The sequence below is a fragment of the Passer montanus genome, unplaced genomic scaffold (genome assembly GCF_014805655.1).
Source record: "Passer montanus isolate IOZ18808 unplaced genomic scaffold, ASM1480565v1 scaffold31, whole genome shotgun sequence".
NCBI lineage: Eukaryota > Metazoa > Chordata > Aves > Passeriformes > Passeridae > Passer > Passer montanus.
The window spans coordinates 11,928,374-12,072,552 of record NW_024367819.1 but is presented as its reverse complement, the minus strand read 5'-3'; positions in this window follow the sequence as shown (position 1 = coordinate 12,072,552).

The following is a 144,179-nucleotide window of genomic DNA, read 5'->3' as shown; positions in this document are numbered from 1 at the left end:
ACAATAAAATGAATCATCTTTTTAAAGTGATCTCTCACAGCAACAGAAATTATGTTAAAATATTATATGCAAAATTTGCAGATGAACATACTATGATGGCTTTTTCTGCACTAATAAAAGTTTTCTGGCCTTTCTCAAAGTATTTGGATTCTACTTCTGCATAATGTGAGGTGATGATCTTTAATGCCCAGTACATGCTCAATATTTAAATGACGTACAAAAAGTGTAGAAAAGTAAATATATTTCAAAAATTCATTTTTAATTCAGTCAAAGAACTGGGCAGAAAAAAGCTCAGATAAAGTAGTACTGTGCAGAGTATGTATCCCAATCTCTAAGTATCCTTTCCATGGACTTGACCTACCCTGTATTGCATTAAGCAACTTTAAACAAAACCTGCTGGAGAAAAGGAAGCTCAATCAATCATACTCCTACAAATATGATAACAGTGACATCAAGAGATGTCCAGAGCCTGAAGAGGAATTTCAGGTCATCAGAAGAACACCTGAAGAGCAGCACAGAGGAATTCCAGTTACTCCAGACAGTAAAACACATTCATCAGGGGCCCAACCCAAATATCACTATGGAAACACACTTGGCATGGGGAGTAAACAAAAGGACTTAGAGACACACGCATGCCTGCTGGGCTGTCATCTTATTGATACTACAGAGCCATGGTGGGATGGCTCCTATGACTGGAATGGATGGATACAGGCTCTTTAGGAAGGACCGGCATGGAGGATGAGGAAGTGTTGCCTTCTCTACAAGTACACAGAGGGAGTGCATGGAGCTCTACCTGGGGATGGATGAGGAGCTGACTGAGAGTTCAGGATTGAATAGATGGGTCAGGATTAATTGGAGGACAGGGACAGGTAACAATATTGGGTGTCTGCTATGTGTTGTCTAAGCAGGAAGACCAAGCAGATGAGGTTCTCCGTAGACGGATAGGAATGTCCTCATGTTCACAAGCCCTGGTCCTCAAGGACCCTGATACTTCAACCACCCTGACACTTATTTGAAGGACAATACAGCAGGGCATAAGCACTCCAGAAGGTTCCTAAAATATGTTGATGTTAATTTCCTCTTCAAGTGACAAAGAAGCCAATGAGAAGAGGTGCTATGCTGGAACTTTATCTCACCAGCAAAAAAGGGCTGTGGGGAATGTGAAGCTCAAGGAAAGCCTGGACTTCAGTGTCCATGAAATGGTGAAGTTCAAGATCCTCAGGACAATGAGGGGGATGCACAACATGCTCACTGCACTGGACTTCAGGAGAAAAAACTTAGGTCTCTTCAGGGATCTGCTCAGTAAACTTCCATGGTATAAAACTGTGTCAATTAGAGGGACCCAAGAAAGCAGATTAATATTCAAGGATCAACTGCAAGATCCCCTCCCATTCATCCCAACCAAGAAGAAGTAGAGAAAAAGTGCCAGCAGGCCTGCATGGATAAACTAGGACAAACACAACAGGTAAACGAAGCCTACAGAGGATGAAACAAACACAACTAGCCTGAGAGGAATAGAGAGAAATTGTCCAAGCAGACAGGGTTAAGTTTAGGAAGTTAAAGCCCTGATGGCCAGTCATGGAAGCCAAGGGCAGCAAGAAAAACTTCTATAGGTACTTCAGTGATAAAAGGAAGACTAGGGAAAATATGGATCCTCCCTGGAAGGAAAGGAAGACCTATTTGCCCAGGATGTGGAGACAGCTCAAATACTCAACCACTTTTGTACCTTCCTCATGCTGCTCAAAGCATTCAGTGTTTCTATGAAGCAGGAGACAATGAATTTAAATGAAATTTATACACTTTCATATGATGGGAGATTATGTTTCAATGTGATATAAGCCTGTGATGACACAAGCCATCAATAGGCTGGTTTTTTGTCACAGAACTGTCAGAGGAAAGATGGAGTTACTGATCTCTGAATAAGAAAAAGGTGTAGATTCTGATGATGGGGACGAATGGGAGGCAGCTGAAATAATTGTCATTGATGTATGTTTTTCCTAAAACAATCATTAGTGCAATGAGAAATGCCACTGACAGTTTGTCATCATCATGTTTTCAACAACAACTTAATAAAATAAATTTGGACAAGGTTCTTTATTCTCACTTGTAATCATGTTTTCTTATTTGTCTTCATGGCCTTTTCCTTTCTCATCAAAATTTTCTAAAATATTCAATTTTAGAGAAAAATAAAATAAAAATCTTTTGGCCAGAAATATTCTGAATTCTGAGCAGAGGATTCCCACTTACCCATTCCTTCATACATATTGATTTTAGTAATGGCACTAATTTAATTATTTATACCCTATCAATACCAAGAAAAAAAAAAATCTCTAATTTCAGTCAAGTTAAGGTCAAGGTGTAACTTTACAGTAATATTAAAAAAACCCCAAAAAATTAGGAAAAAAAAGGTCAAAATTTTAAAGAAAAGTTGTGTGTAAAATTTTTTCATCAACATGGCACCTGATCACTCGTAGGAGGCACTTGAACTAAATCAAACAGTGCTGGGTTTGACTCAAGGTCAGTGCAGCAGTTCCATCACTGCTCTGGGAGCAGCACTGAGAATATAAAGAAAGATCTAAGGACAGAGATCAGAAATTGCAGCTGAAAAATTCTTCACCTGCGGACAATGACAATGCAGGGTCAAGCATATGAGATACCATCACAAAAATGGTAAAGGGCATCAAGAATATGTGACAATCCTGGACATAGACTTCTGCAATCTCTTTTCCTAACTCCTTTGCGACTGAATTTCTCTGCCATCTCATGCCCATTACTTGATGTTCCCAGAAGTTTCCACCTGCCAGGCTGGAGCTTGTTGCAGAGGATGACACACCAGCTCTACCTAAAGAATGTTTTCTTGGCCTAAATAGGTATCTAACAGATTAATTCCCAATAGATATTTAATTTTTTACAACAAAGAAAGTAACTAGGCTGCATCTCTGCTTGAGCAATTTGAAGAGGTTTCATGCCTGTGCCTTCACTGCTTGTATTGGCATATGTTCCCACCTCACAGCATATCAATGGAAAATAAGAGTTTAGGTATTTCATATATTTCATATGATTCTAATCTTATCACAAAATAATTTGTATTCCTCTTCTCTCTTCTTTCAGGACTCAAAGGTAGCAGCAGGAAATCCTCATGGAGTTCTGCTATTATTTCTAATTTTCTTCCTACATTAAATTTCTTCCCAACTTAATTTTCCTTCTTTTTTACTCCTTCATATATCAGTGAATACTCACAACTCACAACAAGAGCAGTGACAGATTTGTTGAAGTCCTAACTCTACTTGCAATTATGTGGTAGATTTTTATCATTGCATCTGATTCAAAGCTCATTGAAAACAATACCTTCTGCAAATTCCTGTTGTAGAGCTGTGTTTCAGTTTATTTTTCCTTGTGTACACTGTAAGGCATTTTTCTATAATGAAAATTTATTGTGCTTTCCTCTCCACACATCACTTAGAAGTGGATGTGCCTCATTAGAGAACTGTAGATGTTCCAATTAGATCCCTTCATGATATAAAAAAGTCAGAGTAAGTTCATGACAGCTATAAAGCATTACATGGAATAGGACACACAAGAATAGCTGAAAAGGAAGATAGAGCAGGTATGAACTTAAATGTACCACTCAGTAAAACTGATGGCATTGCAGTTTCCTATCCACTCTCAAAAAACCAAAAGAGTATCTTTTGCATATAGTCCTGTATGTCCATGTAAAAGTCTACAAGCAAAAAAAAGTCTGTAGAATACAAGAATGAAAATTTAATACTGAAGGACCTAGACATGTTTATGGCACTTGTAGGGTCTTTGGAAACTGAGAATGAGAGTCTCTGGCTCCTGTGACTTGAAACAGAGAGTGCTTCCCACTCTCTGTTTGGCAGAAGAAAGACACAACAAATATCTTAACTGAAGCTAGCAATATTTCCTTGAAATCTGGGGAACCATTGTCATATACCCACAACCTTCATTGACTTTGGGTTAAAAATTATTCAGCTTGTACACTTGAATTTTATTGGTAGATGCAATTCTTTTTCATCATATTAAACTGTGCTCTGGTACCTTCTTGGTGATGTTTTTTAAATTTTGTTGGTTTTTTTGGGATTTTTGTTTGTTTGTTTGTTTGCTTGTTTGTTTCTATAAATCAGTTATTAAATCTGAAAAAATAAAAAGTAAAAATAGTTTAAAAATTCTCTCAAATAATTTCAGTTCATAACAAATTATCAGCTTATTAAATAATTTCAAAGGAGATAATTGTCTTTCCTCAAAGCATTTTTACCACTTATAGCAAGATTTGGAATCCCACTTCTGGGATTTAGTCCTTTTTAATGTTTCCCAAAGTAATTTATTTTCTATTTTCAGCAACTCAACACTCTATCACTAAAATAACCTGGCTGTTATTTGAAGGGTTTTTTAAACAAATAACTGCAGCATAAATACAGATTCAGGGCCTCACAAGGTTACATGCTATCTGAATAGATTAGTGTTGTGGTGTCTTGTCATGGTGTGCCTCAGTTTCCCCAGTTTTTAAGCTGAAGTTTCCTTTCCCAGGTGGGGTGTCAATCACCTCTCCTTTCCCCACCCTTGACCCCTGCTGGGCAGTGTCTACCAACCCAGAAACGCCAGGGGAGCATCAGTGATTGGCAGGTTCAAAAGATGCTCTCCACCCCTGGGGGGCCATTGGCCCACCCAGGTGTCCCTCTTACCTAAGACCCCCCCTCCCCCCATACCTGGTTGGTGGTTCCTGTGTTCCCTCCCCTGCCCCTCTGCCCAGGTAAAAGGGCAAGCGCACCACGCGGTCAGGGTTCTGTTAGATCCGTTGCAGGATTCAGAGGCCATGTGGCTCGAAATAAAACTCTGGATTAAAAACTCTCCATCAGGATCAACTCCTCCTTCACCATCGCCTTAAAGGGTTCCTCCAGTTCAGGAAGGCCTGAGGAGTGGCCCCCTCAACAGCAAGCTCCAGCTGTAAGCACTGGAGCTCAGGAGGTGCTCAGACTTGTCCCCATGTGCTCACAGCGAGCCAGAGCATCTCTGGGGGGCAAAACACCAGAGGTGCCACGATTGGCTCAGCAGCTGAGGCCAGACCAACTAAGGCAGTCCTGTTCGGTAATACTGGTAAAATCCAATAGATTAGAATAACATTTTTCTTGCCTAAATAGGTGAAAACAAGTAAACTGATAGAGAAATTAAAATTACAATGTAAAATAGGTCTCAAATTAAATCTTTCTCTTTTAGTTTTCCTGCTTCCAAGAGGTCCTGTGACTTGCATGGGTATCTTTCCTATGTGTACCTTTATATTGTGAACTTTTATCTTTTTGATCTCTGGCTGTATCTCCAATGCAAAAATGAGAAGACAGCTCTTAGAGTATACCTATAATACAAAAAAAAAGAAGAAAAAGGCTCAAGATACTCAGGTTAATTTTTTTTCCATACTTTCCAAGTATGTCTCCACAATTCTTTTTCAACAGAAATTTGTTCTCCTACTAGAGAGATGCCTATTCAAATGCCAATTCCAGTTCTGACCAAAATAAGCACTTCAACTTCTTTTTTCTCTCATGGAAGCAAAGGAAAAAAGTATCCTAAGCTTGTCAATGCATGTCAAAACACAGGCTCTAAGCCAAGAGCTTGTATAAAAGCTTCAAAAGCAATAAGCACAGATAGAAAACAATTGTGACAGTTTCTAAACCTGTTCTTCCCTTGCAGACTGCTACTTATGTCAGCTGCACTCCTGGCAGGAACACACAGTGGTTAAAAAGTGCTAATCGTGCTGCAAATGAAAAACACTCTCTCTGAAAGGTGAAACAGGAAGTTTTAAGACTATGTACTTTTGAAAATGACCAGAATATGACTTAATTTGTCCCTTCTCTAATTAAATCACTATATGCATATATATCTGTATCTATCTATCTACCTACTTCATTTTCTACATTTTGAAGCATGCAGATTGTTTAAGCTCATTATTATTCAAAAGTTTATCAGAACTTTGAATGGAAAACTACTTTATGGTCAGATGCTGATGTGACTATAAATTTCAGCTGATGACAGTGTTGAATGTCTTCAGACAAAACAGGGAATGTGAGCCCATTACCAGAATTAGGATCAGGAGTGGAATTCAGATAGACCTCAATGACATTGGAATAGTTTGATTTTGTCAGATTTATCCAAAGTTAAAGGAAAGATGCTGTTTCCAGCAAAAATAACTTTTGTATAAATGTTGCAAAAAACTTAAAGTATCTGTCTTTTGTCTCCTTTCCTAGATGATGTGTCTTTCCAGTAAATCACACTGGGCATTGCATTTATAAACAACAATAGGTAGGTTTCATCATTTAGCAGACCTTTTTTAAACTATGAACACCTTGTGAAAGTCTCTTGAAATTAGATTTAGAATGTTACACATCATGAGTTTTTGATTGTACTGAATGATGTTATTTCTATTAACTTCAGGAGAAACTGGAATTGTTCAGCAGAAGCAGTTACCAATAGGAGTTTAAGAAAGGAACTAGGATTTAGTGCTAAATAGAAGAATCCTAAACTTTAAATTGTTAGTCTGAACAGCAAATAAAGGATAAGTGCATTTTCTCTGCTTAGAACACTCTCTCTGAAAGAGAGTTTGGGAAAACACATATTGGTTTCTGATTTCTGCACTGACATTCCTGACCTTAGCTATACAAAGGAAAAAGTATTTCAAAAATTACTTCTATTACATATGAGGGGTCATTTTAAGAAGGCCTCTCCCCTCTCCCTGTCTTCTAATTATTTTCCTACATTCCTTCTCACTAGAAGATTATTAAGCAAGATACAAAGACTTTTTAAAAGCAAAAGGTTTATAAAATCTACTCTGTTTACAATTATCTCTTGGGGTGTTCTCCTTCCATACTCCTGAAGAGAGCTCAGCCTCTGCTGCTGACCCACTATGGACTCACGCTAATCCTCTAACCACTGTAATCTATTTATTGAAGTACTATGTCCACCTGCCTGGCATTGTTAATAAATGTCAACCTTGCATGGATAAGCCTAGACCTCTGACTTTATATTTATATTTTATTGCCTTCAAAAATTATTTCAAGTGAAAATTATATTCTCTGTAGCTTCCAAATGAAGGAAAATAAGGAGAAAAGTTTAGAGGTAAAAGGAGAAACAGTAAATAATAATATTTTGTACTGCAACAGAAGTCAATACTTCTCATCTGAACAACTGAATTTTTCATAAAATAATTTTCAGCTGCCAGCAGCTGTTAAGTTTGAAACTCTCTGTCCTCCAAAATGCTTCACTGATCTGCAAATCTCACAGACAATAGGTGACAATCAGAACATTAAAGTACAAAACATCTGCATGGGTTTTTTTTAGCCTTAAATGTACGGAAAAGCAAACTACATTTTACAGTGTATGATATAAATATTTTCTTCAAAAACAAAAATATAAAAATGAAGGTTGATTGTAAACTCATGTTACCAATATTAAAACCATGTCTTAAGGTTTATGTACCAGCATATACAAACTCCAGAATTACAACAGCAAGCAGTAAGGTAATTCAAAAATTACTGTTTTAGACTTTCATTAAAACAATTATGCAGATTGTGTGGAGGATTTTCTGTTTTCCTTTTGGTTTAGCTGAATGTGTGGATACTTTCCGCACCCCCACTGTCCATAGTGCATATGACAGGCTTTCATGTACACTGCATTATCTGTAAATTTCGCCAGCTCAGTGTTGGTTTGGATTGCTCTTCCTACATTTTTTCAACTTTTTAATGAAAGATTATTATATTGGCACAGTTTCTGTTAAATACAAATCAAGTGGAATTGCTCCTTGCAATAACATTTAGAGCAGATATAAACTTACTATAGAGCTAATAAAATAACACAAAATTAGTGTAGCTTGGTTTGTACAGTTTTAATAGAATGGAATCAAAACAGCTCATTTTCTTACCTGTAAAATTATTTTATTTAGAAATATACAATATACATAGAAATATATACAGATGCATAATGCTGTGCTCTACCAGTATTTATGTCAAATTATCAGTTTCATAAAAATAGTAACTCAGTATGAGTTGGATGACAGTTTAATCAAAACCAATACATTTGTGCTTCACCAGCAATCCCTTTTTGGAATTCTGTTTTCCACTAGATAAATAATTTGCAAAGTATATTGCTTTACAGAGTAAATATACCCATATTTATAGTAAGAGTGAGGAAAACCAGAAAACCATGTGCTCAAAACCAATTTTTAAACAATTAGCTTAGTCTCATAAATAGCTCCAGAGAACTACATCAAACACTTGTTTTTCATAAAAAAGATCAATGCAATATCATAGAAAACATAGCTGAATAGCATTTATTTTTCTGAACAGCTAAAGATTCAATCAATGTAATTAATGAGTGATTAGTTTTTCAGTTCATTGTTATGAAGAGCTAAATTCTGTGAAATATGCAAACAGTGTATGCCCCATAGGGGAGAAGGTTTCCTATTTAATGCTTGCCTGTATTTCCTGTGGGACTTTAAGCCTCCCCTGAAGACATCCATTTTGCACAACTGTGGAAGCAGAATATCCCAGCTCTTTCAGGGCATGCAATGTGTATGTGTTGTGTATAACACCAGATCTGCAGCATTCAGGCCTAGGAAGTGACCCTATTCCAAACAGTACTGTATTTCTCCTGTTCTGAGTGCAATGCAATTTTTTGGAAGAAATCCTTCTATTGGCCCCCAAGCAGAGTATTTACCACCTCCATCCATCAGTGGAGAAAACTGCTGACCCTACTCTCTCTACTTTGCAAACTATGTGTACTGAACAGCCAGGACAGAAGTTTTCTCAGGTATGCTAATAAAGTAGGTTAATAGTAAGTTCCTCAGCTTTTTTTTTTTTTTTTGTTTGTGTTTGGGATTTCACCATTTTGTTGAATGTTCAACATTCCATATTGACTGAGAGGATAAGGTAAAGATGTCACTAGATTTTATGATTCTATTCAGTCAGCTTCTGTGTAGTGTAGATTTACATTTTAAAATAAATGAGATTTAAAAATTCCCTTCTACAAAAAGGCAAATGTAAACTATAGGTAAGCTACAGGTTTTTTCTATCCAACCAGTAAGTCCAATGTCTCCCATGGCTTCAAATATTTTGTATGTAAAAATCATGTTAATATCACCTTGTTGAGTCCTTAAAGCTATGCCAGAGGGTTTAATTTACAATAAAGAAATATAATTGCTCTCTATTTGGCAAAGGTGAGATTTTTTTTCTAGATAGTTATTGCTGTAGCTTTATTTGCCAGAGATTTCTTTACGCTCCTGTGGAAGCAAATGACAAGACCCATATTAAATTGCAACTCTGTGACGGAGAGAAATAAACTGCTTTACCAAGAGCTCCTGACTTCCCCTTCCCCAGTCCAGTTCTAGTCATTTCAGCAGGGATCAGCCATAATAAATCAGCTTTGTGCTCATTTCAGCAATGGCAAACAATAAATCACAATAATTCTCTTACTGTTCAGAGAGATTTCAATTCTTAGGAGATTTTTAATCACAGCAGAGAGGCAAGAGTGTTAATGAGGTCTATAAATTACCTTTAAAGAGGGTAATTATGTCCAGTGTTGTAATAAAGGCTGAGACAGCTAATATCATTAAAGCAATTAAACACTTTTTTAGATTGTGAAGATAAATTTGAATTAAAATATTACTGTAAACAAGGGGCCCATTTATTATGGAGCAATTGATTAGATAGTGGCCTCAGCTAATATTGCTGTGGTTTAAACAGGTCCTGTGAACTTCATTCAGATTTTGTAAAGTAAGAAGGCTACATATCACAAGTAGATTGCTAGTGCATTATCATCACATAAATCCATGAACAGCATTTTTACTTGCACTCTTAATTAGATTTTGTTGAATGCAATTATTGTAATTTCTTCTTAACTAGCTTATGCTCATCTTTTTTTCTTGTCTAGATTTGTCCTTCCCTTTCAGCTTTCTTCTCTGTGGTCTGCATTAAAAAAAAAAAGAAAAAAAAAAAGAAAAAGATAAAAGAAGCTTATAATGAAAATTAAATAGCTGGACATTTCTGCATGTTAAACTACAATCCGTTCCATGGATGCATTAATCACAAAAACATTAGCATCAGAAGAGCTTTTCATGATGAGCACTCATAAAATCTGATACCTAAAGGAACAAGTGAAGATTTACTATCTTCTATTTAAGGTATACTCAATGACAGGCTGAAATTAAAACCTCTGCTGCGTACCTAATCACTCTTGATTTTGTGCCCAAAACTGAATTAAATTTTTTTCTTATCCTCTGCCTTTTCAGAATAATGCAATGTATTGCTTCCTTCAGCACAGTGGCAAAGTTCATCAGCAGAAGAGAGAAATATTATTGCACTAATTTATCCTGTAGATTTGTGATTAGGATGTTATTAAAAGGGAAACAAAGATTTTGACTTTGATCAGCCCAAAGATGAAATAAAATATAATTTTCTCTGTAGCTGATCTAGTAACTCTAAGCTAATTATAAATTGTTTTCATACTAGTAGATGCCTAGAAGATGCAAGAGAGCAACAGCCTAGAAGAATGGTCTAGCCAGCAGTCTGTGGACTAATTAGGGAAAAAAATCAGGAGAAATAACAAATCAAGGGGAACAGTGTGGTAATGTCACAATATTTTATGGCAGACTTCAATATTTACATAGGGAGAGCAAGCAAACACAATTCCACTGGACTAGCTCAAGAACAGAGATATTTACTTATTAATGACAAACCAATGATTTATGCAATCCTTGTCTCTAGGAGCTGTTCCTTTCCTAAGGCCCAGACCCAGTGCACAGCAGACTCTTGATTTTCTGGGATCAATGAACGTTTAACTAGAACAATGAACTGGAGTTCCTTGCTGGAAGAAATGCACGGAAAGACTGAGCAGAGGATTCATATTGTGTTCCTGCATAAAATGGAGAGGAGAGTAGCATCATCTTCCAATAGTGCTTTATTCCATATTCATTTTATTCACCAATATATTTTGAAATTGTTAAAAAAATTAGTTCCAAAGAGTGTTTGTGGACACAAACAATGAGAGATCCCTAAATCTGGAAACGAAGTTGTCATTTAATGCATATTGCTATTTCAGCATTTTTTCCTTTTTTTTTAATTATAAAGTGATTTCCTGCTCTGACTTCCTTTTTGAGGCCTTTAATTTCTCCTCTGTATGGTTCAGTGACCACAAGAACATACCCTTAGACTCTAAGGACCAAGAAGAAGATACACAAACTATGGAAGAATCTAATAAATCTCAGAAAACACCTGTGACCCTAGCTAAATACTGGATATATTCTTTTGTCTCCTGTTGTGTGCCAAGGTTACATCCAGCATCTGTCAACATACTGGAAGATTTAAATGTTTTTTGCTCTTCTTAGTTCTTTTTTATATGCCCATGAAGCTGCCGGACTGTGGATTACTTTTCTGTTTTTTGTTTCCAAAATGTGCATTTCACTTGTACTGTAAAACTAAATAAATCCTTTTCAAGATGAGATGTACATTTCGCTCCACATCAGAGTTTAATATCTCTTCTACATTCTGCAACAGCAGGATTATAAAAACAATACTGTAGCTGCTTTCAAGCCAATTTATCTATGGTTATATGTACACATGAACACAGTGTTAGTTTTTGTTTTAAATGATTGCTAGACAATATAATTAAGCGAAAAGCGACAGATATATCTCAAAGATATAATCTTAGTAGCTGTAACTCTAAATCAAAGCACAGGTTGAATACAAATGTCTACCTGTATCTCACCTAATGTTAGATGTCAGTGAAGTACCCAAGGGAGAGATCTGGGATCTGGCTGCAAGCAACAGAAAGAAAGGCATATATGAGCAGAAAAGACCCTAACTGAGCAAACTGCTTGCTCTATTAATTGTCTAGCAAACTGCATAATATTATGAGCTCCAAATTTAGAATTTCAGTTAAACAGGAAGCAAGTTTTTTCTAAGGAAAAAAATTGAAAGGAAACTAAATCCAACCTTGAATTATCTTCTTAGTAGCAATGAAAAACAGTGTGAGAAGAAATTATTCAGAAAATATATTTAAATCTGATTAAAAAACATGCGCATTTTATGCCAATGTCCAAAATTGAAATTAAAAATAGATAAATCCTGAGAAGGATGCATTTTTCAAAAGCAAATATTCCTTCTCATGTGTAAGAGAAGCATGCATTCTTTTTTCTCTTTAACAGAGGGAAAATGTCTGATATTATTTGATTAGCAAGGCAGACTAGCAACTACTACAATATTTCTTTGTTACACAGAGAGATATTCACAACTTTGAAGCTTATACTTGTTTTTAGTTCCATTACATGTATAGTTAAAGGGTAGCAAATACCTTACCCAAAACTCTTGAATATTCTTTTTTTCATTTCACATTATACCACAGATGTTTTTCCATTTCACATAATACACACATGTCTCCTCTCAGGGTGAAATTGTGGGAGGCTGCTTAGCATATCTAATGTTTCAGGAGTAGCTGCCCACATTTTTAAGCATTCTCCATCTTTTGACCAGCAGTTTCAATCTTATTTTGTGTGTCTATTCAGGTTCCATCATTCATTAAACCCACCTGCAGGCTCATAAGAGCTTCCAACCCATTGGAACTCAAGAACATAATTTTGGTAATTTTTTTTCAGATAATGAGTTATCTGATTAAGTGGTGGAGGATAAAGCTGGGAATAGAGAAAAAATCTTGGGATACTCATGTCTAGCACAAAATTATTACCCAGTCTAAAACTGACTCACCTGACTTTACCCACAGTATAGCCATTACTGGAAGAAATGAAGGCATTCACCTTCAATTTTCTTGTGGAAAATCCAGAAAATAGACCAGTAATTGAAGCATACAGTATGGAGAATCAAATATTTAACTTTATTGATGTAACACATGCTAAACAATGTGAGACGTCATTTTTATTCTTCTTCAGCCTCATCAGGTTGAGGGGTAAAGGGAAATCTCTAGTCAAGGAGTGAATTATAATGTCTTACAACAAGCAATTGTGCTATGCTTGTGTGCTGCTTAGTTAGAAATTTGTGAACGTAAATTTGTGTGAAACAGTAGGTAATTGTAGGACTTCTTTCTGGTAGTATTTTCTAATTCTTACCAGCCATCAGGCAATTGGATTTCTCAGGGTTATAACAAATATAGCTCCACCCGACTTCCCATGTAACCCTCCACGGTCCTCCTCTTACTGGTGCATATATTTATCTCACATAAATGTCCAGAGATATCAATATTTCAATACAGAAGTAAAGGAAAGTTTACTTAATCAAATTAGTAATGTTATAAAGGAAATGTATACACAGGTTGTCAGCAAATCAAGACATCAAGACATGTATATCTGTGTTTTTCAGACCTACCTGTGTTTTCAGACCAAGGGTATTGATGTTTCATGTCAACTAATGATCATTTTTGCACAAGAACTGGACCTGAAAATGAACACTGGCTATTTCAGAAGAAGTAATCTGAAATAAGTCAGCAGCACATTCTTCCTAGTCACTAAAGTCAGAATGATCCATGCTCTAAAACTTGAAGCTTCAGGTGGCTTTGAAAAGGAAGAGGGACTGATTGCTATATAGAATTTTCCAAACTAAATCTGGCAATTCATCCATCTTGTTAATGTGCCTGAAGTAGCTACAAGTATCTTGTGGAATATCCCTAGGGAAAGAAAGAAAGAAAGAAGAAAGTCCCAGGACACAATCCACCAGCCAGTGATGTACATTCAGTCACACCCAGGATGATGTTTTGCAAGTTTCATTTGCTGTTAAGGTGCCCCTTATTTTTAGTTTACCTAAACTGTGCAAACAAATTCAAGGTAATTTATAATCTGTAAAAATTATGTATATCAAACAATGAAAGCTGTTTACATTTCAGATATATTTTAATGGCAATCTTGCTTGGGTTTCAATTCAGTAGATGCCTGCTATCAGTCAGAGTATAGTTTAATACTCACCTTGCCCAACCTAATGTTCAGGAATAGATTTCTGGTTATTAATTGCAACTCCACAATATAACAGGTGCCCCACGCATCTCACCCCATTTACATTCAGGCAGGCTGGTACACCTCATTCTTTTATGCACACAGCACCAAAGCAATTACTGCTAAAAGCAGGTGTATTATTCATTGTGCTATGAAAAGTTCTCTTTCTGGTGGAAAGGTAATGAGTGCTTGGAAAGACTAATGTTTAATAATATTCTGTTAATCAGTATTTCTAACAGATGATCTGTTAAAGGAAAGAGTCAATGCCAGATCCACATTTGGTGTTCATTTGCACAGCTCTGCTGAAATCAATAGCCCTGCATAGGTGTCTGAAGATCAAAATATAAAGTGCTGACCTTAACATTGAGTCCGTGATCTGTGATCATTTGTGTCAGTTTTCAGCTATCCCTTAAAATACATTTGAATTTCCCCAAATGATAGTTAAGGACATTTTTAAAAAGCATTAATTCTGAGGATGTGCCTGAATTACAGAGCAAAGACTGGGATGAAGATACAAAACTTTTAGAGTAATCACCAATCTTTGTATACCACACTTTGAATGAGAAAGTCTTAGAGGAAAAAAATAGATGACTAAAATATAGAGAAACTTATCCTAGAGGAGACTTCAATGTGCAGGCAAAGCTAAACAAACAGCTTGATTCTCATCTATTTCTGTATCTGTAATATAATGCTGAAATCCTAGAGAGATTTAATTCATATCCTTATTTAGACTACAAGTTTCAGTAGGGTTCCTTGAGATGCAGGACCTGACATTGCTCTGTATCAGTGAAATAAATGGGGCAGGAGATCTTTCTCCTTTTTAATGCCTCTATTAAAAAGATTCAGCTCAGGTGGGGAGAAATTGACGGGTTGCGCCCACGCCGCCGGTGCTCCCAGGAATGGCACGGGGGAGGAGGAGGATGATGCAGCTGTGTCTGCTGGTCTGCAGGCAGAGCTGGGGATTCCATCCTCACAGGAGACAAGGAAATTCCACGTTCTCTATCTAGCTAAGATCTTTAGGTTGGGGTGAGAAGTAAAAGGACCTTAGCAGCTACTGGATTAAGTTCCTCGTCCTTAGACGTCACTTAGGTCTCTTAATTCCATGTTGGATCGTTGTTTTTAGGGTTTTTTTCTGAAACTTACAACATCAGGTGAAATGCATTCTCATCTGCATACTAGCTCTGATGTCACTCCCCTTCCCCTGCTGCCTGTGGGGTCTGGTATCACCCCTGGCAAGCATTAGAGGGGACAATGGCTAATCACCAACCATTAACAGGTACTTGAAGAAGAGCTCTTAATAGGTGGCTACAACATGCAGGTAACCTTCAATTTAACAGCAATTGGTTCAACTTTTTTTAACTTTGCAACCTTAAAAAAAATTGATAACTTTTTATTCATAACATCAGTGCTTTGGCTTCCATTTAAACAGTGTGGAGCAGGATACAAAGGTGAAAATTGGACTACAGTTCAGAAGCATTATTGCCTATATTCCAAAAGATCTATCTTCAGATTATTAAAATAGATTACACAGTTTATGAGAGGCCTTCCTTTTGATAACTGACAAGTTAGTCTCTTGCCAATATCCTCCTGGAAATTGAAAAAATGTGAAAGAGATAAAACTGATATTAAAATAATATAAAAATGAAAATTATGAAAAAATTGTTAGCAGCAAGCAGAAAAATTATTTAAAGAATTCCAGGAATAGTTACAAGAACATAAAATATATTAAAATCTGTTTAAAATACATTTTTAAATATAAAATATTGTTTAAATTCCTTATGGAATGTATTTAAATACTTAGCTACATTCATAGCTTGGCTTTTTACTAGTGTATTCTAATGTGGCTCTAGATTAAAACATAACAAAATGCTGAACAGATTCCCAGATTTGCTATTCTCAGTTTTAAATTGTGAGTACCTTGGAGACAATTTCAGAAATGCAGGACTGCACATATATTTCTTGAAGGAAGGTTATTTCTATGTTTTAGATTAAGGTGAGGAGAAAATTGTAAGTCCTTGGTATATAGTTAGTTTTTTTTACCTCGAAACTTTCACTGAGGTATATGACATCTATGGAGATAAGTAAAAGTTTGGTTACCAGACATGACTGAAATCCTTATAATTAAAGTATGTATCCACAGGAAAGTGAAATTCTTTCTCCAGATTAAACCAGAGATATTTTCAATGTTGACCATGTTCCTTCCTGCTCTAGTAGACATTTATACTCAAGGGGAAGTGCCTCAATTTTCCATGTTTCCTTCTTATTCTTTTACCAGGGGAATTTAAGAAACATAAATAATTTTTGTGTGCCTTTATGCAGCCTATTGGTCAAAGCCATGAGATCTTAAGATGGCATAAATCATTTTGTGGGTCTTTATTCTCTTTATTGTTGAAAGCCCTGAGTTAGTAAAAGTTCTACTAGTGACCTTCAAATATAATAGATTTGCATTCGATTTGCATCAGATTTTAGGGGAAATACAAAGTAAATGACAATGTTTCTTCAAGCAGCATATAAAAACAAATATCCAATGAAGTCCAGAGGATGCAAATGTTTTTAACACTGAATGGAATTACACATGTGAGAAAAGTTATGCACATGCTGAAATGGCTTAGCATGGGAAGCTAATTTTTCAAGCCCTTATTTTTGCTGCAGTTGTGCCAACATATAAGCAATTCAGTCATTTTCTCATCCGTCTGTGGAAGGAAAGTTCCCCACATTTTTCAGTGAGAGAAAGACAATTCCTAAGAATAGTCATTTGGCATAACTGAAACTCTGCTGTTTTCATTAATGCACACACACACACAAAAAAAAGTTTTCTAGTTACACAGGAAATATTTCCAAGAATTTTTGTGTATTCATCTGCAGACTTATAAATTTTCTTCTAACATAAAGCTTAACTCTTCATTTCCTTCAAGCACACCAATAAGGTACTATGGCCTTTAGTAATAGGAACACAGAGAAAAAAAAAGAAAACATAAATTAATTTCTCCAAATTATCTTGTGTTCTAAGTTGCCATGTATTGCAGGTTATAGCACAGTGCTGCTAACAAAGGTTGTAGGTTTGAGCCCATATAGACTCAGGTTGGTCTTGACGATCTTTGTAGGTCCATTCCAACTCAAAATGCTCTTCGATAATGTATGGTTAAAATGTACATCTCATTTTGCCAAATGATCAGTATTTATAGAGGTTTCAGGTTTCATGTGAAAATTTTTTTCAACATCATGCAATTTTGTCAAAAAAGAATTCAAAATTTTCAAAAGTTTTTTGAGGTAGGCATCCAGTCATAAACATGCCTTGGGCAACATCTGAGTTTGAGTCAGAGATGGAAATTTGGAAACAATTTATACAATTATTTTTAAACAAATACAAACTAATTTCATAAATTTTTGTGGCTTTTCACAAGTATTGTTAATAATACTTGTGAATACTTCACAATACTTCATAATACTTCACAAATATTTGGAAGAGGAACATCTGCCAACAAGGTCAATGATTATTAGGTGTACATTACTTGATGATATTAATTGAATTTCCTTAATTTCCTTCCACCAAATCCACATAAAATTAGCCTCCATATGAGTCTGTACACCTAGGGATTTTTTGCCCAGGAAGCTGATTTTGCTTCAGACTTAACTATTGGATTCTGTCTGACATCTATTAAAAGTCCCTCAGCTCTTCATTGATAAACAGACTAAGCTGTCCAGTGTTTCTCCAAAGAAGGATCTTCCTTACTTTGTTGTCAGGCTGTGGGACCAGTGTGGGAAAACTTCAGAAGTGTTTTAAAAAGAAAGAAAGCTGTTGGAAGTGACAGAGGAGAGAAAACTGCAATGCTTTGAAGGGAAAGGGAATAAAGGCTTTAAAGTAAATTGTGATGGAGAACAGAAAAGAATAGCACAAAAGAAAAAATGAAACAAGCTATAACATAGAAACAGTTCATCTTCTTAGTTATTCCTTATAGTTAAACTAAAAAATTAATTCTAAGAACCTGAGTCAAGATTGAGCCCTAAGGTGTGGATACTTCTGAGTCACAGTCATAATAGTTTGATACTGCATTGAAAAAAATGTTCAGGTGGTTTAGCAAGGTCATTGTGGTTTTCAGTTCATTGCAACTCAGAACACTGAGAAAGTGAGATAATTAATCTGCACATCAACAAATGATGGTGTTATTGTGCTTATGAATCTTGGATAGTTTTTTTCTTCATTGCATACAAATATTTATTATTAAGGATGGCTGACACTACTAACCTTCTTGAATTTCTCTCTATTCTTTACCAAACTTTGATCATGTTTTAGTGAGTCCCTTGTGCAGCCCTTAAGAAGACCACGTCTGCAGTTAGCTGGCAATTTTATCAAAAACCTTATTTAGCTTTCTAGAAACTGAGAGCAGCCTTCATCTGTGGAAAACAGCAGATGGCAAGTAAGTTGGCTGCCAGTAGCCAGGGAGATTTAAAGAGATATATAGATCCTGAGTGTAATTTACTGAGGACAGCTCTCAGTGGTTTACACTAAAACTCTTTGTTTAAGCACAATTAATGCCAGAATCATTGCTTTCACATGACGGGTTCTGCAGCAGCTATTAACATTATCCCAAAACACCAAGGGAGTAACACAGTGCTCTGTGAGGAATGATGCATCTTTCTTATAGTCTGTAATTCTAGCATTTCAAGATATTAAAGATCACTTTCAAGTACCTTAATGATGTGAGCAGATTTTCAACAGCTCTCAGTGGCAGTTGCAGGTTGCTGACAGAGCCACTGAAAATCCAGCCAACTTTGTGTACGTACTCAACAGAAAATTAGCTATTCTGAAAAATGGTCATCAACTTTCAAATCCTGAATTTCTCAAAAAATTTGGACCCATTTTACAAGGAACAAAATGGAAAATTCAAGGCAAAGTATAATCAAAAGTTTTGCCTGCCCTGACTCTGAGATGATTTAAGAGTATCCAAGCTTGACCTTTCTCTGTCATGATACAAATACCAGGTTCAGATACCTAGTGACTGGAGGATTGCTAGAAAGAAGGGATGCTGAGCACTTTGCTCCAGGCTACAGAGGAAAACTCAGTACAAGAATCTGAAATCTGAAGGATTTATCTATAAAAAAGCTCCAAAACTAACTTCCTTCACCTCTCCACTTCTGTGTCAGCAGAGATTGCCTGCAACATAAAGCAGATGCTTTTAAACCCATTTAGAAGGCCAAATGCAGAAAGATAATGAGTGGCACGTTTTTGGGTTTTTTTTAATATATACAGATTCATACTCAACCAAAAATATTTTTTGACTAGTGTTAATGAGAGCCCTTTAGACAAAAAATATAGTGACCATTACTTGACATGTGGAATGTGCCACAGTGGTGAAGAGTGAATAGAATTAGGGGGAAAACACATCTCTGCTTTTCTCTTTCTTGTCTTCTATTCAGCTCATTAGGTGAAGCAATGCTAAATTTTCATGTGCTTAAGCTTTGTAAACATCAGACAATAGAATTAATCCAAATCTACCCTGAGTACTCAAATAAAAATGAACATTAAGAGCAAAGAATCTTTGTAATGGCTTCTTAAGGTTTGCTCTGGATTCAGCTCTTTCAGAGGACTGTTCACCACAGCAGCTAAGATTATGTCCACATGGTATAGCTTAACAAGCAACACAAACCAGTAACCAGTAAGAGCAAGGCAGCTGCAGACAAAGCAAAGGGATTTGTCCCTCCTACACTCCCTTTGAACGGCACATTCTTTCCAACATCAAAAATTTCTTAAAGATCTCGCACAGGGTTTTTTTTTTCTTTTCTTTTTTTTCTTTGCCACAAAAGACTTCTAATACCACTGCAGTAAAAAGTTCTTATTTTATGATTTGTCTTCTCTAGTCCTCACGGTGTATGTTTCATTACACATTTTGTACCAAAATCAAGAAATGATGGGTCACAGAAAGTTAATAAAATGCTATATTCCTGCTTTTCACACTGTGTGATGTGTGGCAGATCCAGGAGCAACACAAGCATTAAATGTCAGCATTGACTATTGTAACAAATAAGTTTCAATGGTGGTGTAGATTTTTTTTTTTTCAGAGGAGGATTGTTTTTCCCTCCTTTCCATATCAGTTCATGGCACTGTTTCCTTTACAGAGATAAACTTTTTACTGTCTTCAGGAGCTGGAAGCAGTTCATATTTGAAGCATTTATATTAGAGAGAGTTGAGCCAATGTAGCTAAAATAACAAGGACTGCATAATTTCTCACCTTTTGTGTTTCATTATTTTTCATTTCTGAAATGTTGGTGCACATACAAGGTCAGACTGCTGGCATTATTAAAAGAAAAAACTGTGCATGCAGCCCCAAAATTAACATTATTTCTAGTGCTATTTTCCAATTGCTCTGGAAAGAGAAAAATTTCACGGCAAAATTTATTCTTGTAACATACCAAGCTCAATACTGGATGTCCATGTTGCTCCCAGATGTCATATTAACACCCTTGTTGTTGACATATCGTTATAAAAATGCCACCTTTTAATAAACACAAAGATATTGGAAGGTGTAAAGAAAAAAAATAAAAGGAAAACTTAGTCAATTAATATTAGTAAATCACATTAGTGGCTAACAATGTAAAAACAAATTATCCACATTACTAGTAGCCATAACATAAAACATTCCCACAAGTGTCATCAAAAATTCAATCAGATCATAGCTACAGGCATTAAAAGGTATCCATTAAGCAATACAATCTAAAATTGAAAGTATATAATTTCAAAATTTGATACAAAAAGGGTCTGAATATTTGACTTCTTTGTCTGATGTTTCCATGAATGTCCCTGTACGGTCTAGTATAACAATGCTTGCACTATCTCTAAATGAATGCACTAGTTGACTGGAATACCAACAATAGATTTTATTTCCCCAAACTTGAGCTAAAGGAATGAGAATATATTCTTCACATTAGGACATTATACAGAAAGGAATTAACGCACAGCCTTTAACTGCAATCATTAAGCTTCTCTGTAGAGGCTCATTGTCTCTACAAAACTCAACCACATCTCTTCAAGAGCGCATCTTGGCAAGCATACAGATACATCCTAAGATCCCTTGCAGCTGTTCCCAAACTTAAATCACAAGGGAAAGCTACCAACAAGGAGAAACTAATGAAATGCATTTCTTCACTTTCATTTCTTTCAGAGCTCTTGAATCTCTTCAGATTAGATTAGAGTCCACTAGAGGAGGATAGTTGTGTCAGATCCGTCTGTACTTCAGTGAGAAGCAATTAGCACCTCATCACCGCATAAAACTCACAGCCTAAAAGGTGCTTTGTGCCTTTTCTGGGGATGTGTGCACACTTCGATGCCAGACTCTACTTCCCCATCAGAAACTCTGCTCTGGAAATGTCAAGACATTCTGTTACAAGACACAGCTTTAAGTCTGACGTGTAACATCCATTAGTCCTAACTCATTCTGTCTCTATTCTACAGGAGGAAACAAATGGTTTTATCTCTGCAACCCATCTGGATCTGCAAACTAAAGTTATAGTTGCCTTTCCTTAGTCCATGCAGATCTGCTTGCATTAATGGAGTGTGTTTCTATGCTTCTGTACATATGCCTCTGTACTTGGAGTTCCCAGATGAATGTTTCTAAATCTAAGATTATAGAGAATTATCTCAGCTGTTACTCAAATTTTGGTCACAATTTGACAGCTGTGGAAGGTAAAAAGTTTTTATGTTAAGCTATGCCAGGAGCAAATAAATTTCAACTAGAAATTAGTTGTTCACTGATTCTCAACAAACACATGCATCCAGGAATTATATGTTTTAGGTTCCAGGGGTAATGAGCTGCAGTGAACTATCCTGGTACTACACACAGCTGCAGCAGTAAAAGGAGTAGTGATGGACCCCCAAAGAGGTTGTGATTATAGCAAAAAGGAAGAGAAGAGGGAAGAGGAAGAAGAAAAAGAAAAAGCTATGAAATGGAAAAACAAACAAACAAACAACCAAAAAGTACTTTTTTTAAATTGTTGCTATGAAAAGAAGAAATTATAACACATTACTTGTTGGTATTTAAATAAGTAATAATTAAAGAACAATATCAGATATAAACAAACCTTGGGAATCAACATTTCCACTTACACAAATCAATTCTGTGAGAACTCAGAAGTCATTCAGATTTGTGTGTAAAAGAAATACAGAATAAAACTAAGCAGATGCAAACCACTTATTATTCAACACTGAGATCCTTTGTAGAGCAAATCCCTGCAACCTGTGTGTATTTGTGCATCAAACTGGTAAACTTGCCACTTATTCTGTGATCCATTAATTCATTTCTCCTTGCCATATAAGATGAAAAATTATGATAACTGTCTTCATCAGATATATTTTGAGTAAAATTCTTTTTCTCCAATTCTTTAATTTTTCAGTTTTTATTCCTCCATTATGTTTAGACAATTTTTTATTAGAGGTGAAGAAAGTTGGACAGGTGTTTAAGAGAACGACACATAAAAAATACTCTCTCTGTCATATTTGTTTCCTGTTTAAGTGAAAGCATGTTGATTCAAGAGCATTCACTATTTCTCTCTTTGTAACACATACAGAAAACTAAGTTGTCTTCACCATGGTTTTTACAGATAAGTTTCTAGGACTGTGATAAAAATTTGAAGCTTTAAGACAATATGAATTTTCCCTTTACAACTCACACTTTCATAGACACAATAAGGTTCATTTTACTGAAACTCAGGAATTATTTTAATCATGATCTCTAGGAAGGTTGACATAAAAAATCATGAATGAAAAGGGGGAAAGATAATGAAAAATTGAGTTATAAGCCCTAGGATAAAACCACATATGAACAAAAAGGATTCTTTGTCCTCACAGTTTTCTGAGAGCTGTAAGTGTGCAGATTTTACAGAAACAATGAAAAAATAGAAATTCTATAAAGGAGAATTCAATTTTCCATTTATCATAAAAGTTCTACAAGCTGCATAATCAGGCAAAGCAAAAAGGACATTTGTAATACACCTGGATTAGTCAATAATTTAATTCTAAGTATACCATCAGATGAGAAAGAAACTTTAAATCTATAGTTTCAACTATTTTGTCAAAATTTTTGATACATTTTTATTTTCTTGTACCTCATCCCATATCAAACCCTTTAAATATTTGACCATTTCAATGGGAGCTGAGTGTCACAGACAGACATGAATATCCTGACTCATAGAAGTATATATTGTTTGTGAAAATTACTTCACTATAAACATTTATTTTCGCAATGATTGTGTCTTTTCAAGATTTACTTGTATATTGTTTTAGAAAAAAACCTTCACTATTTTTACTTGTGTTACAATGAATGATTTATATTTCATAATTTTGGAGTACTACGCAACAACAATATATTAGATACTGTCTTTGACCTAGAAGTCAGATATTTGACTTAAAGTAAAAGATTCAGGAACCTGTCAGCATCTTTATTAATCTTTGTCTTGAAATGTCTGTAAATTCATAGTTTTACAGTACAGTCATTGACAACAAAAAGAATCAAATGTTATGAAATTGTTCTTCCAAGAACTGAAGTACTTTCATTCATTCTCAATTTTACATAACATTTTACATAACTTCCTGAGACAAACAATTATCAAAAGGAATCTGCTTTTGTCTCCAAAAAGGGAAATATTAAAGGGATTTAAAAGGGAGTATCAGGGAGTTGGTAATTGCCTTTAAAAACAATGTTCTAGCTGTGTAGTTATCATGATAGAGAGATAAGAGTTCATTATATGTCATTTCATAGAAACAGGAAAAATCTGCTTCTGTAGCATAATGAAATATCAAATTTCTAACTTCCAAAAGGGAAAAAATTGTTACTTTTGCTGCCACAGAATTGTCATAATGAGTTCACCTGACTCCAGAATATTTTGAAATCTTTCTTTTGAAAAAATAAACATTTACCAGGCAAAAAATAGTAATTGGTTTGCAAAAAAGAGCAGCCTACATTTAAAAAAAAAAACAAACCCTCAAACATAAAATAATTCTTAACCACATCTTTGAACTAAGTGTTGTAGTTCACCCACTAAATAATAACTGTCATTGTGATTTTATTCTAGTCTTCTGGAAAGACAAATATTTCAAAACCAGTATGACACCAAGACAGAAGCAGAGCCATAAGACAGTCCAGCAGCAACTGGTGGTGAATGATGCCATATCCAGTTGGTGGCTGGCCACAAGTGGGGTTCCCCAGGGCTCAGTACTGGGGCTGGTCCTGTTCAGTCTCTTTATTGATGATGTGGATGAGGGGATTGAGTGCACCCTCAAGTAAGTTTGCAGATAATACTAAGTTGGTGGGAGTATTCTTCTGCTGGAGGGTAGGAAGGCTCTGCAGAGAGATCTGGACAGGCTGGATCAATGGGCCAAGGCCAGTTGTATGTGGTTCAATAAGAACAAGTGCCAAGTCCTGCCCTTGGGTCATAACCACCCCGTGCAGCTCTATGAACTGGGCGCAGGGCAGCTGGAAAGAGGCCCAGCAGAAAAGGACCTGGGAGTGTTGGTCAACAGCAGCTGAGCATGAGCGAGAGTGTGCCCACTCAATGTCCATCTTGGTTGTATCAGGAATAGTGTGGTCAGCAGGATCGGGGCAGTGTTTGTCTCCCTTACTTGGCAGTGGTAAAGTCACACCTCAAATCTTGTGTCAAATTTTGGGCCCCTCACTGCAAGAAAGACATTGAGTTGCTGGAGAGTGCCCAGAGAAGGGTAGTGGAGGTGATGAAAGGTCTAGAGAGAGCTGGAGTTTTTTATCCTGCAGAGCAGGAAGCTCAGGGCTGATCTTATCACTCTCTGTAATTACCTGAAAGGAGGTTGTAGTCAGGTGGGGGGCAGCCTCTCCTCCCAGGTAACTAATGACAGGACAAGAAGAAATGGCCTCAAGCTGTGGCAACAGAGGTAAATGTTGGACGGACATCAGGAAGAATTTCTTCAATGAAAGAGTTGCCAAGCATGGGCTGGAATGCCAAGGAATGGGCTGCCCAGAGACGTAGTGGAGTCACCATCCTTGGAAGTGTTCAGAAAGAAGAACAACTGGACACAGCATGTAGTGCTATGGTTAACTGAAAAGGTTGTGTTCAGTCAAAGGCTGGACTTGATTATCTTAGAGGACTTTTCCAGTCTTAGTGATTCTGTGATTCTGTAATTTCTTTTTCATGTGAAAAGAAAAGTTAAAGGTTGCTATTTCTTTTATTACACAGATTGAAATTACTAATAAACTCAAATTAATCAGTACTGCTACCTCACTTGACTGTGGAAGATCATGAAATCCTTTTAACCATGCTGTATTTGTAGAAATTAATATGAAAGAAGCTACTAACTTTGAACTGCTATAGTTGCTTGAAAACCTTAAATGACAGTTAACACCATGAGTGTTAAAACCAGTTATTCCACAGATTAGAACTTCCTTGCCTCAATCTTCACCCCCACCCCCCCCCCCCACCCTCCGCTATCTTTTATTTTTTCTTTCTTCATTGCATACGCTTCTCCCAAGAATCTGTTTTTTTCTCACCTCTAAATTTTCCTGAGTCCCACTGAGTACAAGACAATACAAAAAAAAAAAATTCATTTTAAGCTTTCCCTTTTCTAATTTTCCTTTACAGGGGGAACAGTTTAAGCTCTTAGTGATGTGAAAGATCAGGCAAAAGTACTTTTCATTAAAGTAAGTTATCCTCTTTTACTGAAAGTTTTGTTCCCATGAAATCACACTGCTTCTGTGGCTTAAAAATATTCAAGAATGAGCAGCAATAAACTGTAAATCATGAAAATCATATTAAGACCAAGCCTTTTTTTTCATGTTTAATTCAATCTAGCAGAATAAAATATGTGCAAGTTTTCATATCTTCATTTTCTTCTGGTGGAACAGCTGGGATTTACATGAAACAAGGTTCCAAACTGCAGGTATCTATAAATCTAGTAACTTGTGGTTTAAATCTGGTTCATTACTTTCTCTTAGTTTTTGTCCTTGTCTGTCATTAGATAATTGTTTCCTGACTCAAACATTCTCTTCTCATGGCAGGTTTTTATAAGTAATCTCTGTAGTGATCTACATTTGCTAAAAAGCTCTAGAGTGATGAGCAGGGAGCAGACTCCTCTTATTCAACACAGAACATGTTCAAAATGTGAGACACAAGCCCAAATGCAAGCTTTTAAAACCATTCCAGTGATGCCAACTCCTTCTGTGACTAATTTACTGTCACTCCACCCTGGGTCCTTAGTGACAGCTGTCTCACTATTTATGACCCAGATCCAGATCTAGGGTAGATGACATGACTATTCTTTGTGCAGTGCCTGTAGCCATGGTTAAGAATAATCTACATCATCTGGGCAGGGAGGCCTCCTAATATCTCGAATAAAATAAACAAGGCAAAATGTCAGAATATCCCAGGCCATGTGTCCAAGAATTTGTTAATACCACCATTCCAATACTTCTGCTATAGGACTCTTATTCTGTATTATATGCATTTACATTAACTTTCCACACTTTTTCCCTACTATTATTTTTGAATGATAAAAAGAGAAAGAGAGAGAATTTATATGGCCTGAGTGCCCTGAAGTAATTAATTTGAAAAAAATACAAACACCTGCCTCCTCTTTTGAATTAAAAAAAAAAATCAAACATATGACAATTGAATGTGTTTGCAGTGCACACATCTTTTACTCCCCTAACTTTTTATTTTTAATTTCAGAATTTTTTCTCTCTGAAAAAAAAAAATCCCCACTGTTAGCCAGGAAAACAAATTCTTCTCTGCTGTCATCAAAGAATGCTGCATAATTTCACTCAGAAATCTACAATCTTCTTTTTTTCCCCCCTCACCAAAGTCTACTGAGATCCCAGATGAACAGCTTTTCCTTTAAGCTCTCTCAAATAAATGGATAGCTGAAATAAAATGTTCATTCAGCCAGAAACAGAAATATTTCTCTTTGGAAATGAAAATTTGTGCTGTCTTTGTGTGCTTTTTTTACGTTTGTTAAACATAATTTTGTAAAACACTTTCAGCAAGCATAAACTTTGGAATATAATAAATCAAGAGTATAACAGTGGTCTCACAGCTTGATCATGGAAAATTATGTCATCCAGATAATGTAAATAGTTTGAAAATAACACCAGACACAAGGAAGATTGCTGTGGAATAGTAGTTATAATTTTGAAGGGCAGAGATATATTGTTTCTGCTAGAGGCAAGAACCTGAAAGTGATTTATCAATACCAAAGAACTCCTATGAAAGCTTGTTATTTCTTCCCTCCATCAAAAAGCTAGTTGAAGCAATTGTCAGTGAAGTGGTAATGACTTGCCCTGCAGAGACATGTCACAATGGGATTTGGTCTTCATATCTCTCCTCCAAAATATATCAGATTTTAATTGCTGATGAGAAAAATTCTATGGGCAAAACTGAAGAGGCTTTTGCTACATTTTCCTACTTTCTTACTCAATCTTTCTTACTCCTACAGGAGTATGTAGCATCTAAACCTATGCTTAAACTCTTTTAAAACCAAGAAATTAACATTTCAATAGTACTAAAATGAAACATTTTTTTCCTAGTGTTTTACTGTTAAAATTACTCAAATTATATTATTCAGATCAGTTCCCCCAGCACACACACAAATGGAAAACTTATTCAAGAATCTCTTTGATTGAACAGCTATTCACAATAATAAGGCTTCCTCAGAATGAATGGGACTATTTGCATTTATTAAATAATTTTGAATCTTCCAATTGCTACTCTAGAATAGGTAAGAGAAATAGTTTGATTTAAAATAGAGTAATAATACAGGTTTTTATAAGGAATGTGTGACATATTGTCATGGCTTAACCCCAGCCAGAAAGTAAGTACCACATAGCCAGTCTTTCACTCCCCATCAGTGGAACTAGGGAGACAATCAGAAGAGTAAAAGCCAGAAAACCCATGGGTTGAGATAAAGACATTTTATAAAAGAAATCAGATATCATGCATCCAAGCAAAGCAAAATAAGGAAATAAATCACTGTTTTCCAAGGTCAGGAAGGTGTTCAGCCTTCTCCAGGAGAGCACGGTCCCATCAGATGTAATAGTTACTTGGGAAGACAAGAACCATCATTCCACGTTTCCACTTTTTCTTTCTTTCTTTCCCCCATCTTTATACAGTGAGCATGGTGTCATATGGTCTGAAAAACCCCTTTGTTCCTGGCTGTGTCTCCTCCCAACCTCCCATGGATCCCCAGCCCTCTGTACTAGTGTAGAAGTACAAAAAGCAGAAAAGGTCTTGGCTCTGTGTAAGACCTTCTCAGCAATAACAAAAACATCACTACATTATCAACCCTGTGTTCAGCACAAATTGGATTGGATTACTTAAAAATTGGATTACTTAAAAATCGAAAGTGAGGTCTGCATTATAATTAGAAAATGTAAGTATAATTGAAAATGGGAAAGTAAAGAAGGAAAAGTATAATTGGACACCTTTGTCTGTGTGGCCACAATAGGATAATAGGCATGTGTATGAAAGGATGTTCATTTTAAGACAAATAATAATTGTGTACTATGCTCAGTCAGAGAAGTCTTGAGTCCCTTTCTGCTACATATGCCCCGATATTCCAGGTAATTTATTCCAAAGTATATTAAATTTGTCTTCTTAAGGTGATATGACATGTGGTTGGTCATTCCAGGATCAGTGGAGAGAATGATACATTTAAAAGCATGAGCATCTCCTTCAAAAACAAAAACTGCATTTGGATGCATTTAAGTACATGTAGTTAGCATGTTCTGCTCTTCTATTAAAAACCTGGTATACAGGGAAAAAAATGAAGATGGCTGTTTTGGTCTGGATTAGTGTTTTTTATTACAGATGTTTGGGAAGCACATTTTCTACCTAACAGATCAAACACTTTAAAAAAAATATCATAAATGCAAGCAGCAAGGTATAGCTCTGAGCAAAATAATCTGAGAGCAGAAGAATATGAATAAAAGAAGGAACTAAAAGCCAATGACTTGTGGAAAAGCGCTCTGCTCCAGCCTCTAGTTTTTCAGCCAATATTAAGAAATATTTACAATATTGTCTTTTTACGCGTGGTTATCAGAGACCTGTCCTAATGTCCATTGATTTTTTCCTCCATTAACTCTGACCATCTTCTACAATGTTACATAGCTATCCAAAACCAGTTTGTTTACCATGGATAAACAGCAAAACATATGCAAATCTGTTTAAAAACAAAAAATAATTCTTCAAAAATGACAAAGCCTGAAAGACCCAGGAAAAGTAACAAACAAAAAATGAAGATAATGGAGTTATTATTTCTGTGAGCAGCTGCAATGTTCATCCTAGCATACCATAGAAATTATTTGACTCTTTCATTATAAATTTTTAAAACCATATTTGGGAGCATGTATATATACATATTAATAAAATACAAAAAAGACAGTTTATTAAAACTACTGGTTGATTTATGATAAAATATTCATAAATTAATTAAGCATAATTAGCATGAAAATATAGACATAATTTAGATGTTAATTAATTTTGTTTCCCTTATCTTACAAGAGCATATGTAGCAGAAAAAGATGTTATACCAAAATGTCCTCTGGAATGTAATATATTTAAAAAAACACAGAGATGCTCAGAAATTATTTCTAAATACATTTGTCATATTAAGAAATCCAAAATCATGTAATTGTCGTTATATTTGAAAAAATGATGTGCATAAAAAAAAAGGACATGAACCTCTGATTCCAAGTTATCAAGGGAAACTTATCTGTAAATTTGTCTATTCAGTCCCCAGGTATCAGTTACCCAGCTGTACCCTGACATTGCTTTTGCCTAAAATCTTTTTCAAAACCTATCTTTATTGCTGCCCTTTCTGCTGTCAGTCATGGTGGAACAATGCTTACTAGAAAGTTAGGCATCCTGAAGTGTTTACACATTTCCCATAAAGAAATTTGAAATAAACAACATTTCTTAGACTGGAGTTTAAAAAGACATTTCAAAAGTTAATTGAAACTGAGATCTCTAAATGAAGCAAATAATTTTGAAACTTCTTAGATTCTCAAAATTTAATTTAAAATAAAAATCTAAGAGCAATAATATTTTCAATCACAACCACTTTTCTTCTACAAAAAAGCCAACTGCTCTCATTTTGTGAAGGTATCTACTGGGCCTAAAATTCCTGAAAGTATTGCATCATATTATGACAGTTCTCAATTCAGATTACCAGTTAAGAGATGAAAATAATATTCCAGATTTATACATACAGGAGAGATGGGCAGAAAATAGATAATGTTTCCATTTCATGTGCTCTGAACTGTCAAGTACCTGAAGAAAGGAAGGTTTAGAATAAGTTTAATGCGTAAAACTCCATTTTTTGTAGGTAAAATTTACTTATGCATTTTCTCTAAAACTCATCAGTGCTTTGACTATTCCTTGATCATATCCTTAGTTCAGAGAAGGTTCTTATGGGAAATTTGCTTTTGTTTGATGTCAGTGGATCCACCAATATTCTTATGGGTCTTTATGTGCTCAAAAAATTGATTTCCATAAGAATAAGAAGCATTTCTTTCATGGGCATTTTTAATTGAAAATCCAACCAAAATTATGCACAGCAGAAAACACCTAAATAAAATAGTATTTAAAAGCAGGATCATCCAAGGTATTCTTATTTATTATACAAGTTGTAAAGAGTGGGCTATCCACCAGGAGCAGAATAACAGTAAGCACAGAATATATCAGTGTCTATAAAAATAATTAAACTTTAGGGATGGGAAAGTCATAGATGTAGGCAGTAGCACTGCAATGTATTTTATATTCATGCAGATTCAAAACATGAAATATGGCCAGAGGAAATATTTCTTTTTAACCTTGAGGTCTGAAAAATGATAATTCAACTTGATAACCATTTTGCTGTACACTGTATTAGGCTACAAGCCAGACATTTAATACTAAACAATGCCATATTTGCAAAAAGTTGTCAGGATTGGGTTTTTTTTTTTCCAAGATGTGGGTTGGAAGTACATGTTCTTAGGAAATATTGTGTATGCAGAAAAAAAAAATACTTAATATTATTAAAGTTGATTTGAGTTTACAAATGTAAAGTACTCCAAAAAATGTCCTTTTTCAACTCTGGTTCTTTCCTGAAATATTTGAAAGCACATTTATTTGTGCTATTCTGGCTGAACAAAAAAGTCAGTGTTAAATGACACTTCTTTATTTCCTGCTGTTTCATAATGATTTTTTTTCTTATCAATCAGTGTTTCCAAAAAACTTGCAGTTTGATAACAAGGAGAGCTCAGAAAGTCATTTTAGATAAACTGCCAAAAACAAAGAATTATAAAGTGCCACAGAACAAGAAAAACATCTGACAAAGGCCACAAAAGTGGCCTTTCTGATATCATTTATTACAGAGTACTTAAGAAAGTTAACATGAAGGAACACAAAAATTACTGCAATTGAACAAACTAGTGAACCAGTAAATATACCATTTTCTCTCTGACAGTAACAATAAACACAGACTTTGAATTATATTCTTTCTATTTCCTTCTCCTTCATGTTTTTCTCCTTCCTTTTCTCTTCCCCATCTGCTCTCGTTTCACTGTGGAAAGTAAAAAAACAACTCAAGGAGATTTAAGTCCAGTTCCTTTATAAAATAAAAATACTTATAAAACTTGTTTACAAAGATTATGAGTAGCAAAATTTGAAATAAAACCCCCTACATTTAAAATTACCATATTTAACTGACCAGAAATATATTTAATTTTTTTTTTTTTACTTTAGGAAAAAAATGAGTTATGTAATATCATGAAAAAATTTTTTTGGAAATCTCCAAAGAATTGAGAAAAATGGAAAAATGGATCCCTTTTTAAGTGTTGCTCAAACTCAAAGTGAGTACTTAAAATGATTCAGAATTTACGAATTAATTTATATTTGCTATATATTTCTTGATCCTGTGAAAATTTAATAATGATTAACACAATTATGAGTTAATACCAAATATGTATTTGATAAGATACATCACAAAAACAATACATTTATTGATGTACAGACATTTTTAGATAATGGAAGATAGGGATGAGTGAATTATAGAACACAAAATTGGAAATTACAAGTGAAAGTAGAAAAGTTCTGACTACTTAAGGCTACAAAAAACACCTTGAAGAGATTATTTTAGCTTTTATGGAAAATTATGAAAACATATTATGCCAGAATTAACTTTTTTTTCAAGTACTACACTTGACTATTTTCACTGAGCTTCAATCTTAATATTCTCAGATCCAAAAAGAGAAGTATGATACAGGTACACTTGCTTTCTGCATTTACAGCTATCACTCCTGTAAGTTTACAAAGTGTGACACCTGGATCATTGTGAAAATATACTATCCTATATCTCATAATCTACTCTAATTATTTCTTCTTCCTTTTAGGAAAGGGAATGCAATCTTGAATTTGGAAGACCAAGTTGAACAAACACTCCAGAAAGGAGATATGGTCAACCAAAAATTAAATTGAAAAATGCAGAAAATTTGAAACGGAGTGACTACAACGAATTGCATTGAGATGAAATTGGGTGTAAAGAAAGAGACCAAAGTTATTCCCATTGAAATCCCTAAAATCAGGAAAGAAAGGTAAACAGACAGACAGAGATGGAACTAAAGAAATTAAATTTTAAAAAAATTATATAACATGAAAACAAGGAAAGCAAATGACATTAAGTAAAGTGCAGGAATATGGACTGAGGTTTGCCCAGTTGATCCTCATTGAAATTTCAAGATTTCATTCCCTTTCCTGAAAATAAATTCTCTTTTTTGAGGGGGACTAAATGATTCAGTACCCATATTTTGACTATTTTTGCTGTTTTCTGGATCACAATGTAGCATCAGAGACCTGCCAAATTTTCCTGCATTTCTCATAGCAAAAAATGTATTTTAAATTTCCATTTTTATGGTTCTTAATCTGTTCAGGTCTGTGATGACTTTCTCTTTTTATTCTGAGTCATTATTGACTTCCAACAGCAGTAGGCAGCTCTGTGTTTATTCCTTACCCAGCTTGGTATAATTATTTCTGTTTCAGGTATAAAATTTCTGTATCCCTCTGCTTATGACCTGTTTCAAAGATTTTGCATGTCTTTAACAATTTAGGAAGTAATATTTCTCTTAGGAAAATGTACAGATAATTTTAAAAGAAGATGAGGTTGCAGCCCTCTGGAAGTCACTCTATATGAACAAAGATTGGGCTGAGATCAGATAACCAGACAACAACTTAAATAAAAATAGATATACCACTTTAAAACTTACCTCAGGTCACTGTGTACCTCACTGTCTTTCCAAATTGTCTTATTGCAACTTATGTACAAATGTATTTAGTTACATCTTTATTGCTTCTAAATCTCGTTGCCTTTTATATAATCAATTCTTATGCTGCTCTTCTCTGTTGCCAAAAGCAAATGCCAATTTAGATATTCTTCTCTTTGCCCTTTTATTGCTGTTTTGCACCTATTTGTGAAAAAAATTATTGCCATGTCTTCCGAGAATCACTTTAGAAAATAGTGTTTCATGTATCGCTAAATGATCCCATAAGATAATGAATAATAAAGAAGAAATAAAGGAGAACTGCTGTTTCTCTGTGTTTTCCCAGAAGCCCACAAAAATATTTAAATCAATAAGCTGCACTGAAAATACTTATGCCTTCCAAGGTTGAATTATGATATTATAGCAAGTAACAGAACTATTACCATGGATAAACACACAGATTAATATACTTCCTAAGTCAGTAACTCTTTCTGCTGTGGAAAAATTTGGCATAACACATTTATGATTAAAGCCAAAAAGATTAAAGCCCTAATTTCTGAACATCTGATGCAGGATCTCTGAAAATCACCTGGTTTTCAGAAGGTGACATAGTCATTTCCTGAAATTCACTTCCAAGGATGCACAGCTGTTACCACACCCCAAAGGTCACTTGAGGGAGAAAATCTCAGGCTTTTCTGTGAGAGATAAGGACACAGCAGAACACACACCAAGCTCTTCACAGCAACCCATACAACCATCACATTAAAGTCTGTCAAAACCAAAATTATGTAGAGAGTTCCCTGTGCCTAGATTCTCCTTCCCTCATGAGCACACCCATCACTCCTTATGAGACTGCAAAGTTAGAAATTACTAATCAAAAAAAGGTATTTGATTGAAATAATAATATTGTTTTCTGAGAAAAGAAAATTAATTTTGGACTCCTATGTTTGGCACTCTGAGTGCAAAAGACAGAACCATATACAAAACAAAGACTTCAAAATTAGTACTTACACAAACAGGAATGAAGCCGCTCATGAGATTCCCACTGATTAGGCAAGGGTGAAATATTTGAAAACCAGCGCAATATCCTTTGAAATCACATTTCACTAATTCATTTTTTTTTACAGTGAAAACTAAGTCTTAGCAAAGTGAGTCCTAAAGAGAAAAAAAATTTCTTCTCTAATTTCCAATAAAAGTAACGCACAGAACACCACGCACAAAGTCCACAGTATGGCTAAGGTTTAATGTTCACCATTTAGTTCAACAACAATTAATTTTAGAATCAACATATGGAATACCTGCACAAAAAAACCTATTTCCCCCCTTGAAGAAGTAAATACAGTATTTTAGAAACTATGTTTTAGATAAGTACATGCCATAAGCTTATATTTTATGCAAAATGAATATATGTATTTAGCACATATTACCTGATTTTACAGCAATTTAACACTTCATATGAGTACAGGCTTGTGTTGCAAATTTCTACCCAATTAATGAAAGATTTGTTTAACAGATAATGGGAGGAGGAGAGGCATTCATAGAAAATGAGTCTGCAAAATAACGCCCTCCTATAGAAACTGTCTAGCAGAACACCTAAATCCTATAATTTCCTCTTTATTTATTCATAGAAACATAAGAATTAGAAAAGCCTAACAGAAAGTGCTGAAATGAAATGCATTCTATATATTATCTTGCTTTAACCTTGAAAAAACAAACCCTGAAGAGCAACATAGGCTTTCTCATGGTTGGACACAGTTGGAATCACTGACAGCAACATGACAAATGAAATCAGACACACTCTTTTACATCTGATGCTGATTTGAGTAAGTTCAGTCCAGCTGATAAAGCCACAGCTCTGTTTTACTATTAGTCACAGTTTTAGCATAGTGTACAGAAAAATATTACTTAATTTATCTTTCTCTTCAGTAAAGCTGCAACAAATCTTACTGAGACTCTCTCCTCGAGCTCTCATCCTCTACCAACCAGTGTACAACAGCTTCAGGGATGGGAGCAGATCACCACCATTCCAGCTATCAATATCAAGACAGATTTACAAGGAGAGTTTCAAAATCAACAGCTGTGCTCAGTATTGGGGTCAGTCCTGTTTAATATCTTTATTGATAATCTGGATGAGTGGAAAGAGTGTAGCCTCAGTAAGTTCAAGGACAACAAACACTAAGTTGCTAATCTGCTAGAGTGCAGGAGGGATCTGGACAGCCTGGGTCAACAGGCCAAGGCCAAAGGCATTAGGTTCAGCAAGGCCAGGTGCTGGTCCTGCATTTTGTCACAACAATCCTGTGCTGGGGGAAGAGTGGCTAGAAAATGTCCCTGCAGAAAGGGCTGAACATGAGTCAGCATGTGCTCAGGACACCAAGATGGCAAACGGCTTCCTGGCTTGTAAGAGAAATCATGTGGCCAGCAGAGTCTGTGATCATCCCCCTGTACTTGTTACTGGTGAAGCTGCCTCTCAAATCCAGTGTTCAGCTCTGGGTCCCTCATTACAAGAAGGACATTTACATGCAGGAGTGAGGCCAGAGAAATGGCACTGAAGCTGATGAAATGACATCTGGAGCCCAATTCTTATGAGGAGCAGCAGATGGAGCTCTTACTTGCTTAGCCTGGAGAAAAAAGAGATTCAAGGGGGACCTTATCACTCTCTACAAAATAAAAGTAAGTAGGGGGTCAGTTTTCCCAAGTAACAAACGACAGGACAAAAGAAAAGGTCTCAAGTTGCACTAGAGGAGGTTTATGTTGGATGTTATGAAAAATTTCCTCACTGAACGGATGGACAGGCATTGAACTGTCTCTCCAGGAAAATGGTGGTATAACTATCCCTGGAAGCATTCAAAATTGTGTGGTTCTGGCAATTATGGACAGGGTTTAGTGGTCCTGGGTTACAGTTGAGCTTGGTGAACTTGGAGGTCTTTTTCAACCTTAAGAATTTCTACCTATATTCCCTAACAATTGTATGATTATGAACAGCAGTGGAACTGCCAGGAAAAAAAGTGTTTTTAAAGGTGAGCCAATCATGTTGATATAGTTTGAAAGACATTTCCTATCCCATTTGTTTCAGATTGTTTTCTTTTTGCTCCCTCTTTTTGGTTTGAATTTACTGGACTTCCAAACACAGCAAATGTTAGGAGTACTATAAAGAGCAGCCACAGATGTTAAATTTGAATTTCCAAATACAAACCTTTGGACTTTTATGCCAAGTCAGAGAACAATGATGTACCATATGACTTCTAGGTATAGCTAAAATTGTGACTGCTTAGCACCACAATGGAGATAAAAATGTTCAATTTTATTTCAGTGATAAATAATTACAGGCAACATTATTTGTGAGGAATCTTAATTTATTCTTCCACAGTATGAAAAAATGGATGTGTACCAAGAGACTAGTTGGCTTAAAATAAGACTATACAGAGATAGTTATGTTGACAATTGCTTTATATTCAAGACATACTAAAGTAATTGAATTATTTTTATGCACTACAGAAGGCTTTGGATAAGATGTTAATTGTTTAATTTCTTGGTGCATTTAGCAAACAGTTGAGCATTTTTGTTAAAGAATGATCTTAGGGAATTGGGATATTGATGAACAAAAGGAGGTAAAATTTTTAGATAAATTACCTTCTATGAGCTGTTTGCCAAAATTAGCAAAATCCCTCAATCTCTGTGGTTTCCCAGAAGTAATCAACAGCTGTCAACTGTGTACATCAGGTTTTATTTTCAGCCTTCAAAAGTAAAAAACACGTTTTTAACAATACTGGCTGCCTACTACTAAATGTATTTCCACACCTTCCAAATGGTACACTCTATGCTGCAATTCAGGTTTAAAGAGTTTCAAGACTGAAAAGTCAATTTTGGATCTGTTCTGCACCATGTGCAGGACTGAAAAATTAAAGTCAAGGAACAGATACTGAAAGAGTACCCACTGAAATCCTACATAAATAGTAACTCTCACTGCAACTCTATCACCTGAACTGAAATTAGTACTATATGAAAGTAACGGGAAAAAAGCTCCTCACTTAATACACCGTTCATAGTCTTCCACAGATAAACTATTATTTATAATCTATTATGTATAGAGTAATTTTCAATCTTTCTGTTTTTCATGGTTCTGAAGGAAATTTGTAATGTTGGAGAGTTGGATTTTGAAAATTCATCTTATGCAGACTTCCATGTAGCACACATTAAATTATTCCACTCAGTCAATTTTGCAAGTTATTTCAAAGAATGGGTAACTCCCTGGAGTCTGGATCACAGGCTGAAATCCACTGATCTGTAGGACAGTTGTCAATGATTAGTGAGGTTTTCAAGCTCACTTTCTGTCACGTCTCCTGTTCAGATGGTTTGAGAGGGTGTGCTTCTACTTATGCTATCTGAGCACTAATACAATTATGAACCTGATTTTCTTTAAAGAATGAGGGAAAGAGATCTTTTTGTTCAGACAGCCACATATCAAACAGCCATTTGTTCAATCTAATCCAGTGGGGTGGGGGAGACAACAGGCAAAATAAGCAAAATTTCTGGATTGAGATAAAGGCATTTCAATAGGACAGAAAAGGTAGAGAAAATAATAATAATGATTTAAAAAATATAAAAAAAAAATAATGCACCTTGCAGTTGCTTACCAGTCGCTGATTGATGCCCAGCTGTATCTCAAGCAGTGGGCCACCACTGCCCACCCCCTATCCCATTTATTTTATTCATCATGACACTATATGGTATGGAATATCCCTTTGGTCAGTTTGCTTCAGCCATCCTACTTTGTTGTGCACTCACAGCCTCCTCCCTGTCAGGGCAGCAGGGGAAGGGAAAAGGTCCCTGACTTAGTGCTACTCAGCAATAGCTAAAAAATCAGTGTGTTATCAACCTTATGCTCATGCTAATGCAAAACATAACACTTAGCCAGGTACTAGAAAGAAAATTAACTCTATTCCAGATGAAACCAGGACAATGGGATCAATTCTAAATTAGGACATTTAGTTGTTTGCTGATTCTTTGAATCTCAGTGGTTAAAGTTACCTTCTTTCACAAGGGACCTGGCAGACCATTAGAAATTGGTGATATGGGGTGAGTAGGTAGGGAAAAGTCAAAGGAAAAAAACATTGAACTTTTATGTTTGGGAGAGAACTATGGAATTTTCAAGTTTCAAACCAAAGATCAGCCTTCAAAATTCCAGCCTACATATATTTTGCATGGAGGTATTAAAATTAAGAGGAAACATTATTAAAATGATGGTATACATTATTATGGAAAAAATAATCTATCATTATTTTAAAGCAATAATCAAAGAGATGACTGATGTACAGATCATCAGGGTGTATTTTTGATAGCAGGTCAAAATCAGTCTAACTTTTTCTCACTGAAAAATACTAAGAAATCCAAGTCATGCAAATAATTTTCATTACAGTTCACTTAAAGTTCACAGAGATCCCTGTTCAGCAATGCAGATAAGACTCAAATAAGTTCCAATGAGAATGGAAGAACTACATTTCTCTGTTCTCTATTATAGAAGAAGATTAAGTGCTATCAGATCTGATGGCATCTGCAAAGCTACAGGAAAATGCCAGAAAATATACTGTTTATCTAATAACCTTTGAAATATTTCTATTCATTTCAACAGAAACTGGGTCAGATAATTTGTGAACAGAATTATACAGATTAAGGCATCAGTCTGTTCCTCCTGCATGGCATTTCACCAAACTGAAAATTATTGTGCAAGAAAGACAGGGATCAGAAAGAGAACCAGTTCTTCAGAACAGCCCAGAATTCAGTATGTGTATCACAAACTCAATTGTCATTGTAAATAATATCTGTGTGAGCACAGACTACAGAAAAAAGTCCCAGCAAGTGCTACCCCTCACTGAGTTGCTGCTTCTTCTAAATTTTTTGAAAACTATGAGAGAAAAGACAAAACAAATTATAAAATTACACTTCAATACTCTCATTACAATGGATACAAAAAACATGCAAACACCAATTAGAAATTAAACTCCTGAGCTGTGTATAATAACATAATATTTTTCTTCTTGTTTTTTTTTTTTTCATGTGAGTTATGGATAGAGACAAGCTGATTTGCAACAATACAATAGTCATCTGCATTTTCATGAAATACAATGCTTAAAGACTATAACTATTCTTTCCACTGCCATAATAAATGACTGTAAAATATAATTAAATTACTCGTTCAAAGCCATTTCCTTAAAGAAGGACAATTGCAACTATAATACACAAACACTTCATCCTTTCTATGACAAATATATTCATCTACAATACATTGCCCAAGAGTCCCTTTCATTGTCTTCTGTTTCTTATATGCTCATGCTGTGTTCAAAGTGGTTCAGATTTATATAAGTGCTAAAATTTTAAAGCCCAGGGTCAAGGACAGGCCTTACAAGTTCCCTTCCTGCTGCATGAGGTTCTGTATCCCACCACACCAGTCCCCGCCACAAGAATTCTATCGCAATTCTAAAATTTTGAGATCCAAAATATGTCTTGGAAGTACACAGAGACTATCAATCAGAATCAACTGAGAAAAAATAAGGTTACTTCAGCAAATTGCTTGAATCCTGGACACTATATTATTGCTGTTCTGGATGCTACTGTGACATATAATAATGTAACATAGTATTACCATGAGGTAATATGCAATATAAAGTTAAGGAAAATATGATGTTTCCACGAAAATAATATCTGGTCTTTTCCACTGAAAAATAATAGGAGGAAATTGAGGAATTCCTGCCAAGGAGGAAATGAGGAAAATGAGAGCACTAGGTAGCACAACTCTTACTGTAGCTAATCTGTCAGACCAGATTTCCGATGGGTCTGTAGTCCATCACAACCATTAAGGGTGCTCAAAATTATACAGTGTATAGCCAAATAAGCAGCCATCTCTACTGATAAATTAATTGAGTTTTGTTCTCTTCCTCCTGCAATTTCCACCCATCCTAGACTCCTTTCCTCCAGCCACAAAAGCTGATGCCATGAACATCAAACTGGGCAGTGTGACTACCATCTATTCCTCCCTGCTTGGGCACAATGAGTACATTCTCTTTTCCTTCACTGGGGAAGCAACTCTTCAAACACATCAAATACCACTAAAGCAGTGAAATCAGACCATCACAAAGGTGAAGAAACACTGTTCACAACCTAATTGTATTCTAGGTTGTGAAGAACAAAATCTAATTTGTTTTTGCCCAGCAATTGGTAGCGAAACCCAAAATGTAAGTGGTCTCTTAGAGGCACAGCAGAGTTAAGACAAAATGCAAGGCTCAGGGCAGCCACTATCCTGTGGTTAATGCTGAACAGACAGAACATAAAGATATTAATAGGTAGCAACAACAAGCATAAAAGTGGGTTTTTCTGTTATTATCAACACCTACATTCTTAAAAGCATCCTTCATTACCAATATCAAGGTGAAGTGTTCCTGGTGCCATACTCACTGTTGCCACCAAGTTGGCCAGATCTGTGCCCCAGAATGTTACCCAGGCAGAACCACAGAATCACATTTCTTCAGAACAGTATATGGGATTTTGTTTAACAAATATGGGAATATAACTGCCTGTAAAGACAGCCCAACTTAGTTCCTCCTTTTGAAGAATGTAACTCTGTGTGCCTTCCTGAAATAATATACCTACAACTTCTGTCCTCCCTGAATCCAAAGTTAGACACTTAGAATATGCCAAAAGAATCTGTAGGACTTCTATTGGTTGGGAATACACCTTAATGAGAATACCTTCAAAAAACATAATCAGGTCTTTTTGATAAAGTAAGCCCCCTACTTCTTTTCTAGTGGATTTTTGTCCTTTCAAGGATGCATTGTACTTTTCAACTGGCAGAAGCTCTTGCAGGTGATGAGGAGCAGCCAGTTTGGACATTTTGTGAAGGCAACAGTCATCAGCAATAACATACACAACATTTTCCTCTTGGCACTTAAGCAATATTTCCCTAGGCACTTTCTGATGTTGAACCTTGTCATTCTGCCATGTATGTAGTCACAGAGAAAAAAAAGCCAGAACACAGTCAGAACATTGTATGATTAGTTTGGTTTCTCTCTGCTCACAGATGTGAATAGTTGGGAGCCAGAGGACTGTTGTGCTTCCTCTGAAGATCTTCTTCAACAAAAAAAAAAAATCAATAAATTTACATAGAAATCCATACTAACCCTCTGTAATCTGTATAAATAATGACATGCTTTGGATCCTTCCTTCTTCTCCATGAGCAATTCTCTATCTGTCCCTTTTAATTACCACTGTATTTGCTTGTTACACCTGAAACTAACTTTAGGGTCTGAGAGAATGAACTCATGATGATTATTTAGAAAATTCAGCTTTAACTCAATTTAATTCTGTAATGGCCTTCCCTTATGCTCTTTAAGGCCATCCACCATGTGACCTCATTGGTATTTATGTTTCTCACGTTATTCAGTGTGGTTGCCTTACTTATTCTGCACCTGATCTAAACCAAACAAGCCCTCTGTGGGACTGGCAGAGCTATTCTATTTTCTTTATAGCTCCCAGAATTCAGGGGGAGATAAGTAAATGCAGCTGCAGGATCTGCATGAGAGTCTGTCAGTCACTGGATTAGATTGAACATGGATCCTAGAGAGGCATCTGAGCAACACTGACATCAGAAATCTATTACAGAAAAATACGGCAGAAGAGGCAGCATTCTTTGCCTAAAAATAAAAGAGAAAAGTCCCAGCATGGAAACAAAGTGTAAATAAGGCGGGAAAATGTCAGAAATGTTTGGATATATCTGTTACTTACTGGTTCACAGCAGGAATAGTGAATGATCAAAAAATGAGTTGCAAAATAAAACAGACTAGAATAATAAATAAAATTACAAAAACACACAGAGAGTTCTAGGCCATTTCTTCGAATTTTGTTTGCTTTTTCAATTTCTTTACATTTCAGTGATAATTCTTAAATTTGCCCATTGGAACAGGCACTTTATTAAGTGCTATTATCTTTATGTCAGCTTATCCTTCAAGTGTATTAATATTACAACTGTCAGTACTTTAGGAATTCATTTCATACATTTATATATGACCATGCGTCAGCTTTTACTTCCAAACTGCTTCTTGATCTCTCAGTTTTATCATGAAGCTGCTATAAAGGTCTACTTGGTTGAATCACACAGCAGCATAACTATTTCTTAACAAAATATACAAACTATAATTTAGATCTTCATCTAGACCTATTCCATTTAAGAAATAAAATAAAAAAGAATCCATCACTGAGAATACAAGTAAGCAATACAGAGCAGCCCTAAAAGTGTTATAATTAATATAACAAATGATGGTGGCAATAGATATTTTTAACAGCAGGTAACAATATTGATTAGATTAAATTGAATTAATCTGGAAAATGTTGGCATTTAACCAGCTGGCAACACAAAGCCCACCAATATTGCTAAGTGAATTCAGGTTAGCTGGATCTAGCCAGCTGCTTGGAAGCCTGATCATTGTCAAACATCAGTTACTCAGCTCAAGCAACACTTTTCAGAAATCCCATAAAAATGCCCTGAGTGTCTTCAAAAATGACTGTGAGCAATTATTCAGGAGAGATGTTCTAATATATGAAAATGAGAATTCTGGAAAAAAAGCTTCATAGGAAGTAGAAAAAATAAATTAAATTTGATGATTATGTAACATCTTAAAAAATTATTTTTCTTCAATAAAGAGTGCTTTTGCCTTTAGTTTCAGTTTTATTTGATTTCATATTAATTTAAAATAAACTACTTTCAACTGGAAAAAAGCTCTTTAATAGTTGAAATAAGATATGTGGGAATGTTTTTCTATCCCTAGAAATCACCATATTTTAGAGTGTAGTTCGATTTTCACCAGCTTATATAGTCCACAAATGATGACATTTAATTTCCTCATACAATGTCTTAAGCAGTTACAAGCAAGTCCATCTGACTGTGTATTTTGCCATTACTGGCATCCTGCAAACATTACATTTGCAAGTAATTCATTACCAGAGTAGTTTAAAAGAAACTTCTTGATTTCTTAGCCACAAAAAAAGTATTCAGGGAGAAACAGGAACATAGTAAAATGGTTCAAAATGTAGGCAAAGACAGCTGGAGGACAATTCATGGTGCTAAGTCTGTGTTTTCAGACATCTATACAAGTCTCCCAGAATCTTTATCTAATCTTCTAAGGATGTTGAACCTTAGCTGAATAAGTGAATGAATCTGACATTTTTACCTGTATACACTAGACATGTACCTAATTTGTAGCTCTAATATTTAGCGCAAGGAAATCACCCAGTAGATATTTACAGCAGAAACTGAACTGAGTCTTGATTTAGGGAGCTTAATCAAGAGGAACAGTGAATGGGAAAAAATCTGCAGAAACATGGCAAAACAGAGATATGGATAAAAAGAATAAATATGAACACATGGTTGAAGTTACAAAGCAAAACACTCACCCAAAAGTTAGATTTGCTGTTAGTTCCATTTTAAAATATGTAGCTTTTAAAAATAGAGAAACTGAGCAAACAATAAATCTAAGAGAGTTATCTGACGGGAATTTGTCTTGGCCTAGTGTTCTTGCTAACTTGAAAAAAAACCAGAGAAAAGCAAAAATATTTAGTGACATAAGGGTGTCCATTTCTTTATACATATATTTCAAATGCAATAGGAATTTATCACACAGTAAGTAGACTTTCTATGAATAAGGAAATACATTTTCTTTTACTGGGCACCTCCAATAGCCCATATTCATTTCTGGAAGTAATGGATGATGCTATCTTTGCCATTTTCTTGATGCTGCTTGCAAATGTTAAGCTACTTGCTTGTCCTAACTTTAGGACAAGCACTTTAGGGCCAAGTGCTTGTATGGTGAGCTTCAGTATGTTAAAAGAATCCAGTCCACCACCTCAGTAAACAAAAATGGCCTTAGAAATTCTAACAACTTGACTTGAATGTATTTTAATTGCATTCAAAATTCTAGTATTTTTAATGAATACATTTCTGCTCACTGTTGGAAGTCCCACTGTTCCTGGAATTTCAACTTCACTATGTGTATCAGCAAAAAAACCAAACCAACAAACCAGCCTATGAGACTGCATGTATTGTTTCATTTTAGATTTCTGATATACTACTGAATGGAATGAATAGCTGGAAAACAAAATAACTACAGTGGCAAAAAAAATTTATATGACTTTTTAAAATTATCCAGAAAGATCCTATGAGCAACAATAACCTTAATATGTTTAAACTATACTTTATTTTGTTAAAAAATTCCTTTTTATCAAAGTTATTTTTGCAAATTTTAGTTACCATGATTTTCTCTACATGCTTCAACTACCACAGGAAAAAAACAGACTGTGAGCTCATTAGTTGTTGATCAAGATTTAGCAATTCTATATTACTGTTTCAAAACCACAGAAAAGTATTCAATGGCGCATCCTTGAAGAGGTTAAAATGTGAAGACGGAAGAAAACTGACTTAGAATTACATAGTGCAGGTGTTCCTTTGAAAATTTTGACAGGATTTGTGATGCTCTTTAACCAAGTTTCCATAAGATAGATGAGGAAACCATTAAAATTACAGACATTTACTGCAGGATATTTAGATTTATTCATTTTACTTGAAACAAAAGTAAGGAACGTAGACCCTGCATTCTCATAGGTACTTAATGCTTTAACACTCCCATGCTGCCTAATCCTTCTGTCACCAGGATATGAAAACGAACCTTGCCTTGATTAATATTCTATTAATCCATGACAAAGTACCCATATCACTCACACACTTAGTTTCTCTGTGAGTTCCTGTGATATGCCTCATTAACTGGATTACGCGTTTGATCTGATTGCTGTCACATCGTTCAGTTGACAGCCAGGGTGCCTCATGCTGGACTGTGCAGTGAAGTGTCTTTATTAGAGCCAACCGTTTCCTGTAATGTCTCTCTGAACCCTCTCCTCTAATGCAAAAAAGGTTGCCCAAGGTCAAAAGGTTTGTGATTAAATGTGAAAATAAAAGTTGGTGCTTGCCTGAGACTAATAAAACTAATTTGACTAAGCTTTGATAGATCTTTGAGATAAAATAAAGATGAAAAAGTCTATGCTGAATGATTTTTTTTTTCATTCAGTAAAAAAACTATTTTCATCTCTATTGACTTTTTTTTGCTTATAAGTTCTGAAGCAACTTAAGGCTGCTTAAAGGTAGCATTCTAACAGCCCTGACATGAAAATTCTCAGCTAGTTACAGATCAGAAAAAAACATGATCAACAGCTGCCACCTTCTTTTCTCACAGAGAACAGCTCCTCCAATTGAAGTCAAATTTCCCACTGCCTGGGGCTGCCTGCTCTTCTTTCATCTTACCAAGAACTCAGTCAGTTTTAAAAGTACAATGACTTTTTATCTTGTCTGTAGGGCAAGTGGATCAAGACCTTGAAAAAAAGCCTTTTTCTTATTTTTTTCCCTTCTTCTGATTCTCCTTTAAACTTTAATTGCATAATATGTTGATTTTTATATACACAGACCTGTACTTTTAAAGGAACAAAGCCTTTTTCTTATTTTTTTCCCTTCTTCTGATTCTCCTTTAAACTTGATTTTTATATACACAGACCTGTATTTTTAAAGGATGTCTGACTTTAGAGGAGGATTAGAAAGCAGTTTTGTTCCTTTTTTCTAAAATGGAAGAAAAATCTTCATTATTGAGACATTTCCTCTCCCCAGCATCTGGATATTACAGTTGTTTCTCAGTGGAGTTCTGAATGCTGATATTTACAGAGGAAGGATGGTTTAGATTGTCTTACCCAGCTGATTTTGTCAGGCTGAAAATTTGTCTAGTCTTTCCTCAGAGATCACCCTTGATAGTGGACTCAAGCAGTCTATTCTATTATTTCAGTATTTTTATCATAAGAAAGTGCTTTTTAATATTTGATCTGAATACTTCCCAGAGAATTTAAGTCCATTAAAACCAGTCTTGACTACTGTGGGCATGGAGAAGAGATGGCATCATTTCTCTTTTCTGCACTTTCTGTATTATATGTTTTAATTCAGCTTTAAGTTACCTTTAAGGAAAAAAGAGGAAATGTAATTGATATTTATTACATTATAATTCTGCTTAGTTTAGATGGAGTATTTTAGGCTAAAAGTAAACATCAGTGTCAACTTGGCATGTTGATTGAAAAAACCCATATCCAAGCATAGCAGTCCCAGCTTCGATTCAGATAGTGTGCAAAAATCAGTCTCATTTCTGAGTCTATAGCTGTATGTCATTCAACATATGAAACATAAAAACTCTCTACTGCTCTTATCCATAATTCTCTTCACTTTTGCTTTCATAAAAATAAGAAGAATTATTTCTTTGACTATCTGGAATAATACTGATAGATAAATAAATGCTAATAATACTGATTTCCTGACTTAACCTCTTTGAACTTTTTAGATATCATCCCATGTAAAACAGGTAAGATGTTGGCTGTAAGCAAATCCCAGCTTTAATGTTGCATTGTGTAAGCATCACCAAGAGCCTGACAATGCATCTACTTCTTTTATCATGCATTCGATGCTATCAGACTAAAGTTTTAAGCAAGTAAAGCACCTACTTATCTCTATAGGAAAGGTCCACTTTTTATTTCATACTTCAAAGAAATGATTGAAAACCTCTAGCTAAATAAAATCTTTTCTGTAATGAAGTGAAAACACAGTGAAGCTGCTCTAATAGTATATAACACACTGTTAGTCAGCAGCTTGAAAACAACCCTCACTGCATAATATAAAATGTAATTTTTACATGGCAAAGTTACGACAGCTTCTTAAAAAGCTGAGTAAATAGAACCTTTTATATACCCAAAATAAAAATTAACTGAGTGACTCGAAGTAACAAAAACTACTATTTGAGATCAGGACCAAGAGAGCTCCTGGCTGTATTGAGGTCAAAAGTAAGTCTTGGGGTCTTGACTAAGCCAAATTGTCTTGATTGTGTCTGATTCAAGGTGAGATCTGATGGACCAGTAAAGCATGAACTAATGTGCACAGAGACAGATGGTCAGTCACCAGCTTGACTTTGATCCTAACAAAGTGTTGTTGCCAGCATAAGAGGATTTGTTCTTCATTAATAACCAGCTGGATAGAGAGAAATTTTCTTATTTATACCACATATCATACAGGTTAATCAGCCCTGGAATACATATAGACACCTTCCTCTGCCAGAAAGAAAATTATCTTGGCCAGAGATCATAACCAAAGAGATCAGAAATTAATTGAACTTCCTTATAGTATCTAAGGGAACATTGCTGATTGCCTATGTGTAAAAATGCTAATGTGCAAGTCCACTAGATATTATTGCTAATATACTGTAAATCAAAATCCTGAGCAATTCTTTGTCTTGAAAAAGACTGAATCCAGCAGGAGAAAAATGTTTGTGTCAGTAGATGCATGAAGAACAAAAATTATCCAATTTCAGTATGTCAGGTAAGATTCATCCATATTGTTGCAGCATTAAAAAAAAGGATAATATGTGTAAGATGATTTAATAGGTGGTTTTAGAGAAAAGTAATGGAAAGTAAATTTCCCAAAGTAAAGTTTGCCATTGTCTGTGAAACTGATAAAACATCCATAACAAAAAAATTTATGAAGAAGTCTTTATAATCAATTATAAGGAAAGTCTAAATGTGATTTAGTTTCTATGGTACCTTATATCTCAACCATTAAAACATTTATATGCTGCATATTAGGTATTGAATAGATGATAAATGTGAGAAAGAAAGCAAAAGATGATCCTAAATTTTACCTGTTGTTGAAACAAGTGCTTTAGGTACCCAGCCTATCAAGTCCACAGTGAAGGTTTACTTCAATCCCAAGTATATCTGGATCTAACACCATCCTCTATCTCATTTTTAATTAGATGGGGTTGTCACTATTTTAAAAAATTATCAAGCATTACATTTTATAATCCAGAGCAACTGTTCTTTAAGAAAGAAGAAAATATATTGAAAGACAATTTTCATTATTTAAATAGTTTATTGCAAACATTGTATTTGTAGCACATTTTCCTAATATTACAGTAGAAATTAATATGGTTTACTATAAATAAACAAAAAACAGTTTGAATACATATTATTTGTTTGAGTTTATACATAAGAAAATTAATATTTTTCTTCTTGAATAAGTCATTACATATTAGAGACAAATGTAATAACAATATCTATACTCGTTCTTTCTACTCCTAAGTCTCTTAGGCTGAAGGACAGTCCATTAGCTACTCCTTCCATCATTAGTGTTACCCTTTACATGGTAATTGCATCTGTGACACCTCAAAATTCTTGTTGGGAGGACAGAAATTGGCCATTGCAGATCTTGCCTATTCAGTATTTGAATTTGTAGTCTTTTTTTTTTTTTTTAACTTTGCAATGCTAAAGAAATGCATGGGTTAGAGACATTCTGGAAAGCAACTTGTCTGCCTCATTAGTCTGGATCCAGTCAAGGCTATCCAGACATGTTCATGATCATTTGTGAAGGACAGTAAGTCAAGTGTGGTATAACTAATAACAATGTTGAATAGATAAGATCCATGTAACATTCAATAAAATGACATCTTCTTAAACTTCTCTTTTTCTTGAATAAGGATTAAACATAGCCCTAAATATAAATATTTGCTAAGTGTCAACCCAAGTGAAACCAACCTGAATTTCCACCCAAAAGCTGAAGCAAAATGCCAAAGAGCCCTGATCCAGAACATAAGCAAAGACTGTGAAGCAGGGGATCATTGCCCATTGCAGAATTATGTTCTATTTATGAACAGAAAGGCTTTACAGTCTCAAGGCTCTCTCCATAAACTTGTGTGTAATCACCATAAAGACTGGCACTGTGAAGAAGCCAACATTTTAGTAACTATAGAGACATAACTGAACTGTACCACTTGGAAGTTATGCTGTTAGGATTCTAGGAGATGCTTTGCAGTCAAACACTACTTTATTGTTTGCAAACAAAATATGACATTTTTGTGCCAGAATCAGATTATAATAGAAAAATAACGAAATGTCACTCTTCTAAAATTTCCAGCCTGGATAGTTCTGTCAAGGTCTTTGAACTAATGAGTATCCCATCTCACCTCAAGCAACCTAGCCTGAATTAATCTACTCCCTGTACTTCTGAGAAGAATCTCTCCTTGATGGAAACATCCTCAGAAGTTAACACTATTGTAACAAAAACAATTAAAAGTAAATTTAAGAGTCAGGTTTCTTTTTTTTTCTGGTGCCTTCTGTTTTGTAGTTGAAGGAAGATTTGTAAATTCTATATTTCTTTAATTCTTGCTTATTGCTTTTCAGGAAAGAAAGGGCTTTTCTTATGTATGTTAAAAAAAGATGCCACTGAACTTTACAAAACATTCATTTTATATAAGTTTGCTTAGATAGCTAAAATTAATTCTTTTATTCCTAAATGATTATTTTAATAATCTGAATACTATTCTAGGGTTAATTTCTATTTCTTTCTTCTCTTTTCTATTTATGGTTTGCTACAAATTTTATCATTAAAATGTGAGTAATAAGATATATTTTTTTGTCTAAATATATGCATTTAAAATACATAAATTTTTCATCCATGTAGCTTGAAGTTCATTCAAAAAATGAATTTCAGTTCAATGCCATTGATGCTTCTAGGTCTGTATGCATGCAGGCAATATTGAGTAGTGGTCATAAAGCACCTTGTGTCACATTAGTCTCCTGTTTTCTCACAATAATCTCTTCTTCATCTTTGCATTCTTCTTCATTTTTGGAAGCTGTGGACATCTGAGGTTTTGCTGATATTTCTGAAGTGTAGGCACTGACAATGCCTTTTTTATTTTGCAGAATTATCTCTGCTAAATCTCCCTTCCCTACTGCAAAAGGCCTGTGTATGTCCTGTGTTCACTTATCTGAATTTCCCACCTTGTCTGGGCTGCAGTTTTTGCAGCATCATGTTCCTGATATCCTGCCTCTAAGATATCTGCCTCTCTAAGAAGATGATTTTTTGGCAACTTATACATAGACTTCTAAAATAACTGCTAGGAATTTTTCAACTTTTGGGTTGGCTGAAATTTCTTCCTGTGGTTTCTCCAAGTTTTCAAAACATTTTTAAAAAGTTGTTCATCAAAGGTTACAAACAAAATATTTTGTCCAGTTTTCTCTTGATTTCTCAAAACAGAAGAAAAATACATTAAGTTTAAACACTTATCATCAAAATATTAATTATGCAATTGTTTTGAATGCTATAGCCTCTATAAAGTATTACTATATCATCACACATATCCACTTCCACCTTCCACCCAAACCAAAGGCTGTTTATATATGTCAGATGACACTTTTAGATGGCAGACATTTAGGATAGGTGTTACCAGATGTCTCCTTTCCAGACATGGAATAGTGTGGAACAAGGGAACTGCAGCTCCATCTCGGATGATTGTTCACAACCTGAAGATGTTCTACTAAATAAAATAAAATTGGTACCTTCTCATATCTGGGAATATCTCTTTCAAGACACCCAATTACTGAAGGAAGAGCATGATTTCAAATTGTGGAAATGGACTACTGTCTTGAAGAATCACTCCTCTGCTTTTGGAAGAATAGATCTGTGTTTATAATTTCTGCATTTTCAGAGGCTTATTTGGTAAAGAGACATTCTGACATTCTACTATCCATTTTAAAGAGTTTAATTCTCTAATTTTCCTTTTATGCATACATGCACAAACAGATTTGCATACACATATAAGGAGTTTTGGGTGCCTATAGTAGAGCAACAAGTACCACTAACTGCGATGTTCCTCAAGTTTTTTATGCATTTTTGCAAATTTGCTTAATCCATATGAGAGTAATATGCTCAACAAATTTACACAGAGGACCCAGGATGTATTTATGCCAAATTGCACTTAATTTCAAGATGAAACAATTCTGATTAGTTACCCTTTGCAGCATAGAATTATTTGACATTCAAGATAATGAAGTGTCCTTCTATTATTTATTTATTATAGTGTACCCCATCTGGAAAATAAGTACCAAGGAACCACTTGTTCACTCTTCATGCCTCCCACCCCAGACTGGAGGGGAAGAAGAATCAGGAAAAGGTAAAGTCCATGTGTTGAGCTGAGAACAATTTAATATCTGAAATAGATGTTATTGATAATTAATAATAATAATAATAGTAATAGTAGTAATAGTAATAGTAATAATAATAATAAAGGAAAATATAAGTTATAATGAAATAGAAATTATAATGAAGAAGAAAAGAGAGATAGCAAGAAGAGAGAGGAATAAAACCCAAGGAAAAACAAACAATGCTCAATAAAATTGCTCACCAGTCACTGGCAAATGCCCAGCCTGTCCCTGGGGTGTTCTGTGATACGGAACATACCTTTGGCCAGTTTGGGTCAGCAGTCCCAAATATTTTCAGCATCAAAAATCCACTTGATTCAGCAAATTGAGGTGGTCAAAAACATCCACTTGACTTTTAACAAATTGTTCTTGTAAAATTATTTGTTGAGCGTTAAGAGCATGCTATGCTTCACTGAGTAAAAAAAGTACGGTGATCGCTGCATCCACTAACCTTTCTTATACCTTGTAGCATGCTGTAGCTTATTTGTTCTATTGTTTTTCTCTCACTTTTTGTAAGGATCATTAACAAATCTTTCCATGTGCACTGGGTATGCACTGACTTTTTCCTTCAATATTGGTTTATTCCACTTTAAATGCAGGTTGTATGGTTCAGGGGTCTACAAGTGTATATACTGCTTTCCATGGGGTGTATTACCCTTACAGTCACAATGGCACAGTTCTGATTTTAATTTGTGCAACATCAGAAATTTACAGTAAAATAGGCCCAATTTTCATAACTTCTAGGCATGCAACATTGACTTTGCAAATTATCTCTGAACTAGAATTCCCATACTGACAAGCAACCTCCCCAATAGCCTTTTTTATGTTCCAGTCTAAAAATTGCACCTCATTTCTAGCACTTATTTCTTTTCCCATTTGTTACTTTTTGTGCAAAGGAAACCAAACTTGCAACTTGACAGCAGACAAGACCCTAAGTGCTGATCTGTAAACAATCTGGATTTAATGTTGGTTCACATAACCATAATCTGTTTCCCAATGGGCATAACTTTAATTTTCTTTAATAATTAATGAAGAAGCTGACTTGAGAAAAATAAAATAAAAATTACAAGGATCATTCAGCTGTGTCGATTCCTAGGTCTACATGCCAAGAATTATAACTTGTCCATTTCTAATAAGCAGATTTTTTTTTTTTTTGCATAAACAGAAGCCAATAGTACTTTTTATTTTCCAGTTTAAAACAGAAGATAATTTACAATATATCTTAATTTTATTCTTAGTTTGATTCTATTCCTACAGGTAGACATTCACTAAGTACTGTGTAATATTTGCAGTAAACAAGAGAGAGGAATGACAGATTTTTGTATAATTTCTTGTATCATTACAACAGATCTTCAGGCATTATTTCATATCCATGCTGGAAAAAACATAAATTTTATGAAATGACACTTTGAAAAGAAATAATTTAAGTGATATCATAGTATTCAGGTATGAGGGACAATTTAAGATTATCCAGGTTAACTCAGTCTTGATTTCATTTTTAGTCATATTTTCTCATTTTATTAATTTGATTTGTTGGCATTAGCACTTCATTTTGTAGCTTTTCTTTTTGCAATGTCCTAAGCATAGATGTTTTTCTTTTTGGGAGTAGAGGGCAAACAGCTTCTGGCACTGTGAGTAATGAGGACTCAACAGGGCTGTGCAAGAACCACCTGATGTTCCTCAGCACAGAGTCAGAGAACAGCGGCCGGTTTCCACCCTCGGCATGTGCCAGCAGGAGATGACACACACACATCTCTGCTCTCAGAGCTCCTTTGATAACAGCATAAAGGCACAGGCACGGCAAGGACCAGAGTGCCCCAAGGGTCCTGACTGAGACAGGCGGACTGAAGACTCAGTGCCTAATTAGAGAGCAAGCTTGCTTAAGTCGTTCAGAGTCTGCAGGGAATATTTACAAAATAATATTTTAAAAGTCTTAAAACCCAACAGAGTTGGGACAAACTTTAATGCCAGCTGAAGGCATTTCATTAATTTGACCATTCCACTCCCTCTTTGACATTTTTCAAATCCCTTTTCCACAGGATGGGAGGTTGTTGAGAGATTTAGGGATGTAAAAACTTTAGATTTTTTTCATGTTGGCAAGAAAATATTTTTCTCTAACCTTCATGAAACAGTATAACCATAAAATTATTTCCACAGATATTTTTGAAACTATTCAGCTTGAAACAGATTTGTTTCCAGAAAAAGTATAAATATTTAAAGCCTAACAGAGTATTAAGCAAACTGAAAATAGGATCTCATAATTAGAATGGCAGTTAGTTTTATTACACTTTCTCATTAACTGCTGTCCCTCCTATAACATTTTTCACTGGAGTGAAATTCTAAGAATTCATGGCCTTCTCAATTGCCCTAAAAAATTACTTAGGTTTAAATACATAAATGTAGGTCCAGCTGGGCAAGTCCTATACCTAGTACCCTAGAGAAGAAAATAATTCTGACATTGCTTCAATAATAGCACTTCACATTTCTCTAGGACTTCACTAGAGAAAGCCTCCAAGAGTTACACAGTTTTAATAACTACAATCTAGGAACAGATTTGCATGCTTGCAAAGAGAAAAGCCATATTATATATAGCAGCAGCTCACAGCCTGGGGTATTGCCATTGCCAGTAATCCCACTCTCCTGCAGTCAGAGTATTGATCTGGATAATGCACCCTACATATTTATCTAAATAATGGTATAATCTCTCTAATTTTCTCAGACCAACAGCCTGTCTACAGTGCTTTAGGCTGCAACAATATTTAGTTATGGTAGCCCTAGAAAAAAACATTAAGAATCTTTTCAAAACAGAATATGTCTTAAATTCCTTTTACATACTTTCAGCTGTAGAAGAAAAACTCTCATTTTCACACCTTTAGTTTTGCTTTGTAGATTGGCTGGACAATTCACATACAAATTGGAAGAAAATATCAAGAGAACAACTTCTTCATTTGTCTCCAAGCAACGACAATATGCTCTCCATTATACAACAAAGCAGTATAAAAAAATTACCAATAAAAAATCAATGCAAACCAGGAGGGCCTGAGCCTCCTTCCACAAAATTAGTTTTATATGAGTAGAATCTTGGCTTAGCACATTGAATACACATATTGATTGGCAGCATATAGAGCATAATCTTTCCTAAGTTTTTTCCCTCTTATTTCACAACTAATTTCAAGATTCAGTACAGGTTATTCAAGGTGTAAAAGCAGCTGTTCCTCTTAATGTCAAATCATCCTTAGCCTCACAACATGTATCCAAATTGTTAAATGTTTTTTAAAGGATGGAAAAATAAGAATATCAAATATGCAGGAAGCCTCTGTTTAGTGACAGATCCTGCATACTTTGTACCTGCAAGACAAAGCAAGACAAAGCATAATCAAATAGACTTAAACTATGTGGCATGTTATGTCTTCATAAAGGTGGGCTGCCTTTTCTCCTAGATAAATTAGGAGGAAGAAAAACACCCAGCTTGCAATAATTACAGCTTAAAGAAAATTCAATTTGTACTACAGTGAGCACACTGCTTGAAGCGTCTACACTGTTTTTCATGTTTTGGGAAGGAAAATAATTCAGACATGAATAAAACATCTCTATGATACATGGATGCACAATATAAAGTAATGCACTCTTAAAAGCAATTGAATCCTCTAAGATTATCAACTGGAGAAAAAAGAAAAAGGAATAGAAACAAAAGCAAAGACATAAAAACCAATTGAAAATAATCACACTAATAATCAACTCTAGAGTTTGCCGACTGAAAAAGATCTTCTTTCAAAACTGACCCTAGAGACTACCAGAACAGACTCCTAGATGAGAAAATAAAATTAAGGGTAACTGACTTGACCAATATTTTTTTGTATTTCTCAAGCCATCAAGCAACTTAAGAGTCAAAAACTACCCTAGAAACATATTTAATTAATATGCATATACATTTATATGTGACATGCAATTTGTATTACAAGAACACACAAATAGAGATAGAAACCTAAATTTTGAAACATAACTGCAGATGTAGCATGTAAAACAATTCTTGTCTCCCCCAATACTAAGACACTCAACATTCACGTATTTTACTTAGTAAAAGTTTGCTTTTTTGCAATTCTAGAACTTCTGCTTCCAAGTAGTTTCCTGCCAGTTTTCACATATTCAATAACTGCTGTTCTCACAGGTGTTGGCCCTTTTCTTTCCTTTCTTATTATCTTTCACAAACCTCCCAGCTCCTGAGGTGATGCTGTCCCGTTATTCTGCCGATGTGTGTACAGGAGTTATTCCCCAGCCCGTGGTAAAAAAGCTGTGACACATTGACTTCTGCTGGCAGCCACTGCTCCTGATGAAGGTCACGCACCCAGGTGGAATGTCCTTATGATTTAATCCACCATATGCTGAGCTCTGAACAGAAGTGCTCCTCACACATTTCAGCACCAGGTCCTCCTGAAGGTGGACTGGATGTCAAGAAGGGTGGCCTACCTTGGCAAATTTAGGAAAGGAATAAATTCAGGCCAGGATAAAGTGCCAAAAAAGGCCAGAATAACTTCTACACTAATGAGCTGTACTTTGGATAAATATGGATTAGGGCAGTTGGCAGTTTAATCACATTTAGTCTAGAAGTTAGCAGGTAGCCTAGAAAAGGTTTGGTTTTTTTCTTTTTTAGCTTGTTGTGCTGGCTTTTTACCTAGCTCAGGCAGTGTGTACCAAGCAAACATGGAACTCCAAATTGAACAGAAACCTTTTTCTGGGTGCTAGCTAAAAGGCAAAAGCAGCAAACATGGTCTACAAATTACATTAGATGGTACACAAGTGCTTGTGAAATACCACAAATACATTTTATAGAACAGTGACCACTTACCTGCTCTAAAACACTGTTATGAACCAAGGCAGAGATAACAGCCTAAAATGTATAAAAAATGATTCAGCATTTTGCACCAGTGTCCTACATAAGTAAATTCTGAAAGACCCTTTCTTAATAAAATGCAGTTTTTTTCTCATTCCAGGCTTTTTTCTTTGGGTTTTGATGGGGGACAGAGACAGTGTGACATAGTGACAGGGTGTTTATTAAACAATAGACACTCTCTTGTCTTCTGATTTCCGCACATAGAAAAACTCACCTCTCATATTTTTTTCTGTACAAATGCAATGGCTTTGAAGCAGCTATTTTATTTTTATGGAAGTCTGGTCATGATTTCTGTGTGCATTTCTTGAGCCAGGATTCAGTATCTCGTTGATGTACTAGAGCTGGGCTCTGACAGCACATGAAAAGGAGACATATACATGATAATCATTCGATTTAAGGTAGACTACAACTGTGTCATCAATGAATGAGGGTCACTATCGTAAGTAAGAGCCATCTTAAAACAGCTGAGGAAACCAATTTCTCTCTGTTCAGGTAGGAATCGTGGTGAGTAAATCAAGAGCTTCAGCTTCATAGGAATTTGTAGAGTTGAGTTGTACTCAATTGAGTTGATGTATCTGAAAATTTGCCAAATCAAGCCAAATGTAATTTTTCCTATTCCCTCATAAAAGTTGGGCTTTTTGTGTATGTGCTTCTTAAAGTTAATAGACAAACAAGCCCTGTATTTTTATTAAAAAAAATTCTACTGAGATTGTTTCTTAATGGATATTGGGTGTCTATTCTAGTACATGAATACTGAGACAATAAAAATGCTTCAGTAAATCACTGCAGATCCTACCAGTGGGCTCAGCTGTAACAGTTGCTCTACTTAGTGGTCTGTTTTAGTTTTGTATACAAGATGACTTCTACAACAGAGAACCTCAATTAAACAGGAATGTGAAATCGAGGGGGCATCTTCAATTTTATCATCTTAGTAATTAATGAAAACATTGAGTTACATTTCAGTCAGGACAGATGCCTGAAGCATCCTACCTTGTTTACTCAACCATTCACTCCCAATACTACTGAAATTAATTTTTAAGAAAGGAATTGCTTTGTCATAATACCTGTTGTGCTTGGCATTTGTGTGCCCCATCTTGCAACAGCCATCAGCTCATTACTGTGTTTGTGGCATCAGCTGTTGCTGCTGTTGGCACCCACTCAGCAGCGCAATTGCAGTAGCTACAACAGATATGCTGGGTGTGATTACCACGTACCAGGGGCATGTTGGACAGAGCCATCACATGATGGGCACACGATTGCCACATGATGGGCACGGGATGGGTGTCTGCTGGGCACACAAGTGCCACATAGCTGCATGACTGTCATGTTCTTGCCACATGATGGAAACAGAGCTGTCATGTGCTGGGCTTTTGATGCGTGTGTCGGGCATGCAACTCTTGAAGCTTCTGCTGTGACCAGCTGCTGTTCTTTAGCTGCCCCTACTTTTTCTCTGCTGCAGCTTGAGATGACCCAGCAGATTTTCTAACAGTTCCTTGTTATTCCAGCTTCTTCTTAGAGGTTTTGCAGTTCTGTAAAAAGGAGATGCTTGAGTAGGTTTTATTTTGTCTCTAAACCATGGGAGAGGTCTGCCTCAGTCTTAACCACCACAACAGCACCCTGCACCACAATCTGTGACTGCTTTGTAGTTGACAGCAGATTTCTAAGCCAATCTGCTCCCTTTTGCTAGGCTGTGACTTCTGTAACCTCATTTCAGAAACCATTGTTCCAAGATGAAACCATTGCTCCTTTCCTGGCACACCTAGGCAAAACTATTTATTTCCAAATTTATATTGCACTTTTACAAACTATGTCTGAAGAGAACTACTTGGAAGAGAACTCCAGGCAGCATGTTCTACAAAATCTGGTGCAGCTGGTCTTTGACCTGTGGGAGAGGAGCAGTGACCCAGTGATCACCTTTAACAATAGCGTGGCAGGAGTGGACATTTTATTCACTGAAAGGGTGGCCAGGAACTGGAAGAGGCTGTCCAGGGAGGTGGTGGAATCACCATCACTGAAAGCATTCAAAGGATGAGCATATGTGGCACGTGGGGATATGTTATAGAGGTGGACTTGGCAATGCTGGATTAATGGTTGGATTTGATGATGTTAGAGGTCTTTTCCACCCACAATTATTCTGTGTTTCTGTGACTTTGAAGCAGAGGATTTACCTTCCCACGTCTCTGCTGTGTCCTGCCTCACCCACCCCTGGTGTCACACGGGGCCTCTCGGTGACACGCTGTGGGTGACAAACACTGTGCAAAAATGCAAACTCCAACAACAGGGAGGCTTCAGCAATGGTTTGTGTGTGCATCAGTGGTTTTGGCAATCTGTTTCTGGAATAAACTATTACCAGCTGTTTGTCTATTTAGAAATGATCAGTTTGACAAATGGTGGCTATAAAATGAAGACTCCTAAATTGCTGACCTTAGGAAGCCCAAACAGTAAATAGCTTTAGTAACTATTGAGACTGAAGACACTTCAGAATAGACACAAATCATATTCACAAATCATATTTTCCATCATAAAGATTATCTGTCAGGAAGTGAAATAGAAATCACCTTTTATTTTTCCCTCTTAAAATTCAATATATGCAGAGAATTTGCAGCTTTGTTTATGGAAATAAAAAGGGAAACTATAACATCATCACTAATATTTCTCTATGGATTATCTATCAAAAGACTGAAAAGCCAGCAAAAACACCTCTACTGAATTGGAACCAGATCCCCGACTAAGATTTAAGCTCTCTGTGAATGTAAAATAGACATGAAATTTTGCATTTATTACAGTTCAGGAGAAATCACAACTGTATTCATATTTAGAGTAAGTTCCCATTTATTGTTCAATTTGCTGTTTTGTGTATCTCCCACATATTTCACCACAGCTGGTATGATTTTATTGAAGCATGATTTTATCAAGTTGGTGTGGTCCAACTGTTCAGCTCACAAACATAAACTGCTCAGAAATTGACTTTTCCCATCTTTCTTTATTATACCTACAAGGGATAAATTATTCCTTAGGTTTGATAAAAATCCTGTGATTTAGTTTGAGGACTGTGTTTAACAGTGTCTACTCTGACATTGTCTTCCTAAATTTCCTGAGGGTTTCCAAATGTATGTTATTAGTTATGAAGATGACATAAATGGCAGAGATTATATACAATAAGCTGGCAGCAAAATAAGGCCTCAATGAACAGCTGAGTGATTGCACTTTGTAATTCAGAAGGAAATGAAAAACTGTATAGTAATAAACATCTAAAATGACAGGGAAATGTGAAACTGTACTATTCAATTTTAAAGCAAAATGTTCTTCTTATTAAGGCCCACAACAACCTTTTGTTTTTTCTCTCCAATAAGGAAAAAAGGCAGGAAGCAATATAAAAAGCAACTATAATTTTCTTCAGTCACTCTTCAGTGTACGTGCAGCCATGTATCCACAATTAATTTTTAACTTCCATGACTACAGGTGACCTGAAAATTTTATCATGACAAGCTACCTAATAATATTAACCAATGTCAAACTGCATGATGTATTTTCCCCTGTATACATTCCAACATAAAACTTCATGTAAAATGAGAATCTACTGAAGGTGTATCATGTAAAACCGCAAGAATTAACAATTTATCCAGGGATTTACTAAATGCACATCCTGTAGTACATGTTTTAGAACAAACCCAAACTCATTAATGAGGCATTTTTATGTGTTTCGTTCTGTTCTACTGCTGAATTCCAGATTTATTTCACATAGAAGAGTCAGGTGTCACCAGAATCAAACATGAGAAATTTTTAACATTGCTGTCCCTTCCTGAAAAAGACTTTGCCCTCAAGAAACAGCTACAGGGATTGCATCCTTCTCTTTAGTGGGGAAACCTGCGTCGGGAAAATAAAAGGTATTGCACACTACTGTAGAAATAATGTGCAAAATCCATAGGACACTTACTGAAGCATGGGTTTTTCTAAGTACCATGATATATGAACAAGGCCAGTCAGTCATAGGGAGAGAACTGGGGATAGATCCAAATCATTTGGACAGAAGCCAGTCTCAGACAAAGGATCACTACAATGTAATACAACAATGGTACATATATGACATAAAGAGGAGCCATGGGTGCTTTTGGAAGAAAAGTCCTGGTCTGTGAAACCTTTTCATCCCTTAAGTCCTCATGTACTCTAAAGAAGATCTTACTTGTTTGGAGCTGTTTTGAAGAAAGTTGCAGGAAACACACGGTTACTTGGTTGTGAGTTACTTGCTTGTGAGTCAATCAGTGCACACAACCATCCGCAAAGGAATTTTGTCTCTCACCTACTACCAAACACACGGGTACTACAACTTTTCTAAGCCATACTTACAACTTGGTCATTGTTGTCGTCTGAAAGGAATGGAGAGAGGCACCTCAAGTAACTCTTAATTAGGTCAGGCCTTTTGGAGACGAGTAACAAGTCCCTGAATAATTGTCAGAATAAAACTCTTCCTAAGGAGCCGGAGTTGGGAGGACAGGGATGTACCCTGAAAAATTGTGAGACCAAATAAAAATCAGTCTCCTGTATAACTGATAATTACTCAAAACATGGAAACTACTGCTATTGACTTTGATTTGTGCAGTGTTTGTGGATTTTGTTTTTTTTAAGTCAGCTCATAAAAGGTGACCCACTCCAGTCATTATCCTCAGGTGACTGGGGGACACCTTGTCAGCTGCTTTCAGAGACCTCTGCAGACTTTGATGGCTCTGTCTTTGAAAAAGCTGCAGATGGGATACTCTTCTTAGAAGCAAAAGGCCCTGCAAAACTCAAAATGGAAGATGGAGAATGTCTATAATTTTTTTTCTGTTTGTCCTGTCAGTATTATATAAAGACTGAGAATTATTTTTTCCCCTTAACAATAATCTCTGATATTAAAGTAGTCACTGATTACATTTTTAATGTTATTATATCTCCAATATAGTTTGCTGGAAGAACTAAACAACATATTATTGAATATTTTTAAGTGATAAATGAGCTCAATTTATTATGGAGCCCTGTAGATTTAGCTGTATAAATTAGGGATGCTTCAAGACTCAATGTCTCTGGGTCTATGATAATTTAGCACCTGCTGTTTTCTTCTAATGCTCCAGAGTGTCAGCCTATGTACCTTGGAATATATTTGTAATTTCAGGTACTCCAGATCAAGAAAATTGCGACATTTATTTAGTCATATGTAGACAGAAAATATCTGTAAACCCTTCTGAATTAGGTAAAGTTAACACAGTCTCAGATTTTAAAAAATGGCAATTTCTTTCTGTTTCAAAAAGCTGAAGAAAGAAAGAGACTGCACATCAAACTAAATAGACAAAAATCCATGTATGCCTCAAGATGATTATTTTTGTTTTCAGATAAAAAAGTAATAACCAATTCAACTGAGAATGCTGAATTCCTTTTATTTTTGCTTACAATCCAGAGAGAAGATTTATAGAACAACCATTAATGCAGCTTTTCATGAGAGCACTGTGCAAGAATCAATATGCCAGCACAAGCCCAATGCCTTTATACAAAGCTAGCAGGACTGCCTGTGGTGGCATAGTCCTCCACAGCAGGGAAGAGATCCGAGCTGGGACCTGGCTGCTGTCAGAGGATTCGACTGCCTCAGCCATCTGCAGGATAGCAGGGGCTCTGTGAGCAGCTGCCACGATACATCAGGAATGTCTCAGATCTGGAAATCTCTGGGTTTGATTCCCACTGTTTTCTGTGTCTGGACCATAGGCCAAAGTAGGCATGTCTGCTTCCTGCAGCTGTTGTTCTCTATCTGAGCATGCAGGAATGCAGGAATTCTCAAGCTGTACAAAACAGCAGGTTTTTTTGTGGAGGGATAGCTATCTTAATAATTTAATATAAGCAGGTAAGATTTCTGGGTGATATAACAGGAGCACATTCCTACGTGAAGATCTAGTTAAAGAAATATACATTATGGTTCATTTATTTTTTTTTACATTTAAAGAAAAACATTTCACAATTTTAATTTTAAAGAAGATAAAAGAGCCCAATTCACTAAGAAAATTTCTTCTCAAGCTTAAAGAAAATCACAACCAGCACTGTGTAATTGTTAGTCATGGTAATATCCAGAGATACTATAACTGTGTCACAGTAGGATTTACCAGCATATAACTACTGTATCATCCCTTTGAAAGCTCAAAACCTGTGTACACATAAATTATTCAAATAAGTGGCAAGTTGACAGGGAACATCTGCTCTAGCTGGTGAATCCACTAATGTGATCCACCTGTCACTGTCTGGGTCATTACATAACTGCAATTCTGAACTGCTGTAATATTTTTGGCACATATAAAGCTGCAAGTTGCACTAACAGATTGAACTGAGGTCCAAGATTAATATACCTTTTTTAAAGAAACCAAAACATTTACAGTACTCATTAAGGCCACTGGGAAAATACCATGGAAATTAATTTCAGCGTAATTTTAGAGTCCTTGTTTTATAGTCAGAAGCATTTCAGAGGGCATTTCACTATAGTTTCCATAAATAATAAGAAAATAGGGGGATGATGGTTGTCATGAAGTATCAATTCAGAGATTATTTTAGAGCACCAATTTTGACATTGTGTCTTCCTATGTGTCTTTCCATTTATTTCCACTTTACTTTTTCCATATCAGCCAGCCTAGAAACTCATTAAAACAAAATGCTTTTAGCAGTAATGATAAGACTCAGAATTTAATCTGAATTTTTATATTAAATATTTAGGTAAACCAGAAATAACCTGAATAAGGTTTCACTACTTTTACCAAAGCACATAGTTATTAAGAAGGTAAGCGCTGACCCAGCTTAAGCCTCTAAAACCAGAACCTTATGGTTTAGATCCTTTATGTCAAATGCATCTTAGGAAATGAAAGATTTCTTGCACAAATGATACTTATCATTCTTTTAAAAGGTGAAAGCTCTGATAACATTTCTACACATACAGATTACTCTTATGTCTGAAGAGATGAATAACAAATCAGCATAAACCTATTAAAAGATTCAAGATGGGTCATTATCCTGAAAACTGGAACATCTCAGATTCTATTTTAGTTGGATAGTGATTATCTATCATCAACCTTTAAATGATCAACATTCAAAAGGCTTTGTTTCCCTCTTATATGTCTATATTTAGTCTAATATTTAATCTAATATTTAAATGCATTACCAACAGTACAGCTTCACCTTGTATAACCATTGGATGTGATACTTAATTCACAAAAGAAAATTATTCCAAAGGTTTTACTACACCATTTGTAAGTTATCCACAGGAAATATTTCAAATAACTTCCTACTTAGCTTTAAAGGGTACACATTAAATTCTTGATCTATGTAGAAGTTGAAGCAAAGGAGACACAGACACACAATAGTTTCTTCTTGTGTCCAATTTCAAAGACAAAATTCAGTCTCTCACAAGTTTCTCCATCTTCCAAATTTCCAGCTGAGCAGATGTTCTTTTTACCCACTGATAAAATTGTCTATGATCTGAGTAGAGAACTGAAAAATTATCAAAGTTTTTCTTCAGAGACAAATTAAAAGACAAACTGGGCTACCCTAGCTGAAGTGAAAGAGGAATTAAGCTGTTCTGTACTCTCATATCTCTGGACCTCAGCGAGAGCAATAGAAGGGGTTATAAAGAAAACACTACAAAAGCATAGTGAGTAAGGGAAAATTGGTGGCTCTGATTGGACTCCAAGACATTTCAATGTAATACTTCTAAAACTTAAACTTGGAGCAGGAGGCATTGGATGAAGTAGCATCTAATTGTTTTTGACTGAATCCCAGTGGTAACCTCATAGAACACCGGGCAAGTTCCACTGCCAGGCAAGTGCCCAAACCCCAAGATATTCTCTTCTGTGACAAATTTTTCTCTTCCTGTCCCACTCCTTTAGAAGAACATAAAAATAAATTCTTCAAAGGGGTTTGGGGGTTCATCTACACTATGGGTTTATTCTGGATTAGAAATTAATGTCTCAGCTCTCCCTTCTTACTTGATTTATATATTAAAATCATCTCAAGGCAACTGGACTACATTGCTTTCATATGAAACCAACCCCTAGAAGTTGCTCTCCTACTGCTAAAGGATGTTTAGATCACACAAAAAAATTAAAGCTACTGGGAAGTAAAAGTACATCCCTAAAATACTTACAGTATGCATATCAACTTCTCAGCACCACTGCTTTCTTCCAGAGCTGTATTATCACTAGTATGATATAATTTGTCAGTATTACCATAACTTCAAAGTGTTCAAATTTTGTCTGGAGTTCAATTCTGGATAGCATTTTGGATTATCAAAGATTCCAAAGAGATTTTCCTTTACACACATTCCTGAGATTTCTTTCTAATGAAAGGTTTTTTTGTGCACCTTAGCAAAAATCTGACAACTGATGGGTATTTCTTATCACTCCAATGTCTTTTATTAGTGTTCATGAAAAACCATTAGTTTTTAATCCTTCTAACTAAAAGCTCCTTTTTAATATTGAAATGTTAGCAAGATAATGATTTTTTATTTTAATTAAAAAGGAATTAATCGCACACTTATTTTTAAAAAGATAAACTCAAACACAAGCTAAAGGTGCACTTAATTAAAAGAGTATATGAATTGGCAGAATTTACCTTTTTCCTTAATGTTTTAGTACTCTTAAACTTTCTAATTTTTCAGGACAGTAGCAAAACTAAAAAAAATATTGTAAAATGATTGAAAATTACTATACAAAAATTATTGTATCGTAATTATTTATATTATTATTATTGATATCTTTAGGTTGGATATGATTTTATTTACTTTCATAAACAAAAGAGACTCTTAATTAAGATTTGGCATATAAGTAAACGTCCTGATAGGAAAAATAAAAAATGCAACCAGCTTGACATTTTTAAAAGGCTACCTTGAAATTGAAAGTCACTCTTTACATGAAACACTTCCTTATATAACTAAGGTAAATTAATATTCCCGCCCCATTCAGCATATTGTTTAAGCTGTTGCAGTATTACTATCTGTAGTATCTGCAGTATTATTGTCTATACTATTATTATTATAATGCTACAGCCTGACAACATGACAATTCATATGTTTGAGTTGTCCCTATACATTAAGGTAGTGCCTATATGCAAAATATACTGAGCACTTTCTGCATAATCAAGGCATTCATACACAGCTTATATTTACCTTGAACATCCAGGCAGTCATCCCTTTGCCCTTCCTTAAAAACATTTGAACTATTGCTATTATATGCAGACTATTTTTTTCCAAGTAGCAACAAATCTCTAACTACACTCTTGTATTGTGCTTGTGTGGCAAGGTATTGGTAGCAGAGGGGCTACAGCAGTGGCTTGTGTGAAAAGCTGCCAGAAGTCTCCACTGTGCCCATGCTCCTCTAGAAAGAGAAATCAGTGCTGGAGCTGGTTTGCTGGCAGCAATTTTGCCCCTGTGGAAGGGGCATAATTCCTACATGAGTGGGAATTCTTATTACTATCTGTAGTATCTGCAGTATCATTATCTATACTATTATTATTATTATAATGCTACAGCCTACCTGACAACATGATAATTAATATGTTTGAGTTGTCCCTATACATTAAAGTAGTGCCTATATGCAAAATATACTGAGCACTTTCTGTATAATCAAGGCATTCATACAGTTTATATTTACCTTGAACATCCAGGCAGTCATCCCTTTGCCCTTCCTTAAAAACATTTGAACTATTGCCATTATATGCAGACTTTTTTTTTTTTTCCAAGTAGCAACACATCTCTAACTACACTCTTGTATTGTGCTTGTGTGGCAAGGTATTGGTAGCAGAGGGGCTGCAGCAGTGGCTTGTGTGAAAAGCTGCCAGAAGTCTCCACTGTGCCCATGGTCCTGTAGAAACAGAAATCAGTGCTGGAGCTGATTTGCTGGCAGCAATTATGCCCCTGTGGAAGGGGTATAATTCCTACATGAGTGGGAATTCCTGAATAATTCCTGCCCATGGTAAGGACTCACGTGGGAGAAGTTCATGGAGGACTTTCTCCTGTGGGAGGGATTCCCTGCTGGAGCAGAGAGAGACTGTGAGCAGTCCTCCCCCTGAGGAGAAAGAAGCAGCAGAGACAGTGTGATAGACTGACCACTGACATCATTTCCCACCACACTGAGCCCCTGGATGGGAGGAGGGAGAGACAATTAGGAGTAAAGTTGAGCCCAGGAAAAGGGGATGGGTAGAAGAAACTGGTTTAAAGATTCACTTTTGTTTCTTATTATACTACTCTGATTTGATGAGTTATGAATTTTAATAATTTTCCTGAGTCAAGTATATTTTGCTTGGTGGTAATTGGTGAGTGATCTCTCCCCAGAGATGTATATAATTTGTAGTCTTAGCTATTGTTTATTTATGAATTTCTACTGCAGTATGACTTACCAATGACAAAAAAACTCACCAGTAATGGCCAAAACAAATTTCTCCAATATTTTTTTCTGTATTTTTATATGAGAGAGAACTTTGGAGGATCAAATCATTTGAGATATTCCCATATAATTATATGGAAATAGGTCTGGAAGGAACCTACAAATGTCACATTCTCTGTGCTTAAACTTTACTATCAAACTATTCTTTGGTTCTGAATAAAATCAATTTTATCAAATAAAAGAAGTTGTGCACAAGTCATTCTTCTTAAGATCCTTAATGTTCCTGAATCATCACTCTTTCACAATCAGAAGTGTACAATTTTTAGCATTGATTATCTAATATAGCAGCAATTACTGATATTTCAATGCAGCTTTCTTGTTTTGAGCCAGTCATACTTTTTTTTTTGTAACTTGAAATGTCAGGTCAGAGCCATGGAACCCCATTTTCCTGCATGCAGAGATCAGATATCCCTCTGCATTTGTGATAGGTGCTTTGTAAATGAAAGGCATTCCAGAATTCTAATGTAGAATCTTTTATCAGATTCAGTGGGAAGATCATATGACCTGGCCTATGTATTTCTGCATTATACAAATAAGGTTTTTGGAGGAGAGAGTCTTCTCAGTGCTCCAAAGAACTTGAGTTCTCTAGAATTTAAAATTAATTCTTAGTTTCCTCTTTTACCTGAAGAATAAATGCCATAAAATGTGTTTATATACAGGTGATACTTGTCCTGTATTTTCTTTATAATTTCACTATGATTTTATAAATTTATCCTTCAACTTCTACACATTGAATAAAATTTTTTTGTCACTGGCCTGTCATGGTGAATTCTTACACTCCTGTCATTTTCTGGCAATCTTCCATTTCTAACTGTACAGGTCAGAAATATTTTATTTGACTTTCATTGGTAAATCAATGAAAAGGTTGTTTTTTCTGATGTCCCTGACCACATAAATAATTTTTAATATTCTCAGTGCGCTGTCAGGGTATGACCATTTTATGCCTTCTGCCTGGAACATAAAAAACAACTAGGAGATGATTGGTTATTTTGTTCTGTTAAATTTTGTTCTGTGAAGTACAGGTACTTCACAAATATGAGAATGAAGGTGGTGCATGAAGATAAAGGGGATAAAGCCCTGGAAGTACTGAATATGTACAAATATATTAGTTGATTAATGATTTTTAATCTAAGTCACAAAAATAATTTTGGAAATTTTTCTAACTCCTCCCAAAAAGATTAAGGTGTCATCTTCTGTAGACCTCAATTAAGACTTTAAACCAGACGTCAAAAAACCTTAAACATGTATTCAATTTATAACTTATGCAGGGATATTGGGCAAAATTGTATAAATAGAAATAGTATCATTTCAATATTTAGGAGACTGACTGCACTCACATAATTTCTTTTATATACGATTTTTGTTTAAAAATACTCTAGTGCAACTTTCTCTGTTATCCATTCCGTATAATAAAATCCAACACTGAATCTGTATAAAACTATTAAAGGGAACATATAATTATTATAATTTTAGCCATATTTTTTTTCTTCTACTCAAATTTATTTTTATATGTTACTTTTGTTATGTCTGCAACTCCAAGCTCCAAGCTCTGTTCCTCACCAAGGAAAAAAAAAAAAAAAAAGACACGTTAAAAATCTCAGCAGAAATCACTACTAGAGAGCCACACATGTTCCCTTACCCAAGACCACAGTTAGCAGAAACACCAGTGTAACCAGTGCAAACATGTTGAATGAATGAATGAAGAAAATGGGAAAAAGGAATGTATAATGAGGGTGCATATGAGCTGAAAATTTCAGAAAGCACTTTTTTCCCCTGTCACAAATGAAAAAGTACTACATTTGTCTCTGTCTTGCTCAGCCTTGGTAGCACGGTGGAGCCAATGTCTTCCGTCTGGTAGCGCAGCATGTGTGAGCCACTTAAACTCCCTGACTTACGTGATGGTAATGACAAGATCAGTCTTGCTATTTAACTGCTCCGTGCAAGTTACTATGCATGCAAACAGCCCCCACAGTAAAGAACACGTGAATTCAAGCTACAATCCTAACTGACTTCAAAGAAGCGCTATTTAAACAAAAATGCTGGAAAGGATGCAACTTTGCCACAAGGATCAAAAAAGTTCGTATCAATCTGACACCTGCCTGTTTTGTGTTAAATCTCTACATGACTATTAATAACCTCAGCTACAACATGAGTAAGTTTCTGAGGTAGATGTATCTTCTCTGCAGACACCCTCAATTGCAGTTTTGTCTTAGTTCTGATCCCTAGAAATTGGACTGAGGTCCCACAGCCTTTTGTGTTTCCTTTTCAGTAGTTCTTCATTAAAAACTTAATTTATTTAATTTTATTTTAATTTCAACACAGAGAATATCTTTGACAGAAATGTACAATCTTGTGTGTTCCAGCATTTTTTACTTAGCAACCTGAACACCTTAGATGTCTGCTCATTATAACACCTAAATGATAACTGGTATCATCTACATTTCTCCTGCTTTGAGGGGGTTTCAATCAAGCCTAAAAACACCATTCAGAAGTGTACAGAGTTGGTTCTTCATAAATCTGAATCACACTGAGCTTTTTTGAAGCAAAAAAGCAGATTTTTCATCTGAAAACTACTATTCAAAGGTTTCTATTTATTAGCCTCATTTTTATTATAAATCTATAAAGCAATTCATGTCTAGATGCATAAAATAATGAATGCCTGTCTCCATTATGCAATTTATTTATCTTTCAATAAATCAATTATATATATTAAATACTTAAACATCTTTGTTACATTCTGTAACATTTGCAGTAATTGCCAAAACTGCTTTCTACATACAAGGCACCTGTATAGTGTCAAAGATCAGCAAAATTGTTTTGGTTCCCAAAATTATTGTGAACCAAAATTCAGCATGAGTTTCTTAGTGCCATATATGTGCTCTCTGTTTAAGAAGTTTTATTTTTTCATGACAGTTGTAGATGAAGTTCTCTGACTAGAAGATTTGATGTAGTAGGATTGAGGACTTAAATTGACTGCACATTAGATATTGCCAAAAATATTTACCTAAATGGGATTTCTGGGTATCACCTTAATTGTTTTGGCAGGGTGGTGATTAATGCACATTTTTTAGCAACTTTTTTAAAGCATACAGTGCTGCACAGTGAGGTGTGCTGTGACTGATACACTGAAGTCACTTTCCGAACTAGAGAGAGCTTCCTTTTGCAACTAAATGCTGCAGTGAATAGACAGAAATGTTATAGCTAAATTTAAAATTATCAGCTAATTCCATAAAATCAAATAGATTAAATGCTTGTGATATTAAGAATCTAAAACATCCATTTAAGAATCTAAAACATCCATTTAAGCAGAAAAGTCTGTGCATACAGTTGTTTCTGAATAGAGTAACAAATTATTAGTTTTTATCTCCTTTACTGTTCTCAAGTGTGGTGTTTGCAGCATGGTCACTTCTTTCAGGCACGATCTGAGCATCTACCTTCTCTTTATAGCCAAACTTATTTTACAGACTACAATCTCAGACTGTGTTTTAGCAAAAACAATAGTTACCAGTGGCAACACTAAATTCTTGGAGAATGAGAAAGACTCAAGGGTTAAAACCCCTTTTGCAGGTAAAGAGGACTCCTGAGAAGTTTGAGGTGTCATGGAGGGTTTGGATGCCCAAAGGGGAAAACACAAAGAAGAGAGTCAGAGAAGACACACATCATCTTTCTTAATCTCAAGAAGATGCTTAGCATGCTTTTTTTTTTCTGGCAGGTAGCCTTCTAAAGTTGAAAGAAAACACCAGCCAAAATTTCTTTCATCTCAAGAATATTTTCTGGACTTTATTTTGATAACTAAGTGGTTTTTAAATAATGCCCAGGGAAAGATTTTTGCCATACTGTACGATACTTCTGTTCTCAATTACAAATGGAAAAACAAAGAGGATGCAAAAAAAAATTACTTGTGTTCAACATGGTAACTACAAGGAGAAATCCTCATCTTTCATTTGTGCTAGGACAAAACACAGATCCTCTTAAGTATCTGTTATTGATTGCTTTCATGCCACAGTGATTCTATCATTGTTTAGCAAGCATGCCTCAACTATCATGTAAGGATAGAAGGGAATAAAAACCTGCAGTTCACTTTAGCATAGATGACTGGTTTTCATGAAACAATATATTAAGACCATGAGTCATACAATAGACCATTTCACAATACTGGTTTTTTTGCAAAAGTATGATCGTACTGTACTTTGTATATAGGTGCTAATATAAAAAGGTACTAAATGTTGAAATTAAAAATTGAAAAAGAACCGCAGTAATACAATATAGCGAAGCCATGCAGTAAATGATTTTTGAATGACTTGTGTAATCACTCAACTTCAGAATATTAAAATTTTTTGATGTGGCGTCTTTAATCTTGCAGATAAAAACATGGTTCTTTAAAATTCTGTCTTATCTAGCAAAACCATCATTAAGTGAGAAATCTGTAAATCACACAGGAAAGGTACTGTAAAATACCTTAAAATATCTCAGATATTTTCCATCAAAAATATTATATAGATGTGACTTCAAAATAAATGACAACAAAAGTTTCTCTGATTAGGGTGTTTTATATGATGAATGCACAAGACATTTGATCACAGCACAAAAGAACTTTTACCTAAGTAATGATTGAAGATGTGCTTTCAGTATTATTTGAACCATAGTTTTTAATTTTTTCTATACAACGATTCTTTGATATCTCAAGAGTCTTGATAAAGGAGATAATGACTGGGAAATTGCAGATAAAGACACTGAACTTCCTGTTCAAAAAGAAATTCTGAGGAAGATGTTTTTACTCTAATTCAAAGACATCTTGGAGAAAAATTGCATTACTAGCTCTGAATTTTAATAATGAATAGCCATGCCAGAAGCCACTTTTGTCCATTTCTCTTGTTCCTGGCTACTTTACATAATTCTGAACCTTTCAGTACATCAAAGTGAATATGAAATCTTGAAGTACAGTGCAAAATCTCAGTGTCACTGCTTGATTTTAGTAATGGAAATACTTCAACCAGACTTTTCTGTTGAACAAAGATAGCAGGAAAAGCAAAAAAAAAGTATTCAAAGATGTTACAGGAATGATTAAAACACTACAGGAGTGAATCATGAGTCTTTACTGGGTTTTGCAAACTTTTGTTCCATAGAAGTCATTAGTGCATAGCTCAGATTTTTTTCATTGTCTTCTGCATGGATTACAGAAAAAAACCCCAAACCACACAGTTTCAGAAAACATATCTTTAAGGAAAAAAAGCAAAATTAAGAAATCAAAAACCTAGCAAAACTCTCAGAAGGTATTTACACTGAATTTGTAAAAGAAATGGTGAAAACAAAAATCCATTAAAATTCCAATTGTTTGGGTTCTTTCTGGAGCTTATGAGAAGAAAAGGAAGAAAAAGAAAGGAAAACTTCTGTGGCGACTCTTACAGCTGTGGGTTTGTTGGAATCCTATGATAATTTTAGCTGCCTACCTGAGTGTCTGCCTTATAGCCCTATTGCACCTTCAGGATTCAGTTTTATGTTGGTGCAAGGCTTTGGAGCTGGGGTGGGGAAGGAGCCTAAGGGATATCCTAATCAGCTGTTGGGATTGCTAAAGGCTTCACATGTACTTAGATCACCCAGGCTCAAGATGCTTACATGTGTTTAATGTCTTTGTGTTCTTTTGAAGTGCAGCACCTGCTTGCTGGCAACTTCCCTTCAGTAGTATGGAAGGGACCAAGAGAATAACAAAGCCCTTCCTCTTCAGTTGTGAAAAACACTTGAGCTACTGCAGCAGGCTTACACGTCCTACTTACAGAGAGGGAAAAAGGGTCAGATACAGATTGCCTGAAACAATTATCCTGAAATTATATTGAAGGGAAGGGGAAGGGAAAGGGGAAACTTTGACTATTTATTGAGGGCTGAATTAAGACTTTGTAATGTAGATCTGAGTTAAACAGCACTACAGAATGTCTTTACATAGTTTGAAAATATTTTGAAATGTTCTTAAAATGTTAACTCTTTAATATTAAACACAACGTTTTCTAGCAAAATCGACTGGCTGAGCTTGGAGACTGAGGACATAGACATAATTTTGAACAAATATTTTCAGCACACTGTGGAAGTGATAGTAGTCACAATTTTAAAACGCACAGATGCCTCTTTGAATCCTGCAAAAGTATCATGGCACATAAAAATTATCTCTAGCATTTGCAGCAACTGTGTTTTTATGTCTGATTGAGCGTTCAGTAACTAAAAAACCAACTACATAAGTGTTATAATTTTAATTTCCATTCAGTCCCTTTATAAACTTTTTAAAAATTTGGCTATGTGCATTGCTTTGTCAGGAAAAGTATCTCCACTTCAGCATTTTAACTATAATTAATGATGACATTCGCCTTGATTGTTGCCAAGTTTATATTCCCTAAGAGATGGAGCAAAACACACAACGTGTGAATTATTTATACTTCCATATGGAGGCTTATTGTTAATACTTTCTCAGTAATTCTTAAGCTGTGGATCTTAATGAGGAAATGTAGATCACTGGTACATTTAGTTTAAAATATAAAGAGCAGCATGTATCCAAAGAGATGAAAATACTCTGATACTTCAAAAATGAACAATAAAGAAGTCTTTCTTCCTGTCAAAATTGCTGTGATAGCTCTCAGAATGCATCTATACATGAACCTAGAAACCCTTCTCTGCCATGTAATCTTCCTTTGAGCAATGACGCACTGTCAATATTTTAACAAGTAGCTTCCATAAGTTTTATAAAAATAAAATCTCTGTTGTCCAGTGGTATCCCTCAAATTTCAGACTCAAAATCACAGATCATGGTCTATAATCTATAATAGGTTGAATGAGTGATAGGATATAACTCTTTACTTTCTAATTTAAAACCCTAACAAATAGGTAATTTTTTTTGGCATTTTTGATCTGACCTTTTCTAAAACTTTGTACCCTCAGGCATGCAATATCACTCTTGGGACTGCCCTGTACAGGACCAGGAGTTGGTCTTCAGTGATACCCCTTCCAGGTCAGGATATTATATGATTTTATGATTCTTCCACTGCTTTCTGTAGTAGAGATTAAATTTTTTTTCCCCTCTATGTTTTCTGGTTTTCTTAAGTTTATTTTGTGCCTTTTGTATCCTTCTTGCACCTTGAATAATTCCTCTCAGCACAAAATGAAGATCCTCTTTTGATAATTGCAGATAGTGCTCCAGTTTTTCTTGCTCTTAATAGACTGTCATAAATCAAAGTCTGCAATCTATAAATTTGTGTTGGGCAAACTCATGGCTTTGCATGCAGTATTGCCTGTGTGATCTCATTCATTGCACTAAGCAGTGTAGGCTAGTGATTTATTGGAATAGGGAAACCAAGTAAATTCCCTGTCTGGACTAATATAATCATTCCCTTGTTCTGAAGGTTCAGTGATTTCATGGTTAGTCGTTCCATCTCTTTTCCCTAAAAATGCATGCAGATACCTAAAAACCCAGCAACCTCATAGAGCATATATTTAACTTTGTGAAAATATCTTCTTCACTTTCGATCAAAACTTTGATTCCTCAATTGGTCAGGAAATATTCATATCCTACATATATATGTATGCCTTCCTCTCTGTACACCTAGAAGAGTAAATTCATAAATATAGGATAAAACAACTGTAATCCATTGACAAAGTAAAATTTATTCAAGTCGTGTAAGTCAGAGTAGCTAAAGACAAAACATATTGTACTGAAAACAGGCTAATAGGCAGCTTTGCCTTTTTTGGAGAAAATTAGGAGATAAATGTTATGCACATTGAGAACAAACTATCCAAAGACAACACCATGTGTTTTACAGATCCTGTTTGATGTGTGCAGTTATACAACATGGACCTCCACATAAAAGAAGTATTGGTAAATCTTATGATGCAAAATCTGTTAAATAAATTTAGCAAAGAACAAAAACATTTCTGAAATTATTATTCCAATAGATACAGTCTCCAACTTCCTAACAACACAAGAAGTTTCAGTAAGAGAGTATTAAGAGAGTATTTCTGTATACACAATCTAGCCTCAGAAATTATTTTCTCTTTTACCTGGCTTGAAGTGGCTTCATAAACCCACACCAGCTTTCATACCAGGCATTTGTTCCTCGTAAATATTTTTCATTTACAACAATAAAAAATGTAAAACAATTAATTGCTTCAGATAATAGCTAAATACATATACAGCAACCTTTGTTGTTTCAGTTTTGCATCCCATTGAATATTCTGCTTATAAGTTAGAAAATATTACGCAGTGGGAGAGTGTAACTGCTTAGCTTTATGAATTTCAAATATTCTCATCATTAAACGTGTGGTTTTCCATATATGTAAAGTTAGTAATAGTTGCTTCCTACATAAAGATTCTGGAAAACTAGTGAGCAAATGATGCGTGACTTGCAATTAATTTCTTCCCAATCTTAGTTTTCTCCTTGGTAATCCATATCTGTTGGAAAAGCAGAACTGAGACTTAACTAGTCAAATTCTGCTGCACATTGGTCTGCTCTGAGAGTCAGTCACTCCCTGAAGTAAATTCATAATGTAAACCCTTAGCTGAGTACCATCAAAATGTAATCAGATCATTATAATTTGGAACATTAGTGCTCTCATCAAATGAATGTTCTTTTGAAAACACACCAGGTATGGTCTAGAATCTCTATTTAGCTTCAGTTTACAAACTCCAAATGCACCTGTTTGAGCCATTGCAGTTTGGATTGACTAATGATGCAGTCATATATCTTTCCCTATAATTCTATATTGAAGTTGGGCAACCAATGGAAGCAACAAGGAAGCAATTCTTGAGTTTCCTGGCAGCACATTAACTTTACTGTATGAAAGAGTTACTAACAAGAATGCATCACACATTTTTAGCAGCAAACAAACAAATAAGAAGACAACGTCCAGCATCTTTTCAGTCTTAAAGAATGAAATAAATTTAATTAATAAGAAAACACTTAGGAAACCAACAAGTTAGACAAGGTTTAGCAATCCCACTGTGACTTGCAGCATTCACAGGACAACAGACACCTTAAATAATAATTAATTCAGTTGAAAAGAAATGTTGCATTTTAGAATGCATTTTATTTCCCCCTCTTTTATGCTTCAGCCTACCAGAAAATTGAAATCTCTATCTCTGGCAGTTCTGTGGCAGACTTCCAGCTTTATCTTAATGAAGAAGGAATTATTTTTGACAAAGCTCTGTTCTCCAAGTATCCCAAAATCCTCTAATTCATTTACATGAGGTAGAGTGAAAAAGAAAGAACAGAAAGAAGAGCAGTGAAGCATACAAATATTACTCAAAAATAATATAAGAAAGTGTTCTATGGAAGGAAGACATGAGTATTTTATAGCAGAAAAGTATAGCAGTAAACCAGAAAAGTAGAAAATCACATTTCCTGAAATGCAGTGCTTGAAAATTCACCAATTTATTCTTATATAAAACTATCAAATTAATAATAAGTGAATTTCAGCAGTTTTGAAAAACAATTGAGACTGAGAGGAAGCTGGTGGTATAAATTACTTCAAAGGAGGTAAAGATTTTTCAAACTGGTAACTGGTATTAGAGCTCATCATGAAGGCTTTTCTTATTTCCCAAAAAAACTCACAAATGCAAGTCAATAGCTAGTACAAGTTAAAATATCTTGTTGAAATTTAGAAAATTTCCTTAAACTGACATGAGGGCTATTGGTTTCAAGCAGGACATTGTGTAATCTTTCCATAATATTTACTAAAAATCTTCATACTACCATGTGTTCCTCTGGTAAGTTACGGTAAAAACTACTGAGACGTCTATCTGTGTTCAAAGAACATTGCTACTGACTGAACCAAAGCAAACACAGATGCCTCAAGACCAAGAAAGAAGGACAAGAGTTACATCACTTTATCCTTTATGTCTAAGGGTTGCTATTCTAAAAATTATGTATTCAATATTAACTATATATGGGTGTGTATAATTCCAGAATAAGAATCTCACTGATACCATAATTAGTGAGACCTCTAATAAAGTGCTGGTAGAAAACAATAATGCTAAATTGTGGTCGTTTAGCTTGAAGAACAGCCAGTCTCCCACCCAGCTGCATGCTCACTCTCCTCCCCAGTGTGGTAGGTAAAAAGTTTTGTTCTCCACAGACTACAGAGAACTGTCTGCTCCACTGTGTCCTCTTCTAAATGCTGCAGAGAAATACTTTCTCTGTCATGGACAAACTTCTCCATGCTTTTGATATACCCTGTTGTTATAGGTATATAACCCTGTTGATATGCTGTTGTTTCACTCATTTTATTTCCTTCTCCTCTTCCTGTGTGGTATTTTCTGCCCTTTCTTACATGCACTTCCCAGAATTGCCCCAAATGTGGCTGATTAACTCAGCCATTCCCTGTGATGGATCTTTTGCAGGGATTGCTGGCACTGACTGTCTCCAACTTGGGGCAACTCTGGCCATCTTTCGACATAGGCCAGCCCTGCAGGCCCCCTCTTTCCAAACCTTGTAAACCACACCAATACACTTGGTTAAAGACTCTACAATATTTTACACATGGTTCGTAATCCAGCTCTATTTAAATCTTGGAATTTGTAGACTTTATCCCACAGGAACATGAATTGCTGATCCAAGTTTGCATAACACTGCATGTATAAAACGAAAGTCCCAAGTTAAATAATAGTGTATGGAAATTACATCTGGACTTTGAATTTCTCCTATTTTTACTAATGTCCAGATTTGGTAAAAATGTAACATATCCAGTGAGCTAAGCTTAAACTTTGGCAATAATTATATCAGTGTTAAAGAAGAGTGACAAATACACCAATGTCTTTTGCTTTCAGTGGAAGAGAATGTCTATTTGGAAAAGAAAAGCTGAGTTGTTCACTTATTCAGATTTTTCAGGACATGTTCATACAACTCATTTTCAAATTATTCAGACATTTCAAATTTCAAAACCATTCATACTTATCTACAATACAGTTAATATTTCTTTTCCTCAAAAAAAAAGAAAAAATCCATTGCAATGATTCTTCTCTTCCCCTAGTCTGGTGGTATTTTAGAAGAATATTTTTAAGTTGCAGTTATGTTTTACATAAAGTATTTAAAACAATGGTTTGCTCCTGGGCACCCCTTTGTCCCCTTTTACAAATGATTTAGCCCAATGTTGTACCCTCCCCTGCTCTGATCCATCAACCCAAGCACCTACCCCCTTTTCCAGTTCCTTCGGTGTCAGCCGACTAGAGCCTCTCTAGTCCCACCCTTCTTCCCCATCAGTCAATGCCCTTATCTCCAGAACCTTCCCTGTCATTTATGTAACCCCTGGATTCTCATTAGTTGTACAAGTGTGTTCTCCTGCCATGTATCCACCTCATTGGTCACTGTAAATCATAGTGCCACCTTATCCTTCTATCCTAAGGACCCCTGACTGGTTACTGTATAATCCCTGCCCCTGTTTCCTCCTCCCTTTATAAGTGGCTGTTCAGCCCTGTTCCATGCTTCTGGTAGCTGTTCCCTATGGAGTGTGCCTTGATTTGCTACACTGTATCATCTTTTCTCTCTCTGCTCGGGGGTGGTTCAGCCCTGTTCCATGCTTCTGGTAGCTGTTCCCTATGGAGTGTGCCTTGGTTTGCTATCTTCTCTCTCTCTGCTAAGGGGGGTGAAATAAAGGCAGCTTGGAGATACAAACGAGAGCCCTTCTCTTTTCCTTTACCACAACCCTCGGTGTGGATTACTTCATCAGCCAATTTCGGCAGTAAGGAATCCGGACTTGTGGCTGAACCACTGCCCTCCACTGGCTGGTGGCTGAGGCGGGGAGCGGTCACTCATGGCGTGTGTCCTGAGGGAGGAAGCGCTGGAGCTAGCTGGCTGGAAGGCTTCCTACCCCGAGATCAGGCACAGCGTTATCCAGGGGCAACTGTTTGGTCTGGTTACTATCCAAGTTCAACATAACCAGGTGACGCTAATTAAAATAAAGGGTTGAACTACAGGTAATTTCTGATGTACTTCTTCACAGTTTTTGCTACTAGCTGACACTCATGGCGTGTGTCCTGAGGGAGGAAGCGCTGGAGCTAGCTGGCTGGAAGGCTTCCTACCTCGAGATCAGGCATTATCCTAGGGCAACTGTTTGGTCTGGTTACTATCCAGGTTCAACATAACCAGGTGACACTAATTAAAATAAAGGGTTGAACTACAGACAATTTCTGATGTACTTGTTCACAGTTTTTGCTACTAGCTGTTTCATGATTCCCAAGTGTCGTAGGTTACTGAGGAAGTGAGTTTTTTGGGAGGTTGTGGTCAAACCAATCAGTTCTTGGATTTGAATATTGGCACCTGGTTTGGCCACTGGAGGTATGGACCGCCTCTGAGAACACAGGGAGTTAAAAGCAAGAACTCCCAGGGGAGCTCTCTCTTGGTCCCGGTCCGGTCCGTGAAGGAGCTTGGAGCTGCCCTGCCCAGCTGGGGCTGGGTGGGGAAGGGGAAGCCATGCGGCCGGGTGAGGTAGGCCGGAGCCTTGGGCAGAGGAGGGGGGTGAAGGCCTTGCAGGATGGAAGGGTGGAGGAGCCCTGAGAAGTATTGGGCCCCCCCACACACCCCCCGGGAGAGAGAGAGCGAGCCAGTGCCTGTGCTGCCTTGGAATTCGATATCATGGACTGGCAGCACGGGGCTGGCCAGAAGAAGTGGGGGATGCGGTGAGAGAAGGTGCCCGGCCACTGTGGGAGTTGTAGGCAGAGAGAGGCGAAGATTTTAACCCCTTTGTAGAATAATGGAAACCTTACAAATACTGATCCTCCTGAATCAGAATGAGGAGAGAGGGATGAAGCAAGAGGAGATGGACAAGTTTGATGAAAGTTGGTGCATGTCAGAGATGTCTGAAGAAGTGGGAGGAGGTGATGGAGTGGCCTTGGGCTGGACTCTTTCTTGTATGGCCGTGGACAGACCTATGTATTTCTTGTGACACAGAGACTGCATTTAGGGGCAGGCAATACCTTGAAGCCAAGGAGAGTGCAGTGAAGCATTGGCGAGAACAGAGATGGCTGAGAAGGCTGTGAGATGCCCTTTGTCTTCAGAGAAGAGAAAGATCTCTGTTCACGAGGCCCCTCGTCCCCAGGGTGTGAAATTTGGTGGGGACTGGTGTCCCCCAGTTGAGAGACTGCTGCTTTTGTTAGAACTGGGTAGAGCATCCTTAAAAGGGGAACACTAAAAGCAGTCCTGGTCCCCGTGCAGTGGTGAGAGCACTGGACATGGAGGGAAGGGCATTTTTCTTTGGGGCATCATATAGGAAGAGGGAAGTTTGACAAAACTGAATTTTACCTCTGTAGACTTTGGAACTTTCTGCAATTCCCTCTGGATTTTTTCTGATTAATTACTAGTTTTCTTTGGGGCATTTTATAGTTGTGATATGGTACAGATCAAAGAATTTTTTGTAACACATGCAAATGCAATTAAGCATCAATAGCCTAATTCATTTTTTCTGATGTCAAATAAAGTACAAATCTAAGTGACTTCATTAGGAGTAGAAACCTCAAATCTTTTCATCAGGCTCAACTATGCATTTAATGATGTTTCATAGAGCAAATTCTAAATTCCAAATCATCAAATCTGATACCACATATTTTTATTTCAGGTTCATTCACTTTGTTTAAAAAATTAACTTTAAATAATCCTGTTCATTGCAGCCTTATGAATTCCACTATGATTTTCATGGAGCCAAACAGAAAGGTATCCTATCCTGACACATTATTACCTTTAGTATTTGGAATATCATAATGACATCAGATTCATTTTTTATGATATTCCATACAGTTTAAGGGAAGAAAATTCTGGCTTAAAAGTAAGATTCAAAAATATTTTTATTATTCAATATTCTCCTATTAAAATAGGAGATTTATGCTCAAAACTTCAAAATGTACAAAATAAAATCTACAAGTGTAAAAAAACCTATACAAAATGATCTACAAATCTATCAACACTTCTACAAAGAAGAAATTAAGAATGAAAAATACTGCATTATTAATCTCTTACAAGTTTTGCATGAATCCAGTAGGATAGTTCAAGTTATTTTTAGGCATTTGCCATTTCTGAACTTTGGAAGTGATGAAATTTTAATTTTCATAATAATATTTTTTAATCAATTTATTCTGTAAAAGTATATACTTTTGATTAAACTAAGACAATAAGAACGTTATGACTTTGCAAGTACAATATTTGAATATGCCCATAATGCAGAGAAGAGTTAGAGCCATAGAGAGGTTATTAACATAAATTGCAATTATGAAACTGATTGTCATCATTTACGACTCTTTTCAAATTACTTGACAGATTGTCATGGGAAAATGAGTTATGCAAATTTATTAATGTTTATGCAAATTGTTTGACTTCAAGACTGAAGTAAGACTATGGATCCAATACCCTTCAACATGTACCATGAAAAGCAAAGGATACTCATTTCACTTAAACTTATTTGAATTAATCATGGTAAAACCAAAATAATCTTATTTCTAAAATTGCTTTGATTGGAAAATGTTCCTGACTCATACAAATGGAGCAATTAATCTAGCAAAGTATTATGTAGACTGTGAGTGAGTTCATTTTGGATGTGATCATGGACACATTTTGACTTAAGATCAGGAACTGTTCAGAATGCATAAAAATGAAGTAGTTAATGAGGGGAAATTGGAGAAGGATGTTGTGCTGTACTTCTTAACTGCATTTTTTTTTAAGTCTTCTGATTGCTTGTAAATTTTGATTTAAAGTACTTTACGTAATCATGTTAATACTTTGGAGGCTTCACCCAAGCCAAGTTACTTCTACAGCTGTTTTGCAGATTTAGACAGGAAAGCACATCAGAATGCATTTGAGATTTGACCATTTGATCAGCTTTTTCACAAACTGAAAGTTTGCTCATTAACAAACTTTTTCTCCAAAATCATAAAGAAAACAAGTTTAAAATATAACAAACCAGTTGGTTTGCAAACCTTCTAAATGAAATTTTGAACAAGGAAAGACAAATTTGTCCAGTGGGCCAATGAGTAACATCTACAGATGTTTCTGTCAACATATGATTATGAACTTTAATTTCACTATTAAATAGAAACATGCTTTTTAAATTATAGTTTTAACATGTACATAATTTCAAGACCATTATTCTTTCAATATCCAGAACAATAAAAGGATGAGTAGACTCTGTAAAAGTGGACAAGAGGTTGCCTGTTCAGACTGATACAGAATGAGAAGTAGTGAGAATATTCCCAAATGTCTTTATACTTCCAGCAAGATAATCCACAAAGAAAATTTATGCGTGTCTCCATAGAGCAGCTGAAGTGCCTTTTTCCTTTGTCCATTTAATTCCTCAGCAAGAAGAAAGGAGTTTACCCCACCTTTAGCCACACATGTGACCAAAGAAATATGCCAGGTCTCCATTTGGAGCTACTTGGATTCTCTTTCTAATCACTGAAAAGATGTACTCTTTTGCTTTATGATTCCTCTCTGCCACTACTTGAGAATTACCTGTTGCTGACCACTGCCTCAGTAGAGACACATGACATTTCAGGGTACTTAACCATAGGGAAAACGATCTAATTGGTAATTAAATATTCAATTATTCAGAACACACAGACATACCTCAAGGATAGTGATAGACAACCAAGGGGTTTTTTCTTATACTAACATGTACAATCTGAAACTGCTTGGAAATGAAAAATATAAAAAAAATAATCTGTAGAGGAACTGACTTTGCTTTTCTTATTAAATTCAATTTCAAACTTTTGCCCATAGTTATTACAGGAAAAGAACATTCTAAATGTAAAGTCAATTAGCTTTTATTTTGTCTGCCACCACTTATTATTCATTATGTTATACTTAGAAGTCTCAGCTATATTCTGAATCTTAATTTCCCTGTATCAAAAGGCTGAATATCAAAAAGGTGAGGAAAGAAGTACATCTGCTGCCAGATATAATAGAGGCCTTATACTCCTTAAAGTCCAAGATACTAAAATTGGCAGCAATCTGTGCAGGGAAAATGATAGAAAAAGAGTTTAAAAAATCTGGAAAACAAGGTCCTATATGTAGACCACAAAAAAAACCTAAAAAACCCCCCCAAAAAACCAAAACGAAAAAAAAAAAAAAACCAAAAAAAAAACCTAAAAACCCCCCCCCAAAAAACCAAAATGAAAACAAACAAACAAACAAAAAAAAAAAAAAAACCAAAAAAACCCCACAAACCTCCCCCCCCTCCTTGCCTAACATAGCCAGAAAAACTATGCTTTAGGAATCAGGGCACAGAAAGGTAAGAGGCAGGTGAGTAAAATCTGGGAAACATTGTTAAAACAAATAAAGATTCTTCAGTATACAGAAAAAGTTTTAAAAGTAAAATTACTATGAAGAAGGTTCTGAATAAAGATTAAAGATAAACTTGATGTGGCTCTGAAAAAAAGAAGATGAACTTGAGGACAGTATGAAAACAGAATCCATCACAACAAAACTGGAGGGAAAACTAAGAGAGCTAATGACCCCAGATTGGCTGGGACCATGGATCTTGTCCCACAGGCTGTTCCATATCTGAGACATGAAATCAGTATAGAACCATCGGTTGGAAAAGACCCTTAAGATCATTGAATCCAACCACAAGCATAGCACACCAAGCATTCATACAAAGATTTTGGGTTTGTTTTTAATATCCAGTGAATAGTAGCAATAGCACATAACAGAAAGTGAAAAAAAACAAAACCAAAAAAAAAACCCAAAAAACATCATAATTCAGGAGAGAATAACTTGATCCAAACATCAGAACTGTTGATATTAACTCAACGATGTGCAAGGCATTATAACAAAACTTTGTCAAAAGCAGCTATAAATATGGATGTTAAAGCAAATGAGGTGAGACATTAAAGGTCTTAGCAAAGATAATCTGGCAACTAAAATTCCTAAATCAGAGAAATACAAGAAATATCACCTAATTCTACTAGTTCTAATCTACTTCATTGCATAGCTGGTTTGTGACATGAAAAACTAGTAGAGCTGGAAAAAGACAGAAAATAATTGCAATGGATGAGAAGCTACTGATGACAAACAATAACCTTCAAGGAAAATATTGTCATAGAGTGAGATTCTAAGAAAAGTTACCATTCTAAATAAATGGAGATATCAAATGCATTTTTTTCAAGGCCCACTTTTAATAAAAAGATGGGAAAGCAGAAGTTGTTTTACAAGAAACTGGCATATCACAGAGAAAAAAAAAATCCAAAACTAGGCTTTCTCAATAATTAGTGTAGCAGTAATAATAATGTCATGTAGCTCAGGTTAAAAAAATAAATTAAAAAAAATGTTTACATGGATCATCTGAAGGAAAGAAAGTAATATCTTTCAAGATAAGAATAAATGAAACATTTTAGACCAGTAAAAGGAACACTGAAACATGATATGTCTACTACCTATAAATATGAGATGGTCGAGAGTATAAACACCAGTGTTGGAGTGAGCAGAAATCTATAAACATGATCAAGAAAAATTGCTTTCTCATTGCAATTTCAGATGGAAAAATGAGAGCGAAAAACCCAACTTCTCTGAAACTTGTCTTCCCACATCACATTGTGAAAGAGGTTTCTGTTACTGAAATACTTCCTAGTCTAATAACATACACTAAAAGGCAGTACCCTCAAATCTAAAATTACTTTTGTTACCCAAGAATATAAGGCATGAGAAACTGGAGAGATGAAAAAGCATTTTTTAATTCTGAATCCATTTCCCTAGATTAGTGTTCTGCTTTTCCTTTAAGCTTTGTTCTCCAGAGCAACTAGGACTCTTTGGTAGTGACATCTTTCCTGTTTGCTTAGCTCCAGAACAAATACAAGTCTCACAGAAATTTTGAAATGCTCAGCAAATTTTCAGATTTTTTTATTGTGCAAATATTGTGTGTTGGTGGTTTTTTTGGTTGTTTTTTGTTTTGTTTTGTTTGGGGTTTTTTGTGGTTTTTTTTTGTTCTGTGTATGTGGTGGTTTTTTTGGTTGTTTCTTTTTTTGTTTTGTTTTGTTTTGGGTTTTTTTGTGGTTTTTTTTGTTCTGTGTATATTTTCTAAAGATCCTATGGTCTTTTCTCTTTTCTACTAGTTTGTCTTTTCTACTAGTTTGTCAAGGTTAACTCTTGCCTTTTCTCACAGACTGTCTCCTGTTCTGCCCTTCCCTGGTGTTGCTGTGCTCGTGATGGGACAAAGACGAGCTGCAAGCATCGTAGAGTTGCAGCGAAACAGCTCCCCCAAATGGTATCGTTTAGCACGGAGATCCCTAAGAAAATGAAATTTAAATTCATTAAAATGCTAAATTATTTGGAAAAACAGACCTTCATAGTATGTATGACTTTTTATTAGCAAGTTTTGGTGTTTTTTAAATCTTACTGAAAACCCTCCTGACCCTCTATTGAGGTGTTTTGGATATCCAGTTGTCTGCAGATCGTGTTTCAGTACTGAGGGACATCGATCATGGCTGACACTCAGAACTGTAAAGATGTTTGGTTGCTTTTTGGACCTTGAAAGACAGCCAGGATGAAAAGCAATTGTGGCTGAGAAGTGTTCATTCTTTGTTTCTTTGTTAAAGCAACAAACAGCCGTATAGCAGAGGAAATGCTGGGTGGTACAGTGGAGGATCACAGTACAGAAGGGAGCCTGTGATAACCCAGGGATCTTGGTCTTCCAGTTGTTTGAACATGACAGCAAAATGAAAAAGTATCTTGACCTGGTCATGGAATATGCTAGTTCAAAATTTTGTCAGCAGCGTGAAAGTTGGTTGCTTTTATTTTTTAAACGTACTTCATTTTTCCCTTCAAGTTCATCACTAAGTTCACATTTCAGAATGCTGATTTCTTAAAGACCTGATTATTTGTTAAAAAGAATGACATACAAGTTCCGGTCAAAATGAAAAAATATAAACAAAAGATAAGACTATCACGTGTAATTCCATGTAATTTTATTTGCCATGGATTTTCAGTTCATAATACTAAAAATCAGACCCCCAAAAGTGTTTTGATGCAACATACAATTGCAGCTTTTGCCCACCAAATATAATGCAGGTTTATTTTTTTTTTTTTAATTTATTTTTAGTAGTCAAACTAGTTTTCTTTTAGGGAGGAACTCCAGGGGCTGATACTTAAGACCACCAAGTGACCTAAGACTCATAATAATAAAATTCAGGTAACACTATGCCTTGATTAATTCCTTTTTTGCTGTGTTGAAACAATTACTGGAAACTCACAGCAAAAGTAGGTAAAATACTCCATTAGAGGAAAAAATATAAGGATGCAATAGAAGATTACTAATTTATTTCTAAAATGAATTTATTTACAAAAGTGAAAAAATGCTGTTATATTTTGAAGTTTTTAATTATTTATTAGTAGTCAACAGGTTTTGATTTCTACTTTTAGTTTAGCAATGAAAAAAAGCCAAACAGAACAATTTGCAATTTCAGTTGCTTCAATAGCTCCTATTTACAAATTTTGCCAGTAGGTATATTTTTTTTTTAACATCAAAACAGGCCTTATTCACAATTACCTGCTTGGAGATATCTGTAGCTATTTTGTATCAAGTGGGTAATCGTTGGAAAGCAACAAAGAAAGTCTGAAACACACTAGACAGATACAGAAAGTTCTGTGGCTGTGTTAAAATAATAAAGCTGGAGAAACTTACAATACTGAATGACCCTAGCAGAAACACAGCCAGCTTTACCCCTATTTATTATCAGTGGACTTTGAAATTATTTCATGTAGACACCTTGCAGAATCAGGTCATGGATTCATCAGATTTTTGAATGTCACTGGCTGCATTAGACATATTTGATACCATTGCGGTTCACATCCAGCAAATATGCTAGCTATATGAACAGTGGCTGAAAAAATTGTCCTTTCGAAAAGACTCTGGAAATACAAACACTGAACAGCAAATATCCACCGTGTGTCATTTCTCTTCAAAGCTGGCAGCACTTTGCATTTTCAGGGAGGTTATTTTTCCCAGTAGTTCCATCCTGACCAAATGGTGGTGGCAAACAAACAATGAGCCAATATCATCAGAAGGAAAGGCTGGCAATAATTTTAACTGTTTTGTTCTCTAAGGACTAGAGACCAAATGAGGAAATGACCAAAACCACTGAAAGCCATATTTATCAGTGTCAGTGCTGAACAAAGCATTGCCTTGTGTTTCAAAACAGATATTATTAACTCACTGGTAAGGAACAATATTAAATGGAGTACAGGCTGCTCAGCTTTAACACCTTTGTAAATACGCAGTCTGCTCTCTGTGCATCAGTCATGGACATCCAGCAGTCTTTGCTAACAAGAATATAATTTCAGTATGATGAGAATGCTACCTTCAAATAGAAGCACTTAGAAATAAATACTAAAAGCAAAAGGAGGAAAATGTAAACTTTTTAGAATTTAATTAAATTATATTCACAAAAAACCTATACTTCAAGAAAAGAATTTCAGTGCAAAGAATTTTAACATGGGCTACTAAGGTAAGCCAAGTTATAACCAATTATATGTTGACTTATCAAGTCATTCCAAGATGCAGTAACTGCAAAAACATGACTAGATAATAACAAAAAATAAAATAATATAGAGAAGCCATAATATAAAGAACATTTTTTTAGCACCTATATGAAAACTTTGACGTTTTGAAAAGGAGGTCTTTGTCATAGGTTTTGAACTCTTAAACATAACCTTATATTTTGAAAATCTACTTATTATCACAAGGAAAAAAAAATAGAATTTGTCCCTCTGTAGTTGGCAATATTCAATCAGTATTCTACATAAGCAAGTCCTACTTTCCCTGTTCTGTTTCTGGTATTTCAGCTGTGTCTAACTAATTCACATATCTCTCCTTCTTCATTTATACAGTGGCGTATCACTTCTAATATATAGCATTTCCCAGATAGCATGCTTTTCCACACCTTGCTTAAAAATCCATCAAAACTGTGACTTAGGGAATGATTTTTATTTTTTTTTTTAGTGCCAGAGGACTGCAATGTTTAGTGACCTTATCCACTTAAGAAGTCATCTTTAAAATTGCTTTTTCTCCTCTTGGCATGCAGAGACTTGGCTCCTACCCTCTGGCTTGCAATTCAAGGTTGTGCAACTGTGTAAACTGGTTTTAGCTATCAGAAGCAGCAACTGCAGAGTTACACAAAAAACAGTAATAGCTTAAAAGAATCATAAGCCCTAGGCCAAGATTTTCTAGCCTCACAGCACAAGGCATACCTGATCCAGTGGAAGGCAGGTGCTAGACATACCTGTCATCACTTTGTAGATACCAGACTGGCCAGGCAGCTGGACTGGGATTTCCACCTTTTCACTGTTGCCCTCCAAGGTGCAGATATTTCTTGACACCAACCTACACCCCAAACCCCACACTGATCCACTGGTTGGTGAGGCCATGGTGAATTTGATCACAACAGTTGCTTTATTTTAAGTTCTGTTGTGGGAGAGAAACCCAAGGAAAGTGTATGAGAGAACAAAGCCCATCATCTTGCTGAGTGGGAAAACATCATAGTTCCTGAAAGAGAAAAATGTAATACTGATAAATTGGTAGGAGTTCATAAGGAATCAAAGGAAATGGCTGAAGAAAATAAGTCTTGGTTTTAAAGCATGTCAATATAAGCTTGGCCAGTTTCATTATATGAATTTTCTTTTCTTGCACATCTGCACATCTAAGCTATTTGTATTTATTAATATTGCTACTCTTATGTTTATATATTATAATCTACTATCTCATTTTTCTAACAAGTAGTACCCCAGATAATATATATTGTTTATAGAGATCTTGATATTTGAATAATTTTTTTGTTTTTTAAGTAACTGAACTCAATTTATCCACTTTAGGAAAAGTTTCCACCAACTGCTTCCCATAGGAGAGACCCGTCACTAACAACAAATCTCACAATACCTCTTCCTTCTCGTAACAGAGAGAGCTAGTCAGGAGCAATGGAGAACAGATATACCCAACACTCAATTAAGAGCTTTTTATTTTAAAAGGCAGTAAAAAATACAGTGTCACAGTTGAATTTTTGAATGCTATTTTTTTTTTTTTATTGTGCAAACACATTAAAATGCTCTACAGCTCAGACCTGTTACCCATGAGTATAATGTAAGGAGAAGAAATTTTTCTGTGTTAGGTGATTTCATTTGAATCATGGGCCTGATGATAGATCTCTTTTCATTTGAAAATATGAAAAAGGAAATGAACAAGGCAGTGGGTTACCCAAGATGCCTTTAATTTTACTTGAAATCTCGATGTTTTGAGGATCAGGTGTTTTGTGTGTTCATCCAAATGTTCTTTACAATTTGTTCATTTTGCATACAAAGAGAAATTGAAGATTTAGTTTACATTAATATCCACCTGTGTATTTCACTATTTCCCTAAAAAAGAAAAAAAAGGCTACTGAAGATATGATAACCTGTGAAACTGTTTAGAAAGCACTGGTTGTGCTTTGAAATTCTATTTATGAGCTCTCAAACTTTAAATTTGCTCTGCAATACTACATTGGTCCCTATGAATGCACACAAAGTTGACCATTTGACAAATGTCAACACAACATAACTTGATAACCCTGTTTAAGTTCTGTGGCATGCAATGACATAAAAGATACCATCTCATCATCCTAATTTCTTTATTTTTTCTCTTCTAGGTTGATACAAATTGGGGTTTTTTTAGTTTGCAAAGTACAAAAGTGTGTCTTAGATGATGTACCACTCTCAGTCTTGACTTCTTAGCCTATGGTCATTTTTTTGGATGCCAGTTTCAAAGAATATTTAAGGAAGCTAGCAATTTAAATTGTAGTTGATGTGAAATTTCATAGTGAAGTTTCTGTGAAGACTAACATCTCCCCTTTTATTCTGGTTTTCTAAGAGACTATATGAACTCTGCTTTAGGGCTCAGATTGAAGCTTTTAGGGATGTAGGATGGTTCTTGCTAGATTTGTAGCATTTTCTGGTAGAGAGTGAATGTCTCTTATTCCCATGGAAGTCATAGCTAGAAGGGATGTCTGTCCTCATCTGCATCAGGACCTTGCTCAGGTTATCAGATGTTGAGAGTTAGGTGAGATAACACAAAGAAATGAAATAAAGATGAAGTAGTGAATTTACCAATTATTGTCAGCACCCATGGCAGTTCTGTTAGTAATAAAATCAAATAGGAGTAGCAAGGGAAACTCACACTTTCACAGTTGAAAATGTTTGATGTCTGGTATCTCCTGAGAGATAAAGCATCTGCATCAATAATCAGGATGAAAAGTTTAAAAGTAAAGCAATATACTATTTCAATACCTTACCACGTGGGAATGTGACCATACCCTTTTGCAAAATGTAACTTTTTCCAATTACTGTGAGTTGTAGCTGCTTAGACAGCAGATGTCCAGTCAGAGAGGTTAATTAGAAACTTTTTCTGTCTCTGGAACCTCAGTAACTTGTTTTTCAGTAGCAGATGCAAGGCAAAAATAATACATATTAGGTTATTGCACTGTTAAATTGGTATAGAAGGATAGACTGGGAAGTTCAGTATTTCTATCAGAGCACTCAAAACTAGCCAGATTTCTGTCTTCGTTTCCCTACCTCCAGCCTAAGCATTTGGCACTTACAGAAAACACATGGAGATCAAAATTTCAGTGTTGAATTCCTGAACTGCTGGAACAATTCTTGAAGACTTCAAGTTCATGGAGGGTATTTTAAGAAGAATGATGGCAACTATGGGGACAAATTCATACAGTTACTCATACTCATGACTGTAATGGCCTAGCAAAAAAAAATAAAAAAAAATCCCATGGTACCAGAAATATAGTCTACTTGCATGCAGACCTCCATATCTGTCAGTGAATTTCATCTTGCAGATCTAAAACCTTATTAAAACTCTGAGAAAATTAGGTCTGATTTGACCCTGAAACCCACTATCTAAAATAATTCTATTATACAAGGTTCTCACTCATATTACTATGTAAACGTGTCATGCAGGTCTTGGTGGATAATTATTTACTAAGATCATCCATGAAACAAAATTATTGGGCATTCATAGCATCAACAAATCTGGGCTACATTGAATTCAATGATGTTGACCAAAAGGTCAAACTTTCGTTCATGTTTTTACACACTCTGCTTCTAACCAGGCTTAACAAGAACACACCTTGAGTAGGATACTAGGTCTGTTTTAGAAATTAAATACTTCAGTCCATTTCAAACTTAGGCAATACCTCTCTTGAGATTAAAAAAGAAAAGAAAAAAAAGACAACCTGTCTTTACCACTCAAATTTTGCATTTCTTTAATTGTCCATTTAACTAGTAGCAGAAAATTACAGCTTTTAATTTCATTTTCTCAGAAAACAAAGAAACAAGCAAAATCAACAGGAGCTGTTACAATATTAGTCTTTGAAAAAATCAGAAAAGTTGTAAAAATTTATACAAAGACATGCTATCTCTCTTGCAACAACTTGTGTTTCAGGGTGATCAATCCCTTTGTAAAAATGTAGCCAAACTGACTAAATATACATTTTGCACATATTTTTCATTAATGTAGAAGGATACAATTTGTCCTCACTTGTAGATTAATTAGATGTGTTACATTCAGGTGTTTTTGGATTAGTTACCTAAGTTATGTTAAATATTCTCCTTCTGCAGAATTGAATCTTCCAATATTCTACTATACAGTTAATGCTTCCATGATACATTGCTCTGTGTTTAAAATTAAGAAAAGCGAAACTACATAGGATGAAGTTAAAACTACTTTTCTTTTTAATTTGATACTTAAATTAATTCATAAATTGCTTTAGGCATTTCACGTATTTAAATATCAATTTTCAACACCTGTTTTTTTTAAGGAGGACCCAGAGGAAAACCAGCAAATAATAAAATCTTTAAAATTTGTTAGTAACTAGATGATAATTCTTTTTTTTTTTTTTTTGATACTTAGAAATATTACCATATATTCACAATCTTTGTCCTCTAAATTACCAAGTACTGGAAAGTCATCAAAATTGTATACAATATGTTACTTCAGGCAAAGCAGATATATTATTTATTATTCATTCTAACAGCCCCAGGCTGTGGTTTGACATTTCAAAATATTTAGCCATGGTAATGACATGGGATATTTCTATTCATTCCTCCACTGAGACTGATCTAAAAATAAATTAATCCATTCAACATACAAACTTTCCCTACTGACCAAAACTTTTAACAACCATAGTCTTCTTATTTAACAAACCTTTAATAAATGAGGAAATAAATAAGAAACCACAGCTGCAGGCTATGCCAGCACACAGGGCATGTCCTACTGCAGAATGGGCTGCTTTTCATAGGTGTGCTGTGCATAAACACACAAACACGTTTTCATAGGTGTGCTGTGCATAAACATACAAATACATTAGAGGAGATATACATGGCCCACTTGAGACAACAGGTACATGTACAGAAAGGTGGAAGAGGAGAGGAAAAGGGAGGGGCAGCATCAGACATTTTCATGATCATATTTTTTTGAGTTTTTTCATCATGACGAGTGAAATGGGATTTCTGGAGAAAAAAGGTAAATTTTTTACAGATGTCTAAGGTGAAAATAGCAGGTTGGTGCTGTATTTTTCAGTGGTAGAAGGTGGAATAATGGGAAACAGATCATCAAAGCAATGGAAGTTGAGTTCATGTTTGTGAGCAAGATTCCCCTGAGATTTGCAGCAGAGGGAGAGCAGACCATGTACAAAGCCATTTGGAAATGTCAACGGGATCAGAAGAAACCTGCAACTTGGCAGGAACTGCAAGTCACTGCATACTAAAAATACAAAAATTAGATTCTGAAGGACAACCAAGAGAGGATCCCAAAAACTGAGCAACTGAGAAAATTCAGCTCGCTGGTCTTCAGTCATTGGATTGAATACTGAACCTGGACCCCAGCTAAAAAGACATCATTCATCTCCATGACTAATTAAAAAAAAAAAAAAAAAGACTTACAATTCGTAACTAAAGCAATTTTATTCAAGAGCTATAATTAGATTCCTGTTATTGTTTTTCCAGAATCAGATATTGCCACGTTACATTCTGTTGTTATTTCCAAGTTTTGAAATTACATAGGTGATCAGCTAATTAACTGCAGAGATAACAGGCAGTTAGCAAATCCAGTGCACTATATTTACACAGCGGATTTAACATCAAATTCATGGTGAGAGCAATTCATGCGTCATTCACGCACCACTAAGTTCCTTTGCATTTATATAGCAGTTGGTTCACTGCTCACAGTGTGTCCAGGGCTTCCCTGACTATGAGTAGGTTGCTGTCTCTCAGATTAATGCTCCATTTCCCAGGGTTGTCTTTCTGTAAATACACCCCTGGTATTTAAAAGATCTCTGTAAAATCTCTTAATGCTGGTGTCTATCTATAACTTTGAAACAATGTCTTAGAACAATGTGATTGGGAATTTACATAGACAAATTCCTACTTCCTGAACAGCATTGTGCGTGTTTCTACAATAGTCTTCTCTCCTCATATTTTTGGTCCTCTTGGATCTGGCACAATGCTCAGGTACCACAGTTAATGGTATTGTTCAAGCATCTATGCCAGGTTTGTTTTGGTTTTATTTTAAGTCTTGGAACACTTAGGTGATAAAACAGTTTACTTTTCCATTTCAGTCTGCAATACCTGCACATAAAAAAACAATTTTGAAAAATATATAAATAGGAAAAAATCACCAGTGAAACTACTCAAACTGAATTTTACCTTGGCTTATTTATTTTTAATTGCAAAAATCGAATATCGGAATGGTTATAAAAATATTTAAATAATTTAATGTTATTATTATTTTATGACTGAATTTAAAGCAGGTATAGAGTGAATATTTGGGTTTTAATTTTGTTTCCAGAATCTCAGGCACTGTATTTCATAATAGCATTTTATGTTGCATTAACAGAGTTTTATGCTGTATTAACACCATTTTATAGCATAATGGAAAACAAATGGGTACAAAAGACAGGTAAAATGGAAAATAAACTGTAAAACTTTTTTTTTGCTAGTTCCTGTGCTGTACACTGATAACATTACCAACAAAACAACAATGGCTTTTCAACTATCCTCTTTTTCAGCTTAATTTTGAAATGAGCATTTACTGAATCATATATTTTCATATAATGGTGAAGAGACAGACTGGGATCCCTATTTTGGAGCTGAAAGCTTTCCAGCACGAGCACTTATGCTTCATAAATTTAATTTGGCTTGATTCTCTGTACCAAGTACGATATCTTATAAAGGGCAACTATCAAAGGTTCAAGAAAGTGAAAGAAAAGAAGAGGTAAGAATTTGCAGATAGCAAAGGTTTTACACAAAAAAAAGAAAATATTATTCTTCAGCAATTAAAATTAATCAGGCTTCCTCTTATGCTTTCTGATTTTATTGACCTTTTCCTCAAAATGAGTGCGTTCTCAGCTGGAATCTTGTACAGCTTTAGACATTTTTTTCAAGAACTGTTTAATGGAAAACTGTAAGAGTACTCAAAGGCTAGAAAAAATACAGGCAAAATGGAAGATATCAACATATTTGGACTGTTTCAACTTGGAAAGAGACAGAGGAAAGCAAATAGAAGTCTTTAAATGCTAGACACAAGAGCAGCGGTGAAATGAAATCATTTGGTATGTGGGTACATAGTAAATAGGGCAAAAATAAAAAGCTAATAATGCAGAAACAAAATTTAAGTCCGAAATAAAAACCCCTACTAATTGAAAAATCTGTAAGAAATTGAATAGTTTGGAAACATCATTAACTTCATCCTAGGATCTCTAAGAAGTTCATGAAACATGCTGGGAATAAGTGTAGTTGCAGTTTGCTATGATTAATTTGATTTTGCTTCCCATGGAGAATAAACAGAACTTGGTGTTGAACTTTGAACATTTTTCTCCTGCTTGGTTACCTTCCAATTAAACCAGTTCCCTGATTCATCTCACTGCGCAACCATTCAAATCCTCTTGTCCTCCAAAAGGCTGGGGTAGCACAGAGAGAGAAATTGGCTTCTGCAAGCAGGGAATTAAAATAGATAAGTTTAGAAGGGACCACAGTGGTCATCTGGTCCCACCTCCCTCCTCAAGAAGGGTGATCCTAGAACACATTGCACAGGACTGCCACATGGAATTGTTTCCTTTGGCAGATCTGCTTGGCATATGCAAATGGAAAATATTTATTGAATCATTACCTTCTTCTCATATTATACCATGGTCTATTTGGAAAGACATTTTTATTGACAACAGTAATGAGATGATCTTGAACTATGTTTGAAATTCCTAGGTACAGTAACAAGTTGAATAAGAAAATAAAAAGATGCACTAAAGTGATTGAACCTCCACATCCTGCGGACATGCAAGAACTCTTAAAATTTCACAAACTCAGGAAATTTTACTGGTTTCAAAGAATAAACAATTAATGCAAAAGCCATTTGTCAGATTTCTAAGCAGGTTATTTGGTGAAAAGACCAGAAGGACTTAATTCTACTTATTTAATATAATAGAAAGAGCAGAAATCTTCTATCAAAGAAAATCCGACTTAATAAGGTAATTTTTATATGTCAGAGGTACTGTAGTCCAGTAGCACTGATTGCCAATATCTAGAAATCAGGAACAAACCATAAGACAAATATCTTAAAACACGCCACAAAAAACCTATGGGTGACGGAGCAGCAATTTTTATGGCACTAAAAAATCACTAGAATTTTAAAAATCACTAAATTTAAACTTAGATGCTATCCATGCACAGTAATTAATTAATTAGATTCTAACCCTAACCCTGACTCTAGCACTGACAATAACTCTATCCCTAACACTATACACTAACCATAATCCTAAACCCTAACCCTAAACCTTAATCCTAACCCTAAACCTAAAGCTAAAGCATAACTGTAACCGTAACCCTGAAGGAAGCTTAACCTTAACCCTAAACCTAAACCCAAACCATAACGCTAACCCTACCCCGAACCCTACATCATAACCCTAAACCTATATATAATTAATATATTAATATTGAAACTTTGAAACTTATTTTTTATGTTACTTTCAAATCAAATAGATCACTTTGGTGGACATGTCAAGAAATAGGAGAAAGATTGATTTACTGGCTTTAGATGCTTTTGATCAAAAAATTTGATTGCATTACAAAAAATATAAAAATTCCTATAGGGCACAGTTAATTCTAATTCATCAAATTTTTGAGAACAATTTATAGGATTATTTAACGTACATTATCATTATCTGGATTTAGTCAATGACGTATAAAGGTACTCTTGAATCTGAAGATTGCCATCAGATTATGATTAGGAACAGATATTTTTTAAAATTATTTTTCGTTTTTATTGTTCAAGTGGTAATTAGTCATACCTTGTATTTGCATTAGTTTAATTTTTGGACAAATCACACTCTGACACAGCTCCATTCCTTGACAGGGCTGTTATGTTTTCCTAGAGTCTGGGTTCCAATATGAATCTAATAAAACTAGGAAGTCCTATGCACATGCTTTATTAAGTCTTACATTATTTCTTTAAAGCAATTTAAAAGTCCCACACACAGTAAATTTAAAAACTCAGGTGGGTCTGAGGACTTGTGCCTTTCCTTTTGTTATTCAGCCTCTTGTCATGTTCAAGGAAGAGCTCTGCCCTCTACAGCTGAACTTGATCTGTTGGTGAGGCAGAGACTTCCTCACTTTGCCTGTTGGATCCTTGTTTACTGCACCTTTTTTCTTGCCCTCTATTTCATATGCACACTGCCCTTTGTGTATGATCTGTCCCCTTCAGAAGATTTTGACAGCTCATTCTGTGCTACATGGTTTACTTTAACACATGGATTTTGGCTACCACTGTTCCAGTTCTTAAAGACTGTAATTCAGAGTGACCTAAAGGCCTGCTGATCTCCAGGAGGAACATCAGCTGAGGCTTCACACTGAATGTCAATGCATCCTTCCCAATACCATAAATATTTTTCTGTGTGCTGCCCAAGGGCACTGTTTACATTAGTGTTTAAACTCAGTATATACCTCAAATGAACGTGAAGAAGGGTGAACAAGCAGGATGAAAAGTTCGCAGTGTGTCTATACAATTGATTTTAATTTGGGGAAGGATAGAACTTCAGAGAATGGACATTGGTTTACATATGCTTTATTTAAAAACAAAAACAAAAACAAAAACAAGCCCCAAAACCAAACTGTTTTCAAACATGCACTAGCAGCTCAAGCCTAGGTACCATAAAGCTGGAGCATATGGTCCCATGTCATTGGGAACTCTCATTTTCTCCCACAGCAATATCCTTGGTAAGGTTGAATGCTTCCAACATTATCCATAAAATGTTATCAGTCTGCTGCAATTCGGTCCAAGCTTGATGGAATTACATAAGTCCACTGGGAACTGCTGCTCTAATTCAAGGGAACTTTCAACATGGGTATTGGGACAGGCCCACAAGAAGTCAGGAACCAAAGCAAACAACATTTGTATTGTTTCCATGTATTTGGAAGGCATATTTCAGTGAACTGCTGTCTCTAAAGTAAACTAGAGATACAACAAAACCCATTTGTCTGTTAAATGTTTGCTTCTATACAAGCTGAGGTCACTTGGTCTGTTCAGTGTGAGGAGACTAATGGGAGATCTCACTGCAGTTACAGCTTCCTCATGAGGGGAAGAGGAGGAACAGACAGTGATCTCTTCTCTGTGGTGACCAGTGAGAGGACCCAAAAGAATGCCCTGTCTGGGGAGACTTAGTTTGCATATTAGAAAAGCTTTTTCACCCAGAGGGTGGTTGGGCACTGGGACAGGCTCCCCAGGGAAGTGGTCACAGCACCAGCCTGACAGAGTTCAAGAAGCATTTGGACAACACCCTTGGACACATGGTGTCTCTTGGGGATTATCCTGTAAAGGGCCAGGAGCTGGACTTGGTAATCCTTGTAGGTTCCTTCCAGCTCATTTTTTTCTGTGATGCTGTGAATTCAAATAAAAAACTAATTTGTTTACCCAAATGAGTTATGAAATTGGTTGATATAAAAGTTATCCACTAGTCTTTAAAACTGTCTGAGAATTACCTACTTAACTTTTCCTGAGTTTTAATAGGGTTTAGGTGCATAATTCCATTTAATCCCTGATAAACCTATATGACTCTGTGATATAATATATTTTAAACAGTCACTACTTAGAAAGGCAAGCCAAAAAAATGTGAGGTTATAACATTAAAGAACTTGAGCTCACTGCTGAAGCTAACATATATAATCTCGTGTCAATGTAGACACAATCATGAAATTGAAGTTAGGGAATACTAATTTGCTTCTGAAAAATGCTTAATTTTTAGGGGAATTTATTACTTCAGGCATTATATATTTAAGTGTTGGTTATATTCAAGTCATCTGATCAGACTTTTATAACAAGTCAAAAATAAGCTTTGTTGTCAATGATTCCACCACAGCAAAAAATCAACACAAGATCAGAAAGCTGGTCTCTTCTTGACAAACCTGAAGAGAGACAGTATCTTCATCAATGGTCCACACCTACATCAAACATGTTATTTCAGGAAAGAAATCATATTTATTCAGGTCAGATCACAAGAATATGGAGGCTAAAACAACCTCAGTTAATATAGTCTGAAATATAAATGAATTTGGAAGAACACCTAGCATGAAAGTTTCTTTTTAAGGTAAATGATAAAATTAATGATTCTCAAAAACAAAGCATTTCAATTTTTTTTTCTATCACTGCTGTTTTAGGGTAGAGGTAAAAAATGAAATTATATTAATTAGGGAAAATAAAGAACAAATATTATGCAGATATTTTTCTAAAATTACTACTTCACATAGTAAACAGGACATGATCCTAAACCAGAATGATTAGGTTGTAAAAGTTAAACTCTGAAAATTAAGGCTAAATTATGATTTCTGGTACTGCTCTGACTGTGTCTTGTGCACCTGCTTTATGAGGAAGTTTTTTATTATCTGATCACACTCCTTTTTGCATAGGATCTCTGCTACTGCTAGTACATAACCTTCTCTAAAGGAAGAGTAATTAATTTCTTTGTGGATTTTCTTGTGGTGGTCATGACAACAGGAGGTGAAGGCTTGATGAAAATTATTTGTCTTTTCAACATTGCTAATTTTTCTGTCTTAACATTTGCTACATTTTGCGCAGCCTTGTTCCTTGAAAAAGCTGTATTGTTTTGAGTGCAATTAGCTAAGTATAGCCTGAGGCAGACACACAGCATGGAAAAATTCATGCCTAACTTTAAAGTTTTGCAAAGTGATAAACCACTGAAACGAAGATCTTTTAGGTGGAATTGTCAGAAAACCTCCACAGTAGGTACCACAAGCAATTTCCCTATAATATGCCCTTATTCTCAACTGGCATCAATTAACGTCCATGTAATGATTTCAGTCTTACTTATAAGAGTTGAAATCTGTCAGAAAAGCTTGTATTTGAACAAAGATGGGAAACGACAGAAGGTTAGGAAACTAGCTTATAACTGTAACTAAACAGAAAAACATATTGATGTGAGGACGCTGGAAATCCAGGCTTAGAACCTTAGAACTCAGGAAGGGGAGACCTATATCGCCTAGGCAAGAACTGGTAACAAGCTTGCAGGAGAGAACTGCAACTCAGGAGGAAAAAAAAAAAAAAAAAAAAGAGAGAGACGGGTGGAAGAGGTAGGCTTGGCTGGGGGGAAATTTCATAATAAACAGAGTGGATCATAACCTCATTGAAGACAGGAATGGAAAAGTCAGATCAAAAGAAAAGACAAGGAAAAGCAAAGATCAAAGGTCAGGAGAAAATTGGTTAAGATGAAGTGCATGGAAGAACATGCACTAAACTCTCCTGATAGATTGTACTGGGTTTGAAGCAGAAATACTATATTCAGGGAAACTGCTTTCTTTCAGGGAAATGTTAGCACATCCTATTCTCATCTCATGGGTGTATCAGCTTTATTGATTGACTTGTGTGTTAGACATAAGTGTCAATGGCAACATACATTCACAATTATTACAATAAAGGGAAATCTGAATAACTGCACAGTCACATTAATTCTGCCACTTGTTATTTCAACATTCTTGAATTCACAGTGGTGACATTGTTCTTGTAACTTAGGTTTTCATTTGTTATTTCTTTATTTCAGCTTTGACTCAAAAGTAGGTTAGATATTTCCCAGCAACATTTATGAGGGTATTTATAGATAACTGTGAAGATTTTAATAATTAAAACTTGCCCTAAAACTCTTTGACTTACAACTAGTTTTTAGTTTAACAGAGTTTTAAAATATTTTTTGTTACTCATATTTTCTGAAAATGCCACTGCCATCCTCATTTGCATTATTTATATTTTTGCACATTACTTTAATTTCTGTATTCTTGTTGAATTTTATTTGTAGTATTTATACATGTGCAATGGACTTGGATTTATCTTCACCATATTTGAAACATATATATTTTTATGTACTGTAGTTTTTTTATTTACCCAGTAAGCATTAATTAGTGCTAGGTATTAGAATGAAAAGATAATCTGAACAAGTGTCCAGAGTTTTCCTCAAGGGAGACTATTATTTTTCATTTAATAAACAAAAAGCTTTTACATACTCTAAGCAGCCCTGACAGTTTTGGTTCTTCAGTATATTTGCATTTGTTTAAAGCAACTGTATAGCACGCATTACACAATTAAGGACATGAAAGCTAATATATACTGAAATATATGCTTTATTTGTTTCTACTAGCAGCTTCCATGGGTTTAGTTTTAACTATTTCCTTACAACATTTGCATCTCACATACAGTGAGAATTTTCAGTTAATAATATTTTTAAATCTATGCATTGAATATGTTGGGTTTTGTGGCCCTTTGTAATGATGGGCATTTTGAAGCTTGAATTGCACCAGCAGAATTGATGCATTTAAAGTTTCTCCATCATGTGGACAGGGAAGTAGTTCTCACGTTCTATGATGTCTTTCAAAAAATAGATATTGATAGATATACAAACATGCAGATACAATATTGTGCTATTGCTCTATAATGCCCCTTCTCAGCTCTGCAGGGGAGAGAAAATATGACAAATGTTCATGGGTTGAGGTACAGACAAGGAGACATCATTCATCAAACACCATCAGTGGCAAAAAAGCTTGAATGAGAGATATTAATTGATTTTATTACCACAAAATCAGAGTAGGATAAAGAGCAGTAAAATCTTTAAACACCCTTTCCTCACCCCTCCCTCATTCCTGGGCTCTACCTCCCCCTTTGTAGCAGTGCAGGAAGATGCAGAATGGGGACTGCAGTTCATTACATGTTATTTCTGCTGTTACTTGGGGAGAAGAGTCTTTCCTCTGCTCCAGTGTGGGGTCCCTCCCACAGGAAACAGTTTCTTCATTAATTTCTCCAGGGCGAGTCCTTGCTATGGGCCGCAGTTCTTAATGAACTTGTTCAAGATGGGGTCACTTTTCCATGGGACACAGTCCTTCAGGGACAAGCTGCTCCAGTGTGAGTCCCTTGTAGGGTGACAAGTCCTACCAGGAAGCCTGTCCTAGTGTGGGCTCCTTTCTTTATTGGTCTGTAGATCCCTGCCAGGAGCCTGCTCCATCATAGACTTCACACAGGGTCACAGCCCCTGTTGGGCATCCACCTGCTTCAGCATGGATCGCCTCAATGAACTGCAGGTGGATCTCTGCTCCACCATGGATCTCCATGGGCTGCAGGCACACAGCTGCTCCACCATGGTCTGCACCACGGGCTGCAGGGGAACCTCTGCTCCAGGGTCTGAAGCACCTCCTCCCCTTCCTTTTCCACTGATCTTGGTATCTGCAGAGTTTTTCTCTCACACAGATTTGCTCCACTCTTCTCTGGCCACAGTTACATGTGTGCCATAACAATTTTTTCATTCTTAAATATGTTATCAGAGAGGCCCTACTATCACCTCCGACTGGCTTAGCCTTGACCAGCAGTAGATCCGTCCCAGAGCTGTCTGGCATTGGATCAGTTAGACATGGGGGAAGCTTCTGGCAGAGAACACTCCTGTAACCCCATCACTACCAAAACCTGGCAATGCAAACCAAATACATATATATACATATATAAATAAAATACATATATAAAAAAAAACCCAAAACAATATCAGGATTCAAGGGTCAAAATTCAAGTTACCTTACTTTAAGCAATTAAATTAAGTTCTTATCAGGAGACTAATCCTGTTCAGTATACTAATAAAAACGAAATAAAAGAAAAAAAGGAATAGGTAATGATTTTGTGGTTTGAAAGATTCAGAACGCATATGATCAAAGTCTTTCTTGTTGCATCAGTTACCAAGTATGATTAAATTAGGGATAGCAAGTGCTTAAAATTAGGCAAGTAGCCGATAAGCCATGCACATGATAGTGAGATATCCTTTCTTATCCAGGACTCATTTCTTACAGGATTTTGCCGCACATTGAACAAGAAGCTCAGTTTTTTCCAAGTGGTTTCCAGAAAATGAGTTTTATTGTTCCTGTTTTTCAGTCACAACACATTTCTGAAACGGTATAGGTACAGACAAGTGAGCTGGAGTTTTTTTTCTATGAAAATACTTCTGTATTCTTTTCACCATACTTCTCATTTTTATCAAAGTAATGAGGTGAACAAAACAGTAGAAAGTCATCAGAGTTTGCACAAGCTTAGAAAATGGAAAGAACATCAACTGATTAAAACAGAGACAAGACTGCTATTAGTTTGTCAATTATTTAGACACCTAGAAATATTATACTCGTTAGTCATTAATTTGCACACACAGTTCTTTAAAGTGTATTCTTTCAATGTGTTCTCTCTTCACTTTCTCTGGTCTCTATTTTTTCCAACAAAAGAAAGCAACCTAAATTATTGTTGTTTTATTAATGAATAAAAAATGTACATCAGTAAGGCTGCAGCTCAGAAGGAATATGCAATTAATTAGCAAATAAAAGAGTAGTTTTCTTGAGGGCTAAGTAATTTAAATGAGGTACCAATAATTTAGACACTACTCAGCTCTTGCTAGCAGATTTTATAATGAAGTTATATGTGTTTTTAAATATTTCTTACTAATTGTTCCCTACATACAGTGAAAATTGTCTGTTTTTTAATAGATTAGGTGTCAGGATAACTGACCTAATTAAATTAAAGTAATATTTCCCTACCTAGCAATGTATGTATTGTAGCTGCTGCAGGAAGAGTAGGAAGAGTAAGCAGCAATTCCCCAAATTTTCGTGTTTAAGGCCTAATCTTGCAGGAATTCATGCTAGCCAAATAAAGTTATCTATTTTATTTTTCAGTCAGCAAATCCACAGTCTATAAATATGAATGTTAATTTATGCAAAGTACCACTTGAATTTACCTAGAAATCTATGACATAGAATATGAATAATCTTTCAGGCAGCATTACTGAAATACAATGTATATGTTTCCCCGAGTCTCAGAATTTGTTTTTGCAGATGCCACAGATCTGATTCTTTGAGAGCCCTATTTTAATCATGTACACATGAGCACCATAATTAATGACTGCATGGGCCAAGTAGGATTTTTCTACCAGCTGCTTGTATTTTGGCATACCTGCATGTCTGAGATTAGAATTAAGGTCTAAGTATCTAAAGCTGAGGTTTGCAGTTCTGCAGATGGGAATAGCAGAAAAAGAATGAGCTCCCAGATAGACGCTACTCCATCATTCTAAAACAAGAGCTGGTTGGTTGTTTGTTTTTCCCAAGACAAAATGCCATAAGGCTTTCAGAAAGACATATTATGTACCTTTGCTTGTATTCAAACTCAAACATGACCAGTGGAATTACCACTAAGTGTCCCAAATCCACAGCAGAGAATGAGAGGCTTTAGTTGAGTGCTTTTCCTTCTTAGTGGCCATTATCATAAAATCAGACAGAACTAGAACTTAAAGAATTTACCTTAGACACCAGTTTTAATCTTCTCTCCCTGGGAAGGAAAGTAAATTCCCTTCCTTTTTTTTTTTCCCCATCTCCTGTCATCTTGTTCTCAGCCTCCATTTCAGATAGTATAACCAGCTCCTGCCTATCCCCACAGAGCCACACAATGCACATCTTGTTGTTTAAATTCCCAAAAGAAATCTTACTGCCTTATATGAGGTATTTTTATGATCCCCATTTTTCCTGTCTTTTTTTTAAAGGAAAAAATATCAACAAAGATAAGAAACATCTGGTACCAAATCCCCCCATGCAATTATCTCCCTATTTGTGAATGATGTAGAGAGGAAAATAGCACTGCTAAGAGGAAATATCTTTTTATATTTTTGTTGTGCAACTTTTTGCCTTACATTAGACCTAAATTGTCTCTGAAATACCAAATGCCTTATTGATTCGAAGGGTCACAGGGAAGTATGATGTGAATTACTAATATTTTGCTATGATAAAGGTCAAAACCAATCTTCTTAGAAAGCTTATTTATCAGATTATTTTTTACATTCTTCAGGGCAAATCTCAGCTGGAGTAAGCTGCCCTAACTCCAGGAGTCCTGATAATTTATCCTAAACTGAGTAGTTGACCCTTGGTTTCTAAACACCAAGCTTTCCAAAATGGAAAAAGAGAGATAACAATTATATAAAAGATCAGAGGCAGTTGAAAGAGACGGTGTCTGATGTGACTTTTCCACACTGTTACATTAAATTTGCAATGGAAATAAAGCAGAGTAGCAGCTCTTACTACCTTAGGCTCTATATTCATTAAATGTTATGCACCCCCTGCAAGCAGAGATGACACCTTTTTGCTATCTGTCAAAATTATTCAAAAGGGGAAAAAAATTGTCTATAGCTGCAGACACTTGTTTGGGCTACTTCCATAAGCACCTCCCACAGAGAGTCAAAAGGACTGTGGGACTGCATCATTAAACACTCTGCCCTCTTCCCACACACTCTCAGTTTTTTCTAATATCTCTGAGAGCATATGCTTTGGAGAGCTCTTCAGTTTAGACTGTGTTTCCTAGCAAATGGAAATGAAGCAGGCAGAAGAAATTCAGGAGAACTGGAAACTGGGGATGGACGTTTTAAGCACTTTATATATTTTTAATTTATTGTTTTAATCTATTAATACTGTATATAATATTCTAATTTAAAAATAAATTTGAAAATTAAAGGGAAGGGGAAATTAAAGGTATTTGTGGCTTCTCACATTCTGGCTCATTTTATATGCTATTTAACCAGTTACAACTGCAAATAAGTACCAATCCTTGAAAATTTTGATGAGCTATGTCAAATTATTATGATTGCCTTATCCTGATACATCACATAAAAGATATGCCATTAGGATTGTATATGGAACACTAACTGAAAACTACTCTTCTTTTCCTCAGAAGAAAGATAATATTTATGCTCTAATGTTGTAGACAAATTCAGCTCAGAAGAAGAGTTTGCAGATTAAAAAAAATTCAGTTTATGCTTTTTAATACAGAATAGTAGAAAATAATAGACATGCTGCAACATGTGACTTCACAGGCAATGGTTTTGCACAGGGAAGATTGCAGATTACCTTATTTTTACTTTTTCAGATTACCTATTTGGATGATTATTTGCCCTACCCCCAGAATATTTCTCCTTCAGTGAATGTGGAAGTTTATGGAGTAAGTGTTTTAGTAAGTACAGGATGGTGCAGCTCCGCTTTTTAGAATTATTAAAAATGTTGAAGTGAGTAGAGAGAGCACCCTCAGACACAGGACTCAGTCCTTTGTTGTGGTCTATATCCTGCTGTCCCTGATCCTGAAAGGGCTCATTCAGATTTTGTGATGCCTGTTTCTATTCAAAATGAAAATAACAAGGGTAATGTATGTGATCATAAACAAAGGATAGGAATTAAAAGTGAAGCATGGATTTTCCTCATATTTTCATTTTATTAGGCTGGCTAACAACTTCATCAAATGAAATTTTGATTTTTCTGATGACAAATCCCAGCAGAATCCTATTTGAATTCAGCTTAACCTAATTGCTATTTATCTAGCATTAAGGGAAAAAAAGGCAAAAGAGGTGTTCCAGTTTAATGTACCATAGCGCATGAAGCTATTTGTCAGCTTGACTGTACATTGAGGATCCCTTGTGAGAGACAGGCACCAGCCAAATAAGGATAACAAATATTCCATTGGTTATTTTTTCTATTAAAAATACCACTTTTTTTTTTGAGTTTTACAACAAGAAAAAATAAATGGCAACACAAACAGTTTTGGGCAGAGTACATCAGTGAATAATATTCTCTAAGAATATTTTGCCTATATTATTGATATATCTCTTATTATGCACAGACTTATTTTGAGAAATGATGAATGAAATGTACTGTATACAATGAAGGCTATCAGGGTATCCTATGAGGGGAAAACACCTTTTCTCCTAAGGATTTCTAACATTTTGGAACATTTCAGCTATCTTAACTTGGAGACATAAAAATATAATCAAATGCAAAGTCTGAATAATTAAACTGGCTAGGTTGACTTTGACCTTCCACTATATAAACCATAACAGTTAATAAATGTAATATTTCAGACATATTCACTATTTCATATTTCATGTCCCAAAGCCAAATTCTATTTCTTAATGCCTATGAAAAGACAAAAGATTTCAACTAAACTATTATTCATCCAATAAAAAAATAACTGATGCTTGCAAACTGTCTGATAATTAAACACAAAGAATAAGAGATGCAGGGATGGTATATGTACAAAATGGACTGTGTAATAAGATGTGTTTAGCTATATTTATTCTTTTAAATACCTCAAAAGATATTAATCAGTGATTTGCAGCATATTTTTGCAAAATAAACAAATTATGCAACTATGATACAATAGTTCATGAGGGTCAATATGGTTAAAACATGTTCTGTGTAATGATGATGGAATCATATTTCTCCTCAGTCAGTAATAGATGTAAAAGCTACCTAAAATAAATTCAGAATTATAGTTGAGAGCATAATTTTAATTTATGGCATTTGCCAGGTTTATATAAATGCACTTTTTTTTTCTTTTTTTTTTCCAAAAATGAAGGAACAAATTTTGACCATCTGAATCCGACATAGTTTGCAAGTGGGAAACAAAACAAAAACAAACAAAAAATAAACCAGCTTGAAAACTGAGTTCACTAAGCATGAATCACAGTCCCACAGGATTGTTTAGGTTGGAAGTGACTGCTTGAGAACTTATAGACCAACCTAATAGTGAAATACTATTGTTATCCAGAAGAAATATTTTTATTCAAGGTCATCACTGTAGCTGCTTCACACAGCCTGAATTGTGTACCCTTGCTTTAGATTAATATTAGACTTTTTCATGTTTTGTATAAGACTATAAAAAATTGCAGCAAAAGAAGATATCAGAAAAATACTTTCTGTAGAAGACAAGGAGATTAAATACGCATTCCATAATAATGTGTAATTTCCATAATAACCTGGTCTTTTAAATCAATTTACCAAGAGTTGTAACACTAGATACGAAAGGGAACCAGGAAGATAGGAAACAATTTTCTCTTTTGAAGAAGAACTCCCAAGCTTTCCTGCCCAGTGGTCAAATTACAAAAGAAGTCATATTCTTAAACTTCAAATTTGGCTGCATTTTTATTTCAGTTGTAAAAATTTTCCATATCTGTAGTCAAAAATTTCTTGAAATGATTGTCCATGAGTTTCCATTAGTTTATTTTCCATAATATAATGGATAACTCACCTAACAGTGTCTGTGAAGAAGCTTGTTCTTTCAGGAGAAATATGCATGCAACTGCATGTCATTACTAGACATTTCAAAGACACTTCCTTTATTTACTGAACCTAATTACTTACTGAACAAAATTACTTCCTATATCTGTACTGCAGAAATCTGACCATAAAATAAAAAGAGTCAAAAATTTCTTGAAATGATTGTCCATGTTTTTCCATTAGTTTATTTTCCATAATAAAATGGATGACTCACCTAACAGTGTCTGTGAAGAAGCTTGTTCTTTCAGGAGAAATATGCATGCAACTGCATGTCATTACTAGACATTTCAAAGACACTTCCTTTATTTACTGAACCTAACAAAATTACTTCCTATATCTGTACTCCAGAAATCTGACCATAAAATAAAAAGGTTTCTCTTCATAAAAACTTCCTTCTTACCTTAATGTCTCAGAAGAGCTACTGACATTGGTTTGTGGTTTGAGGCTTTTTACTCGGCAGTCCAATTTCTAAAATCATCCATTCAGATTTCTATTCTGCAGTTTTTTTTATCTAAAAAGCTGATAAGTCTGAAACCAAGTACAGTAAAAGAATAACAGTGGGTTTTGTCATTTATGACTGTATCTGCATGAAACTGCTACTTTATTTACAAGATTATGTATGTTGAATTCCTGTTTGGAGCATAAACATGGATAGCTAGTGAAATGTTCCTAAAGAATCCACTCATCCTTCTTAACTCCCAAATTCTTTTTGGTTTGCTTTTTTTTTTTATGGTTCTCAAGGCTCCTATTAGATGACATAAAAAAAAAAAAAAGAAAATGAAAATTTAAAAAATGAAAATACCCGTAGATGTTCTACATTGATCTTAACATAATAATTACTTTGTTACCTAACAGTACATCTTCTATCTGGGTTTTTAAACAGCTTTTCCTTAATTCTAAAAGAAAATAATTTTTCATGATGGCTAAGAACTGTATCAGTTGAAAAAGAGTACCTAATATCATTGCAGGTGTTTTAGGTATTTTCTGCTTAATGCATGGACTGATTGTTTCTCCATTTTACAAATGGCAGTTAAGACATGACTGTTGGTGGAAATGCTTTAAAAATCACCTTCTACATCTTCATCACCTTTTTCACCTTCTACCCTGCAAAACCAAAATGAAAGTAAATGCTAACCTCTCCTTTCCCCACATTCTTTTTTCATGCTTTATATACCATCCAGAACTTTCTATCCAAAGTCTTCTCATTAGACTTTCTAAGCAGTAAAATTTAAAAGGATTTAAGTATTCTTCTGTGTCCATGAGAGGACTACCCTAAAGAGTGTCTCAAAGTTTTCTTTAAAAGAAATGCTTGATAAAGTACTTAGTTACAATTGCATACTGTATAGAGAATTCATAGCAAAATACCACATTTTGAATCCTATGAAAAGTCCAGATTAGTAGAAGACAGCATGGCCTCTGAAATTAGCAATTTTACTCTCAGCACTTTAGACAAGAAGTAAGTTCAGAAAATACTGTATTACATTTTTAGTCTAAAACCTGAAAATTTTCTCAAGTAAACCATGACAGTGACTTATCATACAGTATGTAAATTAAGCCAGAAAAAGTCTTAGAAGCAAATAATAAATGTAAGTACATTTCATTTGCTTGTCTGAATTTCAGAAATCTTTTTTTCATTGAAGATCAGCAGAAAAAACCAAAAGCATATTCTGTATCATTAGTTTCTCTTGCTAAATTTTTTTTTTCTCTTATCCTGTCTCTCCAGGTAATAATTTGAAAGCCAACACTTCTGTTGTTGAGTTGTTGCTTTGTGGCCCTTTCTATCACAATAATTAGAGGAAACAACCTTAGTAATCTAGCTGATAGCTCTAAAAACAATCAAAGCCATTTAAAATCATTACCACATTTATTCCTATTTTGACTGTGTTTTCTCACTTCAATTGAATATACTTTACATTTTGAAGGATGTAAAATTGGAAAATTTATCAAAAAATCCTGAGTGGCTGAAATACCATAGGTTGAATTAGAATTCTAAATACTCAAGATGCTTTCAAAATGAAACAGCTGGTAACATTTTTGAGCCATATTTTCCCATGGGAATTTTAAAATCAATAATTTCTTAAAAATTATAATTTATAATGACTGATCAGAGTATTTATGCTACAGCATAATACCACCAATTTTTGCATTTGAAACCTTGCATGGAATAAGCAAAATAGAATATATGTCATAATAAAAGAGTACTTGAATTTGCATTTAAAATTTATCAAAGTATTCGCGGTATTATTCATTATGCCCAACAGTAATTTTGTGCTTTCATAATGGAATGTTTGGAGTATGAGGCAAATTGGGGTCACTGTGATGGAGACCTGTCACAAACCCTACAACGAAAGAGTATGACAATTAAATGTACGTTACACAGATACTGTGATCACCACTCAACTCCAAATTGCTTTGTGATTTACATTTACATGTGGTTTTTATATGTTTTATACAATATTACAGCATTATTGGACTACTTTAAGGTTTGGGCCTCCAAATTAGACCAAGCTGATTTTCAAAGATATGTAACTTCCATAGGTACATTTCCATAATGTAGGATTTATTGTTGAAACTGAACTTCACATTTTCCAAGTTAATACTTTCTGAAGTTTGGGGACCATTCTAAAAGTGAAAAGATGATATTTCTAATTATTCACACTTTTCCTTGAAAATTTCCAGTAATATTTGCTGATTAAAATAATTAATAGGAATACATAAAACATATACTATTTCTATATACTCTAAAGATATACAGTAGCAAGAAAGTATATTTTAAAGCCATAATTCTTCTGTCCACACTTGTTGATTGATTACCCTTCGCCATTCTTATGTATCATAGGAGAGTCGTTGAAGGATCATGCTGGATTTCCAGGTACTTTACGCTGAGGCCATACCAGAGACCACAACCCAAGGGCGACTCTCAGTTAAGCAGCCTTTTTTAAAATGTTTCCGTTAACTCGTGATTTTTATTTTTTTTTTAAGTAATGAAATCAAAAGAAGATAGATACCCATTAGACATGGCTACCTCAGGTCTGCTTATTTAGGTGGACTGAAAACTGGGAGTGGGGAGCATAGGTATGACAAGCTAGGAGAAGAGAAACTGTAGGTACCACATGCATATTGGTGTTTCTTCTTTCATGTATCTTAGACAATTTTCTCATTCTTTTTTTTCAGCATAAAATACACTTGGATATTGGACAAAGAATATAAAGTATATATTTAATATATTTTATATATTTAATATAAAATATAAATGTGCCTAAAAATGGGAGAAGAACATAAAGGATCCTCAAAGAATTCTGTATTTTTAATAGACTTTGAAATACAGATATAAAGAACTACAGGAAGACTGACATGAGAAATTTTAAGTGCTTGGGGAGGACTATCTAATGCTCTTTCCTACTGACTTGATCTTCTAGGCTAAGCCAAGAAGGCTTTCACCATAAAAGTGACTGTTGAGTTCATTCAAGCTCCTGCTGAGTCAAAGTCAGTCACTTGTTCAATTACCAAAAGTGAGAGAGCTGTTGCCTCTTAAAATTGGTTTGAGAAAAAGCAAACAACCCAGGATATGGGAAGTTTTTTCTCTTTTTAATTGTAGATCAGGCCAACCCTCTGAATTTTAATGAGATAATTTTCATGACCTTTAAGTGAAGCTAGCTTATAAGCTTTGAACACTTGAAGTTTGCATACTATTCTAGATATACTCCGAAGTATAGCCTGGAAAAACCAAGCAGAGAAGAAAAAGCTAAATCAGAAGTCTCAACTTTGAGCGTAAGGCTCAGAGTTAGGATGGTTATACCATTCTAAGTTATGAAAGAAAATGTTTCTTCACGGAAAAGAGACTTCCCCTATCAACATGTACATTATGAGTAACACTACCACCACTGATGAGAGTGCTCATCATTGAAATATATTTCTGTAAGCTTAATGAAACTTAAAGAATACTCCAGGAAGGTCCATAATTTCATCACCGCAGAAGAAAATGTAATCAAAGTCCAACAAAAATCTGAGATGACAGCTTGTTAAAACTTACAAACACATACACACACACACACACAAAATGCATATTATTTCCCTCTGAAAGTAAGGAGCAATGACTTGGAATGACTTCCACTTTTATTTTATGTATAGCATTTCAACAGAATTCTTTAACCAAACTAATCCTGAAGTCATGGGCTTCCTACTTACAATACATTTTAAGATCTCCATCTGAAATTTTCTGTCGATTCTGTGCAGCTTTCTTTAGTTTGGACCAGACACTGTTTAATCTCTGTTCCAAAGACAAGGACAAATCTCCAGTTTGGCTGCACTGGAAAGAGTGTGGTCAGCAAGTCAAGGTGATCCTTCCTCTTTACTCAGCCCTAGTGAAGCCATATCTGGAGGGCTGTGTCCAATGCTGGGGTCCTCAGCACAAGAAAGACTAGGAGCTACTGGAGAGGTTCAGTGGTAGCCACAAAGATGATTTAAAGTCTGAAGCATCTCTCTTAGGAGGAGAGACTGAAGGACCTGGGTCTGTATAGAGAAGAGAAGACTGAGAAGGAATCTCATCAACACATATAAATATCTCAAAAGCAGATGGTTGCAAGAGGATGATAACAGACTCTTTTCAGAGATTGTCCTTGACAAAGAGCAGTGACCGTAAACTAAAGAATAAGATGTTCCATCTCAGTGTGAGGAAGAACTTTGCCACATGGAGGGTGGCAGAGTTCTGAAACAGACTGCTCAGGGAGGTTGTGGATTTTCCCTCTCTGGAGATATTCCAAACCCATCTGGACACATTCTTGTGTAATCTGCTCTGGGTGACCCTACCTTGGCAGGGAATTGGACTGGATGATCTTCAGAGGTCCTTCTAACCTTAAGGACTCTGTGATTCTCTGAAAATGTTTCAGCAGAACATTTTATGGAAAGATTTTCTGTTCATGCAGTCTTCAGTCCTTCAATCCTCATTACACAAAGAGTCTAGACCTTAGAATCTTTCTAAGGCATCCCTTTTATCTTTTTCCATAATAAATCATAATCACATAAATATAGTTATACTGAAATCATTCTGTGATTATAATTTGAGCCTAGACTTAGGGTTTTGCCCACATTTTTATTTAAATGTAAGTTTTTCTATCTTCTTTTTTTCTTCTTTGTGTTGCCATTGAGGGAAGGAGATAAGGTTGTCTTAAACCTGTTTGTGCTACCATGAGTTCATTTCCTTCTTTTTTCCCTCTGGTTATTACATGTTTTTCAGGGTAGACTTATCTCTCAATTTTTTAGGTTGAATGATTGAAGTACGAGATAACATCCTTACAATGTTTGTTTCTTTCTTAGCTTTCAGTCAGTGATATGAGTTCACAGTTTCATTACTAAAATGAAGTGCTTTAGTTAAACTCCTTCTTTTTAAAATTATACAAAATCTCAAAAACAGGGGAAAAAAGCAACTTAGATGAAAAAAAAACAAACTCAAGTGATAAGAAGATTTATGAAATCAACTGTAATTTTTCTATTTTAAATTTCAGAAACAGGTCATCAGACCAGTACTAAACACTCAACACAGTGAAATTGAACCTCATGGAAGTCGGCGTTGATCAAAACTGTTGCTCTGGGTTAAAGCTGTGTTGCACTTTCAGATGAACATAAAGCAGACAATACATTCTTATCAACCCAAACCCTAACAGAGACAATTAATCTACTTTTTTTTTTCCCTCCAGTTAATTAGCAATAGGTTTGTAGGGCTATGAAATGAGATGCATTATATTGTTTGGAAAAATGTGGATATACATCCTTGATTCTACCTGGATACACCTGCCCAATATACTAAAGGCAGAAAAATGTCACTTTTCAGGAATAGACTAAAGGTAAAGGCTTCCTCAAGCATTCCTTGTAAATTGAGTGCTATCACTATCACAGCCACAAAATTAGCGTGACAACCAATGGTCTTTGCTGTGAATGATGCCAGAAAATGCCTTGTAGAATAACAAAGATATAGTCCGTGGTTAAGTCTTTCTTTATATTGCCTTTTTGACAGTTCCATAAGGAACTTGCTAAAACTTAAGATGTACTTTGGCATGAAACTCCGAGACCAATGCTGTGAGCCCCAGAATCTGGAATTTTTAGGTTACCTGTGGAAACTCTCAGCAAGTTTCCACAATCTCTCACCCATATATTCACTAAAACTTAACATTTATTGTATTATGTTGCTAATAATTTTCATTTAAATGCACTTCTTAAATGTTCTTGAAGTACCTTCACACAACAATTTGTTCTTGCCTACTGCTCTATTTGCTCTATTAATTATTGTGTTGACAAGCTGTCTGCTCAGTTCAATGGATCATCTTGAGAGGAGAAACAAATTTAGGAGCACATCAGCAAATATTTTAGACAGCCTTAAATTTTAAATTTTTTTGTTTCTAAATATTTCTGGGAAAGTGGATTACTTCTAATTTTTAGATATACTTTCTTCTAAGACATACTTTCTTTAAAATGGCTGAGGGATTGATTTGTTTTGGTTTTGACTTGTCCATGAGCAAGGTGTGAAATGACAGATAAATACAAATTAAATCAAGATCTCTGCATAATTAAGTGTGGGGTATGTAAAACTCAAAACAAAAGCAGCTTATGTGACTTAAAAACACTTTAAATAAGCCAATATTTTATTACTCCCCTTCTAACTGTTATATGGGACAGAAAAATTATGCTGTTGTTCTGACATGTTTCACACCTGGTAAGAATGAATGTCAACAATCAGCTAATGTGATGACCCTTCAAAGTGGAAATGCAAACTTGGGTTAAACTAGGCTCAGATCCAGCAATTCCAATTTAATGAGTGTGATAACAGTAGACCCAGTTAAAGTAAATTGCTGACTAATTTCTTCCTATGATTTACAGTGGCTAAATAAAGCCACCACTAATAATTTAAATTACTTTGAATTAAATGCAAACACAAGGAAGTAATCAAGTTATTATTTTGATGGAAATAAAAGATTGTCACAGATGTCAAACGCTTTTAAAGGTAAGTATTATGGAGATACAAGATACTCCCCTGAAATAATTCCCGAAAGGAGAGAACAAATCCCAATTCTGAATCCCTGTTTTTTTAATACATAAGCCCCAGAAAAAATTAAATATCATATATTTTAAAAGCAGTTTTCATGCTTGCTATACCTCATGGTGTAAAATATATGAAGACTTACTATTATGTTTCATAAGATTATGGATATGAAAAAGGTTATTATCACTCAAAAAGTTACAGGACAGGAGAAGTTCAGGTCTCCATCTGTATTACCATTGCTATCCTTAGCTTCCATGAATGGAAACCAAAATATAAATACTTTGTGAAATTCATATGATTTTGAACAACACAAAAGAAATTACTGCTGTCGATGACTTCACTAACAAACTTTGTTGACAAGATAGTTGTATACATATCTAGCACACTTTAAAGCATACCAGCCTTGGTAAAAATTGTAAAGATTAATTAGGTAGACAGACATCCTAGCTGGGATGTTTTGTTCTAATTTAAACATGCATTTATGTCATCAATGCAAACCGGTATTTTCAAGCACTCTGACTTTCATCCTTACATTTTTTTTGGCAACAGCCTGACATTAAAGTTATCTCATGCATATGAAGCATAACTCTGATACTTTTCAGAGGACAAATATGACTAGTTCATGATTTCTGTAGTTACAAGTAATGACTATGGGAATGCTTAAAGAGACCCTTAGGTTTCTTATTCCCTAGATTCATTTGTAAATTCCAAATGAAAAACTGCAGACTGGAAGATATATAGTACCCAGATGGAAGATGGAAAAATCCCAGCTAGGAAAAGGGAAAAGATTGACACCATGAGTTTGTTCAAATAAGTAATGAGAGACCAGGAATGCTGCAGAATCTTTGTCCTTCAAGGTATCCAAACATGATTGGAGAAGGTACTGAGCAACCTTCCCTGACTGAGACTGTTTTGAGCGGGAGCTTGGACTGGACACCTCTAAGGGTCTTTCCACTGTTTTCCTTTGGCTTTTTGAATGTCATCCTCCCTGCCTTGCCAAAATTAGAGCTTGTGGAAATTGGCCTTTTTTTCACCACTGTCCAGCTCCTTGCCTCCTAGTGATTGGATGATCTCTGACCCAAGGCACATCACCACAAGTCTCATGGGTGTGCTTTGTCCAGCTGATCACAAGGCAGTGGCCCTCTCACTTTCTATTCTTTACCTGACCAAGCCTCACCCCTTTTTTTTATTCTATCTCTTGGTTAGAATTGGGTAATAAAGAATACTACTTAATGTGAATGCACAGACTATTAGTTAGCCAAACTATTGTTTGGCTGTTAGAAGGAAATGACCCATGGAATTTGTCAAAACAAGGCTGTTTTGGTATAATTCTTTGCACACTCAGTACTTATAATACATGCACTTGTGAAAGTTAATCTTTAAGCAAACATTAAATAAATTAATTTTGCCTACTTCAGACTCTCATAAGAAACTCAAATCCCTAGCACCTTGAGATAAGGGGTAAACTAGCCTGAAGAAGTCCTAAAACTGGGTTTCTAGGTACAAGAATACCGTGCAAAAAATAGAACTCTGATTCAGACTATTTTTTAAAGAAACTAAAGGCTTCTGATCTGCACAAATTATCTGCACAAAATTGTTCTTTGTGTGGCATTATGTACACAAATATTTTTTCCTGTGAGCGTTTCCAAACCACACACATTTATGCATTCCGTTGTAAGATGAGTTTTGCCTTGCATAGGTGCTTATACCCAAAAAACAAACACACCTGTAATTCTACTAGTGTCTCTAGGCAACATACAGCTGTAATAGAAAGCAATTTGTCTAAAAAAGAAAGATTTTCAACTGTAATAGTCCCTACACCTGAAGGTAATTCTTTTAGATTTCAACAATTATATTCATTTCACTGATTATGGTGAAACTTTCTAATTCCACAGGCAAAACCACTTCTTCTGAAAATAACTTTCCTAGTCTTGTACAGTTTGCACTTCATCAGAGTAAAAAAAAACAGTGTGGTCCATTTCCAGCTGAACCAGTAAACCAATTATGGTAGCACATTATGAACTGACAAGTTCCCATAATAGCAATCCTAGCAGACAAAAAATAGAGATAAAATCTAAATTAGCCACAGCCTTAGGCTTTCCCTTCACAACTGAAAGGCTACTAATGTGGAAAGCAACAGAATATTACCTGATCCATCTGTTTATTTGGTTTTGGTTTTTCTTCTTTTCAAATAGACTATCTCCATTAAAAATAAAAAAATACATTAAAAATTTAAAAAAAGAAGGAAAAGAAAAACAGAAATACTTGAGGCTGAACCAAATTCACCTGACAAAGAAACACAGAAAATCATTGTTACATATAGATGGAATAAAATAGTACTGTGTTTTTGAGATAAAATAAAAGGGATAAAACACATTGGATCTTGATGGTCAATAAGCAAATCATAGGCATGTAGTGTACTTATAAACTGTCTCAGACCTGTCAAAACACTTAAGACATACATGCTCATCTTTTATATTTTTAAGGAAGTCCAGACATTAAGTTCTATATCAATGGTAAAAAGAAAAGTAATTTTATTTTGCATATGAATTTTTAAATAGGTCTAAACAGTGATTCTATACCTTGATGTATAGCAGACATTCTCCCAGACACAAATGTCCTATACCAGATAGATCATTGCCACTGAAGTCAGTGAGGTTTCAGCAGTATTGATGCCTTGGGAGGCTGTCTGGAACAGTGACTGGACACTCTTAAAGGAATAAAGTAGGTATTTATTTAAAGGCCTTCAAGGGACACACCTTGGGCAGTACAAGAGCCCGGCCATGGCTTTATCCAAGGTGGATGGAAGATGGATGCCCAGCGACGAGCTTTTACATTTTTTAAAAGTTTTGATTCATTTACATATTGGGGTTAATTACAGCTTCAGGTTATAAGGTCCCATCCTCCCAATTAGCTCTCCTCAATTTGCTGTTGTTTATACTTTTTAGTCCCGAAGCTGTAATGGTGTCCTTGGTTCTTAGGCTGGAAAAGGATTGTTTTATCTAACTAAACTGTGAAGAGAACTTGCTAACACTTCATATGAAGTTCAGAGTCATACACTAAGGCAGTACAGAATGTGGAAAATTCCACTTAAGGCATCAGTATAGCACAGCAATATCAGTGCTACAGTGGGTTCCATAAATCTTATGACAGACTTCACTTGGGAGCTTTGCCATGAGAGAAAACAGAGAGTGAAACTGTCTCTTTACATTGGTATTACCATGATGGAAGCCATATTTTTCTCTCAGACTGTCCAGTAAACACCAAACAGAAGGTATTATCACTTCAGCATCTTGTGGAGAGCACTGAAATTTTATCTCTCTTCCACTGTGCTTTTGCTTGCCTATATTGCTTTCCAACTGCCCTGGCTGGACTGGACAATATAATTCCTACTGTTCAAAGTCTCCTTGGCCCCAACACCTTTACTTCTGCTGGCACACTCAATGCTTGACTAGAAGTTTGGAATCTACCCTCTCTTGCTGATACAATATGTCCCCAGAGAACCTTCTTCCCTTGATTCTTCCATTCATAAAATTTGGATCATTAGGGGATTCATTCCAATATGCCATTCTTGGAAACATGGTCTAGATGACAACTGCTGTTAGGATAGAAGGATAAACATACACAGGGCACATGACTGAAAAACCAAAACTCTTTGTGAGATATTCATCACCAACTGACCATGCTTGAGAGGAAGGCATCCAGATTTCAGATGTTTTCCAAGAGGTTTTCAACAAAAGAAATCAGCATAAAGAGATGTATAAATGAGGCATGAAAATCTGTAGCTGTACACAGAACATTCCTTCACAAGGACAAAGACAAGAAAAGAAAAAAAAGAAAAGGTTATAGACAAGGGTCAAGACATTTGTCTCTAGAGACTTCAGCTACTCCTCCACTCCCCATAAAGAGAAGCTGTAAAAGAAAATTGCCCAGGAACATCATGAACAACTTGCAATAGACAAGAATTTTTGGAAGTCTTCAACTAATCATGCAAATAAGGTGGGGTTATTTCGTTTTAACTATTTTGCTTTTTGGGGTTTTTTTGGGAGCCAGAGGGAAGGCCTTCAACTTCTTCACTGCCCTCTCTGAATGAGCAAATGAAGTCTGAATGTTGAATGACAACAGACAGCTTTAGAAGACTGGAGACATAGCTAAGAGAGTACCTATCAAGAAACTTGCTTAATGAACTTCAGCAAGAAAATAGGGGATCAGAGAGCTTTGGATCCAGCAGATCAAACACCTAGTTCATTAATCACTGTGACCCAGAATAAAAATAGATATCCTGTGATCTAGATAGGATCAGACACCAATGTCTACATATGGGCACACAGGCATAAAATTTGCCATGAATTTTTAATAACTTTAAGTAGTCATACATAAATACGTTATAATGGATTCTCCGATCCCTCCTGTTTAAGCTTCATAATGCTAAAGACACTGTTGATCTCTAAAATTGTAGGCTACTGTGTCAGTCTCCCTTATCTGAGTTTGTAGTGGTGATGCACTTCATGCACATGGTGTAACCACTGGGAATGGCACTGTGCTGGGCCAGAAGCTGGACTCACTGATCATTGAGGATCTCTTCCTACTCAGCTTATTCTGTGATTCTGTGGTTCTGTGACAGTCAAGTTTTTCAATGTTAGATTAGTCTTGATAAAAAGTTTGATAGGGCACACATTAACCTACACACTAATGTCCAGCAGTATTACCAAAATAAAATAGAATAAACTACAGCTCATAAAGAAGTAGGCTTTGAACTGGCCTGTAGACTATAAATTATCTACCCTTAACTTATTTCTGTTAACTCAAATCAAAATTTTCTTGGCAATAAGCCTGACACCCTCTCACTACCCCCCTCAATGTACAAAACATTATCAATTTTTTGAAGAATCACCAAGCAGCTCATTTAATGTTTCTTTCAAATAAATATGTGATTTGGTAACAGCTAACATATAAGAAACAAGACTGAATTTTGATAACAACATGATGAAAGAGTAAATAGCCTGTGGGCACAGCAGCAGAAAAATGATTTATATCTCAGCAATCCACGATGAAATAGGAAAGTAAAATGCATTGGAAGTCAGCATGCAACATTGTCTGGAATTGAAAAGAAACATGATGCAAGTCATTTACACTGGAATACATTGACTAAATCTCTCTGTATCAGGTCAAGCCATCTCATTATGAAACTGAGAGTATTGAGTACATCAAAATTAGAGCATTAGAAAATTTGATTGACCCAAATATCCTACTAAGCTATCCTACTGCCTCCCACAGTCTTTCCTCTCCACTAAATTTCTGAACATTTTACTTCATTGCTCCTGTCCCTCCACCTGCATAACCTATTTCCTCATTGATCAGTACTGCCTACACTCAGGATTTTGCAGCACCTGGTAGCCTCAAGATCAGACTTCTGAAAATCACCTAAAAGGTCAGGGGCACAGCACCACTCCACTGTATCCAGCTTCAGTAGCTCATTTAGGAAAGGTCATTACTGTTATGAAATAGAATCGTGCAATCTCAAACTTTAAAGCCATCAGAAGAAAAAAACACTGCAGTTTGAAGTTAAAAAAACCAAAAAAAACCCAAAAAAAACCACCAAACACCAACAAACAGTGATGGAAGCTGCTGAAAGCATTTTCAAAGCATTCAAGTGGCACAGAAACGGGAAAATCCACTTTTCTAATTAGATGATAGATAGATAATATGTGGAAAGATGGATGTAAATGAACTTTGCAATAGAATCTATAATTCTGCTAAATATAACATTCAAAAGTAGAAAAAAAGACCACCACAATTACTATAAAGAACTTCTGAAGAGATTTTGCAAACTTTTGCCATCAACAAAGCAAATTTCTTTATTGGGGCAGAAAAGGTTAGAAGTGGCAGATTTATTTCTGGTAGAAGGAACTAATAACCTAGGAGAAAGCTAGGTGGAAATCTGTCATTAGGCACAAGCTACAAGGAATTGGCTGCTGTGTATATATAAGTATCTCTATATTTATGTTCATGAGCTACTTTAAAGCTACAGTAAGACCAAGTAGTTTCTGGCTCAGTGGACTTGTTCCACTTTGTCTGACTTCTTGGATAAATATTCTGGTGGTTAAACAACACTGAGATCCATGCCAGTTTCCTTGAAAGCAATAGCTAGTCCAGGCAAAAGGAAAAAAATCAGAATGCGAGAGTACTTTTGTAACCAAATTTAAAAGGGGGGAATTAATACCAAAAGGGTTAATTCCATTTTCACTGTGCCTATGAAAATTTAGCATGGAAACAAGGCATGCAAAAGCTGCTTTCAGCAAGGACCGTGGAAGATAAGGGGAAGATATCTGGCCCAAGAATACGCTGATAGACAAAACAAAGGACTGAATCTCTGGGAGCTTGGGGTAGGATTTATGGTAATGGGTAACTTGAAAAATGCATGTAGTGACTATATAAAAGCAACACGCTTGTAAAATCACGCATTCACATAAGACTGGGAGTATCCCACATGGGACCTCAGGCCTGATAAATGAAAGCTCTTTAACACACCTTTAGCTTTGGAGAGTCATATTCCAATATTTCAGACATTTGGTAACACTTTCAACATACAAGGACTTGGAACAGTGTCTTACTTATAGCAGAACTTGAAATAAACCAAGGTTTATAGCAAGGCCTAAATTTGTAACAACATCTAGAAATAATATTCAGATAATTTTTGTTTAATTTTACTTGCTTCCTAAGCAAAAAAGATTAAGAAAACTGCCACTATAGTACTTTTGTTTGTTCAGAGATATATAGCATTAACCTTTAACACAGTGTATCTTTTTAAATCACTAAGGCTGAAGTTATCTGTCTCCAAACCCTCACTAAACAGCCAGATACACTAGCTGTATTAGCTATTTTTCTTATAAGAATGACCTAGCAGAATATATTGGTCTATCTTTAAATGGCAAATGGCTTTACTACCAGTGAAATGGTCACCATATAAAAGCATAGCAGAACTCAGCACCTGAATGCGACTGATTTTCTACTTCACAGCTTTTTCAATATTCTCTAGCTTGCCCAGAAGTGTGAAGTTTTTGATGGAATTGGGACATTAATTTTGTGGTGAACCTTTTTGTATGATCTAATAGTTCATAGAGCTCTAGTAAGCGCAGGTAGGTTACTTAGGTTACAAAAGAGAACTCTTCACACATCTGCAGTGCATCAGCACGTCAGCAGTAAAAGGACTACCAATAAAGAAGTGGGAGAAACCTTGATAAACTAAAAAACAAGTTGAATGTGTAAGATAATGTAATTCTGCTTAGAAATTATACAGAAATTTTGCTTCTGTTAAAGCCTATCTGTATTCTAATCAATAAATTAGTCAAAAATCAATATAAAATAAATTATTCTCTTCAAATATGGTCTACAAACTGAATATAAATTTCCATATAGAAATATGTCATTTATAAAACATCTTAAAATTTTTAATATATCCAGCTTACCTTTGTAGACTGTAGTGAATAAAAAAGCCTCTAAGTATGGGATAATTAATTTTTCAAAATAGTCTTAAAATTATTCTTAATTTATAAAGTATTTACTGGAATTAGTAGGAATTGGAGTGATGACAAAGAAGAAGATAAGTTTTACTCTTCATGCAGATGCAAACTTGGATCCCTATTGAGAGTACAATGCTAAAACAAGGCTGATCAATCTTTGTATAAAGTATTTTTCTGAAGATATTGAAACATCTCCTTGATCCTTGAATTCTTCAAAGGGCAGTGACATAGAGATCATTCAATCAAAATAAAGAAGAGTAAAATCATCTCAGATCTATGCTGTGTTAGGAACATCTTGGAAATTGCTGCTTCTATCCTACTTCTAATAAGCACTTTGACATCCTTCATTAGAGACGAAGGCAACAGATACAGAACTAGCCAATCAACCTTAAAAACACAAAAGTCTAGAAGGAAACAAATAACAGTAAAACTTAAATTTCAGAGATAGTGTTACTTGTGTATTCTTGAATGCATCTTTCAAATGCGAAGAGCTTTGAGGTGACCATTGTTCCATGTTTCCTTGGAGTAAAGTATTTTTAGCTGCCTCTTGTACCCTGACAATGGATTTAACCTACCAAATTACTCAGGTGTTATGTTGTTACCTCAGCATTGCTTGCCTTTGATGAAAAACGACTTGGTGCACAGCTTGTACATTCCTAAAATACATCTTAACCTCCCTATGTGATAAAATCAGGGCCCAAAGGGTAAAATAGTCATTGTTTCCTCACACACAGAGGAAGTCATTTTAGTTCACAGCATCTTATTTTCGGTGGACAAGATGTAGAAGAATAATTTACTACTGCTACCTTTACTTACATCTCTAGTTGAAGTATTTCACTCCCCAGAGCAGGGCATATAGTATTTCATAAAGCACAAATGATTTGATGTTTCTGAACACAGTTCTGCGGCTGCTCAAAACTATTTTGGGTATTTGCAATAAATAATTCTCCTCTTCTGTGACAACAGAATAAATGATGGCTTAGAATCAGTTTTGCACAGCTTCCTGCTCCAGCTCAGCCAGAATACACTATTAGAATTGAAATTCCTTGTTTGTATAAGGAGTGAGAAGGTAATAATTTGTCAAATTGTTGAGATCAGAATAAGATTTTAAGGTCATGCATACTATATTACGTTCAATTTGAAAAAAGTAGATAAGTAGTCTTGTGACAATTTCTGACACATTGAAAACTGAATATAAATTTTCCAAACCAAAGTTACCAAACCATAAAGAAAAATAACAGTTTTGATATTGTTCCAAGTTGCTTTTACAGTGGATATTTGGGGGATTTTTCTCTCAGGTGTTATAAGTGTTGCATTTATATTGTTGGGGTTTTTTTCCCAAATATTTTCTTTGTTAAATTCGAAATTTTTTTCTGCTGTCTGTCTTGGAAAATTCACACACATCAATGGATGTTTTTCAAACCCTGTTAAATATTATTCTGTCTACCAATTAAATTAGACAAAATACCTTAATTTAAAATTAAATTCCATAAATCACAAAAAGCAAATTTCCATAAACACAAATCTCATCTTATCTCTTAGCTGTACCAGTATATAGCTTTTAACTGTCCTTCTTTTTCACTAAAAAGAGTGACAGAAACATTGGTCTTCATTCCATATTTCACCTCTAGTTTAGTAATGGTACAGTTATTCAGGCATGACAAATTGTCAGTGTTCATTAGGTTTGTACACTGCACATAGTTCTTTTATTCAAACCCTGGTGTGATTTTTTCACAAAATGTAATGTCTGGACTTTGTTAGTAATTTCTCCGCAAATTACAATAATATACTATATTAATTTTTCAGTTAAAGGAAATCTGGTTTATACTTATGAGAGTTAAGAAAATCTGCTGTAATTATAATTCTGCCATTGTAGTTAAGTAGATGTAGAAAACCTACAGCTCCTCCCAATGATTTCATTGACAGCACAGTTCATAGGTTTTTTCACATGTACTCAGGATTTCAAAACTGCTTGTGAACTTTTGATTGTGATAGCTAATGGTGGTGAGGTACACATAAGAATCTCTGTACTCATATGTGAACAGAAATGCTTGTGACACCCGACTGACAATATTTGTTCATTTTAACAAAAACACAAGATTTTATTCCTGGTCTAGTTCCCATCTTTTAGCATCTCTTAATATTTGAGGAATTTTTATTCACAGTGAACCTGCTGTATAGAATAATGAATCAACCTTAAGTTTGCATTTCAAACCAGTGTCCCTTTTCTGGACACAGGAAATTAAATTATTCTTCTGTTACAAACATACAAGTACACCAAATTATTTTCAGGCATTAAATATTATTCTTCTTACTTCCAAGATATCTTTTCACTCTATTTGAAATTATGATTTCAATGGTATTTTAGTCTTATAAATATTTATTTGGTTCTGATGCAGTTATTTATACATATTTCAACCTGCTCTGCAATTTGAAAGATCTTTCTTCTGCTGCTCAAAAAAATTAGAAGAATCTGTAAGAAGAACATAGGGAGATCTGGGATTTTTAAAATATTGAAGACCTATCAAGTATTATTGTGTCCTGGTTGATATATCAATACCTCTAATTCCAGAACTGCAATGACAATTACACTCAGCTTGTGGTAAAGTAGAAAATAAGAACATTTCGAACAGGCACGGAATAGGGCAATTACAGAAATTAAATAAAACAGAGGAACAAAGAGACAACACATTTTCAACAGAATTTTAGGAAGGTAATTCTTTGTTGATGTTTGAAACAATATAGTGCTAAAAAGAACCTTTGACATACATCAGTTAAATTAGACTGGGATATTTATGGTGCAATAAACCTAACTACAAACAAGCATAATGAAACAGAAAGGTCAAGAGAACAGACAAGAAAAAATACTATAAATCTTGAAGATTTCCTAATAAATTTTGCATCCATTTGTTACTACAATTAAAAAAAAAAAGAAGAATATGTATTTGGACCAATCTGTATTTTACCCCTCCCCTCCCTCTAATTTTTTAACCTATTTTTGACATGGTACTCTTTGAAAATATTTTTACCAGATTTCTTCAAATATTTCCAGTCTAGAAAGGAAAAAAGCTTTATTTTTAAAATAGATAAAGTATTTTGTATTTTTACCTTTCTGTAGATTTTTTCTCATTGCCCTTTTCTGTTTTTCACCCAACTCACAAGCCACTGTTCTCCATGTTTATAAAATTATACAATGCTATTGTATAATAATAAAATATATGTGTATATGCATTGTATACCAAGTATCCAAAGCATATACACATACTAGAAATATTTGGCTCTTAGTTCAACTACACTGTCAAGGCTCTGGGCTTTTGAACATAGTATCAAGAAAAAGCTATCTGCAGGAATAAACTTTTCATAGAATATTATTTGATCTACATAAAAAAATACTAGAAACTAGCAAATCTGTTTTTACAACACTTCACTCATTTAACTTTTAGAAATAAGTGCACCTTCTGTAGAGAACAGTTTTCAAATTCACAGTTCTGATCATTATGGGTGTTTTTTGTGTTTCATTATTCTCCCCAACCTGCTTTGCTGTATTTTATATTTCCTAGAAAACAATTACAAGAAATTAGAAAAACAAATGTTCATGGAAGCAATTCTTTCTGTTGAAATTATGACATTATTTTTCATACTTGTACGCCAAAACCAAGATCTTATTTCAAATTGAGAGTATCATTGTCACTCATGATATTATGTTAATGCAAATATTTCCTCCAGTGTTATGGTTAAGTTTGATTATCGCATCTCTCTGAACTCTTCCTAAAAATCAGCCAAAGTAATTCAGTGCATCATGTCTTATTCAACATATTTAGACTAGATGTTATTATATCCATTGTCTTTATTTTAAACTTTCCACTCTAATAGCAGTCCCTGTTGAATACTTAATTATAAACAAAAATTTCTATTCATGGTAATTTTATTTAAATTACTGATGCTGCAAAGTTTTATCCACTAGTTTCAAAATCATTTAGTAATTTCAATATTAGAAGGAACATTACTGCAGGAGATGTCTGATGACTTTGAGGAGATTATTGCACTCAATACAATATATCTTGCATGACTTTCCATCTGAAGAGCTGCTTTGGATATTTTTAGCTGATAGAGCTTACAGTTTTGGTGATTCAAGTAACCTTAACTTCTGTGTCTCCAATACATTCTTAGTCTGCATTAAAGTATTTTGTGAGAAACACTGCCTGTTAATACTGGAACAGTATTCAGTCATTAGTATTGTTGCTCAAATGTGTTAGAAACTTACAGAAATGTTATCTCAGATTCTAAGACCTAATAGAAAATTGACAGACAGCCTGGATCATTTTTGGTTGATTTTTTTTTCTTCCCAGAATAACAATATCAGTTTCTTGGAATGGGGTTTTGGTATGCAGTTATTTACCATTTTAAAGGATCTTTTTGTTTGTTTGTTTAATTTAATACCTCCAAGATAATTTTTCTCTACAATTCAATATTGCTTTTCATAGGTAGGGTTGAACAGATGAATCTTAAGACTTCACTGAAGTACTCTTTAGCGTACTGAATTAGTACACAGTACGTTTCTGGCATACATATTCAAGTATATCAAATTACAAAATACATTCTATAAATACATATATGGGTAATTTTACAATCTGCTTCCGAGACAGTAAAACAATCATTTAAGTACATGCAAAACCCAAATTCAGAAAAGAAATAAACATGGATGCAATGCATTGGTTTCAGAACTAGAATGCATATTCATCAGCATATTTTACGATACTCAAACATCCTACCATTAATCTTCACGTTGATGAACTGTCAGTTTGTTTAAGATCTGTAGTCACAAACCCACTTATTTACATAGATGGTATCTTATGCAGTGTAAGTCTAAGACAGCTTCTGTATTTGTGTATTTCCAACATTGCTTTTAAACTTCATTTAAAAGCAATACATTGAGAAATATAGTAAAATTAACAAGGCTCAAATTTTCTTTAAAACTATTTTTGTAAAATGTCTTTGAATCGGGTCAGCTTAACTCTAACAGTCCACCTCCAAAAAATCCACAGGTTTGCGGGTAGGCAACACTCTTTCTCAGACCTTCACGTCTCTAGTGACTGTACTATCTGGTTTGAACAACTTCAGTTGGAAGAAACAACTAAAAAAGCCCTTCACACAAACTGAAGGATGAGACAGACATATAGGCTTAATGGGTGCGTGCCATGGGCAAATTTTATTAGTGTTCCTTCCCTAACTAATAACTTGTCAGATTATCAGTAAATTCAAGCCCAACAGAACTATGCTGCAGGAATACTTTCAATGGTAGGGCATTTGGATTCTCATTATTAACAATTACAATGGCTTATTTATGACCCAACAAACTCAGCAAATGCCAAGCAACAAAGAAATATCTTCACAGCATTTAGCATCACTAAACTTTCAAAATTTATATAATCAGTGGAAAATATACCAGCAAAAATCACCAAAACAGCAATGCTCCAAACTTGCAGAAACAAGATTAAGTATTGAATTTTTATGTGCTGTTGAAGAATGCCTAAACCCTCCTTTTCTAAGCTATATTCCTTCCAAGAAAGAAACATGATAAAAAAAATGAAAGTGTCTCCTAATTTTAATTACTTAGCAATTTATCCCAGTAATTATGTAGCAAATATACTTTCCATATTGCTCCTAGGCAAACCATTACAAGGGAAACACAGTCTGAGCACGTGAAGAAATCTGTGATCAACTACATATTGAAGAAACTGTTCAAAAGGCTTCATCAGCGTGAGCCCTGCTTCCTACTTGGAGAGAGCAACATAAATAATCAGAGTAATTTTTTCCTCAGGTCACCAGCCTTTGTGCTCAAGCAAGACAGTTCTGACTTGGGTGGTTTGTTGCATTTTAAACTTGAAAAACCAAGCAATCCAAGCCTTGGATAGCAATTTGAAAATGTAAGAAGGAAGATATGGGATAAAGAGCCAGAAATGGAATCAATCATGGCATTCCTTAGAGTACATAGATTTGCTTGAACAAATTATAGAGTACTAGATGTCTCAGATTCAGGAGAAACATCGAAAAGAATTTTTCATTCAATGATAGGGATTTGTCTGCCAGTGAGAAAGTCCAGTAGCTGAAGTTTAATATTTTAAGAGACATATGTTTAAGAACAGTTTTGGTTGGATTTTTTTCTAGCGTTGACACTTCAGTAATGGTGTTCCAAGTAGTTGCACTGTATTCCTCCTTTCTATGAAATCCTGCCATTTGCTGGATCTTAATGTGATCTTGTGCCCTTGAGTACCACAGATTAAGTCATAACAGCTGAGGAAAAAATCCAGCACAGGAGACAGAGGTTTACCTTGAGAGCCACCAACACTGGGTCCAACTAGGACTGAACTTACCTAAAATGGAAAGATATTTGTACAAATTTCCTTGAATTTCAATGACAGCACAGACTAACAGGTATTTTCCTCTGTGGTCAAAACTCATCACAGAACACTTAACAATAATCAGAGCTTCTCATTATTGGGAAGGTCACATTTTGATTTGCATTCTTATTATCAAAGGCAGTATTAAATGCAAGATATTAACAGAAAGTAATTTTTCTCTCTGCTTCCAATGGTAGAAATAACAATTAATAAAAAATGCTTCATTAAATATGTTACCAAGAGTTAACATTACATGTGTTTATATTAAAATATTGTTGATTCAAAAGTATGTGCTTGCACTTACTAAGAGGAGTAATATTAAAACCTTTTTTATCTATAAAGATGATGCTGAACATTTATGCTGCAGCAAAGGTGATTACATTTTGAGAACTAATAATGTGCAGCTTCAAGCAACTAAAAAATAACATTGATATTTATTATTTGTTTCCTAGAGTTATATATATCCTACAGTCCTTTTTCAAAACTGCAGACTATTTATACCACCTCCTGAAAATATATACACATAATTGGAAAGATAAAAGAAAGAATTGAGATTTTTCTTTCATGAAGGGTTTTCTCCTGTGTACAGTCTTAATTTTTCAACAGCAAGTCTTAAGAAGAAATGCATACAAAAATCCCCACAAGCTTTTCTTAATTCACATGTACACCTGTCCCTCCATATGCACAACGATTGCAGCTCTAGAAATACGCCTAGACAGAACATTATTTTAATGTCATCAAATAAAAAAGACATAAGCAGAATTAACTGTTTGTATCAGTAGATGCTGTTTACTGAGAGCATTTTCTATGTGACAAATCCATGGTTCAAGTGAATGGAAGGGTTACTTTTTATTTTAGAGGTTTGGGCCATAGGAGAAATAGACTTGGCTTACACAAATGTGCAGTAGTGTTTATAGCCATTTTCAGAAGACTATCCACACAGGACAGAGGGAAAAAAATACACTTTTCACCTAACTAATTCTGCTATGGGCCATCTGTTACTATCTGATCTGAAAGTGTCAAGAAGTTCAATATGGGCCTGAACTACTAAATGTATTGAAGTAGATATTCTTGTGCAATTTATTTTATGCACCTCCTGATCCTAATACCTAAAAGCAATAACACTGTCTCTACCACTTTAAGCACAAAGAACTATGTTCTCAGATCCCAGTGCCTCAAAGTCACTGACATGTGTGATTTTTCATTTCTTTAAAAAAGGCATGGATCTTTTGGTTAACACCACTGTTAGGTCTTGCAAAAAACAACCTCAACAGGATGAAATAGGATAATTTGAGCTGGGCAGTTTTAGTAGCATGGCTAGAAGCACATGCAAAGGAAACAGCCAAAGGCCAACAATGTCTCAGACTGGGTAAAACATATGTGTACTCTTCATCTTTAGAGTATACAGATGTACTTCCAGTTTTACCAAGGTATAAAATAAGTCCTGTAATTGAATATTACAATTAACTATAATTAACTATATATTCAGATTATCAGATCTTTTTGTTCTCATAGCCAAATTAGAAAAACAGATTTGAAGATAATCCCAAGCTTGATGTACTAAGAGTATTGCAGCTTCCCTTTCCCAATCCAAATTCATGATTCACCTCGAGGAAAAAGTTTTTTTCCAAGAAATGTGTAATAAATCCTTTTTTCTGTGCTCCTTCAATTGAATCCATATATTTTTTCTGATTTTTCCAGTTTCTGATTTTTCTAATTTCCAAAATTTTATCACTATATAACATGTAAACTGAACATCCCACTATGCAGAGATCAGACATTATAGAAATCCCTGCAAAAAATGTTTGTACCCAGCTAGTACATATTAATGCCTACTTTTATATCCAGCATGCATTTGAGGGAAGTAGCTAAAGTGGACTGATTTCATTCATGTAGGATATCACATACACTGACATAAGTGCAACTTGGGTGATACCACGGGCTTAGTCAGAAAAAATAAATAGAGTAGGATTTTTGTTTATTACTGCATAAACTGGGGAAATTTTAAACTTCCTCATAAAAATTTAACAAGACTTTCTGTACTCGCAGCATAAAGAAGCATTACCAGAAAATGCAGAACCTCCTGATGGAAGTAAAGGTCAAGGCTCACTTCCATTCATCTTGAACACCGTGCCAAGTTCTCTACATACCATAATTCATCAAATAATCAAATTAACTTGTTTAAAATTATAATTAAGTTAGGAATACTTAAGGTCATGCAATTACAGGTTTGCGGAGAGAGTTTTACACCAACAAAGCAGCTGCAATCCAAATGAAAAATCACACATTCTCTAATAACTCTCCATTTCCAGACAGCTATTAATAATGTTTTTTTTTATAACCAAGTTAAAAGGAGGTTTAGTTGCTTTACAAGTGCTATCTGTTCAGAAATACCAAACCCACAATTATTAACTCAGGACAAGGCTTCTTGATTAGAATTTGGAATCATCACATTCCAAAAACATAAACAGTGTCAGGAGATGTTGAGGTTTCCATTTCCTGCTTGACTGCTGAATTCACAGTGAATCTGTGCTTTTTTTGGTTTGTGGTTTTCTTCCAATTAGTTGATTGGGGGTTTGGGATTTTGTGTGTGTGTGTGTGTTTTGTTTTCTTCCTGGTTAATCTTTTAAATTGTCCATTTCTTACAATATGAGAGGACATATATTTGTTAGATTAGATGTTCTTAGGATATAGCCTCAAAAGAAATGAAGGAAAAAACTCCCAGCTTACCTAATAAAGAAATACAAAAATCTGCCCAGCCCCCTGAACTGGATAATTTCACCAATATATGATCCTTTATCCATGGTGAAGATATGGTGCAGTTCCTAAAAGGGATGGAGATGAGTAGCATGAAGCTGTTTTGCCTCATTATTTTAGGCAGAGTCAGCTGAGCTGAGGCATGGCAAGCCCAGAAAAAGCAGACTGTCTGACAGCAAAAGCATTGCTGTGTCATGAATTCCATGTCCATACAGAAACAAACAGAACAGAAAGGATGACTATATGGTAGCAGCTAGAGTGTTGAGCTTAATTTTATGGGTAAATGATTTCCAAAATAGTTGGGGTTGCTTACTTCTGTTAACCATCACAAGATAATTTTTTCCTTTATGAAAGTGTATCTATCTGCTTTATCTGTCCTGTGCTTTGCCCTAATGTCAGACAGAAACATGGACATATAGTCGTCCAGAAGGAAAGGGAAAGATTATTCCACGTAGGAAGTTTCTAGTTAAAGCAAGGAGTGTGGGTCTGAGTAGTTATCTTTGCATGCATCTTTCAGAAAGCTAGTATTAAATTCACCATAAAGTGATTTTCTGAAACACTTAGAGCAATCATGAACATCACCACCTACCACAAGAGATATAAAATTGTCCTTTATTTGTAGAATATTTTTTAATAATTTTTTTTAATATTTGAGAAGATTTTTTCAAAAATAAGTTGGTCTTGCATTTTTAAAATTTTAAATATTACCAATATTTTAGTGGCTCTCCTGGGACTCCAATAAGTTCATAATACAAACCAGGGTTTTCTGGGTTAGAATTGTCTTCACAGTGGCTGGTATGGGTCTGTGTTTGGACTTGTGCTGAACAGAGGGCTCATAACATGGAGATGTTTTTGTTATTGCTGAGCAGGGCTCACACAGAGCCAAGGCCTTTTCTGCTTTTTGTATGGTCATGCTGGCAAGGAAGTTGTTGGTGCATGGGAGGCTGGGAGGAGACACAGCCAGGGCAGGTGACCCCAGCTGACCAGAGGGACACTCCAGACCATATGACAACATGCTCAGTATACAAAGTGGGGGAAGGAGGAGGGAGAGGAAGACATTTGGAGTGAGGGTGTTTGTCTTCCCAGGTAACCATTACATGTGATGGGGCCCTGCTCTCCTGGAGAGGGTTGCACATCTGTGCACCTATGTGAAGCAGCAAATTAATTCCTTGTTTTGCTTTACTTGTGTGAGTGCCTTTTGTTTTCCCTATTAAATTGTCTTTATATCAACCCATGTGTTTCCTTTTATCTTTCCTGCTCTCTCCCTGAACCTGCTGGTGGGGGAGAGAGTGAGGGCCTGCACAGGGCTTGGTTCCTGGTGGGAGTTAAGCTGTGGCAGAGGGCCACTGAAATTTATCCTTTCTAGTGCTTTCTGAAATGGTATTTGTCAGCAGAAAGCTTTGTAACTGATTCACATATGAATGAAATCCAGGAAGTAGCAAACGGTGTATTAAAGCAGTAAGTAAATTCTGTCCTTCTTGTCACTGGTACACCACACTACCTGCATGCCTACTTCAGTGGGAAGAAATACTGGCATTATTGAGGTATGTACTTCAGCAACAGTGTATTTCTTTCCATACTATTTAAATGTTTTGCTCTTATCCCTGAAATCTTACAGAGGTGTTAGTGTACAGATTGTTCAAGCACAGATTACATGAGACACAATAAACATTTGCAGTAGGTTGGGTGGTACTTGCAAAGGTAATGTCAGGCAAAGTGAGATTTCTGCATGAAGAAACTGCAGGAAGAGAGGAATAATGCCAACCAACATCAAGAGGTTAAAAAAAAAAACAAAAAAAAACAAACAAACAAACAAAAACCAAACAAAACCAAAACCACATAAAAACTAACAGAACACCCAACCTAGCAAGCAAATGAAAAAAAAACCCACCATCTTTATGTTCTTTCTACTGTTTTCCATTTACACTGCAGTGATCCCACCTTTGAGGCAAAGACCCTGGCATCAGGTGCTGTTAAGGGATTCCAGAATAGCAGAAAGAGGAGTCCCAAAAGAAAACTTGGCATCAGCAAGAGCAGCAAGCTCAGCAGTCATAGCCCATACTGGAAATATGCCAGTTCCGGTCTACCTGATGGATCTTTCAAGGCCATATTATCTAGAAGAAAAACCTTAACTTGCCTTCTAGAATGTTCTAAAATTCTAGTGGTTTTTTCTACTTGAGAAGTAGAAATAATTATGGACAAATTGAAATAATGAATAATGTGGTATTTTCTATCCTTTCTGTCAGATTTAAATTTTCCTTCTTTCATTTCCAATTTCCTGTATTTTATGTTTTTATTCCTTTTTTTTTTTCCCTTTACCCTTTACTTGGCACTTGTCTTTTGTCATATTTGCTGTTCAATTTCTTCATTTCAGCTTTGGTCAACATTATAATAGGTACTCATAACTGAACTTTTCCAAATGCATCACATAGCTGAAATACAGCTTCAAATTGCTCCAAGAAATCAGGAAACAAAGTACTCTCTTTTCTAGAAGTGAATGTCAGGAGCATAGACGCTATGCATCAGCAAGGGTCAGACAAAAACATCAGAAAAATCTTGGAAATGGAACAGATACCCTGCAGATGTTCTGATGAGGCTTTTAAGATTTTATTTATAGATTAGACCCTGGGCATTTCAATAGTGTAAGTATGTGGGTTTAAAAAAATGCTTTCACATATGCTTTTAAAGAAGTAATTAACCATGAGTTTCCATAGCTTTATGATCACTTATTTATGTATTTATTCAGAGGTCAGCAAAATAAAATACAGGAAAACAAATGTAAAAGTCTTTGATTGGTTAAAAGATGATGATCTTATTTTAGGTATGTATCTTGATAACACTGCATATTTCTCTCCAGAATTCAAAAAATATGAAACATGGCTTCACGAATGGTGAAGCTTACCCAGAAACACACAGTCCTAGAAAACATTTTATAAGCAGTCTAAACATGAGTGATGTGGATACAAACAGAGCTGTGGGAGAGAGGGTTCAAAACTGAGTTCCTCACCAGCTGTTATCTACCTCTTGCACTCACACTGAAATGAACCCAAAACCCCCCAAATTCCTCCTTCCTCTCCCCTCCTCCCTCAAGAAACAACAAATTTCTTCCAAGAAAAGGTTTATTCAGTATATTCACAGAGTGTTAAAAGGCAAAGAAATTTCTACTTAAAAAATAAACTTCCACCACCTATCTTAGTTTGGATTTCTGGGGTAGATGTGTCATAGAATAAAAAGCAAGAATCATATTTAATCATTCTTTTAAAAATATCCAACAGCCAGCAGCATAGCAGTTGAAGTCTTTATTCTCATTAGCTTTTTTCATGAACTCTAATAATTTAGGTACTCTGCACACCCTCAGGATCTTTTAACACCAATAAAAAAACGTTGTCCAAACACAAGAACTAAAAGACAGCCAATTACATTTAACAACAGAACTGCTAATGATCCTAAATAAACGATTAGTCAAAAGACACTAGGTTATTTTATTACACTTTGTAAAAAGAATGGCACTATTTTTTCCATTTCAGATCAATCATTCCTGTTATTGGTGTCAAATTAGTGCAGTTTTAAAGCTATATGTGTTTGCTTATAAAAGCTCTAGATACCATAAGAAGTAAATTCCCTTCTTATCTATGTTCATTAATAATCTAAAAGTATGACTGGTTCAAATGAATTAAATATAAATATATAATTATTTAATTATAATTATTTAATTATAAAATTAAATTAAATATAAATATATTCCCATCCCCAAACCAGTGTAATCTCAACTATTAATCTAATAATCTTCAGTCATAACAGCAAAGGATGCCAACAACCTATGTTGCTGATGAGTTGCAGAACACCAGAAATATTTTTGTCTCTAATACCAATCTTCAAAAGAGAAGGGAGAAACAGGAACAGTTCCAAGCTAAGCTAGACCAGGAAAACCATGGTTCACACCAATACTGGAAATGAAAGAGAGGACGTGTCAAGAAAAAAAACCACAATTCTCCACTGACCCACAAATTTTAATTTTTCAATTTTGTAGATTCAGGAAACATTGATAAAAACAGCTGACCAACAGATAAAGAACACCAAATTTGAAGGAAAATGGCTTATTTCCTTTCCTCTTTATTGTGACATATTCACAATGTTTTGTTGCTTGGGACTTCAGGGGGTGGGGGGGAAAGTTTTGTTTTGTTTGGTTGTTTTACTAGTAAGCGGCATTAAGTTGTTTATATAAGATTTCAATTTCTACTTTGATCTTTCACAAATATCTTGTATAAAAATAAATATCCATACTATAACTTGCTGAACATCTATTTTCTTCTGGATCTATTAGATCTGAAAGTCACCAGTTTCTTCTGAACAGCATAAGGTGCTAAAGAGACATAAATGCAGAGCCCTGATGATCTGAAAGATTGATTATTATCAACATTTGTTAATTCAGGTGACTGCTCTAGTATCCCACACTGTTAATAGTGAGAAAATAAAAAATTCACTCTCATTCATGTCTGAAGCCTCCAACTTTTATTGTCAGCTCTGGAAATACCTCTGAGCAGGTCAGGTTTCTTACAAAAGAGATTAATTTCAACTCACTGGTTCTCAATATTTCAATGTAAATTTTGAGGTCTGTTTAAGGTATCATTTCCTCTCTATGAAATGAAACCATTTAATCTTTATCAAGAACCATTTGATTTCTCTCTGTCTGTATATATATCCTGTATTTGTTCAGTCACTCTTTAGAACTAGCAGGGGGCATATAACTCATGCAGCCATCACTAATGGGGGCAAGACTGCCTTAAGTTTGATGTCTTATGAAGAGGGCAAGCTATAGCAATTAAATTCATACAGAGGGACTGAGATAAAAGAGACCATGGAGGGGAAACAAAAATTACTATGGAAATGTAGAGTCATCAAAAATACATCTACCATTACCATAAAGTATCTCATTTTACAGTCAAAATGTTTTTTCTTTCTGCTACAATCACAGAAATATTTTACTTGTAATTGATAGGGAATACTCACTGCCTTCAGCCCTTTGAGTGCTTTTATACCTGATACACCTTTTATACCAACCTGATAAAACCCAAAATACCTGTACTGGTATTTCCTTAGGTAAAAAGGATGTACTCAGGGTTAAATGCTATGTGCTTTCAGTACCCATGAGGGTATGACAAGAAATTTTCTGAAGAAAGTATTTCACAAGTGTGGTTCTGTCAGAGCCCAACCCCTTCCAAAGCAGTGGATTACCGTCGCAGTTACAAACTATTGTGTGTCAGAAGCTTAACTCTGGGCTACATTTATCTGATAGTTCTCCTGACCACACACCTGTAAGCACAAATCATATCACTAAATAGAATGATATCACTAAATGAGAAATAGACTAAAATAAAAAATTGAAACTGTGCAGCAATCACACTGATTACCAAAGTGAACTCAGATGTAAATGAAGTTTAAAAACCATTTAAATTTCAGGAACCTTTGACTCCAAGGAGGCACCTACAGTTCAAAATGAACTAGCAATTTTTAGGAATATCTTTTTAACTGATTATAGTCTTGACATTACTTGATGCATTGTGGGTCAAAAAATCATAGAATGGTTTAGGTTTGGAAGCAACCTTAAAGATCATCTAGTTGCCCCCTTGCCATGGGCAGGAACACCTTCACTAGACAAGGTTGTTTAGTCTCATCAAACCTGGCCTTGAAAACCTCCAGGGATGGTGCATCCACAACTTCTCTGGGCAACCTGCTTCAGTGCATCACCACACTCAGAGAAAAAAATGTCTTCCTTTCTAGACCTACTCCTTCAGTATAAAGCCCATTGTTCTGTCACTATAGGTCTTTGTAAAACATCTCTCTACCTTTCTTGTAGGCCCCCTTCAGGTACTGGAAGACTGCACTAAGGTCTCCCCAGTCACTTGAGCTCTAATTCTTAAATGTGTCCCTAACAATTTCCTTTTATTTTGTTTTGATAACTTCTGAGAAGTACTCAAGGTGCCTGAAATGATGGCAGTTATAACATTGTTTCTCTCATCATGATCTAATCCAGTGGGAAAAGGAGTGGGAGGAAGTAGCACATCTGATTTATATACCCTACACATTTTTGCTCCAGCAAAACCTTTTGTGGAAGTTACAGCACAGGAATATGTCTCCCTTGAGCTTTTATACCTGCAAGCAGTACAAAAACTGTTGTTGGAAATGCACTTTCCACTGGATGTCCAGCACTCTTTAATCCAAAGACAGGGCCTCTGGGGTACCTTTCCCAGAACAAGGAAGAGACTCTCAAAATTAAGTGCTGACTGTATACAGACCAGGATCCAGAGTGTGTGATCTCATTTCTGGACATACTGCTGCCTGTTACCATCATTTCTTGTCAGAACTTTTACGTCACATATTCAGAAATACATGTTGGCATGTTTAAATGAGGTTGTTTTCCTGTCTAGATATTTGGCAGTGGGTAATCCTGTTTTGTTATCATATGTCAGATAAAACTATCCTCATGTTTGGGGACTCCTGAGAGTTTTTTTGTTTTCTCAGCATTTACCTGTGCAATAAGAATGTTTGTGCATAATTTCTTATGTCTGTTTGTCCATTTAGAAAACACACAGCCTTATTGAAACTGCACTTCTTTTTCCTCTCCCAGGGAATAGCTGCCCTCGCTGTGTCATTGCTCAACAAAAAACCCCTACTGAGCATGCAGGAGTCCATCATATAATGGAAACCACACAAATGTCCAGATCACCCTGTGCACAATCCATTGATTTACAACCAGACCTCTAACACTGAGGTAAAGCTGAATATGTGGGGTGACCCCTATGCTGGGTGAGCAGGGACGAGAACAAGAGGACTTCCTCAGACAGGTGCCTCCTTGCCCAAAGTAAAGGTGAGTTTTTGCCATGCAGTTGAAAACTCAGGTTCTCCTAAATCTGTATTTATTGAGATTCTCATCATGTGTAGGGAGGCTAAAATATTTCCCAGCATAAAATATATAAGCATTTTGGCTGTAAATCAGACAGTATTTAGTCCAGTAGCTATAGAAATAAATAGGAAACATGAACTCCAGTTGATCAGAAAACAGACAAATAAACCTATAACCTGAGAATTCATATTGACTGAGTAAATCTCCTGACTAGGAATCAGCATGGCTTTGCTTTTCTTTCTGGCAGGATATTGAGACTGGAGGACTGACTTTTCTCTGAATATTTTGTAATTATATAACATATAATCACAAGCCAGCAGCAAATACAAATCTCTAGTTTCCCATTTACATCTCTGAAAATGCCTTTTTTCCCTTCCCTGCTCTTCTATATAATATCATTTAAATAATCAGACTCTTCTGGACAAAAACATGTGAGCTACAGTACCAATCAATATCCTTATGTTTTAAATAGCACAGGTTAAGGCACTATGATATTTCCTAAACATTGTGCCTCTTCTTTTAGAGCATCCTTTCATTATAATCAAATGACACTGTCCTGATACCATTCTTTTCTGTCGTCTGTATATTACAAGTTTTCCACTCAACCATCACGTTAAATAGTTTTAGGAAGAGATTATATAAAAGATAATGCAAGTATCAAAATAATTTTTTTTCTCAGTGTGGGTTTTAAAGCAATCAGTCTTGCAATAAACAAGAGACTCTCTTGATAGGAACTGTTAGTATTTGTCAGGCATATTTCCCTAAAAAGAGTTGACTTGATATTAATAGCAATCTGTCGCTCTCCCTATCAATCAGGAGTTGCAATCAGCCACAAACACACCCTCTAGTTCTCCTTCAATCAGGGAAACAGTGCAGAAACTCAACTGCAAGTATTTAATAAATGCATAAAGGGGAAAATCAATCAGAAACTGTTGGGGCCACACCATGATACCTTTATTTAGACTAGAATTTTTCTTGCTCTGTGGGCAGTTTTATAATTTATCAGGTTTGTCAAGCATTAGCACAAGATGCCTGGCTGAGTCACAATTATTGAAGGTATTTAAAAGATGTGTGGATGTGGCACTGAGGTATATGGTTCAGTGGTGGTCTAGGCAGTGCTTGGGTAATGATTGAACTCCATGATCTTAAAGATTTCTTCCATGCAAAATGATTCTATGATTTTCTGCAGGGCTTCATATGAGGGAATGAAAATCTAATCTAGGGCCATCATATCCAGGGCTATGTGTTTTGGAGAGCTTTAGGTTCTCAGTTATTATGAAAAAGAGAATCGCTCTTGAAACAGTTACCACTTAGCACTAATGAAAATGTATCTCTTTTTACAAGGGCTTTCTGGGAATGGAAAAGTAGGTTACCTGTCAGCACTTCCCAAACAAGCTCTGCAGCAAAGCACCAGAGCAGACGCCCCATCTCCCAGCAGTGAGGTATCATTAAAAAAACACCATGAATTTTAAACGGGGAAGCTTGGGTTTTTTTGAAGAGCTTAAGACATTAGCAAAACAGATTGTTTCTCCCAAAGGTATGTTTAAACAAGCAAGGCACTTTCAAAGTGTTTCTGTACAGAACAGAATTTCACTTATGCATGTGTTTGCAATGCCAAATACAAGTTTCTGAAATGCCTTGCAAATTATCCTTCATTATCACATAGAGACTTTATTAGGTACTACTAAGGCTCCAGTCTCAGGACCATATGCTTTGATTCCCCTATGGGAAATTTCATCCAGGGACTGAAAATCCTATGACATATTTGTCAATTTATTACAATCATAGAATTGTTAGGTTGAAAAGGACCCTCAAGACAAAAGAGTCCAACAGCTAATCCAGAAATGCCAAGTGCACCACATTAACCATATGCCTACGTGTCACATCCACATGTCTTTTTATTATCTCCAGGGATGGTGACTCGACCTCTTTTCTGGACAGCCTGTTTCAAAGCTTGAAAACCCTTTAGCATTAGTAGAAATCGGTTATTTGGGGCTTTAGAAACAACATGAAATAGTTTGGGGTAAGGGTTGTTTTTTTTTTTTAATTCAGCAGGAAGATTGTCTTAAACCACTCTAATAAATTCATACTTGATAAATCACATCCAAGGAGAAGGAGGAATATTTGTTTCGTTTGTCTGAAATATAAGATGCAGTAACTGGAACCTTGACTTAAAGTCCTCAGAGATCCTTGGGGATCTTTCTATTGGTTTTAATTTGGAAAGTCCATATTAATACAGATTTGATTGCAAAATTCCTGTAATAACCAGAAATATGTACATATTCCTTAAAAAAAAAAAGGAAAAAGAAAAGCATTTTAAAGTCAAAGCATTTTGAACAAGACAATTTTTTGATTGAATTCTTGAAAAATGCAAGGTAGTAATGTTACTTTTAAAATATGGCTACCTGCAGCACAATTTTGTACTCCAATTGTAGCCTGGTGAATTCACTGTCCTACAAAAAAAATCTAATAAAGGTCTAAAGCATCTAAGCTGAAGTATTGTGCCTCTGGTGCTATCAGAGGATGTTATTCTTGAGCTAATTCATTTTGTGACATCAGAACAGGAAAGCAGTTTAGCATTCAGAGTAAAAAATATGTTCTCAGTAACCTTGAAAGCAAGAGTAGAAAGAGTTCTAAACTTTGAAATTGTCAAAAATTGAGTTTGGGTAAACCAAAGAACATTAATTATCCAGAAAAACTGTGGAAGATGAGTTATAAATTGTATATATATGTATATGAATGTGTATCTAAATTAAAAAAAATTGAAGATAAATATTTATTCTACTGTGAATATGGCAATACAAAGCTTTTCTTGTTTAATGTTAGGTGTCTACTCAGTTTAAATTCTTCCTATATTTGATCCTTCCTAAAAGCTGCCAATGATCTTCTTCTATGTCTCTTTCAACTACTAGTTAAACAAATATTCTAGAAAAGATTTAGGATTGAAGTTGTTTTACTACTTTTGAGCCAAAGATACAAATGCATGACAGAGTAGTCATTAAATAATTGAAATATACCTAAAAGGGAAAGAAATAAAAGCTAGGAAAAGAATTTTCATATGAACCATTAGACCTAAGTAAAGCAGATTACATTGACCTTTTAACATTAAATACCAAATCTTAAAAATATCCGATTAATACTGCTTTGATACCATGATACCAGCTTACTAGCTCATTTTTAAAACTAATAATTATATTAGTAAGAAATGTAAGCCTCACACTTAAGAATCATTACGAAATTATTCCAGTCCATATTTTGGTCAGAACATCATATAGATTGTCCTTTTTTTATTACCTATAAATCATAGTACCCTGTAAATATCAGTCAGTCATGAAGTTGTTCTGAGCATATTATTTTGAAAACACTATATAAAAATGCAATAATTGGAGAGATTATTTTACAGGAGTCATAAAGGATGACTTATTCTACTTAACATGTGTACTGTTTTAGGAAGACATTTAGCTATTCTGCACTGCTATTTGTCTTTCATGTTTACTTTTCTTCTGCTAGGCAGCTAAGAAAATATGTCTTTGTCTCTGTCCTTGCTTTCCTTGGTCAGTGTATTACAAAAATAATATATATTATCAATCATATCTACTTAAATATTCAAAATGTTTTTACTTAATTCTGCGACACAGCACCTGAAGTTCTGGATGTAGTGGCACCACTGGGAATGCACCCTCCACCTAAATTGGAAAAATACCTATAGCCTTCCCCATTGCCACTGAAATGCTCCAACTTGATGACGGAAAAAAGCAACAATGTCACTTTACAAGCTTGAAATACTCCACTGTGAGAAAGTTTTATTCTTGAAATGATATTCTTTTGTTCCAAGGCAACTAATGCCAGCTGTGCAATCAGATACTCGAGACAAGTCACAGACCTATCAAGGTGATTGTACCATATCCAGCAGCAACTAAACACAGAGGAATAATTATATTCCTTTTATCATGATGTTCTTTTGAAAATAATTTTGAAAATTGTCATACTTCAGTAGCTTTAAAAATAGCTCATTTATTAAAAAGTTGTATAATTTTTCGGTAAATAATTACTACAATATATACCATACACTTGGAGGACAGTGTTATCAAAAGACACAGAATGCAAAATAAAATATGGTGATTGAAGTAGGAATCAAAGCCTAGGAAGTCCAGTAAAAGAGGATCAACATTTAATTAAATTGGATTTCTCATTCTGGAAGTGAATGATAAATAGGATTCATGTATTTTACAGTGCTTTAAATCATTCCACATTCCCATATTTATGTTGTTATCAAGCGTGTCTAGACATGGCTGCAATGAAGTTCTATGTTTTACCCCTTTAATTAGTGCTTTCTGCTCTGCTTTTGCTAACAGCTCTGGCAAGAGTAATTTGCTGTAATCAAAATCAAACATATGCAACAAAGTTCAATTAGAAATTTACTGTCTTTGTGGAAATAGAATTTTTGCATTTAATAATACTGGAACCGAATTTAACTTATTGTTTGTAATTTCTATTAGAGAGATCCAGTTAGCAGACTGCCAGAAAAGTTACAAAACAGACACGCTGAGAACTCATTACTCACGCTGTTTTCCATGGAGTCAGTAAAGACTGAGCTAGCCTAAAATAACCTGCATTTTTAGCATGACAAGCATCTAGGTATGCATCAAAAGTAAAAAGAAATTAAAAACAATGCAAAAGAAATATTAAGTTTCTATCAAATTAATACCTTTCATGACCAGAAAAGCATACTTTTTGCTCTATATTCAACATTTTCGTACTGGAGATTTATAATTTACCACCACTTTTGTCCTCTTCTGTTTTTCTTTTCCATGTGTAGATGACTTATTTTTAAATTTTTTTGCCTCCCAAAGCCACAGAGAAGTCTCAGAATGGTATAAACAAGTCTGTTTCACCCTCGTGCTCCATTCTCTTTCACTCAGACTGCTGATCCCAAGCTGAAACTTTGGACACACAAAGAATATTACCTTTTAGATGCAGACTGTCAAACTAAATCAAGTGTCAAGCAACACTTCCCACAGACTGTAAACACCAGGAATATTTGAAGAAAAGGACTCCTAGAAAGGAAACAAGCTTTGATTCCTCCTGGAAAGAAACAAACTTTGATTCTTTGCCTTTGAAATCTGATCTTTTCAGATGAAGTTACTACAGAGGAGCATTCTAAAACAAATCATGTTTTGTAAGGGAACTCAATGAATTCAAACATCTTGGGCAGGAAGAAACCAGATTTTAAGGTAACGAAGGGTTTTTTCTTGTGACAAGAAGGAAACAGGAGGTTAAAATGAGCTTGGGTTACCAAAACTGTGTGGAGAAGTTGAGTGTAAGTTGTTGGTTTTTGCTGCACAGTGGATGTGTACCCTTGTGGTTGTACTTACCATTGTGTTTACTTCAGACAGTAAAAGGAAATAGATCATTTCAGGACAATTCTTGTAAAAAGAATACAAAAGAAGGACTTTTCAATGGAATATATTCTCCAAGGCCATCTCAGCCAGCTTGCTGGAAATTTTTTACAAGAAGAAACTTTAAAAGCAAATATATCAGCCATTTTCTACAAGTTATTTTAAGCCTTGAACAAACAAAACACCCATATGGTGGCTAACAATTTAAAAATAGACTGAAAATCCACAATGGAAAAGTGAGGACAAAGTTTAAGCTTGTGAAAATAGTGTAGACAGAAACACTCTGGACAGAAAGCGATGGGGAAAAAATTGAGAAGGTTGATCTTTCCTATGAAAAAGAGAGTAGATGATGGTAATGGAGCTATTTGGACAAGAATTATATAGACTTCAATGGAAGTTCAGATGTCTCCACCACATAGAAAAATGTGTATTTCTATGTCAACATCCTAACACCTCATCTAGAATCATGCACACACCATGTTTTCCTCTCAAGTCTTTTGTCATGAATAAGATAAAAAATATGCTTCTATGCACAAAATCTTAGAAAATTTACCCTTATTTTAACTTTCATATGTGTGCGTGTGAGTGAACCATATGCAATTTGGTTCTTTATTCCTATTTCCTTGTCTTTTCCAATATGGAAAATGTTGCACTTTTAATGATAACTAGAATACGATAGTTGTGTCTCACTTTAAAAAGCAGGTGTCCTCATTTATCTGTTTCAAGCTAAAAAAACCTTCATTTTTTACTCTAGGGTATCTGTCTAGAAACATACCAGTATTTTTCTGCCAAAAAGCTCAGATATCCTAGCCAAGTTTCTTCTGACTGTGACACTCTGTTCTAG